The 105,854-nt window shown below is 32.1% G+C and overlaps 3 protein-coding genes across 3 annotated transcripts; 1 reads left to right on the forward strand and 2 right to left on the reverse strand.

The window, feature by feature from the left end:
• Positions 1-4,414: 4,414 nt before the first annotated feature.
• On the reverse strand, positions 4,415-18,067 carry LOC126745486 (tetraspanin-7-like). Its single transcript, XM_050453348.1, has 5 exons — positions 17,684-18,067; positions 17,211-17,399; positions 10,465-10,641; positions 10,272-10,400; positions 4,415-5,183 (listed from the first exon to the last, which is right to left on the reverse strand). Exons 1-5 carry the CDS (start codon positions 17,759-17,761, stop codon positions 5,028-5,030), a joined length of 729 nt encoding a protein of 242 aa, XP_050309305.1. The 5' UTR covers positions 17,762-18,067; the 3' UTR covers positions 4,415-5,027.
• A 6,081-nt stretch (positions 18,068-24,148) lies between these two features.
• Positions 24,149-79,104, reverse strand: LOC126745484 (sodium/hydrogen exchanger 9B1-like). Its single transcript, XM_050453346.1, has 10 exons — positions 79,086-79,104; positions 47,100-47,231; positions 35,778-35,901; positions 30,773-30,957; positions 28,262-28,457; positions 27,472-27,705; positions 27,177-27,417; positions 26,847-27,117; positions 26,656-26,786; positions 24,149-24,780 (listed from the first exon to the last, which is right to left on the reverse strand). Exons 2-10 carry the CDS (start codon positions 47,221-47,223, stop codon positions 24,451-24,453), a joined length of 1,836 nt encoding a protein of 611 aa, XP_050309303.1. The 5' UTR covers positions 47,224-47,231; positions 79,086-79,104; the 3' UTR covers positions 24,149-24,450.
• Positions 79,105-81,197: 2,093 nt separating this feature from the next.
• On the forward strand, positions 81,198-96,208 carry LOC126745485 (juvenile hormone esterase-like). The gene is made up of 10 exons (XM_050453347.1): positions 81,198-81,354; positions 88,589-88,738; positions 88,788-88,931; positions 88,985-89,315; positions 94,854-95,059; positions 95,110-95,254; positions 95,304-95,476; positions 95,534-95,660; positions 95,714-95,846; positions 95,904-96,208. Exons 1-10 carry the CDS (start codon positions 81,298-81,300, stop codon positions 96,088-96,090), a joined length of 1,653 nt encoding a protein of 550 aa, XP_050309304.1. The 5' UTR covers positions 81,198-81,297; the 3' UTR covers positions 96,091-96,208.
• Positions 96,209-105,854: the final 9,646 nt, after the last annotated feature.

Here is a 105,854-nt window from a genome sequence, read left to right on the forward strand (position 1 = left end):
TTTCTACGTATAGATTTACTTGAAAAATTTAATGCTTTTCCTCTGCAAACTCCTAGAAAATATTTTGCTATTCTGCTTTTACATAGATATAGATAACTCAATTAGATATTTTCTGATATTATAATATCTGTTATATGTCCTTTTTTCATCCGTAGGAGCAGTTATTTCTGTGTGTCCTTTCATCTATTTTTTTGCTTTGGGCTTTTTATGATATAGTTGAGAGATATCTAAAGATGGTGCATGGTGCAACTAAGATGATTTGGAAAGCTCTGCTTTCCACCGGTTGGAGTTTCTGGATCTAGTGAGAAGAAAAATCTGCCTAAGTGACAGTCTAGGCCTATAAATATGTGGTAGATCCAGATCTTTCTGATCCTTCTGGAATGTTGGGGTGGAGAAGAGAATAGAAGAGAGAACTAGTATTTGACTTTACCAGCTTGAACCTTGAATTGTCGTTCGCGGGTAAGCATTCGGTAAAAAACTATATCTAGAAATGCTGCTTGGGTGAAGCATCTAAGACTTCATTTGATAGCTTTTCATTTCAGATGGCAAGATGGGTTTTTTTTACCATCACTTTTGCTTAAATACCGCTGGTTCGACAATTCGACAGACGTGATTGATTTCCAAGGCAGTTCTTTGATTAATTTGTGAAACAAGTTCATGAAACTGGCTAACTAGTGAATAAAATAACGCGATTCGCTCTCGTCCGGTGTGCATAGCCGAAAAAGTTCAGGCTGTTGCTCAAAATGTGCGTGAATGTCCACCTACCTCAACTTGTCAAGCTCATTTTCACCTCAAAGGATGTATCAACAAGCAGGCTGAAAAAATCCACGCCTGACCAGTGAAAAGCAAATGTATCCTGAGTCACTGTTTGGTGTGATTTTTGGTCTGGTGGAATTATCGGCCCATTTTTCTTCGAAAATGCCTAAGGAACACCGTCATTACCATCAATGGCAAGCGTTATCGGGGCATATTAACAAATTTTTCTGTCCAACAATTGAAGAGGATGGCATGGACGATATTTGGACAGGATGGCACAACTTGTTAAACTTTTCGGATTTGTCTTTGAAAATCGAATAATCAGCCGCAATTCCGGAGTAATTTGGCCATCTCGGAGTTGCGATTTGAGCCCGTTGGACTATTTTTTTGTGAAGAGCCACTAAGAACAAATGTTACGGCAACCATCCAGAGACAATTGAAGACTTGAAAGTCGAAATTGAAATTGCTAGTGAAACAATAGAAAAAGGATTGAAAAATTGGGTTTACTGAATGAGCTGAGGACAGTCGTGGCAGTCACATGAACGATATCATTTTTGATCCTTACATAAAAAGCTCATAGTTTCCAATTAAATCTACATAGTCTACTAAATCTTCACTAGTTTTTTTCCACAACCGATTTAAATTCAAAATCTTAAATGACCCACCCTGTACAAGAAAATATTATACTACGTTTTTAACGTAAACTTTCCTATCCTGTTGCTTTTATCGACAAAATTATAGACAATTTTCTCTTTCCGTGGTCTGGCTATCCAAGAGTCGATTAAACCAATAACTGTGGGATGTCCACTAATGTTGATACTCCATTGGTTCAAGGTCTTTGAGCTGCTTCTATCCTACCCACTGCACCAACTATATTCGTCCGTAAGGAAGTATACTAGGAGTATACAATAGGGTGGAGCGAATTTTCGGTTTCTGGAATTTTAATCACCCTGTATGCTTAATAAGTGCCTATTGTAGTCGTTAGTAAGCCAAAAAAAAACTTAACGTCAGAAAACAACTTCTTCGGCTGCCGAAAGTGCCTTAAAATTTCGGAAATTATTATGTTTTTTATTAATTTAGCGAATTTTTTATTTCTTAAAATTTAACCACCCTGTATGTTTAAAAGATGCCTATTGTACTCTGAAGTGAGCCAAAAAAAACTAAACGTCCAAAAACAATATCTTCGGCTGCCGAAACCTCCTCAAAATTTCGATAATTAAAGATAGAATCCCATCTATCTTTATTTATCAGAGGGAGCCATTGGTAAGACCCTTATCGTGTAATCGTGTGAAAATTTATCAGTCGTACAGTTTGAGAAAATTGAAACAATTTTACCATTAGTTGATCTAGAAACCGTAAATATCGATGCAAAGTATTTATATATGAGATGTGTCAAAGAATCTCTACTGGAGTTTTAAAAGACGATTGGGCTCTAAAAGCGCCAGGGAAAATGTCACACTCTAGATGGCTTACCACAGCCAATAGAGTCCTAAGGTTATACGTTGCTACCAATGAGCCCTCTCAAAACCTTAAAATGTTAACAGAGTTTATAGTAAAAGTGTATGCCGTATGCTGGTTTCAAATTAAATGCCATTGGTCTTGTAAGGATGGTGCTAGGCACTTGTTTAGCATTATAAATAAATCTCGTTACCTCCCTGAAGAAATAAAAAAAGGTATTGATCCCGTAATTGAGAGAAATGGATTTTTTGCACACCCAGAAAATATTTTATTAGCCATGTTAGGAGATGATAGAAAACATATTCGAGAATTAGCTTTAAGAAGGATTTTAAAATGCAGATCAACCGCAAAAACCGAGGATGTTAGAATATTTCGCGTGAATAAATTGAATTTTGATTGTCAAGATTATGTCGACTTAATTGACTGGCAAAATGTTATTATAAGCGAGCCCCCATTAATAATGGAAATTTCGAACGAAGAACTAACTAACATGACTTCTTTGGTTCCTGATGAAATAGGGTTATTAAAATTCCCTTGTCATTTACAGGCAGTTGAACGAGCAGTTAAGTTAGTTACTGAAGCCTCTATGGCGGTTTATGGCCCTGAAGCACGAGACGGATTTATTAGAGCTCGTATTGAATCAAGACAAATATTGCCGCAATTAGATACTAAAAAAAAAATTCTTAGCAGTTCTAGAATAGGAAAAATAAAAGAAAATTATTCTAAGGGTGGGAGGGTAGGGTGGAACTTGAGATGCAGCCACCTCTACGTTGCACCATTCATCCACGTGGTGAGTTCTGGGTAGTTTTTCATGAAAAACTAGCTGAGAGCCGCATGTTTGGCTTTTTTTGCAGTTTTAAAGATTTTTTTAATTTTAAAATTTTTAAGGTCATTTCGGCAGCCGATGGAATCATCATAAGTCATTCGGATTTTTTTGGGTAAATAAGAACCCCGAAAGGCATCTTTTGCGCACCCAGGCATATTCGTTTTCGAAAATTAGTTATTTTGGTTCAGTTTTCGCTCCACCCTAGTATACAAGCACTTGAATAATAAATATACAATAAACAAACATTTACGAGTCAATACGTGTAAAATGCAGAACGTAATCATTATAATAGGCAGATAAAATAAAGTCAGCACGTAAAATTAGACGTACGACGTATGGCTTGTAAATTTGATCTTTACGTCGAGTTTTTAAACAGGCTTAAAGTAATTTTGTTGACGTTAACGTTAACTTGCTATCGATTCTATGCAAGAGGTTTATTTCTATGTTATGAAATGTAAATAAATAAAACTCAGAACATTCGTTATTTGATTAGTGTTTTGATGTTGCTGTTTGCTGATACATGAGGTAAATACGATACGTAAACATTCTCAATGCAGCCGCTATTGGAGATTCAGATTTTAGCAACGATGATGTAAAAGATGTTCTCCTTTGAGATTTATCTCAGAACGAACATTTTGGAAATAGATGTTACTTGTAAGGGCAATTAAGCCTAGATCAAATTACAAATACTGAAGGAAAATCTATATTTCGATTTGGCAATTAGACAGCTGATTCAAAAACGCAGCTTGCTCGGTTTTAATCGCTGCTGTTCGCAAGTAATCGTAGCTAAGTGTCGATTAACGTTAGAATCATACATAAGGAGCAGTATGCCTACGTATCACGTACTCGTAGAGCTCTAACGTAAAAGAAGTGAAACTAGGCAGGCGCATTGCGCATCTAAAGATGGTTGTTAGCTACGGCATCAATAGCCAAGTAACTACATTAAAGTAGACCAGATGTTTTTCTCGAATGAGTTAAACGACTCCCCGTCTCCTTTAATTTTTTTAAAACTTTAACTACATTTGTTACAAGATCCACTCTGCACTCAAAAACTTTCCAAACTTAAGAGATTATAAGGCAGATGTCAACGTGCTTCAGTACATTTTTCTAACAATCCAAAGTCACTAATAACGATCTCAGAACCGACAGAATAACTAGGCAGGTACAAGATATGGTAATATGCCAAGTGTGCCATTTCTTTATAGGTTCATTCTTAGTATCTCTTGGCATTTCTACAGTAAGATGTGGCACCACGGCCTGATTAAAACACTTTTTAACAACTCGATTTCGAGTAGGTATCAGACCGAACTGGTTTACTGCTCTATAATTGTTTAATTAATTAGGCATGACGTGAATTTAAAAAAAACACATATATTTTATATGTTAAATATTTTTATTATATATTTTTGTTAAAATATTAAAATGTTGATTAAACATGCTTACATTAAACTTGATTACCGTTTATATATTTGCGTAACAGTCAATAGAGTGCGCATATTAAATATAACTTGTGCAACTTTCCTGTAATTATACTTCTACTGCTCTTAATAATTCAGTTCTCGATAACATTAATATCACTCACGTTCTTAGAGCGTTCTAAAAAAATCTAATGTCATATATACATACATAAACAATTAAAAAATATTTCCATTATTTTATGGTGTCTACTTTTGGATAAAAATAGTTCAAAAATCAGTTTTTTTAGTCTGCTGTTAAATGAGCTTCATTTTTCCTTACAAAAGGTGTAAGATAATATATAATGATAAACTCTTATAATTAATATATATAATATGTAGGTTGGAGTAATAGTTTTCGTTGATATATAAGGTAATTGATTCGGAATATATAATTAATTGAACAAGTTAGAACAATATAGCTAAGTAAGAAGGAAAGGGATAGAAAGTGGAAAAACATTCTTAGTTTAGTGAAAGAATGTGTAAATTTAAAGATCCCTTTCTAATAAATTTAGGATACTTCGGGTTTTCTTTCAAGCCATCGGTTCATATTTAGCTTTATTAATGATGCTTGCCAAGCAGCAAGAGAGGGCGACTCCAAGTAGTGGAAAGAAAGCGATTCCTACCGCTGCGCCAGCTACTATTCCAATGTTGGCATCGAGAAAGTCAATTACCTTTTCATAGCATCCCTAGAAAAAAAGAGAAAATTTGAGTAAACACTTCTAAATATTATTGTATTTATAAATCCAATCGTACAAAGCTTATTTACAACGTACATTGGAAGGACAAAGAACGTAGATGATATATATAATAAGTTTCGTAAAAACTAACAGATATAAGCTCTTACCACAGCTCTATCTAATTCTTCTCTAATGCTTCTCTTACATAGGTAATAAATAGACATTAGGTAATAAATAGTACCCGGATTCAGATAAGATTTTTTATAGAAAGCATGATTTAACCTAGGACAGTCAGATTCATACAAATTAATGACGTAATGCAATACCACATGTCCTCATGCCCAAGAAATTCCTCGAGTTTAACCTATTACATTTATCACAGACATTGTATATTGAACTATATAAGAGAAACTGGAAAAGATACTATGACTTGATCCAATAATGAATACTTAGTTATCATTTTGCCAAACCACAAATATGGCTAGTACTTTATTAAATATTTTTTTAATCAGCATTCTATGCTGCAACCGCCGCTAAGCTACTGTACAGTAGTATGGTCCGATTTACATGCCTGGAAATACTAACACTTCTTTCTCCACCACTATGACCTTTTTAATATATAATGAATAATACCTTCGTTCACAATGAGGTCCTCAGATCATGGTCAATAGTCTTAGTTGTAAGCTCTGCTTGAATCCAATTATCGATTATGCTCGCGACGTTTAATATAGCTGAGCAATTAGTTCTTTCTAAAAGGTGCTAGAAACCTTAAGCGATACATACAGCCAAAACCACACATCACGGCTGACTATGTCACTTGACATATTAAAATAACAGTCAGACAGATCTAATTATTACCACTGTCTGAATCTGTCTACCGATGCTGCTTGCCACGTTTATCTATAGCTGATTAGCCACTAAGTTATTCCTAAAAGGTGCTACAAGCTTCAAGCAACAATTACAACCAAGACCGCACATCAGGCATGACCTTGTAAATAAGATAAGACACTCACAACTTGGCGCTTAAACATCTGCCTGATAGCGAGATGAACTTACTGGAATTTTTAACGCAGTGTTTCTATACACTCACTTCCTATCCCAATGGAAGTCCTAAGCTTAAACCGTCAGGGTCAATCAGTCAACTATGAGAAAAGTCGTAGAAACACTAATCCTAAGAGACCTAGAAGACACCACTGAAAGACTCCCAGAAAGTGTGGATTATGAAAGAAATACTCCATAGTGCATCAGATCACCAGACTTTACTATCACATCTTCTTCAATGCCGTATTTAATGAAGGTTGCCAATCATATTGGAAAAGTCATGTCTATCTTGTGCCGTTCTAAGGACTTGCTTGAAATTCATCTTTCGTAACTCTCTCCATCCAAGGAATCCTCAGCATTCGTTTGTAGCACCAGATTTCAGACGCCTCTAATCTATTCATCATGCCCGCTTTTAACTTCTATGACTTAAGGTCGTATAACAGGATTCACTAGACGTAACACCTCACCAGTCTCAGGTCAAAGTATGAATCAGAGAGGAGTCACTTGTATCGCATAAATCCTTGGCACGCATGCTCAATTCTATTATCATCCTTATTTAATTATCTGAGTTTGTGTCTTTCAATCCAGAAACCCAAATATTGAAAATGATTTACCATTTCTAGGACTCGGTTTACAATGGAATCGGGATATAACATTGTCTTTGTTTTCTTAATGTTGATTTTTATTCCATGGTGTCAGCATACTCTTTGAACGCTATCAATAATATTCTGAAGCCAAACGTCTGTGTCTGCCATTATTACTTTATCATCAGCATCTTATGCTGTTTTCGGTTTCCCTATTTACTTTAATTCCATCTTAAATATTCTCTAGTGCGGAATTGAACAACTCCTTCAAAAAAACATTAAGAAGGACCGGTGACAACATGCATCCATGACATTTACAAATCTCTATTTCTGCAGATGTAGTATTATTTGTTCTTATTTTTGCTATTTGATACCAATACAGTTCCTTATTAACTGGATCTCCTTTCTATAAATGCCCACGTTGACAAGGGAGCTTAGGAGGCCCGCATGTACAACTCTGTCAAATGCCATGTTAAAGTCAACAAAGTATATGTATAGACTCTTTTGCTGGTCCTTGGATTTCTGAGCCAGAAATTGCTCATGACTCTCCTAAATCCAAACTATTCTTTCGAGATTACACGTTTGTATCTCTTCTAGATTCGATTGTGGACAATTCTGAAAATGATCTTTAGGGCATTGCTCATTAAACTATTCAACCTAAAGTTATTGCATTGACGAGGATTCTGCTTCTTGGGAATGAATGTAGACTCTAGCTATTTTGTTGGAATGTTACCAAAGTTATATAGTTATTGTTCTTCAGTTAATTAACAGTATATTCAAGTTCACATTTAATTGTGGTAGGACCGTCGTTATTTCTGCTAGTAGATGGCATTTCTCAGTAGGCACAAAAGTCTGAAATGTAATTTTCCCATATGACTATTTCCTTGGTGCTTCTTGGTACTTATTATAACCACTTAGTATTACAGTCTATATGATGCTTGTTGCTTATTTGCCCGAGATATTTCCTTTATTTTTTTGTACAGGTTGAAACTACATGTTTTTGCTTGCAAGTCTTCCAGTTCCTCACACCATTCCCCTCAGTAAGTCCTCTTTCGCATTTCTGATTTTTCGCTAAATCATTTTATGGATGCATCTATATTCCATTGGGTTTCTGTTTTTGCGTATTCGTCGCTTAGTTATTGGCTCCAGAATTTTTCTGGTCCTGCCTTACTTCTTTAAATTGATCTCTGATTTAAGGTGTTCAGTTGCGACCTGCTTTAATATATTACATTTATCACATATTAAGGGAGGCAAACCATCCCTCCTTCCCTCTTGCAATAAGTAAGAGGAAATAACTTCCTCATCTCTCTCTTCCGGACTCACTACTTAAATAAGACATTTATTCTACGCTGAATACAAGTAGTGTATTTTATTTATTAATGAAACACAGCATATAACTTATAACTCATTACCACTACTTCAAGCTCAACTCTAAGCCCTTAGTGTATAACAGGATGTTCAAATGTGGCTTTTTATATGCTTAACGTGACGTCTGTTTTACCATGGATATCTGCTGGCTGTTCGTAAACGCCATTTTGATTATAGAACCTTAGCTACATGTTTTACGTGTCGAGCCTTATAATTGTCTTTGTTGCACTTATATCTAGCAGATATTTTTCCAAATGTCCAAAGTATCCACGTGCTATTCTTGACTAATACGCAACTTCCAGGTACCTGATAAGACTGGTCGACTCCGTCTTGCAGAACAGAAGTTTCTGCATTTCCACTAGTAAATACTTATCCATACTCTTCCAAATCCTAGCAGAAATGCCATAAGATTCATGTTTCACTCTTGATGTCTCACCCCCCCATAAAGAAGATGATAATTAGATATTCGAATTTGCCGATGATACATCCATTACAATATCAGCTTCAAGGAGACTCACTTAACTATCTTAACTAGTTAATGACATATATGAGCCAATGCAGGTCAATCCTCGGAAGACTTAAGAGAATATGCTTACTAGGAATCGCAAATGAATTGCAATAGATAGTCTGAATGAGTCAAGCATATCAAGCAACACCCTGGCACCAAAAGAGCAATTACATCAATCTGAAATATATTTCCAGCAAGACGGTGCTTCTCCTCACTATGTTCTTCCCATTCGGCAATGGCTAGACAACGAGTTTCCAGATAAATGGATAGAGCGAAGGAGGCCTATAGAATGGCCTGCTAGATCTCCAGATATAACGCCGTTAGACTTTTTTCTATGGGGTCATTTGAAATCTATTGTGTTTACTCCCCAACCTGAAAGTTTGGATGAACTTCGTCAACGCATCATCCACAGCGGCCATGATATCCCACAACATGTTTTTGAAAATGTCTAGCTTCTCTAAATAAAATATTCGAGGAATACAATGTTGGTTTGTTAAACATTACCTTCAGAACATATTTTTGGGTAATCATAAGAGGTTTCAGGATGGTCTTACTTGTTCCGCCCCATGCTGTTATGCAATAGTTTATAATTGATTCAACCAGAGCTTGATAAATGGTCGTAAGGATTTTTTTTTTGCATAAATTATCTTAATTGACGAAATTTATAAATAAGTTTCCGAACTCGAGTGAAAATATACTCAACATGGTGGTGCCACTTTAGATTTTCATCCAAAATAATACCTAAATATTTAACTCTGGTCTGCCTTTTTACTTGATGGGTGCAAGAAAATTCAGTTATGCCACAGTCATTTTTATGTAATGTGATCTCTTTTAATGTGCTAGATGTTCTTGAATCAATAGAAAAGCATAAAAAGCTTGACTTTTCTGAGTTTAGTGTTAAATAATTTAAACCAAGCCAAGTTTTGATTTTTTTCATGGAAGACTCCGCAACAGTCTTTACATCCTTCCAAGCCTTTTCCTTAATCATTATTGCGGTATCATCCGAAAAACACACCATGCCGACATTAGGTCACAATACCGGTCCAAGGACAGTTCTCTGAGGCACACCATATTCTACCAACCTAGGCAAACTGACACATCCATTTATTTTGGTGCTTTGTGTTCTTTGGTTATTGTTACTTTTAAACAGGTTGTAAGGGATCCCTCAAATCCCAATATGTTCCAGTTTTTCTAGCAGAATATCATGTGTCACAGTGTCGAACGCTTTGCTGAGGTCCAGAAATATTGCCATGCACCGCACGTCACAGTCGAGACACTTTCCTATCTGTTCTGTAATACAATTGACCGCATCTCCTGTACTTTTACTTTGTTTAAATCCAAATTGAAATTTTGACAAAAAATAATTTGTTTTTTAAACTCGTTAAGTCTAAGTTTCATGTACTTAAGATTACTGGTTAAAGCTATGGGTGAGTCTATAATTACTAATAATTGTTTTATCTCCCGATTTATGCAACGAGGTAATAGATTCTAGTCTTTTAATCTAAGGGTTAGATCAATCAACAGAGATTCTCTTGTAGATTATATTTTATGTGTGATGTGAGTGATTTGCTTGACTTTAATTGGAAAAATACTAACCTGAGTATAAATTTCATCCTTTTCCAATTCTGTATTGCATCCGTCCTTAATGCAACACGAGGGTGGAATTGGTAGGGCGTGTGGGAGATCTAACCAGTCACGTGCTCTATGGTTACCGCAACAATGCAACTATTATAAAAAGAAACAATATTGTCATTAATAACTTATATAATAAAGCTAACTTATCACTTACGGTTTTTTGTATCAAATCCAAATCGGAAGACACTTGACTGTTACTATCATTATGATAGTTCATCATAGCCCTAGTGAGCCCTTTGTCAAAACCATCGGTAAGTTTAGCACGGTAAGCGAAGATTGATACTCCGGCTCCCAATTCTAGTACGAAAACTATGGCCAGAAAGGCGCCATACTGAAATAAATTAAAAACCAGTTATTAATATTTAAAAAAAAATAACAATACTATAGTGTAAAAGAACAATGAACTCTCCCATCAGCCTTCAGTTCAGGTGAGAGCAGAACGATAATTAAGAAAAAGATGAGGCTACCGTTCGTCATTATAAAGAGTCGTCCATGCGAAAAGGAATCGCATGGAACGCTGCCATTTCACGATGTATTAAAATGCTAAACAGTCACCATTTAGATTGTTTATGGTGATTTTAGATCTAGAAAACTGATTTATTATGCTTGGGAAATTATTATGTCGGTCAATTTTTGTTGCATTTTATTAAGCTTTTGGCAATTAAAGATGCAAAATTAACAGCAGATTTACTATAAAAAAATATAAAGATCAGCAGTATGTAGTGATTCTTAAATTGATAAGAAATGATTGACTAGGAATAAATTAGAAGAATCATAACTTAACATTTTTTAAATGAAGCGACAAACATAGAATATTATAAACATATACTGTTTCTTCATCGATACACACCTATATATTATCCTGAACAGTTTCATTCTAATAACTAAACATCTTGGAAGGTGCCACATTGTTTTCATCTTTTTAAGTTTTTTAGAAATGCACTTTCCTTGCATCTAAAGTTAATTTAACTCAAGCTCATTAAAGGTGTATATCCTCTGACCGAGAAATAAAGGTTTTAAATATCTATGGTACAAAAGTGATTAAATATTAGGCACAAAGAAAAAGGTGGCATAATTTTATAAAAGGTAAAAACACAAAATCTACAGCAACACAAAAACATTTAATAAAATGACAAAGGTTACATGTTTCGATCGACTAGAGCATCATGTAACCTTTATCATTACAAACATGTAACCTTTTTCATTTTATTAAATGTTTTTGTGATGCTGTAGATTTTGTGCTTTTACCTTTTATAAAATTGTATGACCAGCATCTTTGGGATAATGGATGAATTTTTCGAGTTTAAGGTTGCCACCTAGCCATTTTAATTAATTCAGAAGCATATCTGACTGAATTGTTGGAATAAAATTTCCAAAAATTTAAAATTTAATTAAAAAATTAAAATCCCTAATCAAAACAACTTGTTAGATAACTATCTGTCACCTAATCCTGAATATTTATATTTCTTATTTAATTTTCAATGAATATCATTTTCTAATACCTGTCAATTACATGCGAGTGATGGAAATATTTTTGTATAAAGAAGTTGTTGAATATTCAAATATTTTACAAACGCATGGTCCAAATAATCAAATCAATAATCCTACAAGGGTGATTGAAGATCGACGAGGAATTTAATAATTTATCAGAAGTAGATGCTATATCAGACCACTATCCTAAAGTAGTAAATATTCATCTAACCGAAAAACGTCAATTACAACATATTAAATAATATTTATGCTGTTTGTCAACATCATTAAAAAACATGTTGGTTATGTTACGGACACAAAACAAATAAGAGTAAGCTAGGTAAAATAAAACCATAAATAACGCAAGATACGCAATAGAAATGATATAAACATAAATATATAACATAAATACATAATAAAAACGTAACGTAAAACGAATACGTAAAAGAAATGGTAAATGAGTTTTAATTTCTATGTTATTTAGACCGACAACTGAAAATGAAATAATAGAACAAATAAAAAATCGCAAAAATAACTCTGCTCATGGTAAATCAAAGAAGAACAACAAAAAGTGTCGATCTAGGAGCATCATCAGACCTAAAAAAATATTGTAAACAAACCAGATAAAATTACAAAAAGACCTTCAAGTAAAACAAAAATGTATACCTCAAGAAGGTTAAAAACACGCCCGACTGGGTCAAATATACACACACACTGAACGGTAAAATATAAGTTTAAAAAACTGACGTCACAAATATATAAAAAACAATAACATAGAACTGGAATACAAAAATATAATAAAAAAAGTAAAAAGGAACTATCGAGATTTGAACCTACAACCTTGCAGCAAGACTGTTACCGTTTGCTGCGTTGACCGCTAGGTCACACCGTTCATGCCATAGCTTGAAAAGAAAGGAGGGAATGTTATTAAAAATGAGTCCTAGCTCAAAATTGAACACGTCGTTAACGCAAGTTAAAACTGGACTCTTCTTCACTCTTGTAATCTCTAGCTTCTCTAGAAGATCCAGCTTTTTGCCCTTCTGGCAGTCATAAACCACTGCCACATTATTGGGTCAGGAAAAATTATGACCTGTTGACAATAAATGATTGGCAAATGCTGACTCGGTCTTGACAATATCGGTGGCTTTAAACTTGTTCACCAGACCTAGATGTTCTTGTACCCTTGTTGAAATTTTCCTCCCGGACTGTCCCACATAAATCGTAGGGCAATCGGCACAATGCAAACTATAAACTCCCGATTTCGAAAGCGGATCTGGCTTATCCAATGGTTTAACCAGATTTCGCTTCACGGAATTATAGAAGTCCTAAAAGCGATTGAGATGTTAAAAGGTTTAAAGAATTTCGCCACATCTAAAATTTTTATTATTACGTTCCCTTTCCTCCTGATGTACAATGTGGTACGAAAGTTTGTACTTTGGATAATTTGGATATTGGATAAATTGGATAATATTATCCGTAGTGGATGGTTTTCTGTTCACTTCAAAAGTTATTCCATTGTTGTACCTACTCAGAAGTAAATCCAAAAATGGTAAAGTCTTATTAACTTCTTTTTCTAAAGTAAAAATTGTGTTACTATGAAGAGAATTTACGAAATTCAAAAATCCCGCCAAATCATCGTCGTTTCCTCTCCAGACTAGAAAAATGTCATCGATATACCTTTTGTATGTAATTATAAATTTAAAAAACTTACTAACCATGATTTGATTTTTTAAATGGCTCATAAATACTTTCCTTAAGAAAGGTGAAAGGCATGAGCTTATAGCGAGTCCTGCTGATTGCTTAAAAATTTAAAAAAGTTTTGTTCCAAAACCAGCGATAAGAGACATACGAGGTTGTCTATAACTAACTTAGGGAGGTTGGTGGAGTTAAGCAATTCTTCAACTAACGTTAAACATTCTGAGGCGGGTATGCTGGGAAAGAGATTATTTACGTCCAGGGAAATCAAAATAGCATTATCGGGTATATTTATATTTTTTACAAAATTGGCAAATTCTATTGAATTTTTGATCGAAAATTCATTCAAGAAACTACTGGTCTCATAGGAATACCTTCTTTATGTATTTTTGGTAAGCCGTACAGTGAGGGGGTTCTAGGGTTCATAGGGTATAGGCTGGCTTTATTGGACTCGAAATACTCTAAAGTTATGAGGCAACGGTCTAGACAGTTCTTAAATTTGTTAAAAAAGCTAGGAGTGGGATCTTTATTTATCGAAACAAAATCATCGCCAGATAGAAATTCCGAAACTTTATCCACATAATCAGCCTTATTCATGACTACCAGATAAGTGCCTTTGTCTGCCTTAGTCTATTAAGAGATTGTGTGTTTGAATTTTATTTTTAAGGGAATTTAAATGTCTTTTGTTAAAGTTATGCGGTGTTCTATTTATCCCTTCTGAATTAAGAAAATTTATAATTCTGGCTCTATGTTTTTATTAGGTATATTGTTAGATTGAAGTATATTCTCAGCCTCCACTGCTAGGATTTCTTTAACATTTTTATTTATATTTTGGGTAAAATTAAATTTTAAGTTAAGGTTAAGGATATTTTCTTCCTCTTTGGTGAAAGATACATTAGTGAGGTTAAGAAAGCGTTTATGAAAAGAAAGCAGTTCTTACCCGGCCCCTCCTGTTCTTCCAAGTTTACCGTTGATCTAAGATTTTTTGATGTTACCAACATTTTCAGTTTCCTACTTAGTCTATTATAAGTATTTCTACCAAATATTTCTATGTTATCTCTACACTTGTAATCAAAAGAAGAAAACTCTATAAAGGATAACCTGAGAGTCAAAGTAAAATATAGGTATTTCAGCTTAGAGTTAACTACATTAAAGAAGTATTTATGAGCCATTAAGAAATCAAATTATGGTTAGTAAGTTTTTTAAATTTATAATTACATACAAAAGGTACGTCGATGACATTTTTCTAGTCTGGAGAGGAAACGACGATGATTTCGCGGGATTTTTGAATTTCGTAAATTCTCTTCATAGTAACATAATTTTTACTTTGGAAAAAGAAGTTAATAAGACTTTACCATTTTTGAATTTACTTCTGACTAGGTACAACAATGAAATAACTTTTGAAGTGTACAAAAAACCATCCTTTACGGATAATATTATCCAATTTAATTACCTTCCTCCTGGCCAACACAAGTTTGCTGCTCTTAACTCATTCTTCTATAGATTATTTAGTTTACCTCTCTCCAAAAATTTTTTTAAAAAAAGAGTACAATATAAAACATCTATTGCAATCAACAATAACTTCCCTCTATCAAGTTTCAAAAAACGATATTTTAAGTTTTTTAATAAGTACAAACTTTCGTACCACATTGTACATCAGAAGGAAAGGGATGTAATAATACAAATTTTAGATGTTTAACTTACTTTGGAGATATTTCCCAGGGGGTGGCGAAATTCTTTAAACCTTTTAACATCTCAATCGTTTTGAAGACTTCTAATTCCGTAAAGCGAAATCTGGTTAAACCATTGGATAAGCCAGATCCGCTTTCGAAATCGGGAGTTTATAGTTTGCCTTGTGCCGATTGCCCTACGATTTATGTGGGATAGTCCGGCAGAAAAATTTTAACAAGGGTACAAGAACATCTAGGTCTGCTGAACAAGTTTAAAGCCATCGATATTGTCGAGACCAAGTCAGCGTTTGCCAATCATTTATTGTCAACAGGTCATAATTTTTCCTACCCCAATAATGTGGCAGTGGTTCATGACTGCCAGAAGGGCAAAAAGCTGGATCTTCTAGAGAAGCTAGAGATTACAAGAGTGAAGAAGAGTCCAGTTTTAACTTGCGTTAACAACGTGTTTAATTTTGAGCTGGGATTCATTTTTAATAACATCTTGTAGTCCCTTCTTTTCTTTTCAAGCTATCGCATGAACGATAGCTAGCGGTCAACGCAGCAAACGGTAACAGTCTTGCTGCAAGGTTGTAGGTTCAAATCTCGATAGTTCCTCTTTACTTTTTTTATTATTTTCTTGTATTCAAGTTCTATGTTATTGTTTTTTATATATTTGTGACGTCAGATTTTTAAACTTATATTTTACCGTTCAGTGTGTGTGTATATTTGACCCAGTCGGTCGTGTTTTTAACCTTCTTGAGGTATACTTTTTTGTTTTACTTTAAGGTCTTTTTGTAATTTTATTTGGTTTGTTTACATTATTTTTTAGGTCTGATGATGCTCTTAGGAGCAAAAAACGTGTCACCACTCTAACAAATTAAAGAATTTTTTGAAACTTTGTGTTGTTCCCCTTTGATTTATTTATATCAGGGTCTCTTTGAGAATATGGACGACTTCTTTCAATCTGCCCATGGTACCGACGAAATTACTGTTCTTGCATTAAAATACAATGATTTGTATCTGCTAAAGCCTTTAAAGTAGTTAATAAATCTTATTTTTAAAACGAAGAAATTTCCATTTTGCTTACAAAATATCTCTTATTTATAAATTTGAAGACAAAAACTTTCCAGTAATTATCGGCCAATATAACTAGCCAGCGATCTTTCTAAATTAATTGGGAAGTGTATACAAACTAGATTAAAATGAGTTTCTTTAGAAGAACAACATAATCTCAAAGCAAGTATATAGATTTAAAGATAATTACAGTTGCATATTTCTTGCTTTAAGTAAATCATTTGACACCGTAACACATTTTGCTTGACAAACTGTACAAAATAGGAATCGACGCATTGGCAATAGGCTGTTTGATTCCTATCTAAGCAGCACAACTCGAAGACTAAAACTTAATAATACATTGAGGGAGTCTTGAAAACACAACGTAGAAATTGCCATAAGAATTATTAAGAACTTATTTGATTTTAATTATTTGACAATAAATCCAACTTTGTCTGCTTTCCGGTCATAAGGCGCAAATCTAGTTTTCAACCTGACTGTACATGAAGATCTATGGTTGGACCATGCTTATTGTAAATGCAAGTTAAAAATAACAAAAATAAATTAAATCAGATATCTTGGAGTTACAATTGAATCAAATTTTAATTTAAACTCACACATATAATATGTAATAACCAAAATTAGAAAACGTATTCATAAAATACTATAGCACGTATATATACCAGCTAAGACAGTTTAGAAACTATAAATTAATAAAACTCTATCTTTGATTTTCACTCAAGAGTATGCCTTGAAAATTGTTTTAAGAAAATCTATGTTTTACTCTTCTCAAGCTGTTTGCTATATTTAACTTATTAGGTAAAGTTCCCAGTATTACACATAATATATTCCAATAAATTCAAAGATACATAAAATGATTAAAATATATATTTTTTTTAAGTAAAGAAAATGTAAAAATATAAATGTTACCTTAAATATTTGTTAATAAGTTTGTCATTTTAATCTTTTTTAGCCTAAATAAATAATAATTAATCGTAAAAATATAACTTACCACGTATAGTAACACAGGTTGCCCCTTAACAGTACAGCAGCACGCGAGAGTACCAATTAATATTATCAGCGTACCAGTACCTATTAGGACGTATGGAGCAGTACCACTGAACTCGGTACTCATTTCCATATATTTATGCAGTTCAACTTCCATCCATATTCCAATAGATAAAATAGCAACTCCAGAAACCTGCGAAATGTATAAGAAAAAAAAAACATAAAAGAAAACGACGCAATTGCACCATATGGTTTGATGTAAGAAAGGTTATTTACTGAGGATCTTAATATTAAGATAGTCGAAAATAGAAAATCAATAGAAGTCTGTGCGTTTATAAAAATAGTTCGAGGAAATTGAAACAGGTGTTTAGGTTCAGGAAAGTGACCTTGAAGTAGATACTATTAAAAAATATTTTTTTTCTTAATTAATTAATGAAAGTACTAAGATACTTTTAGAATTTCAAGTCAATGACTTACCCAAAATATAACATTAAACACCATAAGGAAACTCTTCATGCAAGCCATAGCTGCGACGGTCTGCAGATGTTTTCCCATTTTTTTTTAAGGCTGTAGTTTTTTAACTTATTTAACACTAATAAAATCTTAATACACACACAACCGCAAATACCCACACGATTTAATAAAAAAAACTATCAAATAAGCTTATCAGAGCAATAATTGTCCTTGTAAGCAAGTGCTGATATGGGCTCTCCCGATATCCCGATGCCGCTCCAGGATTTATCACGTTTACATGACAGACATGCGCTCGAAAATCGATTTTTTGCTTATATATGCGTTTTAAAATAACATTTGTAGTTTTTGCAACACTCATGAATTTTATTGAGTTTGTTTAGTTTATTTAAAGAAACCATGCGATTTAAACTGCAAGTTTAGCATAATTTAAGTGTCGTTTAAACTGATTGTTGTTATATCGTTAAGCGGTCGTAATGTTAATATTCATTCGTTAGTATACAGTATACAGAGCGTTAAAGCAATGAGGAAAAAAGTATCGACTGTTGGAAATGAACCAAAGAACCTGTTGTTGTGTTGTTGCATATGTTACTTTGGTAATTAGTGTCAAATTAATATCTGATATTTGTGCGAATAGTAGAAGTCTAGGCTGCAGGGTATTAGTATATAGTATACCGTATGGTACTCTCGATGTTTTGCCCAACGTTCTCTAAATTAAACTGAACTAAACTGAATGATATGAAAAAGGCTGTAGAGCTAAAGATCAGTTACTTAAAGTCAAAGTCAAAAATGCTTTATTATTCAACATAAACAAGGCTTTACACCACTCTTAACTGGTAGTATTCAAAATATGATCATATATATGAAAAAAAGAAAAAAATTAAACAAACACTTATAAAACATGTGACAAAGAATAAAAATTCCGTGACAATCACAGTTGTCAGGGCCTAAATTCTTGAGAGGTCGTATTATGATACTTCAAGTTATTTTTATTTGATTTTAATATATGTACAGCATCTTTTCAGAATGTATCACAACAATAAACTTGTAAACAGTAAACCTTTAAACAGTAGCAAAACGATAAATATACTTACAGCAACTTGTGTATTGCTCACGTCAGGATTCGAGATCATTGATATGAGATGATATTATACTACATATCTAAAAAGTAAAAGGTACCTGTGAGCAAATATTTTACCCTACTTATTGTGATTGTTAAATAAAAGTAAAATACGTTTACACAAGGCCATTTCAGGTTTATAGCACCTGTACACAATACCATAAAACTATCAATAAGACTAACATCCTTCAAATTATAGACATCAGCAGACCTTGTTAAAGAGTTGTTCTCCAATCCAGGCAGAACAAAACCTGATGTCCAGCGTTAGGTATCGAGTTGATGGGCTAGTGCTAGCAAGCACTCTACAAAACAACACACTGATGTAATGGCCAATTACACAGTCTATAAAATAATCCCAGGTGCCACAACACTCTGGGTTGCACTAGTGCCACACACCTACTTACACTAGCTAGCGTTGTTTTACGTACCAAGGTATCAGGTCACTGCACCTAGCACGGAAGGATGCGCATTTAAATATTACTTTCTTTGTACTGATAATGATTTAAATAATGGGAAAAACATAAGGTAAAACAATGCTCAGTGAAAACTCTCACCTTTGTAATTTGATAGGTTTGATAGTTCAATAAAGGCACTAACCACAACACTAGAGACAAGTTACGGGAGAACAAGTGGGTACTGCTGCGCGACTGTTTTTGATTAAAATTTTGGTAAATCTGTCATCGCCAATGTTTTTGAGAACTTGTAAATACCAACATTCCCACACATTATAATTTTCTCCAAAGTGACCTTTTTACCCGCATAAAACTGGTAAGTGCTATTTCTGTTTATTTTGTTAACTCCGAAAAACCTCTTAAAATCATAAAATTTAAAGATTCTTACAGATCGTCCTTATTTTTACGTGTCAGCCCTTAACATTCCCATCGGTTATCGTTGCCCTTTTTATTAATTTTTGATGATCGACAAAAACCAGATAAAATATAATAATCTTGTCTTACACAGTCGCAGGTCTAAAATGAATTGTCATAGCACTCTAGCAAGTGTTAGTAATCTTGCAATGATTTACTTAACTGCAAACTGAAGAAATATTAGAAAAACTTTTAATTACAAGGAGTTACATTAGTGAAACGCTTTAACACTAAAGTAAATGGAAAAATTGGTGCATCTGCCATCCTACTTCTAACATTTAAAACTTTCTGAAAGAGTAAAAGTAGGATATCTAAATATTAAAGTTAGACTATTTATCCGAAGTCCTTTAGAGTGCTTTAAATGTAAGAAATTTGGTCATAGGTTAGACAAACATATCAACAAAATATAACAAATAAAAGCTGTAAGCATCAGTAAATAATTTTATAATTTTTAGTACGTCAATTAAATTGAAAATAGTCCAAAATAAAGCATAAAAAAAAGAATAAACACCTTGTAAAACAACTGAGCGCTTGGGCGACTCCAAAGTAGAGATGGTGATGTGTAATCCTGAAATAATAAAAGTAACCTGAGCACACTTATTCCCATAAAATTAATTAATATAAAAAATATTAAACAAAACTCTGTCAGAAATATAGAAAAATAAAACCCAACTTTTAAAAAAAAATAACTATTTTAATTACAATTTAAAATTTAAAAATAAAATGAACAAAAGCAAACAAAATATAAGAGTCACCGGAATCGACTTAAACTTTCAATAGTCAAAGTCAATCTGTCTTTTCCTTCAATGCCCGCGTGTATTTCCTTTTCCCAAATTATGATGAGATCGATATTTCCTTTCATAATATACCGTTGACCTGGACCACGATGGCGACGGTACCAAGCCAGGCTATATGCACGTGATTCGAGACGTGATCCTTATTCGGCATATTTCTTACACGGTCTTTCCTGACTATGGCGTGTCCTCACGCCTAAAATTCATTTCGATCCAAGTCGCCTTTGCTAAGGAAAAGAAGTACGTATAAGCATTAAAATAAAACAGGCATTAAAGAAAACAAAATTTTATAAAAAAACAAACTGAGAAATCAACAGCTTAGCAGTGATGGAGTCGAACATTCCGTGAAACCTAATACCTAAGAAAACATTAAATATGGGTAACATGGTGTATGCATACACAGGGTTAAGTATTTAAAAAAAAATAAATAGGGTAAAACAAGGCCAATACCAAATATTAAAACGTTAGGTACTTAAATCTAATAATAAAAGAATACTAGCGCTAGTGTGTTAAAGGCGCACCAGGGAAGACCAAAAGTAATCAGGTATCAGGAATTTTAACCACCTGCCTTTGGCCCACCTAAACCGGGGAGCCAAAAGTACCAGGAATTACACCTGAAAATGGCCCCCCCACAGAGCCCTGCAACCGCGCCAATACCTACTCTAAGATTCAATACCGAATCTTATCCAGGGTTTCATATTTTCCAACCCTGCCACGCCCTTATACGGAATGCGTGATTGTACAGCTCCAGGTATGTCGATCACTTCATACCGATCATGCTCCAGGACTTTGCTGATCCTGTAAGGTCCTCGCCACTTGGGCAAGAGTTTCCTGCTGGTCCCAGTATTTGGAGACGCTGTAAGTCGCAACAGCACTAAATCACCCTCCACATACTGATGTCCAGGAATCCTCTTGGAGTCAAATCGGCGTTTTTGCTCAGCCTGATGATTCTCGGCTGACATTTCCGCTCGGATAGCTGTTACATCCAGCGGTTCCTCTTCAACTGATAAAATCTTGGTACCTGAAACTCAAAAACCCATTAGAGCCTCGCTCGGTGATACGCCAATTGCTTTATTAAGGGTGCTATTTAAACCCAGCTGTAAATCGGTAATGTTGTCATCCCAGTCGTTATTATTTTTATTACCCCCCATTGACGCTAAAGAATCGGTTATTACACGGCTGTACCGTTCAACTTGGCCGTTTCCCCTAGGTAAAGCGACGGCATTTAAATGATTTTGAGAACCGTATTGTTCAACAAAACGCGAAAACCCTTTTGAAGTAAAAGCTTTACCGCGATCGCTAATAATTCGATTTGGTACTCCAAAAATTTTAAACATGTCTTTAAATGCTTTTATTACATGTGTAATACCTGTATCTTTAACCGCATATAATAAAATAAATTTTGTGAACGCGTCAATTATTACCAATATGTGAGTGTTGTGTTTATTTGTTTTAATAAAGGGGCCTAAGTGATCGACGTGAACTGTATGAAAGGGTCTAGGAATTTTTGAAATTGGATGTAAGAAACCGGGTGTTTTACCTGAGCTAGATTTAAAATATAAACAATTTAAACAATTTCGAACGTATTTAATAATAAAACGACGCATGCGCGGAAACCAATATTTTGCAGAAACTAACTCGAATGTTTTATCTATGCCGAAATGCCCTATGTCATCATGTATCATTCGTAAAATTTGAAATCTGGCGGCTTTAGGTACCCACACCGTAAACCACTTGAAGTTAAACAATCTCTCGCTCTACTATAGACCACATCGTAGGACTAGAAATAGACATTTAAGGCTCTTAAATTAGATTAGGAAAACACATAACAGCAATCTTCCTAGACCTTAATGAAGCCCTCGACTCTAGGGATAACATAGGCAAAACATAATTAATACTCTAGAAGAATATAAAATAAATGGACATATGATGTCATCTATAAGTAATTTTCTTACTGATTGAACATTCCAAGTAAGATTGGAAAACACATATTTAAACTACCACGCACAAGACACATGAACTCTTAAGGTGCGGTTCTTAGCCCCAGTTTATTTGTAATAGAATTTTAAATTACGTTAGAAGATTACCTTAGTGTCAAAATTAGAATCTTTGCAGATGATATAGCAATGTACCACTCATCTAACAATCCGAGCATAAGCCGTACTATTTTGCAAAACAACTAAAATAATTCAGTAGAATGGGCCTCAGGCAACAACCTACATTTCTCGTCGAATAAATCAGAAGGAATACATTTCGAAAAGGAATTACAGCAAACTGATTGATCTTCATATAAGTAATCGACCAATAACCATTAAATCTTACCAAACATTTTTGGCGTTTATTTTGACTCAATACTGAATTTTTAATATCTTATCACATACACAAAACAAGAAAGACTTGCAAGTTATGCGCATAAAGTGGGGAGCTGAACCATCTTCACTTTTCATCATCTACAAAACTTCAATAGAATCTAAAATAAACTAGGGATCTATTGCCTATTTATTTGCCTCACAAAGTTATATTCAATTACTTCGATCTATGTCGGGAATGCAGCACTCAGAATAACTCTAGGATCTTTTTATACAAGTGCAATAAATAGCTTACATTTTGAAGCAGAATGTATCACCCCAACTTATAGAAATACTTAATTTACTTTAGAACAGTCTGTCACGAGCAACATTTTCAAAATACCATATCCAAATATCCAACCCCTTCCAGCAAATACCATCCAAATGCAAAAATTAAATTTGGTTGAGTAGATTCATGCGATTAAAAAAGGTAATTATCGCAAAACTTCAATCAAAAACTTCGAGTGGGACATTTTTATGAGCGTGGTAGATGATCAAATCGATAAACTGTAATTTAATGTGACGTGATAAAAAGCCTGTGTGGAAACAAACGAGGATGCAAAATAAAGATAAAGAGAGAACTAAAATTGTAGTGATCATATCAAGAAAAAATATAAATCCAACCAGGAGATCAACTAATACAGTATTGTTCCACATAGTTAGTATTTAAGACTCTACGAACTGGTCTTTGAACACTTAATTGTATTTTCTAGACTTCATTACATATATTCTAAAGAATGTTGTTAGTGTTATAGTTTTGTCCTAACCTTCTCCTGCAGATACTAATATGGTTTCAGAGAATAAAGAGTGCAATAGGAAAAACATAAATTTTATCTGGAATCCGCAATACGGAAAGCAGAAGTAAAAATGGTCCCTGCTGATACGTGTTTGTTGTTTTTGCTTTTCAGCGAAGGCCGACTGAAAAAACCAAAGAAGTAAAAAAACAGAAACACGTGTCGGTAAGTACCACCACCTCTACTTCTACTGCTTTTTATCTTGCAGAGTATCCCAATGAACCTTGTCTGATGCTAATATGGTTAGCAAAACACCTGCGGAGATCTAAATAAAACCTTTTTAACGTTAAAAAAGTGTCAAATCTATTTTTATCCAAAGGTTCCAATCCATTAAGACAAAGAGTAAAGTTGTGTACATTTTCAAACAAAAACGAATATGCAGAGTATCAGTATATTTCAGAAGTTGTTGCTCGAATTATGATGACTTTTTTTAATGAAGTCTTTAATTCCTTAATTAAAAATTAACTTTCCTACCGCAGTCTTTTAATATAATTTAGCAAATTTACTAAAATAGGATGTAAACTTGTAACAAAAAAAAATATCATCTAATTTATTTATATCAAAGAGCATGCTTTATTAACATTATAAAAAAGTAGATTATCAAAATAAATCTTACTGAAAATACCATAATAATCTAAAATACTAACAATATTATGCAAAAAAAGGATACATACAAGAATAGATAATAAAAAATACTCGGTAATACCATTAAAGTATATAGCAATACAACTAAAAAATTAGATGAAAACTGCCTAAATAAATTTTAATATAAAATAAAGCAATACAAAAATACTATAAAATAGAACTCTAAACTAATAAAGTAATCACATAAGTATATTATAATCTTAATATCACATTTTGTTATGGTCACCCTGTATAAGATCCTTAGGTAACTCTAGACATTTCTTTTCCTCGTCGTCGGCCAGTTCCCTGTCAATATCCACGGTTAAATTCCTCAAACTCCTCACCGACAGCCTTAACGATTTTCTCAATTTTTCCGAACTAAATGGTTCCGTAGTTCTGGTAAGCAATCTTGGTCCGGCGATGGTCATGAAGGCAGCTGCAGTAGGGGCAGTTAGCATTATGGACAGGACACATACCATAAGGACCTTTTCTGAGTATATTTTATCGTCTGAGGAATTATCGGATACTAGGCCTAGGAGAACTGGACCTAAAGCAGCCTGAAACAGAAGTTGGTGATATAATATTTAACAAAAATTTAGATGATGGACTTTAACAAAAGTAATTTTAAGCAGAAAATCATCGGGGTAGTATTCATGTAATCGCGTTCAGAATCATTAAAGGGTGCTGCGTGCACACAGCAAGAGCTGTCAATCTTGATAAAACGGAGCTTATACTTTTCAAAAAGAAGGTTGCAAAGGGTGTAAAATGATGTACCAGCAACTAAAGCAAGAGGTCAAGTACTTGGGATCTATTTTGACAGCAAGTACACGTGGAACAAGCACGTTAACAAGGCAGTCAACCAAAGAACGAATAAGCCAAAAAACTGCTGTCAGCACCAATAAAAGAGTATTTTTTGATTAAATAATAAAGTTGAGTGTTTTTGTCAAGTGTTATGACAGTAAAAACTTGTACAGTTTGTGCTGCACCATGAAATAAGAGCGATTCAAGGCGATTTTTTCACAAGTAAATATCGATACCACCATATCGAGGGAGAACCGTCATTATAAACGTAGATTAATAAAAACTAATTAAGAAATCAATAATAACTTAATTTAAATAAAAATATTTTTTATTATATGGTAGGTATCTTTACTCTAATGAAGTACGGTAAAAAAATGCATAAAAAGTTCACAAACGGTAATATTGTTTTTAAATTTAAAGCATAATCGATTTTTAATAAATATTTATCATGTATAAATATTTTTGACGACGTCACTGGTAAAGATTTCTTGTGTCGATGGAATCCATAATGCTATCGCGCGGCGTTGCGATGTTGTTGCCTTTTTCTCAAATCTACGTAATCTGCATCCATTTCACTTTGAATATTGACTTCTTCTATTAAAGAAAATGCTTTATATTTTAATAAAGAGGCCCATTAGTATTATTTTGTGCTTATCAAAATGAACTGTTGCATGCAGACTTGAATTTTTGACAGAAGAATTAATTTATCTTCAGGTAGCGAATGATATTTTAAAAACATAATTCATATAGTCACCATATAAATAAGAATGGTTTAACTGGAGTGAAGTAACTTAATTACTTGTTTCAATTTGACAAAGAACGGAATGATGATGAACAATAAACAGGACTAACGTTGACTCAATTATAATATTGTGCTGTCTCGTCAATTCGTTGATTCTACTGTTACAACGTAAATCAACGTCGGTAAGTTTCAAACATTTAACTTTGACTCAAATATACATTGCTGCCTTGATAATGATATCTCTTTCTTTTGATGAAGGTAAGCTGTGTTCAGCAGTCCTGACAGATACGACAAAGGCTTTAGATTACCTAAATATTGACTGCCTACTGAGAATTAAACTAAGATGGTGTGAGAGGGATGGTTACACATATTTTTTAATGATGGATAAAGAGACCGTGAAAATTCTAGGGAATAATTGTGAAAATCTTAGAGTGGAAAGATATGAGGAGAGTTTTTTCTGGAGATTGGTCCACTCTTTATTTTCTTTGTATTAAATTTTGAGAGAAAATTGGGAACTCTAAATATAATATTTAAGCAGAAGTCCACACTGGGCCAAGAGAATACTTGATGTCAGCTATTGAGCCAGCTTTATCTAGCCAAATATTTAATAAAAAAATAAGCCTTCAAGAAGATTTGGTTTTTGATAAGCAAGGAAATTAATTATTAAAATATTAGTAAGATCAATACTTAGATACTCAGTTAAACAATATATCAGGAAAAATACAAATATTGCAGTAGAAGAATTGCTATCGGACAGGGTGATTTGTCATACCTGTGGTATTAAACAAACTAGATAGTGTACCTAAAAAATTGATAGGACAGACAGATAAATTCTTATTTAATTCCAAACCATCCAACTGAAAAAATATTCAAATTATTAAATACATACCTGTACTGTTGCCTTAGCCATAAGTGATACAGCACAAAAAACTTTTTCTTTCAAATTTAAGCTACATCCAATACCGAGAACTACAGTACCCACAATGCGAATGACTGAAGAAGCCACTAAAATACCCAAGCCTAAAATATGTTTCAAATTAATAGTTCATTTAAAAATAACTCTAATCGGTTATATCTTACCAAGAAGCACCACATTCCCATCGAGCTCATTTAACCGTATTTGAGCGCCAGTTATTGAAAATAAAATCGGTTCAAAGAACATCCATAGAATTTCGAAACTTTCTGACGCTGGATTCTCCTCCACGTCCCATCCTTGTTTTGTCCACACAACCAGGGCAGTAAACGCACCAGCTACACAAGCGAGAGGTCCAGCTCCTCCGTATCCTATATATTCGCTGCCAAATACTGCTACAGTGCAGCCAACTAGCAAAAGGGATACACGCAATATTGACTAAAAGGTAAAACTATAGTAAAATGGTTATATTTGTTAATTTATATTATAAAACTAACCACATAGGGATCTTTTCTCTCTGGGGCGTAATGACAAATCATTCCCCAAAATATGCCAAAAGCGATCCCCCCAATAATCGAAACGGGCGCTTGTATAATTATTGAAGTAAGTGATGCCTGAGAATTCATGGTACTCTCGATTATTCCAAATATAGCTACAGATACAGCATCGTCTATCCCCGCTATGGCAATAATCAGCGTTGGTATGCCTTTACCGATACCATATCCTTTAGTTCTGAGTCTAAAAAATATATCCTACATTAATCATTCCGATTTGACATATTAAAATTCTCACCTTAGTATACATACTACAGTAACAGCTGGTGAGACAGCTGCTATAACAGAGCCCAAAGCGAAACTGTAGAGCCATGGAAGGTTGAGCAAATAATAACCCATTACGCATACGATGGCAGCTTCAATGAACCATGGACCCAGACCCAACTTTATTACCGACCATTTAACACGCTTAAAGGCCACCGGGTCCAGGTCTAATCCTGCCCTTATTAATATTAGCACTAAGGCCATTCGTCTAAAATCAAAATGTTATAATATTATAAAATAAAATGGAAGGAAAGTGTCACAAGTTTAGGACTTCAAGTAAAACTGATTTCATTTTAGAAGAGTTGCGGCGTTTATTTAGACTATCTTCAGGGTTGGAAATGACACGTTACACTTTACAATTAAATAAATAAATAAATTAAAACATTAAATAAAAAACACTATAAAACAAGCAGTCTTATTTTCTTATATTTACATCAAATTTTAAAGATTATAGTTTACAACAAAAAAAAGGAGAAAGCATATATATTTTTAATTAATCCCGAATATGTATTTTTTGTATGTGATAAAATAAGCAAACTTTATTTGGCGTTTTTTGCAGGACATTTTTGCGCAGTACATCTACGTTATAATTTTTTTTTATAACGTAGATGTACAGGTAATACTTCATAATGTTTGCTTCTTTTATAGTGTCTAAATAAAGGCATAAAATTAGTTGAAGTCCTAAACCTGCGACACTTTCTTTCCATTTCACACTAGGGACGTTAAACTTTATTAATTACAAACTAAGCAACATAGAGTTATACCTTAAATGCTTAGTGATTGGAGAGAAAGTCTCATCTATGTCCACAACGTTTAGATTTTGTAGAATGAGACCAGTGAAGAGCATTCCGATAAGCCCTGGTAGAGAGGTGAGACTGACCAGCCATCCGCCAAATTTCGATATTAGAATCAAAATTAGGAGTTGGAACAATATTCCACTTGGAGGGGCTGCTATCTCACCTAGTAGATTTTAAAAAAAATTAGTTCAACAGTTTATTTTTGCAGCCACATAGAATATATACTACGTATTATTATATAAAAGAATGGTGGCGAGTTTCCAGGTGTTGCGGAACTAATGATCAAATTTTATTCAATAAGTAGAATGTATCTTGGTCAAGTATCAAGAAAAAAAACGAACACAATAAATTTAGATCAAATTTTGCTGACTTGCTAATTAATTAACATGGATAAACTCGTATGTTAACCTAGGTCATTATTCAAACCTCATAAGCTCAATGATTACAAAGAGCTTATAAATAGTTATATTGTAATACAGAATACTCTTCTTCAAAACTAAGAGAGGTTGAAAGTTAAAAAAAAAAAACAACGCCAGCTAACGTTTAAGAAAACGCACTTTTGGGGTTTGGGGATTATCAGAATACTTAACATATTTGTAAATACTTTATAACAAGTCTTCTTCTTCTTCAAGTACCATCTTCTCTTAGAAGGTAAGCATCATAGTTATCCTCACTTTTGATACTACAGTTGTAAACAACTCAACGGAACTACAGTTTTCTCAGTATCTTTTCTTGCATAATATTCTGCAACAATACATATTTCTCTCCCCTCATTACGTGGCCTGGATATTATAGCTTCCTTATCCTAACTGTGTTCATTATTTTCTTTCCAATTCCCATTCTTTGCAGTACCTCATTATTAGTTCCAGCATGTCCAGCGCAACTTATTCTTAAGGTTCTATACGATTACATCTCAAATCTTTCAGTTCATCACTTATATTCTTCTTTAACGTCCAGGATTCTATCCAGTATTCTGACTTGAAGTTGTAAGTTTTCTACTGCATAACACATGCATCTGTTAAATATAGTTCTGGCTTATCCAATTGTTGATTTAATTTCCTCAATGTACTCATTACTTTCGTTGACCGTTGTTAATAAGTATTTGTGTTTACAGATTTTCTTTACTAGTTCTCTGTGGATCCATAGCTTTGCCTGTTGCTGAACTAATTTTATAATGGTCATAAATTAAGTCTTTTTGATATTTAAGGTAAGTTCGCTCTTCTTGCTGCTAGTCACTACTTGATCAATCAAGTTCTGTAAATCTTCTATTATTGTGGAAATAAGAATGGTGTCATCTGCATACCGGATACTATTAATTTACTCCCTTGTTGTTTTCTCCAGTGCTCTCTGAATGATTTTATCTGAATAGAGATTAAATGATAGCGACGATAGTACCCATCCTTGTTTTACACCATGTACTACTGAGAATTCATTATCCATTTTGATTTTGGCTGTCTGATTGTATTTTAAATTATTTATTATTTTTATATCTTTCACATCTCATACATCATCAAAATACATCGGTTGATTTGTGCCCATGCATCTTTAAGTTCACACATAAAAACCAAACAAGGCTTTTTGTTCCCACTGAATTTCTGAAGCCAAATTGGGATTCGCTAATATCTTGTTCTAATTTCCTAAACATTTCTCTGGTGTATTCTCTTTAAGAATATTTTGAAAGTGATTCTTCCTTAGACTAATAGTTTAATAGTTGTTGCATTCTTTTGCATGATGATGTGTTAAATAGTTCGATGATATGCCTATTTGATCTTCTGGAATTAGTTTAATCATTTCTGCTGGAATTTTGTCGGGTCTTGGAGATTTGATAGATTTTGCAATTTTTACCTCTTCTTTTGTTATTGTTACTCTCTTTTTGTGTACTCTTCCTTTATTTCTTGCTCTCTATCATCGTCAAATAGAATTTTATTTTATTTTTTATTTTTTTTTTAATTTCAAATCAAATTCTTAGGGCTTACAAAGAAATAATTCACTTGTCACAGTCGAACAATTTTTATTTTATAGCTGAATCTCTAGCTAATTTTAAAATTGCTGCACGCATATTATGGAAAGACTGTATAGTACCAACACCAGTAGGAAAAAACCATGAAAACATAAAAGACATCTTAGTAAAAAATTAACCGTTTTTGTCAAGTCTCTCTAAACTAATTAATAGATATTATATATATTAATTAATAATATTTTGGCAGTCTGGAAATAACCAGATAGTAAGTGCAAATCTCCAGATAGTAAATGGAAATTTCCACAAACTGCATGAATCCACTGGGGAATCAGTTATTATAAGTAGACGAGAATGAGGAATCTTTGATTACCCTAAACCCGCTTTCAATAACCACTGACCACTAAACTATATATAGATATTACGTAAATTAAAAAATCACTTAACATCACAATAATTGGTAGATAACATATTATTAAGTTTCAATAAGAAAATATAAATAAAAAAAAAATCTTAATTACCTACAATGGTGTAAAAAATACACCATGAAACCACCCCGATAATAATCAGGGCGAATAGTCGGGCCATCGATCGATAATCTGGACAAAATGGGTGTGGGCAGAGGTAAGACCAATACTGCGGCTCCCATGAAGCCGGTGTTGACTCTTTTGAGCGACATTTTAGGCAAAATGCATACCACCACGATCTAAAAAACATATTTTTAATTTGAAAGTCATCTATTATCAATATCATGCATTTAAAACCAGTTCCAGTGTCAATTTAAAAATTTACCACTCTATACGAAAATATGCAAAAATACGTCAAACTGAAATCGTGTTACATTGCTACAAATGTTTCATTTAGAAAATATAAAGTTTAGGGTAAAAGACTAGTTTCATTCCGTAATCAGTTCAATAATAGCCATTCTCACCCTTGTGTGGAAATTATTACTTGTATCGCCATCTAAAGGACAGGTTTTAAAGCATGTATTGAGTAAGGTCACTAAATGTAAAAAGTAAACTATTCAGTGTCCAGTTTTTACGATTGCGCCATTCACACTCAGATGCAAAAAACAACGCAACGCAGAAAATTTTTGTTAGTTTTAAAGTATTATATATTTTTGTTTCTTTTTTGCCCTATTGTGATGACTTTCTTAGCAGATTTTGTATAAAATTATATACGTTTGAATTGGTCACTCAGTTTTTTATTAAAATTTAGTATTTGACTTATTATACGGGGTTAATCAAAGGGTGATTTCTTCACCATAACTTTGAAACACCTTGTGGAATAGTTTCGTTAGCGAATTTTCATAAAACCTTGCTTATCTGTTACAACCATGTTTTTTGGTTGATGTTAAATATGCCTGGGTTCATTTTTAAGAGCAAAATAAATTTTCCACCCACAATTCACTACTTTTTCAATTATCATTATCTTTTGGTGTTATTTTGTAATACGACGAAGTGATTTCGTGCGATAACAATAATGTTATCGTAATGTTATAGCAACGCTTCAGTAGCACGGTATTTGGAATTAAAAAAACGTTAAAAGGCAACGATCTGTTACTGGTTTTAATAAACAATGATAACAAAAACACAAAAAATGATATTTCATCAAAAAACATCATAGCTGAAACTTAACCTAAGTATAAAAATTAGAAAAACAAGCGCAATTCATTTATTGAAGTTGGTGCGACTTGACCTCCAATCCTCTGGCATGTCCCAAACATATTTTATATGGTAAAAATCTGGTGATCAAGCTGGCCAGTTCATTTTGTTTGATTCCAACTTCTTTTAGGTTATTTGTAACGCAATAACCTATTGCAGAATGTGGCCGCGCATTATCTTGCATTAGTGTTAATTCATTGCCGATATATAATATATGTATTGAGAAAGGGGTACTATATTATTTGCTAATATCTCCTCAATATAGAGATGCGCAGCCAACGAACCGTAATTAAACAACACCAATTCATTCTTAATTGTACCACATTCCAATGTAAATGATATCTGGAAAATAGCAGTCTAGCCATTCTGTGACGTAGTAGGAATTCGGTCCCAGTGACTGGTCTGCAACTTTGCAAACCAAACTCATGTAATCTTTGATGGACTCTTAATACACTTACATTGTTGCATGGAACCTCTTGAAGCAACTTCTTGTTTGCAACGCTGTTAAATGACTATCCTGCAAAGCGTTGACTCTGATATATCGATCGTCTAAAGCGGTCTCTTGCCACCTTACGCCTATTTCTACTAGTTTGTCTATAAAAAGTCTCACTATTCTTTTGATCGTAGAGCGATTTTGCCCATCTTTACCAAGAGCAACGACTTTCGCACAACCTTCGACACTAAGAACCATGACCAATCGTAAGTTAAAAAAGAGTGTCAATATTAGATTATGAAAACGGTCACCTCGTCGTATTACAAAATAATAGAAAAAAAATTATGATACTTTAAAAAGTAGTGAATTCTGGGTAGAAAATTCATTTCGCTCTTAAAAAGAACCAAAAAATAAAATGCTCAGGAGATATAGTTATAACCGAAAAACCAGGTTTGATGAAAACTCGCTAACGAAGTTATTCCACAGGCTGTTTCAAAGTTAGGGGAAAGAAATCACCCTCTGAATAACCCCATATATTAAGTCAAATATAACCAAATTTTTTAGAAAAGTGGGTATACCAATTAAAACTCAGATAAATATATACAGTCTGCTAAAAAGAACATTAAATTAGGGCTAAAAATAGAAAAAAAAATGCTTTAAATTTGAAGATAATTTTCTCTGTTGCGTTTTTTTTATCAGCATCTGAGTATACCAGTCAAATTTAAAAACATAAATTATGGTATCCAGATTTGCAAAGGTAAATAACCTATGGCACAAGTGACATACCGCACGCCATCTCTGGAGACGCGTGGAAGATCAGCGAATTTTTCGGAATCATGGTCAGCCGAGTATATAAGGAGCCGTGTCGCCGCTAGAAGTCGAGTTGACAGTTCAGTGCAGTGAAGTTAGGAATATTGACGCGATATTTAAATCGGATTTCTAAAAATTTTATTATAGATTTCGAATAGTTGCATTCATTGACTCAGTGCTTAAGAATACGAATGTGAGATTGTATAGCGCTTCATGATGAATTGAATGCACGTGTTTTAAACATATTTTATATGTTTGCATTCATATATTCATTTTAGACTCCCGCACAAATTTTTATTAAGATCCCTTGAGAGTTTTAGAAGTTAAAATTTTAATTTCGCAACCGTCATAGGCTGGGTTCTCTTTTTTTTGGTTGCTTAGTATTACTAGCTTTACACAGATTCTTATTAGACTTCTGTCAAAAGGAATCGAGGTTTACGTCATGGAGGCAGTTTTTAATTGTTTCACGTTATCACTAAACGGGGGAGACCTTAGTACCCTTTCATGTTTATATTTAAATTGTGTTAAAAAGCGAGAAACACATATCATTAACAACACAAACGTTAAAATAAGTTAGAGTCATCCTACTGTCAACTTCACTTCAGAATCAGCGTCAAACCTTACTGTCAAAAGGACAGTGGCGACAGATCTGTCTAACAAACGTTGGCCATTGAAAGTGGTGGAACAAACTACAGTTCAACAATAAAATTGAGTTTGGGTGTGGGTGTAGGAAGAAATATAAGAACAAAAAAAATAAAATACCTTGTATGTCAATTGCACAGCATTCACGTATGTGAATAATTGAAAAATGATGGCGTGGCAATTGCAGTTAACCAAATAGTGAACTCTAGAGAGTCTGAAATGTCTAATCAACGAAAGCACATCGAAAAAGTTGCATTACCGATTTATCAATCAAGGCCAACAAATTGAAAAATTAACAGGATCCAATCAGATATAACTACAGATACAGAATTTTAAATTTTCAGAGCAGATAAGCACAAGAAAAAGAAAAAGATGCAGAAACTGGTCAGCTTAGTAAAAGGATCACATGCAGCAATGTCTCAAAAAATAGAAATATTGCTATTTGAAAAACGCCGGTATATGTATGCAAGATCATAATAATATAGGTACAATAAAATAATGGCATTATAACATTTGGGAACTTTAACTATTCACAGTGTGTCGAAACTAGCATTAACAACACAACTTCAGTAACGTATAGTATTAAAAGCGTTGAATATAAGGATCTTAGAGTAATCATTTTTTTCATTCACCTATTATTTGACCTACATGTTGGGTCAATAGTATTTAGACTCGCTTCAGGATTTTATCGTGAGAAGTCATTTCAGGATCCAATTTTTCTTCAAATTTTGTATACCATGCTCATTAGATGCATTTATTGTTTACTTGTGTTGTTTGAAGTTAAAATACAGCGCGCAGTATTTTAAATATATTAGGATAGACAGTATTTTAAATATAGTAGGATAAAGAGAATCCATAACAATTTTATTCATTCTAACTATACTTGGGTTACTGAACAGATGGAGAGGTCACGTGATCGTTCTGCGCCGGAGGTGTGACCTAGAGCCTCGATAGGGTTCATGACTTGGGGTTTTATTTAATTTTATTAGTCGAGCGGCTTTAGATCGTTTTGGTTGAATTTTCTGCTATTCAAATATTTGAATCTTCGCAATATTGAAAAGTTGAGATTGTGTTAATTTTTTTGTTAACAAATAATGGCTGACGCGCCACGTACACCCCCATTGTCAACCCCCAAGAAAAGAGTACGAAAACATTTGACCATTGCTGAAAAGGAAGTGATTATGAACATATATAAAACATGTGATAACGAGCATCCAGCATACAACAAAGTGCAAAAAGTCCAGTTTACAGCAGTATTTGTAGTATTTGTTCCTTTTTTAAATAAGGAACAAATATATACTTATATTCAATCTATAAATTTAAATCTCATAGGCCTACCAGCGCAGCCCCTAACTTGTTATTCCTTCTTTCATTTTAAAACACATATTTAAAAAAAGATAAAAGCTACTTAAGTAATTCTCAAAACCAGATTATGATCATAAAATTATATTTTATAATGGTCGGGTTCATCAGAAAAAAGCGCTCCCTGAGCGCTCGATTGTTGCTCAGGTATGACTTGCTCACTATTATACGCAAAACTTCCAGCGCTCAGGTAGCGCTCGATTCTGATGAACCTGGCCAATTACACCCTAAATGTTTGACCTGGCACGATTACTTAAAAGTATTACCTATCCCTTTTCGGTAAACCCCAATATATTAACATAACTTTGCATAAAATAATTTAAAATAAGTAGGCATAATTCTCCTCGTCTAAATCTGCCAAGGTTGCATCGATGGGCGGGCCTATATTTCGCGCACATCATTTATTCCATCTGTTCGGTAATCCGACTATATAATCTTTACAAATTTATTCACTTTAAAGGGCTTTAAGTGACTTTACTAGGCAATTCAACTTTCTTCCTAATTTGTCTTTAAAATTATACTTGGATAATTTTTTTCTATTTCTATTAAATTAAATTAATTGAACTTTTTTAAATTAAAAATAATAGTAATAAAAAAATTAAACGTATTTCTTACCTAGGATTGTCATCTCCGTTGTCAGAAAATCTCGTTTTGGATTTTCGTGAAGTATTAGATATCTGGGACAGACTTCTTGTGAGCCTGTTAACATTGGCTTTGCTCTTTGAATCAATTTCTGGTTCTAAAAAAAATTAAATAAATAAAGTAAATAATACCCAATAATAGGAATAATTATCAACATAATGAACTAAATTTAAGAGCCCCAATTGTTTCGTGTAGAGAATTTATAAAAAAAATACCAATGTGTGTCATAACCAATGAAAATACTGAAAAAAAAACTTCTTAAGAAAGAGCAGAAGCAACCATTTTAATACCTCTACATCCATGTTTTGTTTTATGCCAAAAAATTACTATGCGTAATTGCCTAATGCGTACAACTTCCTATTACGCTTAATATCGATAATTATTATCACCATGTGATATCAGAAAATAAAATTGTGTTTTAAAAAACTTTTCCATTGGTCTACCCCTCGAAAAATAAAATTAAAATCCATTACGAGGAACTAATTTGAATCAATAATCAATGAGCAACCGGAGCGCGAGTTGTGACAATTAACATGTGAACAATACTTTAAGTGTTAAAAGGAGAGTACATATTATTAATAATCGATAAGGCATGTGCTTTTAAATTGATTACAAAATTTTAGAATAAACAAAATGTTTTTATTTGTACATTTAATGCGCCTTGGATTTCATCAGATTGAACAGATAAAAATTAACAATGAGATTTGTTTAACTTTATATTATATGAAAGTAAGGCCACTAAATCTAAGTTGTCCACACATTTTCTCTGTTTTTATTCTGGGAGATACTTAAAACCTTCAATTTTAGCAACTGACACATCCTGTATCGATGTCTCCTTTTATATCATCAGAATCAGATTATCATATAAAAGATGATGATTTTCTGGACCAGTTTAAGCCCTGAGCGCTTCAGCAGCTTCAACTCTGAAAGGTGGTGAAATTTCAGAGGTAAGTACTTAAGATTTGTAAAGCCCTAGTTACTAAAATAACAGTTTAGCAAATAGCAGAATTAACCCAACGCGATCAAATGAAGGACATATTTGTCTTTTGGCCCTCAAATCATCTGCACAAAGTAATTAATAAAAATACTAAATAGCAGTGGTCGCACACTGATCCCTTGAGGTAAATCTGAAGAGGGTTAGAATTAAAAAAAAAAATTAAAATTAAACTATATAAGCTAGTTTTTGAAAAATAGTTAAACAGTGCTCAGATATTTTACTCTCTAATACAATGATGATCCAGAGGCTTCGAAATCCTTTTAATTCTAAATTTCCATAAGGCATGTTTAATTAATAATAATAATAATAATAATAAACGTCTTTTTATTAGGCTCGGCGAAGGGCAGCCATGGCTGTTTGCTTAACCGAGCATACAAAAATCAAATATTACATAATTACAATATTGCATAAAATATCGGCAAACATCTAACTAAATACATTAAATTCTAAATAATAACAGTCAAATGTATAATTCAGCATTAATTAAAAACTACTATGTTACAATATTAATTTTAAGGGAAAAACAGGTGAAAAAATACTTATAAAGATACCTACTACTTATACGCGAGAAAAATAATAATGCTTCTTAAACAGTTTAGAAGTTTTATTCTTATTTATATTTACCCAGCAAGAAGCCCTTTAGTCGAGTTTTAAAACCCGATGAACTGAGATTTTCAAATTTGTTACATATTAAAGTGTTATAGCACTTGGAAGCCAAAAATGAAAATTGAATTTGATTTGAAAACGAACAAGTGCTAAAAGGGGTTGGAGTTGTTCATACATATGTGCATTTATTGTTATCGTAAGATGTCCCAAAGTAGCCAAAATTATAGGGTAAATAAAGAGTAGAAAGGAATTTAATAACTAATGAACTCTTAAATGGTATCATTAAAATCATAAATCAAACTAGTAACATGGATCAAAGAAAACAAAGTAATACTAAAAAACCGTCTTTCAGAATACTTTCCTTTAAAGAAGCTAACTAAAATCGGTATTTCCATCTATATGAAATTATTGGTGTATCTCAGTTAGGTAACTCTGACGAATGAAGAAACCACATGAAAAATAGGATGGCAGAAATGAATCGTATAAAGGAGGTAAATGGGAGAAGGTTGAGTAATTAGAGGTTGGATAAAATAGGAAAAATGAAAAAAGGACAACTATACATAATTACCGAAATTCCACAACAAAACTCATATTGTGATCAAATCTCATATTGTTATCTGTTGTTGTGGAATATCAAGTAGTTAGGGTCAAAGAAAGCAATCGCTTAGGAAAAACTCGAAATGACCTTAAAAATCGAGGCAGCTGGAGATTAGAGGATATATCTTAACTCTACTTAAAAAAGCCGAGGAAATAAAAAATATTCAAAATTTCAATTTAACGTATCGAGAAACTGCCATCTGGATAAGACTCAAAATGGTCCTCAAACACTTTATATCTCTATAAATATCTCAGGTTCTATGAGACTTTTTAAAATCAAAGACTAAAATATTGGATGAATTAATGGACCAAAGTTAATGTTTAGGTCAGATCGCTGATTTTACCCAAGTATACAATTTTATTCTGTCTTGTATAACATTTTTTACCCAAGATTTTTTAAAAATATTGATTGCTGCTAAATTAATATTATAGTCAGTCAAGTACGACCCAATACAAAGTAAAACAGACAAAAACAATAGACATGGTGGACAGACCAACTTAGGAAATAAAGAGCGAACCTAAGACAATTGCGATCAGCTTTATGAAGAACACATGGGGGGAACACCACATAAGAAATCAATAGATAGACGAAAGCCAATTAAGTAATTACCAAGAGACTGCAAGGACACCTAGAATATAACAGCACACTAACCAACAGACAATTGAGCCGCTCAGAGGAAAAGTGGTATATGTCAGTATTTTTTAATTTTTGAATTATACCATTCATTATGTTTCTACTGATCTAATATATTCAGTCGAAAACTGGTATAAGTCAAAATTTTAACTTAGCTAAGATAAGAGCTTCCTAACGTTATTCCTCTCAACATAATGGATTCGTTCGCTGGAATAGTGGTATAAGTCAAGGTACCACGCTGTTCCGATGTCGCGCCAGGTCCTATTAAACTCGCTTTTTCTTGTTTAGTCAGGTTTTTTTAGTGTTATGGTACGTAGTGTGTAGATCAGTTACTGTAGCTAAGAAAAAAGATATGATAGAACTTCTTCAGTGGATTCCTCCGATTCAGCATCAGTTCTTCCTGGACTTACTGTCAAAAGAAGCTGCTGTTGACAGTGGTTCATTATCTGATTCTGATGAAGACTAATTTGTTTAATAACTTGTTCTTTCTCTCCTTAGTGTAAGATAAGTAGTAGTAATGTTTTGCTCTTCAAGCTCTATATTTTTTGAACACTTTTATTAGTAATAGATATCATAATAAACATACTACAGCTATTATTTTTCTTTGGTTCATCAGTTTTGTGAAATTTGTTTAACTTTTACGAGGAAAAGTGATATAACTCTCCAAGTTATACCACTTTTCCGCTATATTTTTGAAAAAAACTTACTGGAAGAATGACATTGGGCGGCAAAAATGTAATTAATGGGCGCAATCAGTAAAAATGTTTACCATATGAAATTTTAGTCCAGGGTTATTATAAATATGTACAAAAAAGTAAAGAATATGTTACTGTGATTTTTTAATTCATCCAGATGCAAAATATCAATTTTCTAAATTTCCACTTTAAGGGAGTTAGACCACTTTTCCGCTGAACGGCTGAATTATGATTTTATGATAAAGTGAAGATCTAAAGTAAAGGGTGCTCGCAAGGTTTAAGCCTTGGGCCAACGATGTGGTATCTAGTCATGCAGAGTTGGTTCAGGGAGCTAGACTAACCGGAAAACAAATACAGAACGAACAAACTAAGAACAGAAACATACACGAAACATATACAGACACACTAGCATATGTAGCAAGCGTATGTAATTATATACTAAAAATATAAGCGTATAAAATTATTTATTGTAAAGCAAATGCGATGCAAAAAATATATGTAAACTTGACCTGTTGTGAATAAAAGACAGAAACGATATTTATCTCCTGGGAAAAAACATAAGATAACCCACAGCACCTACAGAAGACAAGCCATTATACTCGAAGATGAAGAGACAATAAAGTACTTGGGACTTATAATTAGTAGAAAACTAAATTTTTATAAATAGCATGAGACTTACAGAAGAGATTAGAATATAGATTGGTTGTATGGATCCGAAATCTGGGGCCATAAAGCCAACGACTATAACGGGGATCCCTCCGACTTTGATCGAAGCAAAAGAGAGACATGGCTCTTATAGTTTAAAGAAGCTACACAAAATACTCAAATTAGAACAATAGGGTGTAACAGGGCTACACTCACAAATACTCATCAATAGACATGATCAATTTTAGGCTTCGGTAGACGCTTATAACGGGGAGACAAACATTGATCTAGGACTGGTGATCTACCATAAAAAAAAATAGGTACTGGTGAAACTTGAAAGTGGCAAAGGGCGACGTAATATCATCAACACAGTAATATACAAGAACTAAACTTCAATATTAAACCATGAGAGAAACTTATTACACACTAAACTAGGTAAATACTGAAGCTAAGAAAAGATGGCATACATGCATAACTTAAATGGATACGAAGGACAAATTAACAAATAAAAGAAGCAACAACTTAGCGAGACGATACGCGACAATGGACACTAGAAATGATTTTCATGAACAATACAGTTACAAAACGAGAAAATTTCCAACCGGCAAATTTCCAAAGATACTCGAATAATTAAATTGGGTTTTTGCATAGTCTCCCTAGTCTCCATAGAAAACAGCGAACAATATAATGTATAATTTTCCAAGGGAAATACAAAAACAAACTAGATAGACATGAATAGACAACTAAAACAAGACGACAGAAAGATCAATATAAGATATATACAGAAGTTAGAATTTTGAGCAAAAAAAGTAATTGACAATGATCCCAATAATTAGGCTGTAAATATTGTATGGATAATATAAATACATCAAGTAAAGCATGTATTTCTAACCGTATAAGTAGTAAGAAGGACTATATATACCAATATATGGTATACCCTGTAATAGTTTATGTTTTTTAATTAAGAAACAATAAAATAAAACAGGCTTTTTCTTCGCTGATTTTTAGGGAGTTGTAGACAATATTAAAAATGCAATTTTTAACGTTTTTTTTGAGTATAAGAGATGCCTATAAGTTAAGAGAGCCACGATTCTGCGAATAGTATCTTTTGCCTTAGAAGGAAAAAACTAAGAAAAAGCCATTGGATTTTTAAAGCTAGTGTCCATAGGTGCCGAGAAATCGGCCGTCAAAAATTGAAATGCTTCATTCTTTGTATGATCCAGAAACCATCAACTTTTTTCGTTCCATTTATAACTAACTACATCAGCGTCCTGTTCTCCTCCCATTAATCAAGAAAACACAAGGTTATGAGGAGATCAAGCAAACTTCTTGAAGCAATTATTATTCTACTATGAGTTAATTATAAAATTATAAAGTGTTACTTAACGTTAATAATTATTTACTGATAAGGAAACAAAGATAAACCGATTAGATGCAAGAAATAGTTATTTAGAAATAATCGACATTATGTAAACTAATAATGTAATCAGCGAGTTACACGCTACCAATCTGCCTATTCAGCTAACCAATTACCTATTGATTTACTTATTTGATTACTAAGCAAACCAATCTACAAATATATGTATTGCCTTGTCATTAAGAACATAATTACATTACTATTAAGTTACTGTTCAAGTTAAGCTAGATTTTAACTTGTAATTTCCGCTCTTGAATAAATAATTTTCAAAAAAAGTTATTTTCGTGTTGACTACATTTAACTAGCGAAAAACACTACGCGACAATGGACACTAGAAATGATTTTCATGAACAATACAGTTACAAAACGAGAAAAGACCGGCGAATTTCCAAAGATACTCGAATAATTGTTCGAATTTAAGTTCAATTTAATTTTTACAGTTTATTTGAGATAACCTAAATAATTTTTAAAATTTATTGACGTTTTGTGTTAAAAAAAAATACAATCTAACTCTATTACTATTATCTATTAGTCGAGTGTAATTTAAATTTAGTATTTAGTAAAACTTATGTAAGCTAAATGATTCTTTTTTATGTTTTAAACATAATCCGTGTTAAGAAAATACGATAACTAAATTTCTAACTAAGTTTCATGAATATCTGTGACAAAGGAAGAACCGCGTCAATGTAAACTATCTTATCTAGGAAAGCCACCCAAATGATTACCGAGCATGCAAATTTTAATGGATACTTGGCTAGATTCAAACTAAAAGAGATAGAGGCTTTTTGCCATTGTGACAGAGCCTCCATAGAAAATAGCAAACATTATAATGTATAATTCTTAAAAAGAAATACAAAGACAAACTAGACAGACATGACTATGGATAACTAAAACAAGACGACAGAAAGATCAATATAGGAGATATACAAAAGATATAATTTTGAGCAGAAAAGGTCATTGACAATGATCCCAACAATTAGACTGTAAATATTGCATGGGTAATATAAATGCATCAATTAAAGCATGTATGTGTAACCATTTAAGTAGTAACTTAGAAGGACCATTATAAAAAATATAACAAGGAATCTTGAATCTCTGTTATAGTTTATGGTTTTTAATTAAGAAACAATGAAATTGAACAGGCTTCTTCTTCGCTGATTTTTACGGAGGTGTAGACAATGTCAAAAATGCAATTTTGAACATTTTTTTTTAGCCCAAAATTGGCCTCCAAAAATGCTAGTTTTTTATGTATAAAAGAGCTACGATATTGCGGATAGTATCTTTTGCTTTAGAAGGACGAAACTAAGAAAAATCCATTGGATTTTTGAAGCTAGCATTTATAGGTGCCGAGAAATCGGCCGTTAATGTTTGAAATTTTTCATTCTTTGTATGGTCCAAAAACCAATATTTTTTTTTTCCATTTATAATTAACTACATCAGCGCCCTGTTCTCCTTCCATTGACCAAGAAAACATAGGAAATCAAGCAAACTTTTTAAAGCCATTAATATTCTACTATGAGTTAATTTTAAAATGTTACTTAACGTGAATTAATATTTACTGATAAAGAACCACAAATAAACAGATTAGATACAAGAAATAATCGACATTATGTAAACTAATAATGTAACCAGCCAAAAACGTGTCATCTATTTAACTTGCTTATACGAAATGCCATTATTATGCTACGTGTTAAGATACCCACTCTAGGGCATTGGAGTATACTCTATCATCTGAAAATACTTGCATGCTGTTGGAATCAGGTAAAGCTGATTTTATAGGGTTTCGATGGGGTGTGACAGGGCTACACTCACAAATACTAGAAAAAAGACATTATTAATTCAGCCTTCGATAGACGTTTATAACAGGGAGACAAACATCGATCTGGAACTGGTAATCTACCATAATGATAAAAATAATAGCTACTGGTTAAACTTGGCAACGTAATAAAATTATTAACAGAGATTGCAAAACTATACAAGAACTAAACTTATATTAAATCACGAGAGAAACTTATTACACACTTAACTAGGCAAATACTGAAGCTAAGAAAAAATGGCATACATGCATAACTTAAATGGATACGAAGGACAAATTAAAAAATATCAGAAGCTAACAACTTAGCGAGACGATATGCGACAATGAACACTAGAAATGATTTTCATGAACAATACAGTTACAAAACGAGAAAAGACCGGCGAATTTCCAAAGATACTCGAATAATTGTTCGAATTTAGTATCCAACTCTATTACTGTTACCTATTATTCGAAATTAATTTAAATTTAGTATTTAGTTAAATTTACGTAACCTAAATTATTCTTATTATATGGTTATAATCCGTGTTAAGAAAATACGATAACTGAATTTCTAGCTAACTTTCATGAATACCTGTGACAAAGGAAGAACAACATAAATGCAAATTATCCTGTTAAGCAAAGCCACCCAAACGATTACCGGGCATGTAAATTTTAATGGAGACTTGGCTAGATTTAAACTAAAAGAGGAGATAGAGGGTTTTTGCATAGTCTCCCTAGTCTCCATAGAAAGCAGCGAACAATATAATGTATAAATTTCAAAAGGAAATACAAAGACAAACTAGACAGACATGAATAGACAACTATGGACAACTAACACAAGACGACAGAAAGATCAATATAAGAGATATACAAAAGATAAAATTTTGAGCAGAAAAAGTCATTGACAATGATCGCAATAATTAGGCTGTAAATATTGTATGGATAATATAAATGCATCAATTAAAGCATGTATGTGTCAACATTTAAGTAGTAAGTAAGAAGGACTATTGTAAAAAATATAACAAGGAATCTTGAATCTCTGTAATAGTTTATGGTTTTTAATTAAGAAACAATAAAATAGAACAGGCATCTTCTTCGCTGATTTTTAGGGAGGTGTGGACAATGTCAAAAATGCAATTTTGGACATTTTTTTAGCCCAAAATTGGCCTCCAAAAATGCTAGTTTTTTATGTATAAAAGAGCTACGATATTGTGAATAATATCTTTTGCTTTAGAAGGACGAAACTAAGAAAAAGCCTTTGGATTTTTGAATTGGTCATGAACCAATTTTTTCTTCCATTTATAACTACATCAGCGTCCTGTTCTCCTCCCATTGATCAAGAAAACATAGGAAATCAAGCAAACTTCTTAAAGCAATTATTATTCTACTATGAGTTAATTGTAAAATATTACTTAACGTGAATTAATATTTACTGATAAAGAACCAAAGATAAACAGATTAGATACAAGAAATAATTCTTTAGAAATAATTGACATTATGTAAACTAATGATGTAATCAGCCAAAAATGTGTCACCTACTTAACTTGCTTATACGAAATGCCATTATTATGCTACATGTTAAGATACACACTCTAGGGTATTGGAGTATACTCCATGTTGTTGGAATCAGTGTTCTTAATGCTGATTTTATAGAGTTTCTTGAAAAGAAATATATGCATTATTGCACATTTTAACTGCCAGTGCTAGGAAGAGAATTAATTGCTCATGCAATTTCTTAGATAATCTTATCTTGTTTCTTCTTAATTTTATTACGTCTCTACTAAAATACTAAAGTAATACAGCGAAATCCTGTTTAAATCATCAATGATTAATTGTTAGGAAGCAAAACCTGTTTGCGCAATTAAAAATATTTAGTTCAATCAGATAAAAATAATATAATGCAACTTTAAAAAGCACTTGAAAAGCAAATTCTATAGAAACAGATGTGATGATTTCTGTTATCAGATTAAATAATTTTAGGAATTTTTATCATAGTATAAAGTTTATGCAACTCGAGTATTTTATTATAAATGCACGACAGTTAATAGTTTGCAATAATTTGCGTTTAAAGACCCAACTATTAGCGAACAAAGTAAGTTTATGGCTTTATACTGGTCGAATCTTATTGAAGCCCGAAATGCCCAAGGAACGGCATATCAAAAAAATCTTGATGAGGCTATTACGTTGTTAAGTACTAGTAGCGAAAAAATAGTTACAGTGGAGTTACGATACAAATTTAAAATTCTCGATGAACAGATGGAGGTTTTGACTAATACATATGAAGACCTTTTGGAGCTTATCTTAAGTGAGGATCTGTGTGATAGAATACTTCAAGAACACGTTTGTTTCTATAAAGAATTTGCCGAAAAATTTGAGGAAATGAAGCAAACTTTTTTGGATGTCAAGTAGAAATATCGCAAGGAGAGCATATAGTTTTATATATTTTAAGTGTACGATAAAAGTTAAGTGAATTTATTATAATATTTTTTTCGTAACAAGTCATTTCAAGTATGAAATAAAAATTTTTTTGTGCTAGAGCAATATATTTTGTTACTTTGACTAAGGAGAAATTAGGTTTTATTGCTACTGAATTGCTTGATAAAATAAAAACTATTTTCAGGACAGTAAAAACGATTGTGACATATATTTTTTAAATCAGTAATTGGATAATTGATGATTTCATTTTTAAATTAAACAAACACGTCACCTTTTATGTAATTAACTTTAGGAGCATAACTAACGATACTGTCTTTTTTTATTTACAGCTTTGAGAACTAATTAAATATTTACCTAAAAAATTAGTATACTCAATATACAGGATATTTCAGAGTTAGGAGTTAATATTAGGTATTAGCCGGGTTGCCGTACAATTTTTCGGTCCAGTATGAGCGGTCAAATTCAAAGTTTAAAAAATAAAAATAAGTAATACTTTATTTTAGAATAGATTTCTTATTAAATTTTTTGGCCGTTTAGTTTAACGTTTGTCTTTGATCAGTAAAATGGCTATTCAGTGTTGCATAACTAAAAAGAGATTTTAAAAAATATCTATTTTTAACGCGTGACAATCGAAAATCTGATACAAGAGTAGGATTTTTGTGACTTCCACTAAAGTGCCAATATCTCGAAAACCATCGATTCTCTACTAAGGTCATTTTATGTTTTCCTGGGTGCTTATGAGTTGTTCTATCAGCCTCTTCAGTATTAACGTTGACTTTCCGGACACCCTGTATATATTAGTGAGTTAAAAATTACTAAGTAGGCAATCACTTGAAATGCATTTTTTTTAATATTTAAAATTTCTAGAATAACGTTATTGAATGCTAATGAATTTGCATAAAAAACAATTTCTGATTATAATGGAACGTTAAGATTAATGTGCTTAGTGAGTAACTTTATTCAAACAAAAAGTAATAAAAAAATAATTTTAGCCCAGCGTTAATAAAATTAAAAAAAACTATTAAACCTAGTTTTGAAAACAATCCTATATATAACGTATACTAACCTTGTGTGATGCCGCATAGTTACAAGGAATAATTTTAATATATAATATAGGTTATTATATCCAAAATTCAATTAAAAAAAGTATCAAAAGTAAGGCTTAAAAATAATAAAAAAAATACAGAAATAAATAATTTAAAGGTTAAACTTATGGAAACTCTCACTGGAGAATAACATCCAATCTTTTGATAGACAACTTTTCTTAAAATATCTCATTTTTAACTAAAATATGTTGGAAAAACGCAATGACTATATAAAATAACACTTACAAATATTTGCTATAAATAAATTACTACTCCTTTGAATCGTTAGGTTATATTTTCTTGAAGATAAGTGTGGTAAGTAAAGTATATTCTTTAATATTAACCATATTTAATAATTTGTTAATAAAAAAAAAAAACATTAACTTACCTAATCCCATATTGTCAATTCCGTTCAAACAATGTATAAGCGATTCTTGTTTTGGTTTATAACCATTTAAGTCATAACTGGTAACCTTGTTCAGGTTAGTAACATTGGTTAGCGGATCCGCCATTTTTAAAACTGAAACGATGTAAAAAAATTAAATTATTACTTAAAAAAAAATTATAATGTGACTAACCACAAAAAAGCCATTTTAATAACACTACTTATGCACCGTTCTATGCGAATTTCAAATAAGAAAAGGTGTTGTTAGTTATTGGTATGTGCTTGTGTTTTGCAGACGTTGACATTAATTCATGCCTTATCAGGAAAAATACCATGTGGGTATTTTTGTTGGTTTTATAATGGTTGATTCATCGGATTGCGTTTTATAATTGATTTTGATAAAGCTTTTCGTAAATAGATGTGAAAACCTCATTTCCTGCTAAGTATTCAGAGTTAATTATATCGGCTTATTAAAATTATATGAAATCTATGTATATTAGATATTATATTATTTTAAAGGATCTTAAGGATTCTGCGGCACATCCACATCCTAAAGGCCTCCAGTTTCCTAATTGCACTGATATTTAATGTTCCATACTATAGGGAAGCACCGACCAAACATAACACCAAAGTCTATATATTTTTATTGAAATATATAGAGTTTTATAACACTTACGAATCTTAGCCGCTAAGTCAAGATCTAATTCAAAACAGACAAGTACTTTGCCAAACTTTACTTATTTTAAATTAATATAAAGTACATAATTTAAATAAAAATATATTTTTTTTCGGATGTTGTTATCTCGGGCAAAACGCAATAAGATCTCAACAATCTTCGTTTTCTTATCCCACTAACCTGCATAACTTAAACAGATACGATTCTCGTTTCCTTAAAAAGTAATAAAAATAATTTTATTCTATATTAGCCGTGTCGCCCTATCAAAAGACGATAAGACGCTCAACTTTAAGGTAATATTCTCAAGTCAAATTTTTTATTCTAAATATGATCAGACATTTTAATAATCACGATTTAGAATTTTAATACTTATATATGTTTTAATACTTCTCTTATTGTTATAATCACTATTTTTTATTTCAACTGCAATATAATTAAGATATAATAATCCTTTGCTGGTTAGATTGAATTTCTTCCCTTAATCATCAACTGCAAGATTCGGTATCATTCGAAAAAAATTGTTAAAAAGAGTACTATATATTGATCACTGCATTTGTAATAGAATATTGTTGATCTTATATTATTGAGCCTTTAGCTGATATTGATTATACTGATATTGTAACACTGCTGACCCAATGAATTGGCATACTTTACAGTATCATTATCTTGCATATGCATATTATATCGGACAAAACGATTTTAGCTTTGCCATTCAAACGTGGTGTATTTCAGGATAGTTAGAGTAATCTAACTATCTACAGGAAAATGCAGATTATTTTTTTAATTTTATTTTTTATTCTTACCCTATATGGAGAAAATGTTATGGAAACATCTGCCATACAAAATATAATCTCAATAGCTGTCAAAAACATTTTATATTTATATTTCTTTTATTTTCTTGTGTTGATATACTTATTCCGACATCTTCACAGTTTCACGGCATATTTAGTTTGTTTTTGACTGATCCAAAAGTCAGACGTATTTTTGAGTGCACAGCCACCTTTAAAGGAAATAAATAATCAAACGTCAAAACCTAATAAAATTTATTTTAATAAATACATTAAAATATATCGACTTTGATAACACTTACAAATCTTAGCCGCAAGTCAAGATCAAATTCGGAGCAGACAAGCACTTTGCCAAAGTTTAGTAATGCTTGCTCAATGCGACATTAGACTTATCCGATATCCGATGTCCAGTCTTCGAATAACCAAGTGCTGAGATACTTAAATGTCTCCACTCTTTCTATAAGCATTGATTTAAAAGTTATGCTAGAGTTCTTAAATGCAGTCAGATTACTGGAGATTTTTCACAAACTTTGTCCCATATTTGGACTCATTCATTTACTCTGTTATTCTACCACATTAACCAGTTGTAGATCGTGCATATTGTCGGCAATCAAGACCACATCATCAGCATAACGGATGTTGTTAGTCCATACTTCATTAACCTTTATGCCTCTCTCCACTTCTTCACTATCCCTTTTCTAATGCTTTTTTAAATTTTGCTTCTAAATATAAATAAAATAGGAGTGAAGATACCACATATCTCTGCCGAACCCTCTTTCTAATGTATGGTTTGCCTTTGTACGGTTTTGGACGTGTTATTGTATTATTTTATTTATGCGTTTACAATTTCAGTCCAAATGTGGTAAATATAGTGACTGAGGTATAATTGTGTTAAGTGAGACCGAATGCAAAATCCAACCTTTTTTCTAAATTCCGCATATGTTCTTCGCATTGCTTCTCGCAGACATAACTTTAAGGTATCTCTTCTTATTGATCATACGAGCTTCGAGCCAAGAAATACTGATGCTGCCACTATAAGTCGAAACAGTGAGCAAAATCTTCATATTGGATCGCACTTAGCGTGCTTTATTTGCTCTCGTGGGCTCTTCTATTAGGACTATTGGGCTTTCGGGTCAATGTCATAACCATTTACCGATAATTCGCACAACAGCTCCTGCGTGATACTCGTGCGATGATTCTCCAGGTCAAAAATAAACAATTTCTGAAGAAACTTTGCTGATATGCACCTCATCCAGCAAAACCTCCGATAAAGTTTTATGGCATGAACTGACTAATTAATGTGCCAATATCCTTAGTCTAATTTTCTTTGCTGCTTCAATGTTCATTTATAGTTGAAGTACTAGAGTGACCACACCGTGGGTTGTTTGTTTAGCATTTTCTTGGAGGCACTTCTAAAAATAGGAACTTCCTATATGTTTTAATGGCAAAGGTGAAATTGTTTGCTCAATACATGTAAATGCAAGATAATGATCTTGGAGGTATGATATAGGTATTTGTAATGGTTTATCCTGGACCCATATTGTTCTAACTAACTGATTAATAAAGAATAATCAACTTAATTAAAGGCAGTAATAACAGATCAATTAACAAAAAGTTATATGCATTACACTCCATATACGTTTGAATAAACTCCTGTTGCTCCTGTGCACCTGAAGTTGATAGTATGTTTCAGTACCCCATTTGACGTTCTATATTTAGATGGTGGAAGTTAAAAAATGACAAAAGACTGATATAATGTTGTTTCTAGTTCTATTTTGAATAATATGTTTGACTTGAGATTAATACCTTAAAGTTGAACGTCTTATCGTATTTTGGTAGGGCGACACTACTATAATAAGGAATAAAATCAATTTTATTGGATTTTAAGGAAACAACAATCATATCCAATTAAGTTATGCCTGTTAGAGGGATGAGAAAATGAAGGTTGTTTAGATCTTGAAAAGCCGAAAAAAGAATGTTTTTATTTAAATTAAATAAGCTACCTACTAGATATACATTTTTAGTTTGTTTTGTGAATATTAGCGTCTTAAAATATTGCATATATCTCTAACCCAAACAAAATATTTTGAAATTTTTAATTTTCAAAAATCAAGCTTTATTTTTCCAAATTTTAATTTAATAATTTAATTTATAATTTAATTAATAAGACCTAGTTTAACTCATTAGTGGTAATTAATGGCAGGTAAAAGGGTGAAGTAATAACAAAAAATAATTAAAATTATTCCTGTAAGCACAATTTATTCTCAAATAAAAACTAAAGATTTAATTAATTGTAAAATCAGGATTCCCTTCTGTTTACTTATATTTTTGCTGTTAGTTTATTGCCAATTTGTAAATCCCATTCCAAAAACATTACGCTTACTATACCCAACTCATAAAAAACCGCTCTGCATTTTCAAATTTTACTTAAAACCTGCTTAATCTGCCCGTTTTATTTGAACCGTTTTAGCTCATCAGTGGCACACAAAAAGTTAACAAATATCACGAAAATTAAATTTTTTAATAATTTCAAGCCTGCGTAACCACAATTAATTAATATATAAAATCAGGCACATTTTGATATCACAAACTTACCCTTAAAATTTTCAAACTACTTCACCCTTCAATTTAAAACTTTTGATCTGATTCGAAACTGTTGAGAGCCACTACTAAACCCTAATGATGACTGATATAATATTTTATATGGTTTGCGTACGCGCTAATTAACCACATGTGCTTAAGCAGCATCTGTCACAGTAGTTCTCAATCGGTTTTACTTAGTTGGTTTAGGTTTATGGGTGAATTTCAAAAGTTCCCCCTATAGATTTTCGGAATAAAGCTAAAATGTAACAAATTAAATACCGATTACGCATTAATAATTGTGAATTAATTTGTGATATGTGACTAGTGTAATGTGCGCTGGGAATCTGTTTTTTTTTAGTGACGCTGGTTGTATTGGTATGTTATTGATATTTTGATTAATGGCTTATTTAATTAAGGGTACTTTTTCATAAGGAAACATGACGCATATTTTAATCTTATTATAAGCAAATGAGTTCTGGAAAGATTTTTTTTTTAATCGGAGGTGATTTTTTGATATCTTAAGATTTAATTAACTTAAGAATTACGAATTAATTACGAAATTTTTGGACAATTTATTTGAGTCGTAATAGCTAGAAACCCAACGTTTAGGCACACAACTAAGTAAAACTTCGAAGCAAACAAACCAACCTAACTAGTAATTACTTGGTTGTTCTTATTTGTAACACTTATTTGATTTTTATATAATAGTAATAATGTCATTTTATTATTCAGCATTATTTGTTGTAGGATCCCTGAGTAAAGGTTTTTTAAACTGTAACCGATTATGTTCAATAATCAATAAATAATTGGTATTTAGAAAAACAAATGCTCTATATGAGAAACAGCCTTCAAATTTAGGGCCTTAAAGTTATTATTATGTAGGGTACTTTTTGGTACCAAGTAATTGTCGTATACACAAATTACAGTAGTCAAGCTGAGCTAAAATGAGAGATTCAACCAATAAATATTTAATGTGTCTGTACTATGTACTTGAATGATGTATACATTGTTCTATAGATGTATACATTTTTCCATTTGTATGAAGATATGAAGAATTAAAATATTAAATTTGGCTTTACTAACCTCACTAATCAACATCGATATTTTTCTGAATTTCTCAATTCTAAATTAACTGAAAAACCGGTACAAGGGAACAAAATTTTCGAATATAACAACAGTTATTCTTTTGAATACTAAGTAAAATTAAATAAAATTTTTTGGTAAAAAAATGTAAAAATTTATAAACCACTATAGTCCTGGACCTTTGTCCCTATTTTTTTTATTGCGTTTATCACTTTATCCTGATTTCTTAAAATTTAATAAAATGAAAATGTATGTACCTATGTAATAAATATTTTATGTTTTTCTTTTTATTATAATTAGTTATATAAAACTATTTATTTTAGTTCAAAATCAACCGAAAACTGATTGTTACATTCTATTTACCCAAAAACTTTATTTCAGTTTTTTTTTTAAATACTATACAGAAAGTAGTGAGCTAGTCATCAAATATTTTATAAATAAGACATCTGTAACACACACAGAATATTAGGGAATGATTTACATTAACAATGTCATTACTTCTGGAATATTTTGTGCAAAATTTGACTGAATTGTCATGATGTTCTACCACAATTATCTATCTGTTTTATATTAACCATTTTAAAGATATTAATATGAAAATATTATTATCTCGATAATTCCTATTGCTTAAAATAATTAACAATTTAATTAGTATTTAATTTTATTTAATCGATCAAGGATATTTAGTTAGTTGAAAAATATTGATTTTATATAAAAGCACTTCACTACAATTTTGTAATTATTTTAATGTTGAGAGTTAAAAGTTCCAAAAGTCAAAAAAATGAGGATCGTTAATTTTTAGCAACAACTGACCTCGTTTGATTTATCTTTTATTACTTCAGAGATACTATTTTTTTATTTTCTATAGACTTTAATAAAACCTCTTAAAAAGAGGTTTTATCGAATCTTCCGCTTATATACTACTGACCCCCAAAATAATATTTATAATAATAATAAATGCTTAATTCGTCCTTTTCCTATTTTAATTTGATTATACTTGCTGTTTATTTGAATATAGACTACGCTAATGAAGCGGACATTAAATGAATACACTTTACTATACAGGGCGTTTCAGAACTATGGGATCAAACTTCTAGGGATTGTTCAGCGCAACAGTAGAATCCATTGGAGTATAGGAACCCATGTCCGAAAATGTGTCACTACGCCACTACGGCCCTAAGACGCGTTTAAATTTAGAAAAAATATTAATTACCTAAATAGGATCTGATGCATTTATTTTTACCTATTATTTATGATACCATCACAACAATTGTTCAAAATGTCTTCCTCCAACCTCAATACACCGATTTAAACGCTCACATGATTTCGGCGGACTACACTAAAAATTTGATCCTTATTTTGAATGATTTCAAATGCTGCTGTTATTCGTCTAATTAAGTCTAGCTCTGATTCTACTGGAGTTTCGTAGACTAAAGACTTTACATGTCCCCACAAAAAAAAATCGAGCGACGTTACATTGGGTGACCTAGGAGGCCAAGAAACTGCTCCATCTCTGGCAATCCAACGGTGCCCAAACCGCTGAGCCAAATATTCGCGTACTTGTTCAGCAAAGTGAGCCGGCGCTCCATTATGCTGAAACCACATTTGCTGTCTAACGTTTAGTGGAACATTTTCAAGGAGTTCTGGGAGAACTTCCTCCAAGAAACGCAGATACATAGGTCCTGTTAATTGTTCCTGTAGAAGGTATGGCCCAATTAAATAATCATCAAGAATGCCTGCCCATACGTTGACAGACCAACGATTCTGATGTTTTCTTGGAAAAATTGCATAAGGATTTTCTTCGTCCCAAACATGCCAACTATTTCTACTATTAAAAATACCGTCTCTTGTGAAAGAGGCTTTATCAGTCCACAAAACATATCGTAAAAAATTTGGTTGTGCAATGATGTGATCCAGAAGCCATTGACAAAATTGAACTCTAGGATGATAATCGGCTGCAGTCATACCTTGAACTTTCTGGAAGTGGTAAGGATGGAGTTGTTGCTCGTGTACTACCCGCCAGACAGAAGCGTTACTCGTATTCATATTCTTAGCGACGTCACGTGTGCTATTTGATGGTTCATCGGCAACTCGCTAAAGCACCTCTTCTTCAAATTCGACCGTTCTTACGGTTCGAGCAACACCAGTATCATGCATCTTGTCTACCTCTTCTCTATCTCCTACCTCTTCTCTGTTTATGTCTTCTACATGCCTGTCTCAGCGAGCCACCGATGAACCGCAATAAACTTTTTGTATCCAGGATGCTGTCGTTCGGGATAAGGTTCATGATACAACCGCAATGCTGCTCGTGCATTGCAGTTTGTTGCTCCGTATGCCAAATGCATATCCGCCAATTCTTGATTGGTAAAGTTTTCCATTAGCAATAAATGTTTAAAAATTGTAAGCTATACAATTTTTAAACATGACATTGAGAATTGACATTGACACATTGACACACAATTGACATGTATCATGTACAAAAGGTAAAAATAAATGCAGCTAATCCTATTTAGGTAATTAATGTTTTTTATAAATTTTAACGCGTCTTAGGGCCGTAGTAGCGTAGTGACGCATTTCCGGATATGGGTTCCTATACACAAATGGATTCTTCTGTTGCACTGAACAACCCCCAGAAGTTTGATCCCATAGTTCTGAAACATCCTGTATTATCAAGAACTATCTAATACAATATTAAACCAGAACAATAATAGAAAATAGCAATACTAAAATTTTACATAGGCGCAAGCTACAACAAGTGTTCAAAATGACCTCCCTCAGACGTTACACAAGATTCAACTCTTCGCCTCATTGATTCTCGTATTCGCATAAATATTCTTAATGTATTTCTTATTATCTCACACCCGGCTATAATTCGATGCTTTAGGTCACCAATATTTTCGACGGGAGTAGAATAAACTAATGACATAAGAAAACCCCAAATGCAAAAATCGTTAGATTTAAATCCTCTAGTTAAATCTAACGATCGAGAAGGCCAATGTTCTGTACCTCCCCTACCTATCCAACGATTTGGAAATACCTACTCTCCTGCTAATCCATATGCCTGAAAAAATAGTATCCAGATAGTTTCGAACAGGTCTTGCAAAATGAGGAGGCGCACCATCTTGCTCAAACCAGATGTTTCTATTCGGCATATCACCTTCTATTGGATCAGGGAATAGAACAGCTAGATTTGGAATTAGTTCTTCTTGTAAAAACTGTTATAGGTAATTAATGTTTTTTATAAATTTTAACGCGTCTTAGGGCCGTAGTAGCGTAGTGACGCATTTCCGGACATGGGTTTCTATACTCAAATGGATTCTTTTGTTGCACTGAACACAAACAACCCCCAGAAGTTTGATCCCATAGTTCTGAAACACCCTGTACATTTTGACCCAAACTATTAAGTAAATTAATGGGTTTTTGATTTTTTAAAATTAAAAACCTGCTATTTGTTTCTATGATTAAAGGAAATAAATATTATTTATAAAATAATAAAAAATATCATAAACAACCTTGATATGTAGATAAGTAAAGCATACCAATAATATGAAAATATGATAAATTATATAGCTTTTATCTCCCGTGCTGATGAACAATGAACTGCACTTAAACGTAAATACAATTAGTGACATTTAAAAAAAAAATCTTTTATTTAAAAAAATACTTGACATTGTCTGGTTGGTATGGCTTTATCTATATCTACACACATTTTTTGAATACATAAGGCGTTAACACTAATGCTAAAAATAATATTTATAAAGTGTAATAATATGTATGTAATATGTTTAGTCTCTGGATAGCAACTTTTATAAATAAATATGGCTTTTTAAAATACAGTTTTAACTATTCTTACAATAAGTGAGTATTTCAATTCTTGACCCAAGAATTTAAATTTTGCAAATGCCCATGAACGCGCGTATATCTACTTTATCACGTATCAGACATACGTCTATACGTAATACATTGCTTATAAAAAAAGTCAGACAAAATAAATCGTTCTTTTTAACCATATTATTTAGCAATCCATTTAAATTTAAATTGCCCAAGAAACTTAAGACACTTGCCCAAGTTTTCTCATAAAAAAGAACTTTGCGCATGGTGCATTGGTGCATAACCTATATGCCTACATTATTTTAGATAAAACTATTTTTTTTAAAGAGTATTTTATTAAAAATAAGTTTGCCTATAAATCTTATGAGACATGCGTAAAAGTTCTATTAACCTACACATTCATAATAGCATTTATAAATTTTGTTCCCCTTGAATTTTAAATCACGGTTTTAAGTTGTTTTAGAACATAATTCGCTTCTAAAAGACAATATTTATGCATAACATAAATGACTCACTTCATCTCACTTTCAATATTTTGTTCCTTCTATAGTTAATTAACGTTTAGTTTGTATTGACACCCCTGTCTATTGACTTTTTAATAGTAGTTAATGTGTATTTATGCAAAGGAAGAGAATTCTTTGCATCGCATCAGATTGAAATCTAATATTTTCATTAAACATTGTTTAATGACTTGATTTATCAACGCATGTTTATTACAAAAAATCCAATATTATTCGTAACAAACTCTACCTTGTTAATAGAATAGAAGACCATGTAGTAAAGCCTAATTTTTAATTACTAACTTTCATTATTTTTTTAAATTCAGCAAGTTCGGTTGAAAAGTATCTTTAATAGTTATCAAATGTAAGTGAACAACAACAATAATTTTACAGGCTTATATACAGGTGTGTGACAACCGATAGTAGGGTCTCCAGATATTGATAATATTAACACCGGGATGGCTGAAGATTTCCTGGTTTTAATTGAATGAGCTGGGTAGCTAGTTATACAAGTTATGTCAAGAGAAACACATGAAAATGGACACGAAGGCGTCTCTACACGTGGAAAGCCCGAGCAGAATGTCCATACTACATATTGATTAACAAACGTTTTGGAATATCAGTAACAAGAACATGTTTCTACCCTGGATCTAACGTCCGATCAGATCATATCCTTCTCATAACAGGAATAAAAATAAAGATTACCAATGAGAAAAAACCAAAATAAGAACCAAGGATAGATTATGATAGGCTTAAGAACGAAAGCATCAAAGATAAGTAAAAAATTAAATAAAGATGTTAACCATGAGAACAAGAATCTTGTTAACGCATGCGATGGCATGGAGGAAAATATATACAGCAAAAATGGAGATAGAATATAAAGAAAATGTAAAAAAGAAAAAATAGATGACAGACGAAATTTTAATAATTTTTAAAGAAAGAAGAAAATCCAAGAACCAACGCACATGAGCCATATATATAATGGTGCAAAATACTATAAGAAGAGCAATAAGTGGCTGAAGGAACGTTGCAAAGAAATGGAATATTTGCAAGAACAACACAATAAGTATAACTAGGAACCTAACCTTACTCCCGAAACTTACCCTTCCGTTCTGTTCTTCCAATGTTGCTTCTTAAGCAAAATATTCTCCAATAGTCCAATATATATTGTGGCCATTGACTAAGCGTGTTCCTGGTCTGAAAATCTCCCCTTTATTTGGTTCCACTTTCGATGTTATTTTGTCCTGATTTCTAGCAAACGCTTTGTCACTCTTATGCATGGCTCTTCCCATTTATAGGGGATTTGGTATACGCAGCTATTGGCATCCTTGATCCGCCAGTTGCTCTCGTTTTTTCTGTTTTCTCTGCTGTTTTCCTAGTAGTTGTCTTTATTAGTTTACTTGAATATCTATTTTGCTATAAGTCTTGGGTGATGTTTTCTATTTCCCGTTACATTGTTGTGAAGATATAAATAAGTTCATTTTTCTTAAATTTGTTGTACTGTTTTGCTCTTATTTTGCATGTTTAGTTTATTATTGTTACATAGTGTCTTATTCTTAGTAGTCCATCTTGTTGGAGTACTTCATTAGAGCCTCAATTAAGGTTATTGTAAATCCTGGTAGTTTAGATTTTTTGGAATTTGTTTACTCGCCTGCTTTGACTGAATTCTCTTAAAATTTTTGGTCCTCATCGGCAAAAATAATGTAGAAAATTTGAAGCATTTTCTAAGAGTCTTTAAAAGAGACGGCGTTTGGTGACGTTTTGTTGTTTAGCTTGGAAGCAAACATTAAACGACAATCAATGCAAGTTGTCAATAAAAAGAGTGTGTTTCTAACATAAAAGAGTATTCCTGGACTAATGTGTTCCAAAAGGAGTGTGTTCCTGAAATACGTTACAATTGGTGTCAGAAATAGAATATCAGGAAGTCCAATTTAATGAATGCCAAGATGAACGCTGAGAAATTGATGAGGCTGCTTTTGAAGCAGCCAAGAAAAAAAACAGGATGAACGAGTGCAGAATTGTCAAGACCTGATCAAACTATGGGAAACGTAAATAGGAAAATGAATAGCAAGGTGGAAAATAAAGGGCATTAAAGTAGACTTGCCAAACTTGAAAGTGGATCTTAAAAAGGAGCAAGAAGGACGTGATAAGAAAAACACAGAAGAACAAGAGGAACGAGATTCACAACTTCGAGAAGATCTTGTTGTTGTGAGTTTACACTGTGAGAAAGAGTTTCTTAAGGTTGTGTTTCTTTTTGTAATGTTTAAGTGATTTTGTGACATTGTTATTATTTTGAGCATGAATGGGCAAATGATTCTACTGCCAAAATCCTTTAAAAAGGAGAAAACTATTTATTACACGTATATTTTATTATTCTAAAATAACTACTTGTTACTTATCAAAACCGGGAACTCTTCTTTAATAAAAATATAAAGTTATAAACTGTTGCATCAATAATTGTTTGTCGGGTTTCCTAACAAATGCAGATCAACTACTACCCCAAAAATGAATAGACTTCTGTGTCAATTACAAGGAAAGTTTAGTGTGTAACTCCAAGAGGAATAAAATACTGAAACTGGAATCAAAGCCATTTATGTTATGCATAAATATTCCTAAAATTATTTAAATTCATTATTTCAAAATCAATGGAAACAAAACAAACAAAAATTTATCATGAATGTGTAGACTAATAAAACTGTTAGGCACGTGTCTTAAGTTTTATGACAAAAACAAAATAATCTTAAAGCTTTATCAAAAACAATTTAGACAAGTAGGTATGCACTAAAATTCCTTTTTATAACAGAACTATTAGGCAAGGAGTATCATCCTGAATTACGTTACAATATAATTAAAATATTTAGGGTAGAATATATAAACTCTAAAAAAATGTTTTAATTACATTTGTCTACACTAACATACATAACCATCCCAAATTAAATGAAATTCTATATATTTTATATAAATTTGCTTCTCAGTTTTTTGAACTGGATGTAAAAGTTATAATAAATCTAAATAATCTTGTGTTGGTTTTTAATTTTTGGAGAATGACCAGCAATTTTAATTTTGTTTGTTTAGTCTTTTCTTGCGTTATAATTTTTTTATTTCAACTTAAAGTATTTAAAAGTGTGTTTTATTTTTATTCTAGTATCTAACTAAATCTCAGCTATAAAAACGTTAATTATTTTAATATTCTATCGTAGTTATACTAATTTTTAAATTTTGTAATTTATAATCTAAAAAAATGAAATCTTCTAAAAGTAAATAAATACCAATTAATTTTATTATTTTTTTTTAAATAAAACTGGATTACAAAAATTAATTAAATAAAAAAAAGCATAATAATTTCAAGATATTTGCATCAGAGGTTTATTATTAAATTTTCTCTTATGTTATAGAATAATTTCAATATTTTTTTCGAATTTAAATTCACATATGAATATGCTTAAGTGAAGAAAGTTCTTTATAATACTTTATTAGAGCTACATGCATAATTCTTATATTATAAAGGTTATGTCAGACGTGCAATAAGTTAATTTATCTTGACTTATATGTCAAGGATACCATTAATACTCAAACCGAAATACAAAAAAAATCATTTCTTCTTGATCATTTAATTCTAATACTACAATGAGATTATTTTATTTTATTATCTTTCCATTAATTCGATATTTTTTTTAATTTAAAATTAAAATTCCAAGAGATTTTTTGTTTGCATTTTAGGTTTTTAATGAAATTTTCTTTCATATAAATCTTGTTTTTTAGGTATACCTTGACATACTTCGAACCACTTTTACATAAGCCATTCTTGAATTTTTTATAAAAATATAATGTCCATATTCAAGACATGAATGTAGTTAGAAAGAATTATATACTTTTATTAGTATATTACATGATTGATATAACAAATATGAATAATTAAACACTTCACAAATTTTTCAATATAATTTATATTTCAACGGTCTATATACCAAATAAAATCTTCAGGTTATGTCAGAACTGCAACAAGTAAACTTGTTGCATTTCGACTTGTATGTCAAGGATATCATTAATAAAATATCAACTTATACTATACATATACATATTTCTTAAACATACCTTAAAGGATCCATTTTGATCGAATATAAAGAGTCGTTAAACCACAAACTGAAAGAATACCTAAAAGCACAAGCGAGTTTTATTAAACTGTACACCGGCAACGTAATACCTAAACTGAAACACCAAAAGAACCTCGTTTCTCAGTCACCATCCGATCCGATGGGATTATTTTACCCTAAAGTATAATCGTTTTTTCTCGGCTGAAAGAAGAACTGAAAGAATAAGGTAAAGAAGAGTGAAGCCAGTGCCGACGGTCATAAATGTCGGCTATTCTTTTACTTCTCTAGCAATAAATCAAGTTCTTCCTATACGATAACCTGTGGTGCAGCCTTTGTTCGTGACCAGGCCAAAAATTACTATTGGAATTTTTTTAATTTTCATGGAGGGTTTAGTCTAATAATTTATGACGTTTTTATGGGAAATTTATGTATTACTGATATAAATGATATTGCGAGGGCGAACAGGTGTACAAATGTTGTTAGATTAGGTTGATGTAAATATTGGTATTGATTTACCGCTAAATATAGTATAAAGAAATATTTACAATTAAGGATATTATTGTCATAATAGAAATATCTGGTTCTTTTTCACGCGTTTTTGAATGATTATTATTTAGAGTATATTTGTCTTTATTGACAAAGACTTTCATAATGTATTATTAAACTTTGAAGTGAAAGTGCGATAACGCATTATATTAGAATCCGTATTAGTTAGTGTCAATGATTGGCTTGAAGACGCACTTGTAGTAGGGACTTTTAGTTGCTTAGTGAAGAGTTTTTTTTGGAACATATTTCCTGACGAATCCTTACAGTGACCTGGTTGTAGATAGTTGGATACTTTCAGACTTTCCTTTGCATTTTCTACATCTTTTTCTTATCGTTAGACGCCTTTGACGATATGCTACAGATAGTTCCTTGTATTCTTTCTCGGTATGCCTTATCCTCTCAAGACCTTGGCAATCACATAAGACCATCTCACTTTATCAACACGATTACTATGCCGAATTCCTTCATTCGCATAGTACCCTTTTCCGTCTATTTTTTCCTTAATTATAAATTATACCGTTCTGTATTTTTAGTTTCTCTGTACGTGTTCAAAGTAACTTGTTTTTATTTGTTTGACAGTATTTATTAGGTCTGTTTGTTTCTGTATACGGCTTAGTGCCTTGATGTTGGTAGTATGATTTGTCCAAGGAATTTTCAGCACTTTCAAAAGCCTCTACTCTCCTTTATGTTGTTTCTATTAGCGTCCATAAAACAATCTGCTAAAAACATATCATATCAGAACAAGCGGAAATGCAGTGAATATTGTGTCTGGATAACAGTTCTCCATTAAATATTGAAGGAAGGAGGAGGGCTTTAATACACTTAGAAGACTTTGGCAAGACAAGTATACAATACTCTATCATTCGCCTTCAACATTTGATGAAGTACAGTTATCCAATTATCAACCTATGGATCTTATATCACTATTGCCAAAATCAAGATCAACCGACGCATTTTCCAAGGGAATTCCCTAAGTCATCTAGTTTCCTTTGGAGCAGTTTACTGATATACACTAAAACACCAACAAAAAATGCACACCATATCTTATTACTCTGTATAGATAATCTTGAATTCTATGCTCCATAGAATGATAAGCTAAAACAACTCAATAAAATAAAAAACAAGTATTTGCCGATGTCATTAGTATGAAGTTCAACCTAAATAGAAAAAGGAAATTATTAAATGAAAGACATGAAATTAGCGAGTCTTATAAAAATGGCGGAAGATCAGCTGTCATTGTTTTGCTACTTTTGGACCTTTTTCAATATAGTGGAGTGAGGAATGAGTGATCCCTACACCCTTTGATTCCTTTCCTATAATGTTTTTGATCTTACTCATTATCGTACTTATGGATGATCTAGAACTCTACGCTTTATTGAATAATAAGCTTGAACAACTAATTCAACAAATAGGAGTATTCGCAAATCAGAAGTGCCGTAATATTAGAAACTCACTAAATTTGTAAAAGAAGAAATAGGGACAAGCATTCCAAATAGATTAAGCAGGATTAACGGACATATGATTTTAAACACTTCTAAAAAGTCAGAATAAGAATGTCAAACTTAATATAATAAATAAATAGATAATTTAGAAGATATTTAGGTACTCGTAATATATGGTCTTCTTAACAATAATTATCTAGGTTTAAGAATGAATGGAACAACTTTTATAGATAACTTGGACAAACCTCTTAATTTTCCAAACCGTTAACACCATTAATTTTCTTAGAGTTGTAACGTCTATAGACATAAACAAATGACTTTTAAATTTCTTAAAAAGTGTTTCATTTAATTTTCAGTTACAACTTCAAAGAGAGAATAATTTATTACCGAAAAGTTTAAGGAATAACAAATTGATTTAACCATAATAAAAATTTCTGATAATCCTTCATAATCTGACTAGTTAACTAAATTACAAAGAAAAAAAACAAGTTTTTCTTAAATTTTCTTTTAACAAAATTACTACCTGATTACTAATTGAATATTATTAGTTCTAGTAGATGATAATAGATGGTTTTATAAAAATGTATGTACATTTTTTATAAAAATAGCTTTTATTCCTGCCAGTATTTACATCAAAAATTGCTTTCATCTCCTATATTTATAATATGGGTCACATACTTTAATACTCACGATATTTTCACGTGTTCTAGATCTAAAATCTCATTAATAACTACATCATACTAAAATACACTATCCTCATAGTTCAGTTAATAAGCTCTCACAACTTATTATACAGGGTGTTCCGTTGATCATGTTACAAACTTCTAGGGCAGATAGAAAACGTCAAAAGAAAAACAAAAGTTCATATAAACATGGGTCCGGAGAAGCTTCCTCAGGGAGAGGGCTAGAGGAATTGAAAATAACCTTTAAAAACTAGTTTTTTTTTAATAGCTCCGGAACTACTTTAGCTACCGCAACCAATTTTGGGAGGTAAATTATTATTAGTACGTTTATTCTTTTGAACCTACTAAATAAAAAAAATATTTACCAGGGGCTTCAGAATCAGGGGGGTATTTGGTAAGTTTAGGCCCATTTCTTTAAGACTTTAATTTCTGCCCGTTTGGGCATAAATTAAAGAATAAAAATATTATACATAAAAAAGGTACTCTTAGTAAAAGTCGGTTAATATCACCGTTTTTGTGAAAATTGACTAAAACCAAACTAAGATACAGCACCTGATTAATTATTTTAATAACAATAATAATGTTTTTAAATAATAAGAATTCATTGCCACTGTCAGTATTTTTTACATGATATTAATTCCCTTTTTATTACGGTTAAGTAATAAAAGATTACACTTTTGCTGAATACGCCGATATGCTTTTAATTTATGGGGAAGTTTGATGTAATGGTAGAGCTGCTTCTCGACTATATGAAGAGCGGTTTCCCGAAAGGCGAATCCCAGCTCACACACTTTTTGAAGGGGTCAATCAACGGCTCAGGGAGACTGACTCCCTGAACGCCAAGATAATGCCAAGATAAAGGAAATGCAAAGGAACCGCGCCTCAGCATTCATCAAGAATTCAATCAGCATTCACAGGAAAAACATCAATAGGAAGGCATTTTTAATTCTAAGAATAATCATGTGTGGAGTGAGGTTATATATACTAAACTATGTTATATATTATGGTATTAATTTTAGGAGCTATCAACATAAGTTTTCGGTCAATATGTGGGCCGGCATTGTTGAAGAATGCTTAATTGGTCCAATTATGTTGCCTCCTCGTTTAACGGGAAATATTTATTTAAATTTTTTAAGAAATGTACTGCCAGAACTATTAGATGATCTGCCCCTAAATATACGACAGAACTTATGGCTACAACACGATGGAGCGCCAGCTCATTTTTCACTTATTGTCCGCGAGTTTATAAATGAACATTTTGGCGCTGAGCTAGTGAAAGATTAAGATTTTTTTTTTCAATCAATAGCTTTTAAAACTGCAAACACTTTGAAAAAGCACTTGATAAACACAAAGGATAAAATGGAGCAAACTTTAAAATCTGGGGTGTATTCTTTGAATTGTGGTGAGTGTTCCGCTGTGTATGTGGGTCAGTCTGGTAGAAGAATTTCCACTAGGGTGAAAGAACATATAAGTCTTTTCAACAATTGTAAGGACACCGATATTAAAGAAACAAAGTCAGCCTTTGCAAATCACCTTTTATCGACTGGTCATAACTTTTCGGTGTCGGATGATGTAACTATATTACATGAGTGTGGAAAAGGTAAAAAACTAGATCTCCTCGAAAAGCTGGAGATTACAAGAGCTAAGAGAAGCTCAATATTAAATTGTGTCAATGATATCTTCAATTTCGAACCTAATCTCATTTTCAATAATCTCCAATAAAAAAAAATTAATCTTGTCTCATATAACGTAATTACTCGCATGCTACATCATTACCCCGGTTTGGCGACAAGGTATATGCTTCGGACTTCAGATGCAATGGTCTTCTGGTTCGATCTCTATGTTTTTTGAAAAATCTTTTTTTGTATTTTTTTCCTTTCATAATTGTATTTGTTTTCATTCTTTATAAAATAATATGTAAAAAATTTACTGGATGTGATATTTGGCGTTTTAAAATTCATATTTTAGTCAATAATGATACACGATGGTATAAACTTATTTTATTTTATTTTTATTTATGTTAGTGTGTGTAAGTGTGCAGTTTTTTGTATTTAGATAGGTATGTCTTTTCTGTTAATTAGCGTTCTGTTCCGTATTATTTAATTTTGTTCATTTTACTTAGGTCTGATGATGCCCTAATGCGGCGAAACGCGTAACCTTTAAATAGACGCTTGATTTATGAGACTTGGACTTTGAGTTTACTTTCTCCTCCCCTTTGTTCATATACTTAAGTCTCTTTGAGAATAATGGATGATTATTTTGAATTTAATAAAATTTGTTTACGTTTCTAAAATTGTTAATTTGTTGGTTTTTTATTACACTTAAAATCATTTAAACATTTTATGCGTCAAGATAATTAATGTGACAGTTAATTAATCTGAGTACCGATTTAATAAAGTGGCTACCTTAACTTTTTTTAATTAAACATTTATTTTTTATTTACGCCAATTTTTTTTTTAATTATTTATTAATATTAATAGGTAATTCATTTTTGTATCTCATAACTTACTTTTCGTCAATTTTCACAAAAACGGTGATATTTACCATTTACCGACTTTTACTAAGAGCACCTTTTTTATGTAAAAAGCATAGGAACATCATAATCTAATGCCCAAACGGGCAAAAATTAAAGTCTTAAAGAAAAGGGCCTAAATTTACCAAATACCCCCCTGATTCTGAAGCCCCTGGTAAATATTTTTTTTATTTAGTAGGTTCAAAAGAATAAACGTGCTAACAATAATTTACCTCCCAAAATTGGTTGCGGTAGCTAAAGTAGTGCCGGAGCTATTAAAAAAAACTAGTTTTTAAAGGTTATTTTCAAAGAGCACTAGCTCCCTGAGGAAGCTTTTCCGGACCTATGTTTATATGAACTTTTGTTTTTCTTTTGCCGTTTTCTATCTGCCCTAGAAGTTTGTAACATGATCAACGGAACACCCTGTATATGAGGACAGATTATCGACTAATATTGATGACATTTAATATTTACAAAGTTTACAGATGTTTAATATATAAAAGCTGGATAGAAAAAGGAAAGTGTGTAATGGAAGACTTGTAAGAAGCGAGTCTCCTAAAAATGGTGGAAGAAGATCAATTTGCCTTGCTACTTTTGGATCTCTTTCAATATAGTGGAGTGAGGAATGATCGATCCCTACACCCTTTGATTCTTTTCCTAAATAATTTTCGATCTTTAACCTCTTTTAGTATAGTGGAGTCAATAGTGATTGCTCCTTACACCTTTGGGTTCCTTTTCCACATTCTTTTAATTCTTTACTTATTTTATGTATAGATTTTCTATGAACTAGTTGTTAAGACACCATGTTATGATTTTGTAAACAGTATGTAGGTAAAAATTCAGAGATTGAAGAAACACAAAGTTAATGGTCTCAAATTATGTTTTTTTTTTAATAAACATAATTTGAGACCATTGACTTTGTGTCTCTCCAACCTCTAAATTTGCATGTTCTTTTTGAGAAAAATGGACTACTTTTTTGAATCTGTAGGTAGATGATAGGACTTAGTAGGTAATATTTTTACTTTTGCGAGTAGATGAGTTTTAAATAAGGAGGTTTTCTCGTGATGTTTAAGAAAATTCTCCATGAACTCTGTTAGTTTCTTGTGAATTCTAGTCAGTTTTTGTACACCAGAAGTTATGCAAATGGTCGTAAACTGGACTTTTACAACTATGCTTGCCTCTAATACCTTAAGAGTTGAAATAATTTCTCTTTTCTTTGCGAACAATGAAAATGCTAATAGAACTGCCCAGCTTTTTAACACTCTACAACACCCAGTAGTTCAGAAGTAGCTATTTTAGGCCATATTGTGCAAGATCCTACACTGAGCACAAGAAAGTTATCAATCATGTCTGGTATTAAGAGAAGCAGCATTCAGAAGATATTAAAAAAAAACTAGTTTTATCCGTACAAAATGCATCTCGTACAAGAACTAAACGAAGACGATTTTGATAGGCGAGTACAATTTTGTGAAACTACATCTGAACAAACCGCCAATGATCCACACTTTCTATGTATGTTTTTCTGACTAATGCTCCTTTTTCCTAAACGGTACTGTGAATCGTCACAACTGTCGCTATTAGGCTGATTCAAATCCCAGAATATTTCGTGAGGTGCATACACAACATCCTGAAAAATTAAATGTTTGGGCTGGCATTTTTGGTAAACATATCGTAGGCTCCTTTTTTTTTACCTGGCAATTTAACAGGAGAGATGTACCTGGAGTTATTAGAAAATACAATTCATCCAGCATTAGTGGAGATACTAGAAAATAATAACGAGTACTTGGAAAATCGTCTAGTATTTCAGCAAGATGGGGCGCCACCCCACTATGCTGCAAGGGTTCGTCAATATTTGGACCAAACGTTTCCAGGACAATGGATTGGAAGAAGAGGAGCTATTGAATGGCCTCCTCGTTCCCCGGACTTAAGCCCGTTAGATTTTTTTTTATAGGGCCATTTAAAAACTAAAATTTATGCTAGTCAGCTAACATCGCTAGACCATTTGTGACAAAGAATAATTGATGAATGTCGTCAAATCACCCCAGAAATTTTGCAAAATGTACGGGAAAGGTTTGAACAAAACCTGTATTATTGTATGGAAGTCGAAGGCCAACATTTTGACCATTTACTTGATTGATTTTATCTTTAAGCCCTTTATTTAAAATTATACTTTTTAACATTTTTTTGTAACTTTTATTAGCCCCTGTATCGACTAGGCAAATAGTAACGATTTAAAACTTTAGGGTTATAATCCACATAAAAATACCTTCAAAAATAAGGTCATCACTCGATCCCCCGTTCCATTTAGAATTTTGAGGGCCCTTGTCACCCCCGCTAGGACTTTGCCCTCAGGGGGGCGAAACCAGCAAAAAAATGTTTCCCCCTTGAATCAAAAATTGACGGGTCCGAGGATTTTTTCGCAAATGTTCTGAGAGACCCAAAATAGGCTCTGTTTCGTTTTCAAATGGCCACTCTGTATTTTAAGAAACTTATAATATCATTTGGTTCTTTTTTTACAATAATTTCTCATTGTAACATATGCAATGCATGCAATGTGCAGTCGTAACATTGAATAAAGATATGGTTAGATTATTTCAGAAGATCGTATGTTATCTTTAAAGATGATAAATTATTATTGGTTGAATTTTTGTCGTCCAAGAACTCCAGCTTTAAAAAAATTATTTTAGAAATGAAGTAATAGAAAAAAGAAGACGAAGAAGAATATGATTTATTTGTATAATATTAGACTAAGGAATAATTTAAGTTGGTTCTTTATTTCTATTCCTAGAATTAATTAATCTACTCGATTATGTCTTGCATGACTTACATTAATTTAGATATCTACGAACTAAATTTTAGGCTGTTCAGGGATAGATAAAAAGATTATTTAATTTACAGGTCATTTAGGGTTGAATACTCAACTTTCTCTTCTTCTTAATTTGTGTCAATGATTATCACAAATTATTTGATGTGGGATAATAAATTTGTAATATTTCTTGAGATACATGTATTTTTTCTCTCCTCTCTTTTCTTGAAATTACAAAACATAACACAAAAAAATCAACTCAAAAGAAAAAGAGAGGCAACAAAGAGATAACTTACTGAAGTGAATCACTAGAGATCACCTATCTCACGCAGATAAAGGAGATTATCCAAATGATTATAAACCAAATAATATTTTTCCCCAATTTAGGCGAACTCATAATATACTAAAACAGTTTGTTTTAAAAATAAATAAATAAATGAATAAAAAAACAACGAAATTAATTTTACATAAAAATGAAATAATATTTAAAATATAGGTACCTATTTTAGTTGACTTCGACCACTGCCATGGTCACCCATCATTACTTTCACTTACACTTAGGTGAATTTAATTATTTCTGACACATAATAAATTTGCCAAAATCACGCGCTACCCATTGCTAGATATATTACGAAATTAGATGTTTCTTCATACATCAAGGCCAACATTTGCCAAATACCTTACTTTTGATATAATTTCGAATAATTGGCCAATATTGAACCAATTAGACCCCACTGGCGTTAGTTAATTCCATTTTGCTTAAATATCGTTTAAAATTAAATTAATTTGTTTGACAATGACTTAATTTTTTTAAATTTTGTTAGGTACAAGGTTGTTGTCTTTAGAGGTTCACGACCTTATATAGTCTTGTATCTAGAGGTTTGTTACATAAAGATCTTCACAAAATTACTTGTATAATATATATTTTTTCTAAGTCACAAATGATATAAAGTCATGATCCTTGAAAACTTAATTGTATTATAAACTTCATCTAGTCTTTGAGGTTCCTCACTATTTCCTTTTTCAATAATAGCTGAATCATTATGGAAAAACTTCTAGTTGAGAGTCTAAAATGTCCAGCAAATCTCCGAGACACAAAACTTCTTGTGTAGAACCTCCAAGGCATGACACAGCTATTTTGAAAAAAACTGGAAAAAATTAAGGAGACTTAAATACTGCGTAAAGTTAATAACGCATCCAAATATTATGTTGATAAAACCAATGTTTTTGCAGAAAATATATATTCAATATTTAATTTAATAACACTGTTTATTAACATTTGATATAATTTTATATATAAATATTTGGTATTAAAGTATAGATTCATGGTATATATCCTATAAGGGTAGAAGTATCTTTTCTGCTTGTAAGTTTTTATATGGGTTGGTTGTATGATTATCTATTAAAACATTAACTGATTTAATAGGTAGTCCTGTACTTCTGTCTTATACATTTTTTTGATCCGAAAGTATAATACTAGGTCTAGATATCTAAAAACCTTCTTCTTACCAAGGTTATACTCCGATATGATACTAAAATCACCTTATTTAATAAAGTTTCTGATTTGTGCGACATCAACAAGTTTCTCTAATAAATGTGATTGTTGTTGTCTATAATGAACTATAATCGATATATTTAATATCGTGACTTTGATTAGCACCTATTTTAATTTTTAACCTAAATTTTAATTTATTTATTGTTGTTGGACTTTTTTCTTCTGTTTTGGTTTAGTTTAGTTTAATTTTTTTTTTACCAGTCAACATGTAAAGAATTTCTTATTATCGGACAAGTTGTCTATTAAAAATAAACACTAAACTAAATAAATACGCATGTACGGATGTTTATAGAACATTTACAAGTCTAATTAACGTAAAAAATATGTAGTAACATTTTTTCGATTATTTACGACACACTCTGTGCATTTATTACTTTACATAATACATATTAACAGTTATACTTAATCATGTTTTTCTCTTCAACTCTTATTTTGTAAGATTGACGTATTGAGGTAAATAACCTAGTATGAATAACTGTTTAGTTAAAAGTAATATACACATGACTAAGAGGTATGCTACCTAGGCTGGTTTATTTTAATTACTTCTCAGTAAAGACTCGAAAGATTTGTTTAAAACACGCTAATGGTAATCAATGTTTATTAATTAATAAGTAAAAAACATCCTTAATTATGATGTTCTTAAAGCATATTGTCTATTTCCCTTTGTATAACAATATTAATATATCGGTTAAAACTCAAACGTCATGTTATGATGGATATCGTAAACTGATCCATTATATAACTATTTTATCTTTGAGAGGTTATTTTTAATTAATTGATATTGATTACTATTAGCGCTTTTTGTCCAAACAAAATTTCACTAGAAGTAAACATAATGATTTACTTGACAAACAACAAAATTTTTCCTCAAAATAGAAATGTGTAAGCAAATAATTTTTGTTTTCAAAATGAATAAATAAAATAGATTGAAGATCCTTGGACTCTATATAGTCCAATTTTACTGCAGTAAAACAATCAAAAAAACAAGCTGTAAGCACTGGAATGCACCAATGAAAACGAAACAAATACACAAGCCAAGAACAAAAAAAGGAAAATACAAATAGCAATAAGAAGGAACGAAGTCTCATAAATTGGAGTATAACTCGACAAACATCATTTATTTAAGCAGATATAAGCGAATTTCATTTATTAAGAAGCTTAATATCAGACCGTCCTGCTGAACTTGCAGATGAGTAAAATGAACAAATGAAGACTATGTGATAAAATAATTCAATTAGCTGCATGTTACAGACTGTACACAGTTTTGTTATTAAATAAATTCAGCATCCGACTCAAATAGTTGTTTTTTAAATTTTTTTTAATAATTTGCTCCTATAACTATTAAAATTACTTCACGTTAAATTTGTTTATACATTTACAGAGTCTACTTTCCTAATTTCTGAAAGCTTCTTTCTCTCTCATCTTTTGTTGACTAAAAGTAACACTTGCTTTATGCTTCATAATAAAAAAATAGACTAAAAAACTAGCCCCTTTAATAAGTATATAATAACAATAATACCAATTAATAAAACAATGGCATAATTAAATAAATAATGAAAATCACTTACTTTTTAATTATTTTTTTTAATCCAAAATGTTTCTTTACTAATGACTAGTACCTGTAAAATCAATACTTATATAAAAAAAAACCGGCACTTGTTTGACGTTATCCGAAATTCTCAATTTACCTGAGAAAATAGTTAAATTAACAATTAATCACAAGAACCTTGATTAACAAGAGTTAAACCATCATAAATTATAAACAATAAAATGATATAATTAAACATATAAGTTCACACACGAAAACCACAATAGCAAGTTTGACCTGTCAAGCTTGACCACAAAATGGCCAACATACTACCAAACTATTATTTATATTAACCGTGGTGGGATTTATAATATAGGTCACGTGTCCCACCAATAATAGAAAAAAAAATTAAAAAAACGTGATTTTTCTGGGAATTCACGTATAGTTTGTCCAAAGTCAAAGTACTTGCGACCCAGTTTTGACATTGGCCATGAAAGAAGTAGCTTCTTTGAAATGTAGATATACTAATGACGTCTTTAGGGGAACTGGTCAAACAGGATCGTCTAAGACCATCAACATAACAATATGCAAAAAGAATAAGGTCGAAGACCACTTCATAACAAGCCATTCGTAACATAAGGATGTAATATAAGGTATTTTTTCAGATTAACTTGTTGATAGCTTGGAATTTTATGATGTCTTAGTATTGGTTTTTATGTTTGGAGAATTAAAAGAATATAAATGTTAAACTTAATTTTTTATGTTCTAACCCTCCATCAAGTTATAAAATTTGGTGGAATGGTGCTCTTCAAGAACAGTTTTCCTATTGTTTTAATCAAATCAAATCAAATTAAAATATATTACATATAAGTTATAAATTAGAATATAATAATACCTCAAAACTTTTTAATTAAAACTTTCACTAATAAATACAATAAACAATATTTTGCCCGATCATTAAAGCTAAATAAATACCTTTATACCTACCTATTTTTTTGAGGAGAGTGATCGAGCCTAAATTGATAATCAATTTGTGTGCACCGATTCACTCTCTATTTGCGAAATGACGTGCATGGCAAGATGGACAAAGTTGGCCAGACGACAGAGGTATCAACAGTGAAACAAAAAAGTGGACATTAAATAATGTAATATTAAAAAGAACAAAAATATAAAATATGTTGAGATTCAAATACAAAAAAAAATACAAATGTTTTTTTTTGCAGAATGAATAATTTTATTGGTGTTCTAGTCTTGGAATCACCTTTCGTAACGAGCTTTTTAATAGAAAATGACAGCATATTATATAGTTTAGGCAGAAAATGTGTAATAAATCTACAGCAGAATGAATTACTAAACTTGCCTGTGCAAAGATTTTCTTTTAATTTCATTCTTGTGGAGTAACTATGTGACACGAAGGAAAACTGTTATTTATTTTAGGTAAGCACAACAAACAAGATAATATATAAAAATTTCTAATGTTAAGGACATTTAACTCATATAAGCATACATTTTCTGTTAAATATATCTTTAAGCTGAATAAATTTGTAAAATAATTTTTTAATTTTAGAGGTCAAAAAGACAGCATGTTCATTCCATTTTAAATTTTGATGTATAATTATACCCAAATATTTTATTTTATTGACTTTATTAATCTTGACACAGCTACAGTTTTTGTTTTTACTACAAGTGGAGACGCATGGAGTATTAAATATTCATCTTTCGGTTGATCTGCATTTGTGGGGGAAAAAGCAATAAAATTAGTTTTTTCAAAATTTAAACTGAGTTTACTTAAACCTAGCCAACGGTAAATTCTGCCCGATCATATACTTCATTCCAATTCTTAGCTGAAAATAACAGAGCTGTGTCATCAGCATATGATACCACATTGAAATTTTTTAATATGTTACCAATTTCTTTTATATAAGCTAGAAAAAGTATAGGACCTAATACCGTACCCTGGGGCACCCCCGTAGTAATGGTCGCATATTCGCTATAAACATTGTTAATTTTCATTTCTGTTTCCTACCAGTTAAATAATTTTTTAATAGAAGCAGTGCCCTCCCCCTTATACCAACTTTTTCTAACCTCTCAAAAAGAATATTGTGCGCTACCGTGTCAATCGCCTTTGATAAATCTAAAAAGATTGCTAAAGTTTTTCATTATTAGTATTGTGGAAATAAACATTTTTAATTAGTGTAAACATAGCGTCTTCCTTAGATCTATTCTGTTAAAATCCAAATTGCTTATTATATAATTTTTTTTTTCAAAAAATTTGACAAATCGTTGCTTAACCCTTTCGGCCCCAATGGGACAAATAAATCCCAACATACATTTCATAACATCTGCGGGACGCTCTGTCCCGTTTTTAATGGAAATTGTCATTAGCGGGTATTTTAAGGTTTTAACAATTTTTCGACAGGCAGCGACACGCTTTTTGGAGGTCATTCTGATTGTAAACGCCGAAAAGCGAGCACATTGTTAGTTTTTGACACTGTTTTTTTACAAATTTGATAGTTTTTGTGTGGTTTTTGAAACAATCTGTTTAGGTAAGTTCAGCATATTATATATAATAGCCAAGTATTTTGATGGCTTTTGCATTTTGGTGTAATATTTGGCTATGGGATATATGTGTCCCAGTGGGTTTTCTGATAGGGTGATTTATATCCCAATGGTATATTACAGTATGTCAATAAAGAAGTTGACTAGGGCAGAGCTTTAAGATCTTTCTGACAATAGAAGAGTTGTCACCTGAAGAAGAGGTGCAATCCCCATATGAAGACTCTTCCTCAGAAGAAGACCCATTCCATAATAGTGAAGAGTCCGACGAGTTGTATCAGCCCTCGGATACTTCGGACGAAGATAGTGGAGACATTGAAAGTGATGCAAACAAGAACCCAACCCAACCCAACGACGGCGTTATTTCTGCTGAAAATTCAGATCAAGAGGCTGAAACTCCTGTTACAACTGGTAATATAATTTGGTCATTACCTACAAATACCTATGTCCCAAGACTTAGCATTCCAAATGAAAGTCAATCCTTCAATTGCTGCAAATGCCTCCCTGCTGGACATATTCACTAAAATTTTTCCTCGAAGTTTATTTACTTTTATTGCTGAGTCTACAAACGAGCGAATCAAAATTTACAAAGAAAATAAAAAGAAGCAGGCGACTTTCACTGATGCATGGTAGATTATGATTACTATTGGCTGCACATTAGTTATGTGTTTGAATAAGGTGCCAAAACTTCGCCATTACTGGTCATCGCATCCATCTTTGGGAAAGAAGCCCATCAAATCGGCCATATCCAAAAACAGGTGTGTTTGTTTTTACTATCCAAGCTTTATTTCAATAATCCAGTCAAGCCAGAAGGGGCCAGTAAGATTTACTATATACAAGAGCTTCTATCTTGCTTCAAATATACGTTTCAGAAATAACGATCCGACAGTACAAGTCAAAGTATTGACGAGAGCATGGTGGGCTTCAAAGGAAGATCTTCACTGAAATAATATATGCCACAAAAACCTGTGAAAAGAGGCATAAAATTATGGTCTAGATGTGATGCCAAAACAGGATATACATACGATGCAAATGTATATTGCGGCACTTTTCAAACAATTTAGAAAAAATATTTATCACTGAAATAGGTCTGTAGTTGGTGGATGAACTTTTGTCTCCTGCCTTAAAGATTAAAGTAACTATAGATACCTTCCAAGGTTCTGGAATTACGCTTGATTCGAAGCACTTATTAAATACATACAACAAAGGTTTCATGAGAAATCTGTGATTATTTTGAATTAATGTAATCGTTATACCATCTTTTCCAGGGAAATGGTAGCTTTTAGGGATTTAATATGTAAGTACAGTTCGTTCTTGAGGTTTCACTTTCTCTCGTAGGTTTATTAAAAGTATCATCCCTTAAAAAATACTTCACCTCTCGAATTCCACCAAAAACCTTCGCATCCAGGCCACCATATTCATCCTCCTTACTTAGATACTCCCGTAATAAATCCTATACAATAAATTAAAAAAGTGATTTCTTTAAAAAAAAATAAAACAATACAAATCAGTATACTGCTCATATCTAATTAATATTAATACTAATTGTTTGGTAATTTCAAGCTCTTGAGGCTTCTGTATTTAATTTGATAGTTAAAAAAGGTATTTTGTATGTAATTTTAAATAGAGAATTCAATGGCCTTTTCAGAGGTACAATTTTTTTTTGTATAATTTTAAATTGGTAGTAATATAGCTGTTACTGCTCATTTATATATTTAATATTTATCATATTTTCCAATCAAGATATCTAAAGACACAATTTAATTTTTTAAGTCTCGCCGTTATCAAATCCTTACAAATCATATTAATATCTGGATAATCCACATTACAACAAAATGTAAACAAACCGCAATTTTTTTTAAATACAAACCTACAATGAGACAATAAAAGGGAGCACGTGATACTAGAAATTAATTTATGGTAAATTTGTCATATGACCGGAACGCGAGCCTTTAATCGTCATTGAAAGATTGTGTGATTCGGTACGGCAATTAATTTTAATTTACAATTTGCGTTAAAAGACATTAGTGGCTTTCTCAGCTGGAGCGGCCAATATTCTTTAATGGGTATTCGTGGTGTTTTGTTTATTTTCTACCTTTTTTAGAAATTTTCTAGTTATGAATAACGGTTAATGTATACCGAATGAAGCTTGATTTAGAAAAAAATATTCGTTATATACCCAATCCAACCCAACAATAAGTAAATGCGTTGGGCCTTATTTATAATTGACATTTTGTATTTAAGTATGAATTAAAAGCAAATTATGGAACATATATATTTCTTTCTAGATCCATCAGAAAATTATATACTGTATTTCAAAGAGTTAGCGAGTAATAAAATGAAAAATTCCGAGAGTTTTGTGATAATAGTTTTTAAAATTAATTATGTTATTAATTACCCTGCCTGCACGCCTTTGTTCAACTATTTTCAGTATTTATGTGATGAGAAACAATAGATTACGCTCATAAACCATGTAAACCCGATAAAAGTAATTAATTTTACAATGCAATCTATGAAAGTGGCATATATTTTTGAAGGGTCACCCTGTACCCCTTTTGCATACTTAATACGGACTACTCTCTACCTATTTGAAATAGACTATAGACATATTTCACGTACAATCTCACAGGGACCACGCCCTGATAAAATATAGTCAATTCTACTTAAAAATTGTTAATTTGCTTTGTCTAGGCAATGATACAATAACATATTAAAGACTGGTCACTTGCTTGGTTTTTGCATAATGTTATAATTTTGTTTTTTATTTTTTTTTTATTTTTGAACTAAAAATTAGGGCCTTTTCCAAAGATTAAGGCAAAAAATTAATCTAGCTTTTTAAGGCATATTTACATAAAATCCAATGCAATAGTAGGAATACTAATTTTCGTCATAGTTTCACAGAAAATTGAAAAAATAAAAAAATCAATTTTCCGGAATTTTCTCGAACCTACACGAAATTGTAAAAATATTTTGCAAATGGCTGCTCTTCTAAGACCAAACCACATTTTTACAAAAAAAGTTTTTCTAAGCCTTAAAAATTTTCCAGAAAAAATTAGGAAATTTTTTTTTGAGAATTTCCCTAGGTTTTTCTGCATATTTTGATCCAAATATCGATTTTTTTGAATTTGCATAATTATTTCATCTGGAAATCATTTTACATCAATTATACCATATTTTCCTTCCTTAAAGCATTTCCTACTTAACAATTTTTTTGACTTAAAGCCAATTCTTAAGTTATTTTTGAGAAATCAGATCTAATTTATTGCTTTACTTTATCTCAATCTCAATTTTTCAAAATTTTCGACCTCAAAAGATGCTTTTAAGAAATTTCTTATAGCTCCTTCATTATGCAATTTAGCTAAAAAAGCTATTCTTCTTTTTGTTTAGCCACCCTACTATAGAACCAATAAAAAAATCATCAATTTCCTTTACACTATTAATAGACAAATCTGCAGAATACAACAAACCTTTGCCACCGATATTCGTGTATTATGAAAAAGGCTTCGATCCCATAAATCAACAGAAAATGCTAACAGCATTGAGTGAGTGTCGAGTTACGTTAGACCATGCTAGCGCAAGACTGTCTGAACAAGAAACAAACAAATACATCGAGTAGTTCGGCAAGGAGGCTCCATCTTCAAAGTTATCTACAACTCGGTTTCAACATAAATAGAGAGAAGCTCAGTCGTTTAAGATTTGCAGACGACATCGTCTTCAGAGCCGATGGTGTGGATGATATAATGGCAATGTTGGAAAAGCTCTATCACGCTTTTATCAAGGTTGGACTCAAACTCACTACTATGACCAAATCACAAATATTGATCAATCTCGTGCTAAACTGTAATATTTCTGTTGAATATGACATGACATTAGACTAGGCAGGGATAACCAAACTTGTGAGCTCAGCGGTCGCATAGGATTAAACTGGTATGGAACACCAGATATTGTCTCTTAGAGACCTGATCACAATTGAAAAAACCTTCATAAAACAGAAGCAACCGACACTACAGAAAGAATTGCTCCATTAAAATGGAATTGAGCAAGACACGTTGCTAGATTATGTGACAACAGATGGACAAAACGTATTGTCGAGGTTGGACTGACGACCTAAAGCGTATAAGTAGCAATTGGATGCAGAAAGGACAAAATAAGGACAGATAGAAGGGACTGAGGGAGACCTGTATCCAGCAGTGGACACATGGGTTGACGATGATTAAGATGATGATGATTGTGGAAGGAATCGGCTTGCATAGATTAAAATGGGTCACTCTGTAAGATATATAGGGTGAATGAATGTCAGTAAATCAGTTTTTGAAATTTTTTACATATGTGCAACTTAAAGCCTTATTGCTCAACCTTGAGATAGGCATATACATGGAATATGTCTTGAATGTTCTGGAAAGTTACATCACATATCTTTATGTAAAATTATAATATTTTGTTATCAGGACACCAATACATATTTTAAGTGTAGTTTATTTTTTTATTATAGCTTTACTAAAAAAAATAGATTTTTCGAAAGAAAGTTTATGAAAACTTATCAAAATTGTCTATTATTTAAATTTTCTTTAGAATACCTACTTGGATTTTTGTTTTTTCAGTGTTATAGAATGTGCTGCACAATGAACTTGTAATTTATTATATTAAACTAAAACAACAACCTATTTTATTAAAAAATATGTTTAAATCTAATTTTTTTAAATATGTATTAGATACTAATCTAATTAAAATATTTAAAGTAAATCAATGAGTGAAATGAATAAAAGGTCTGATTTACATTTATTAAGATATTAATTATGTTCTTACCTTTCTTAGTATAATTTTCTTTTTCCTTTCCTTAATCCCAAATATAAATAATATCACCACTTTATCGATCTTTACACGATGAGCTTTAACTAATAAAAATAAAATTATGTGTCAGGATCTGAAGACATAAAATCTTTTAATTTCCACCATGCACCACTACATATTAATATTAACATTCTTCGATCGCTAACTATAAAAACCTGAACTACTTTGTTGCACCGTGCTCCGAATGCAATAAGTTTATGCAGCAAAATAGAAATCTTTCCTATACGGCTTTAGTTATTACTTAAAGAACTTGTTCTCTACTAGGAAAAAGAAATCTCTTAAAATATTTCTGGTTCTTTTAATCGAGTTATATAATCTATTTATTCAAGCCAGACGACAGAGTAATCCTTTTTAAAATAATTAGTGGAAATAATAATTATACAAAAAAAATCAAAATAAATAAGTCAATATAAAATAACTATTATAAAATTAAAAGGAGAAAGAAAAAAATGCCTTAAAAAATAAATTAAGCCAATCGAAATTAAACGTATTTAACAGGAATATAACCAGCTCTAAAGATATTTGCAAAATCCAGAAGTACATTAAAGCTGGTATGTAATTAGTAACTAGAACATGGGAGATCGTGAGAATGTAAAATTTATATAGATACAGGGTTATAACTCTGTGTGCCAGAAATTGCTAAAGGTTATTGTTGGCCCAGAGTCTGCACTTTATTATGGATCTCTGGTGCTCTATACCAGAAGTAGCTGTTATTTCACTTGAACTGCAAACAAAACATTATTAATGCTGAAGAAGATATTAATAAGAGAAGAACAGAATCAACTTGTGAATTAATATTAATAGATTTAGATATTTATCATGTGATTGTGTAAAGATTATTTGTACTATGCTTGTTATAAGGTTCTATTGTTGTACATAAACGTAAGGGTATATGGTGTCTTATTAGAAAGACCTGGAAATGTTTAATAAGTGTAGAGGTATTTCTAGTAACACTGTCAAAAGAACTTGATTCAACCTTCGATACATTGGCTTATTTTACAATAATCACTACAAGCAATTGCCCTTATTTGCCTTTGTATAGTAACTAAAATTTAATTCTTAATTTAATTTGAGATTTTAGAGTTTTATGGAAAGAGTTAAGATGATTTTTAATTTTTAGAGCTCCATATGTCATTCCTGTAGAACTTTTTCAAGTTAAAATTGTTCAAAGTTTGTTCAATAAGTAAATTGATCTCAAGCATGTCATTCTTGGAAAGTTGCTTATTAAAGCTAAATTTACAATATAGTCTCCTGTATATACTGATATAATTAGCTTATCAGTCGAAAATGTTCTGCTAGGACATTAGTAAATATTTTGGACATACTCCTAGTTTGATTTGACTAATGATTTAAATTCACAAACCCCTTCACTAGATAGCAAAACTATTATTAAAGCAAAATTCGTAGGAATTTCTTGTAATTTTTACTTTCTAGATAAAAGCTTTATTAGTAGAAACCGGAACTTCTCATTTACATATTGTAATATAACCTATTTTAATTGACCTTATCATTAATTTATTTTAAAGTTAGATGATGTCAATGAACGTCTTAGTATTACTAATAATGAGGTTAGTTCAGCTAAGACGTAGAAAAAATTTATACAAAATATCTTTCTTTGAAATATAATAAATAAAAACTATTAGCAAAATTAGCAGTATAGATTGTTTATACTCTCGTATAGAATTATCACCATCAATAAATTTTCTCTGTCTACTGAAAACTTCCTTGATTACGTAATATTTTTCCGTAATATTTTATGAAAAAACTAGTAAATACTATATTATTGATTTACATACAAATTAGAAAGTGATCCATAATTGAAACCATTAGCGCTTGCATTAAAGATCCAATTAACGCGAGGTTAAAATACAAAAGTGACAGGACAACATGTGACAGATTATCTCTTTAATTCACGTTCATTTTTTTCCATGAGTGTCTAATTAAATTTGCAATTTAATTAGTACATTCAGGGTGTATCAATATTTACTTTAATTGATTTGATAATTGCCAAATTAAATTATATGATGCTTATGAACTAAAATGTTCTACCTTAATTGGCTACTCGAAAAAGTATTTGTTTTTTAAACATAATCAATAATTAATCTTATCTAATATTATTTCAGCTTTTTGAAAAACAAAAAATACATTATTATTTTATTAGTTCAAAATGATGCTCCTGTTGCAAGTGATTTTGTTTTTTGCTAGCCTGTTCTGTTCTTTTATCGTAAGTTATTTTATTAAACATTTAAAAAAAATTTAAATGTTTAAAAAATACATTATTAATGTAAATATTTAGGCCTAAATTATATAAATCATTGTTCAGTAATTTAATTGTTGGTGTCGGTGCTTCTCCATACTGTTTAGGCCACAATTTTATTAAATTAATCATTTTTAAAGCTATTGCAGAATATTTTGATAATCAATTTAAATATATTTGATTTTGTATTATGTTTATCTTTACTCGTTTCTTCTTTGGGTGAGATTCATGTATATAATCTAAAGCTGGTAATTTGAATAATGTGTTAATGACTATTAGTTGGTATTCCAGGTAAAATGCATAATATAAACGTTCTTCTCTTAGAAGTTAAATAGTCCTTAATTTTCATCAAACTGTTGGATATTCGTCTGGGCTTATTAACTTGCTAAAAGTTGTAGTAATATAATATGTACGTACTTATTTTCCAGATATCTGAGAAACCCCAAGATTGAAAGTTAAAAATTGTAAACAAAATAGACGCCAACATAAATCTACATTTAAAAATTATGCGTCTGTGAACAAGATGCTCAGGCCTTAAAGCTTCCATTACATTAAATACTTCTCTAAAAAAAATGATTAAAACTGAGCATTATTCTAAAAATACATTAATCCAAAGAAATTAGCAAACAACTAACTTATTTTAGTGGGAATCCTGGTAAAGTAAAACTTGATTACTTTCTTTTTTGAGGTGCGTCGTTATTGAACCCTCAACATTTTAAATATAATTCTTTTTTTAAGCTTAACCAGAATTTTGCATCAATTAAAAAAAATTGACTTAAAATCACAAATTTATGTAGAAATGTTGAAATTCGTCATTCGAATTGAAATAACTCGTTCATTTTGCTCAGAAGAACCTCTCATTAAATTTCTGTCTCTTTTGGCTGGTTTTTATTTGGAATTCAAAAATTCCAATTCTATAGAATATACTCTTTCCGCATACTAGGTTTCTATAGTTTTTAATATAGTACCAAAATAACTTGTTCGGTTATAATTTTTCAAGAAAACATTCTCGACCACTACTAGGGTAATGTTGTATAAGAGTACGCAGGCTTATTTCTAATACATATCGCCATCTATTAAATTATCTATGCAGTCAGTCATGTTCCAAATAGCATAGGACACTGTACAAAAATAGAAATATATATAATATCTGGCAAATGGCCGCCTCGACTTTCGTGACAGACTCTTATTCGTTTTGAGAAATTTTCAATTACATTTTCACATAATTGCGGCCCAATTTCGCTAATAATACGTCTAATTTCGTTTTTCAACTGTGGAATTGTTGTTGGGTTATTAGCGTATACGAGGGATTTTAAAAAACCACAAAGAAAAAAGTCACAAGCCGTTAAATCGCATGATCTTGCGGGCCAGTTCTGGTCTCCATTCCGTGAAATGACACGACCGGGAAACTTTCTTTGCAACAATTGAATTGCTTCACGTGTAGGTGACATGTCGCACCATCCTGTTGGTACAACATGCCGCCCGTATCCATACCATCCAATTGAGGCCATAAAAACTTAGTGAGCATATTATGATAGCGTTCGCTGTTCACGGTAACTGCATTTTCAGCCTCGTCCTCTAAGAAGCACAGTCCAATTACTCCACCTGTCCAAAGTCCGCACCAAGCAGTGACTCTTAATGGATGCATTTTTTTCTCATGAATAACTCATGATTTTCTTCGCTCCAAATTCGGCAATTTGTGTGACAAAGTGTGCCTCATCGGTAAACAGATTTTTTTTCGAAAAATCGATATCCATTTGTTGTTTTTGCAATACTCAAGAAGAAAATGTACGGCGCGTCGCATGGTCCACTGGCTTTAATTCTTGGGTCAATTGAATCTTATAGGCACGTAAATGAAGATCTTTTGTTAGATTGCTCTTCGAAATGTGCAACTGCTGTGCACGATGACGGATAGATGTTCCCGGATTCTCGCCAACACTTTCACACACTGCGGCAATATTTTCAACAGAACGGCTAGTACGGCGACGCACTGGTGGTTTTACATCCACGACAGAACCATTTTGTTCAAATTTATCAATTAGCCTTTGGACGGTCGTGTGATTTGGTGCATCGTGTCGACCAAAAAGGCCCTGTAATTTACGAACTGTTTCCGCAAAAAGCAAAACAATCTCCATATTTGTAGTGTGTTTTAACAATAATAATTCGTTGTTCGACCGTATATCCTTCCATGGCTACTAATCGCAAACTGTTTACATTATTCTTTTCAGTTTTTTTTTGACATACTGCGATAAAAAAAGAATGCTGTGCAATTCAAAACGTGCCTTCCTATTGGGACACCCTATACATTATCGATACACCTGTTTTAAAAATGGCCGAGAAGTGTTTGCATGGGTTAGCGATCTAATTATTGGTGCTTGATAATTAGTATTTTGTGAGGTACCTGCAAACGTTATAGGTTAGTACACGTTATTGTATGTTTTTTTAGAATATTGTTGTTTGTGTGGCTAAAATTAAGCAAGAAGTAAGTTAATAATAAAGATATTAAGCAAAATCAAAAGTTATCAACATATGCAGAAGAGTAGGCAGTAAGCAATGCATAAGAGTACGCAGTGCGTCCTCTTAGACTTTGTAGTGGGTATACAAGTAATAAAGCTCTAGTGAATATAGCATAGAAATAAACGTTTTTTTCCAAATTAACAAATTTAAAATATGAGCCGTTAAAAAAAAAGTTAGCGGAAGCTAGTGTTCACCGAAGGCAATATGGAAGAGATTAGGCAAAAAAATGCAGATGGTTTTAGTAAAAAAAAGTATAGCCAGGGAAATGGGAATAAAAAAAGCAACACTAAGAAAACGGTTAAAAGCAGGAATGATCCCCAGCTCCTTAGGACAATTCAAAACTGATATAGGGGTGAAGGGGGCACAGGGGACCGGCGGGGCACATAGGTTCGCTAGGATTATTTGATTACAGGTAGCGCCATCTATTAGAACATATTAAAAGGGGCAAGCACGGACTCTACTTTACAACGTATATCAGTTACAGCCATGCGGTTGTAGTGTAAGAGTCAACCTAACCTAAAATCTGATTTTCAAGGTACGATATATTAAATTCTATACTTACTTTAAGTGTGATTATACCATAGTTGTTTAAATAATATCATCTTTAATATCCCATAAAGAAACTACCAATATTATGCTATAAAACAAGTTAGTTGTCATTGGCATAAATTAAGGTTAGTTTGAGTGGTGGTCATTTTAATTTTTTTGTGACGTTGGGGCACATAGGTCCTCTCATGGTCCTCTGTGCCCCACTTATAATTTTTATTTTTTATTGGCTCTGTTTTTTTTAAATCTATGTCTTCCTAAATGTTGTTTTTTTTAGATGGTTCGTACCTACGTAAAAAACCTTCATGGACGGAAGAAGATATGAAAATAGCATTTCAACTGATCAACCAAAACGAAATTTCGGTACGAAAGGGCTCTGAACGGTTTAATATACCTAAGACTTGTATTTTGCGTCGCAAAAAAAACGAATTAATTCTAAAATCACTAACGAACGACCATTTTAAACAAGTTTTTACTGAGCAGCAAGAAAAAGAATTAGTTGCGCATATTTTGGACTTAGAAAAACGCTTTTATGGTGTAACTCCTTTGGATGCTCGTAGATTGGCCTTTGAATTAGCGGAGATTATGAAGCTTAAACATCCATTTAACATGACCGCAAAATTGGCTGGAGTTGACTGGTTCTCCGGATTTAAAAAAAGGAATCCTCAGCTTTCCGTTAGAGCACCCGAACCTACTAGCATAGCGCGAGCAGCTGGCTTTAATAAGCCTCTAGTTAAAAAATTCTTTAATGTTATAAGAGCAGTTTTGGATACCCATAATCTTCAACCAGACCAGATCTATAATATAGATGAAACTGGGGTCAATTCAGTTCCAGTTCTTAGGAAAATTTTTGGCTGAAAAAGGGAAAAAACAAGTTGGCCGTATAGTAAGTACTGAACGTGGATTCAATGTCACAGCCGTTTGTGGAGTTTCAGCTGCAGGAACCTACACTCCGCCATTTTTTCTTTCCCCTCAGCGAATGAATCCATTATTTATGAAGGGATGTTCACCAGGTGCAGTGGGTTATGCAGTTTTATAAACTACGTAAAGCCTAGTCCAGGCAAAAAAATATTATTAATCCTTGATAATCGCAATAGCCACAGGACATTGGCTGCAATAAATAAGGCAAGAGAAATTAATATTATAATGGTCTCTCTTCCACCCCATACGAGTCATCATCTACAGCCACTTGACTGCACTGTGTTTGGGTCTTTAAGGCACTAGTATGCAAAGGAGGCATACTAATAATCCCGGTTCTCGTGTGTCATTATATGATATTGTGGAAATGTTTTCCAAGGCATTCCTTCATGTTGCTACTATGGAAAAGGCTGTAAAAGGTTTTCAAACCACAGGAATATTTCCATTTAATGATAAAATTGTTCCCGATGATTGTTTTCTGCCCGCCGAAGTCACAGATGTGCAAGTGGAAGAAGTGGAAAGTCCCGTGATCCATGACCTTTCACCTTGTAAAAATTCTCTGCCTGTTGGAAATCTAACAAACGACAACCAATCTGAAGCTGAAAATCCGATTAAGAATCCACAGTCAAGCTGCAGTTATAGGACTTTGTTTAAAGATGCCATTATAAAGGTGTCTCCAAGGCCAAAGTCAGATACCCGTAAAAATTCTCAGAAAAAAAATAGCTGAGCTTAGCATGCAAAAGAATTGATTAGTTCTCCATTTAAAGACCAGCTGATTGCAAAAGAAGCTGAAAGTAAGCAAAAGACCAATAAGGTGAAGAGGAAACTTAAAGAAAATGTAACTGAAAAGTCTTCAACGAGTATGGAAAAAAATAAAAAGACAAGGAAAGATAAAAAACAAGTTGCAGAGCTTTCAAGCAGCGAGAGTGATGAAGAAGACGCTAGCACACTTTGCATTTATTGTCCAAGCAAATATGGAGAGTCAAAAGCAGGAGAGGGATGGATTCAATGCCAGAACTGCCGTGGCTGGGCGCATGATGCTTGCGCAGGCGTATCGGAGGACGAACTAGAATTTATCTGTTTAAACTGTTCCTAAATATAAATTAATTTCCTAAATTCCTAAAAATTTACGTAAAAGTTTGTTATAAATAAATGATTTAAAGTAAATATTTGTTTTATAATTTTGTTGTTGTTAAAACCTAAAAAACACTATTATTGGTATCGTAAAATGTCTCTTTATTAAATTATAAACGATAAGGTTCATATTCCCATGTGCCCCGGTACCAAGGGGCACATAGGACCAGCGCAAATTATTAAATAATCCTTTTAATTATATGTTTTGTCACTGTTTATATCAGTTTATGCATTTAAATCAGTAAAGCAATAGATATAGTATAGTTAGTGAGGTTTTCTCAATCTTAGCTGCCATTGGGAAAAATGTATAGCTATATTAATTCCTTAAGCGGTCCCCTGTGCCCCCTCCTCCCCTACCTGTAGATATGGAGGTTGATTTAGCCCAACAAGTAAGGGACCTGGATTTTAGATTTTATGGGATTACCAAGAAAGATTTGAAAATAGCGGTTTATAAGTTTGCTAAAGCTAACAAACCTCGGCACAGGTTCAGCAATATTAAAAAAATGGCAGGTGAATCGTGGGTAAAAGGGTTTTGTCAAAGACACAAAATAGTACTTCGACAGCCAGAAAAATGTTCAAAAGCCAGGTAGATCGGTTTTTTAAAAATCTTAAGCCTCTTTATGAAAAAAGAAACTACCTACCAAATTTAGTATACAACATGGACGAAAAAGGGGTATCCACAGTACCTAATAAATTACCAAAGGTTTTATCCAGCAAAGGCAAAAAACTGGAAAAGTAGCTAGTGCAGATCGGAGACAGCTCGTTACAGCGGTATGTTGTTTTAGCGTTACGGGGACATATATTCCTCCGGCTATGATATATTTCCCAGAAAATGGATGAAAGATGAGCTTTTTTTAAATGCACCTACCGGTACCTGCAAAATGATATCGGACTTTGGGTTTATAAACAAAGAATTATTTTGTCAGTGGTTGCGGCATTTCAACAGCTACAGCAAACCTAGTGCCGAAAATTAAGTACTGTTGATCCTCGACAACCACTCCTCTCATCGTGATCTAGATGCAATAATTTCCTGCAGGGATACTATATTGATTTACTCTCCCCACCATCTCATGCAACCACTGGATGTTGGTTTCTTTGGCCCATTAAAGTGTGCTTACAGTAGAGAGTGTGATAAGTGGACGGTAAGTAACCCTGGAAAGGTAATAACGCAGATGCAAGTTGCCGGACTATTTAACCAAGCTTATATCAGCGTCGCCAATATTGGAAAATAAGAAAACTCATGCAGAGCTTCAATATTCTTCATATATTCCAGAATATATTCCTATAATCCGGATCAGTTTAACGATGATGTTTTTGCCCCTTTCTGTGTGACAAACGCACCTTTTATTACTCCAGACGCACCCACTAATACAACAGACGCACCCATTAATACGACAGATGCACCCAATTATATAGAGAATGGCCAGCTCAATGATAAAGTTGTAGTGGAAATAGATGATCCCGAACCTTCCACGAGTATTCCGATACATGCAACACCTTCTCCGTTGCCTTTGCCGCAAATAAAAGACAAACCAAATCGTTCTAGATCAAGATCACATAAATCCGAATTACTCTCTAGTACCATTCAAGGATGAACTTCAATGACTTTCATGAATCTTGCACCATATAATACGTAATGAGAGACTGTTTGTTTTAATTGTTCAGAGTGACGACTTTAAGCAGATACTACGTTTTTCATTTTCCTTTAAAGAATATTTTTTAATTTTGTGTTACTTTCAATAAACTTACCTTTTGTATATGAAATATAACATGACGTGCAACCATATTTTAGAGAAAGATATAGTGCGTACTCTTATACATTAGTATGCGTACTCTTATAAATGTTTGTGCATAAGAGCACGCATCTGAAGACATTTCAAAAAATTTGAATATCTCCTTTTTGTTTTACAATGTATAGCATAACATGTTTAAAACATGTTTTACTGTGATTATTTTATATTATAAAATTTTAAAAATTTCTCGCTAAAACTCAGGAATTACTTTAGAGTTAACAACATGGCTTTCTCTATAATAACACTTCGTCGGGCCTCTTTCATATTATTAAGTCCATTTTTTTTTGTTCTAGAGAGCTAGCCCTATTCCAGATAATCTTACAGTAACCATATCAGATGGAACTATTCGGGGTACAACTTATACCACTGGCAATGGCAAGACCTATTATGGATTTCAAGGGATCCCATTCGCTATTCCACCCCTTGGAGAGTTAAGACTAGAAGTAAGTTATAATTATTATTATATAACACATGATATATCCAGATTTGTAGCCTGCTCAACCAGTGAAACCGTGGGATGGTATCTTAGATACCACACAAGAGTCTAAAGGCTGTATCACCGATGGTTACTTGTCCCATCCTGATGTTGAAAGTGAAGATTGTTTGTACCTTAATGTTTTTGTACCCAATGTCGAGGTAAAATTAAAATATTTTTAATATATATATATTACTTTATTCTAATCTTTTAGTCCACTGAAACTTTACCAGTTATGGTTTGGATTTATGGTGGAGCGTTCGTCAGTGGCAGTGCCAGTAAATATTATTACGGACCCGATTTTTTGATTGAAAAAGACGTCATAGTAGTCACTCTTAATTATCGATTAAATGTGTTTGGTTTTATATCTACAGAAGACTCGAATCTGCCAGGAAATTTGGGACTTAAAGATCAAAACTTAGCTTTGAAGTGGGTACAGAAAAATATTGGCTATTTCGGTGGTGATGCTGAAAAAGTAACCTTGTTTGGTCAAAGTGCTGGTGGCACCTCTGTTGGGTTACATTTGATTAGTAAACAATCTAAAGGTAGGTATTATATCAGCATTAAATAGTGAGACACTTATGTAAGTGTCAAGATGTAGCAACCGATCAAATGTAGCAAGACTTGTTCTATTGAAAGTTCCATGCAGCAAATGCTAAGAATTCTTTTTATTTAAATTTATTGAACATAATCTACATTAATAAAGTGTAACGTATTCTTAGTGTGAAAAAAAAAGAAAGTTTCACAGGTTTAGGGCTTCAAATTAAACTGCTTTTATTTCTGAAGAATTTCTGACATTTCAGCCTTTATTTAGGCCATCTTGCTATTCATAAAATAAGCAAACATTATCAAGTGTTGCGCTGTAATAAAATTTAAAAATTTCTATCCATAATCTATATTAATATAATTCGTATAATGGAAGACTAGAACAGCATACGAATGCATCAAAACATAAGCGCGCAGTCTATGTAAATGCAGATGAAATAATATTAATTCTCATACTTAACATGGGACCGTATGTTGCAATAAGGGATGCTCTGGTACCTAATAGTAATGCGGCATATGTGTGCTTACTTTAGAGAAAATTTGTAAGGTCGAAGAGTAGCAGGATGGTATATAGGACTATATCTATATAGCGGAAATCAAATTATCAAACACTTAACGTATTACATGATAGACGAGAATAAATAGGTTCATTTTTACATAAAAATAGGAATACAGATAAAATTACTGAAGATCTGAAATTATTTATGAATGAAGAAGATCACATTTTAAAAAAGAGTAACTGGACATTCCAGAGTCAGTACCAGACGTATCACAACAAAGATGGCAATGAATAAATCATTAATTACAAGAATATCCCAGACTGTTTATTTCAAATTACCTATTTGTACTTGTTTATATATATAACTAGTTTCCTAAATTACTCATTCGTCAAGCTGCTTTTAGAATTGACTTGGTAGTGGCACTTTTTTTCACAAAAGTGAAATTTTAAGTATTCATCATTTCCAAATAGCAAATATACGTTTTGTAATCAAGTACTATGGAAATTCTCTATCACAAGTCATCGACATATAAAATTATAGTGTTTATTTATTAGATTTGGATTGTCTTATTTAAGTCATTAGATTAGATAAATAACAATGGCGTGACTCATTAAACCTCTACAGAAAAGTCAAAGAGGCGGTAGGCCTAAACAAGGTGGACATCTGATTAATACTCGAAGAGACTAAATAATAGAAGTAGAATAGAGAAAGAACATTTGGATGAAAAATGTAGAGGGATGAATGATACAATGGCACAAGTCACACAAACTGTATTACTGGACCTTTGATTACAACCGACGAGGAAGAAGCTGCTACAAGAGGAAACAAAAATGGTAAAACAATAGGACCTGCTAACTTTTATTTAGAATTTACAAAGTTAATGAATAACAACGGAATAAAATGCCTCAAAAAATATTTAATAATATCTACTATACTACTATACTAATACGATTGGTATCAAATTTATAAGCTTTATGGGCCACCTACTTAAGACCTTGCTAAAAATCATCAATCACACAAATAGGAAGAAGAAATAACACGGACACAATTTGGAATTTGTGATGCTCTTAGTACATGAGAGGCACTTTTTGGTATACAGGTCTTGTTTCAGAGGTGTAGGGGCGTCATCGGTGACATATATGTATGCTTTATTGATTACCAGAAGGCATTTAAAAGAGTTAGGCATGCCGCACTTATGTCACTGCTTTAAGAGATTGGTATAAATGATAAAAATTTAAGAATCATCAAAAATATTTACTATTACCAAAATGCTAACATGAGAGCAGATAATCAGTTGAGAGAAGCAATTTCAAAAGAGCGTGAGTGATGCAAGGATGTGTACTATCTCCCATGTTTAATATTTACTCCAAACATATCTTTACACAAGACTTGAAGGAATGTGATAAAGGCATATTTATTAACGGACAACGTTCAAATAACATCAGATACGAAAACGACGCAGTGATATTCGTGGACGGGAAAGAAGGGTTACAAGTACTGATGACACGTATAACTGAAATAAGCCAACAGTACGGATTAGACCTAAACACAAAGAAGACAAAATATATTGTCATTAGCAAACGTCCAGTCGTAATGCACAGCTGACTATCAACCAACAGTCAATTGAAAAAGTGGAAAACTACATATATTTTAGCACGAATGTAAATAGTCAATGCAATCACTCTTTGGAAATAAGACAACGTATAGCAAAAGGCTGAGCAGCATTTATAAAAATGAGCACCGTCTTCAGAAGACGTGACGTGTCTTTAAAAACTAAAATATTCGTACTACAGTGCTATACTTAATCAGTTCTGCTACACCGAGAAAAGGCTTGGATGCTCTCAGAGCTAAAGCTATGAAAAAACTGGAAGCATTCGAGATCTAACCACGACTGGACTGTTCCACACAGTCGCCAGCAAAGTAATTATTGCCATGTTAGTCGTTAATATTCGGAACGAACAGACACCGCAAGAAGAAGATTATTAGATTCATAAATCTCCTGGCACGGTCATTTATATATCAGGATCAAGAATGCCACCTATGCAGGAGTGCTTTTGATAGTCCCTGAGGGTCTGTTTCTTAAGATCTAAACAAGGATGACTAGGACATCCATCTATCGTTAAAACTCTTTTCACAAACGGAGCAATCGATTAATAGCCCTGCACGTTCCAAGCAAACATTCGAGTCTAACTGGATAAAGTTTAATTTTCTTAAGAGTCTCTGATCCTCAGATCCCTTGACACCCTAATAAATCTACCACACCTGGACCTTGCACTTGGTAAATATGTACTTGGTGAACTGTTAGATACTAAATGAACTATCGCAATATGTACAGGAAGAACTGATCCTTCTGATGGTGAATGACTATAGGCATCTACGACAGCGAAGAGCATTGTGACTTATATGGAGGAATAGCAGGGCTTCAATAAGTCTAATTTAGTAAACAGAAGAAGCGCCCATCAGGTAGACGGATATGAAGGACTGAGTTGGTGCTAGTTCTTGTGGTACTGCCCCATATAATAGCAGAGCTAAAAACATTACAATCCTCGAAGCTGAAGTATTTGCTGTGTGAAAATGCAGACATAAAATCTTAAATTGTCAATACTAAAACACGGTCGTCTCAATTTTAGATAGCTGAGCCGCCATTAAGGTTAATCCGGCCGAAAAGTTGAGCTACAAGCTTGGATTAAAGTGTACAAATGTCCTAAAGGAATTGGTGAAGGTGTTTTGCAGAGATCAGCTTGTCTGGCCACCTGGCCACTCAGGTAATACTGGGAACGAGGAATCGGGCTTTGGAGACAAGTACCTGATCTAGGGAAGGTTAAACTACACATAGCTGGGCTACACATATCTTATCAGAAATGCAAAATCTGGCTAGTGACATGTCTTTCAAGTTGTTACTAGTAGTGGCATTTAAGTGCCGTTGACCTTGGATGGAGCACGAAACTGCTGAGCACGCCATTAGAGAGTGCCTAGCACTCACGCCCTTTAGAATTAAATTTGTGGGCAAGCTTACAATTTGCCCCAAGATATAAAATCTTTGAATACAGAGCGTTTTTCAAGATGATTGGACTGCTGTTACAATAGCTTTAGTAGTTAATGCTATCGGTAACAGTATACCAGACGATAAGTTCTTGATATATCTCAATCATTTTTAAAAGCATGCTGAAACTTCAACCAAAAATAAAGTATTAATTTTACTCGATAACCACCAGTCGTACAAATTGTACAAAAGTAGACTGTAGCGTTTTTCCCGTTCGTTAAGTGTGACTTACAATAAACACGACACGACCACTTACAACTACTCGAAATATTTATTTTCACTGTAATTATTTACGACTATTTATGTCTGATTTAAATCTCACTCCAATATTTTGAACTTTACTGCACTAAGTTGACAACTGCCTCCAAGCGGCGACGCGGCTCCTTATATACTCGGCTGCTTATACACTCTCGCTCGACCTTAATTCCGGAAAATTCGCTAACGTTTGAGACGTCGTGCAGTGTGCCACTTGTCATTCTGGAATGATGGAGAATCACCTGGGCTAGAATTATAAAATCACGACTCGATCTCGATACGATCACGACTCAGTCGTGACGAGAAGGGTGATTCTTAATTTTAATCGTCGGCTAAACTCGTTTTATTCGATTTGATTAGGTTTCTTGGTATATATTTGTTATTTTTCCTAATTTTTTGACAGATGGAAACAAGGTTGTGAAAAATAGGGTCGAATTAGATCTATTAGTTGATGTGTTTAAGAAAGCTTCTTCATAGAAAGTTGAAGAAAACCTAGTATGACTTGAATTGGTAAACAATCAATAAAACAAATACGTTTAAAAAAGGACGCTGACACATTATGCACGTATTAAATAAGGAAGAAGCTATATGGTCTGGTGCATACGATATACCCAAGCGTTTCGTCGACGAATCGTTAAAAACTAGGCAATCCGTAAGACACTCACGATTGAAAATTTTATTTAGAATTAGTCATATTGAGTAATCGTGTCAAATCGTAATTTTAGAATCCCAGTACTGGTTTCTTGGCATTTTCAATATCGTTATAATACGGTGTTTGCATTTCTGAAAAACAAATGGCATTGTCTTGTCATTTATTCTGCACTGTTCGCACAAGTTGTAACCTCTGGATTCATTCTATCTATTCCCTTCAAATAGAAGTTGAGGCTCTTATATGATAAATAATCCAGGAAAACCGATGACAATCTACGACACACCCAGCATAGCTAAATTATCTCTACCGCTGACCCTCATGCAATCAAATATTATAGCTGGATTTGCTTGCACAGGCATATATCCCCTAATAGAGACATATTTATGGAACTAGATTTTGCACATTCATATGTCATGGATAGACCAGCTCCTATAATAAGACAACACCAAATGCCACTGTAGTTGTCCAAGAAGCACCGAGTGAAGATCCTCAATATAGTAAGAGAGCTGATATCTAGCCAACATCACCACAAACTCGCACACTGCAAGCAACGCTAAAGGGTTAAGACCAAGCACCTCGCAGGCTTTATTTTCACCAGAAACCGTTAGAGAATTAATTAATAGGCGCTCCCTAGATAATGGGATACGAAAAGTCTGCAGTTAATAGGAACACGCCAGAGAAAAATGCTATCCAAAAGGAATATGAGACAAAAAAGAAAAAAAACTTAAGAAAAAAGTGACAGTTAAAGGATGAATCAAATACAACTAATAGAAAATCCATGAAAACCAAACAATGCCAGAACAATCAGCGACAGAGTGATGTTGCTATTGTCTGGTTTGCTTTTTTATTGGTCGTTAACCTACATGTCGGTATTAAGCATACTTCTTTAAGCTTAGTACCTTTTTATCTCTCTTAAAACCTATACACAACTTCCAAGTTTTAAGTGCTGTAATTTAAAATATAATTGTTCAAATCTTTACGTGGTTCTATTTCTCGTTAATTATTATTTGAATTGCCACACTTAACAGAGTTTTTCTGTGTCCTTGAGACGCAAATGCACTTACTACACTGACATCTATTCTTTTAGGGTTATTTCGGGCAGCAATATTAGAAAGTGGATCAGCCCTAGTTACTTGGTCAGTAGACTGGGTGGCTAAACAGTTGGCATTTAAAATCGGCAACAATATTCCTAATGCTGATTTTGGGGACGACTCAAAAGCTCTTAAAGATTTTTTAAAGAATAGAACTGTTGAAGAAATTATGACTGCTTATACCGAAGCAGTTTCAGGAATAGTAAAAGAGGATTTTAAATATTTATTTGTTTTTTAAGAACGAGTTTTTAGGATCACATTTATCCAACCATAGAGCTGGAAAGTGAAGACGCTTTTGTATCCGAATCTCACTATGAATTAGTTGTCAGCGGTGATTTTAATCAAGTGCCCATTTTGGTTGGTGTGTGCTCGGAGGAATCCTTGATGGGACTTAAAAGTAGGAGTTTTAAAAATTAAATCTTTAATTTTATTCTTAATAATTTTAGATCTTAATAATGCCCGAAAAATCGGTCAAGGCTTCGATAATATTCCAGAAACTACAATTCCTAATGATCTCCGGCCAAATTCCAGTGATACTACTATAGTGGCTCAGGAAATCAAAAACATTTATTTTCAAGAAAATGAGTTATATGCTGAAAATCTAGTCGGCTTGGCCGAGGTAATGCTATAGATCAGTTATTTTTTTATTAACTCATGCCATAAGCAGAGTTTTTAGTATTATAGTGATAATAGATACACAAGAGGGGTTATTAAGCAAGCAGAGCTATCATCGAAATTTGTACCAGTATACTTCTATGAATTTGCTTACTACGGTAGACCCATTACTAAGGCTTTTATACCAGGTAAGGAGAAGTATTTTCAAATTAAACTAAAAACCCTAACATAACAATTATAGGCGCAGAAAGGGCTGGCCATGCTGCTGAGCTTCCATTTCTATTCAATAGAACCGGAAGTTCTAGTGATATTGATGAAGACCTATTGACTCAAAATCGCATTGTTACTTTATGGACTAATTTTGCAAAATATTTGTAAGATCATTTCAATCAACCAAATCCTTTAATGTAATATTCAATTTTTAAATTTAGAAACCCCACTCCTATTAAGGACGAATTATTTCAAAACCTGACGTGGCCAACAGCAACTCCTGAAAATCTACAATATTTAAGCATTAACAATACTTTGGAGATCAGATCACACTTCAAAAAGGAATCTTACGCAAAATGGAATCAGATATATGAAAAATACGGTGCTAAACCATATATTACTTTCTAGTACCTCCAATCATGATTTAACCACAATAAGTTTAGTTTTGCAACCATATCAATTGGCCTCTTTGAATATACTTTATAAATATGCATCAGAAATATATGTACGTCTTTCTTTAAGTAAATATTATTTTCCTTGGGATCCGGTATTGTCAGTGTTTAACATGTTCTCTCTTTATATTATTTCTGTTTATTCTTTAAAAATAATTAAGGTCATCCTCAGTATTTACTCTCAAAGGAAAATGTCTTTACATGTCAATAAGCTTTAAGTCGTCTGTTATAAGGTTTCCGTTTTTATCTATTAGTCTCGGGAGAGGATTATTGGTCTTTCTTTTAGTTGTTAACTCATCACATTCTTTGATTTCACTCCATTTTTTTTGCTTCCATTGTTTATTTTTATAATGAGAATTATATCTTGATACTACTAAAGATTACGTCACTCTTCAGTTGGGAGCAGGTGGTCAGGAAAAACTGTTTTAAGAGAAATAATATTGTTTCAACTGCCACCTATTTGAAGCACAACAAAACAATTAATTTATTTATTGTACAACTACAAAGCCTTTGGTTTTGTTATCAGAATTATTTAACATATTAAAACCAACTGCCTGTAAGTAGGCTTAGACTAAACCAAATGACCATCCAATAAATTCTTTGTTAAGAAGTTTCTAAGCCTACTGGACGCTTTTAACATAGTCATGGCACGCTAGATTAAAATCGAATATTGGAGGACAAATATGGCCAGGTGTCCAGCGTTCAGTTCTCCATATGACCTTTGACTGGAGTTCCAAAGTTCAAAAAAAATAAAAAAATCTGCAAATTTGGTTTAAAATGAAGAGAAAGCGTATATGGAGGAGTTGAACTGTAGCAAAAAATTCAATAATTTCTTCTAGATACTTGATGATATTGAGAAAATGTGAGAGCTTTAGTAAAGCAACTGTCTGTACAGGGTCTTTCCTCATATATTGACCCCCCCCTACAGGGGTAATGCGAAGTTTTTTCTTATGGAACACCCTGTGTATGACTTCATAGTTAAAGAGAGCCGAATTTTCTGATTTCAAATATATATTGTTTAACTATGTTTTATTAAACCGTTTCGGAAATATCGGGCTCCAAACTTTAAAAAAATAATATATTGAAGATTTTGATATTTTTCGATACTCCTACCATCTACCGTTTTCGCCGGAAAGTGGATGTTTCAACTTGCCACTGTCTCCCCTAAGGTTAAATAAAAATAAGTCTTATTTATTATAACGTATCAGATATTTATTTAAACAATTTAGACCTTACATCGATTAAGGATGCATTTTTCAGTTTACCAGGTTATTAAATACACCTTTTGTATTGGAAAAGTTAAAATATTAGTATGTACATTAAAAAAGTAATCAAGTACAACTTATAGTCTTAATACCAAATGACAAATGACAACATACCATAAATCGAATATAGAAGAGCTTTTAGTCAAGAAACTAGTTATTTTTAAACATTTTAAAGTTCTGTATGTTGTCATGGTCAATTTACATAATGTTTCCTAATACATTGGTTCGATTAGGTTGTATTTTCTGCTCTAGTTATACTGTATAAGGCCGTACGTATTTACAATATTTAAAATATACATACAGTGGTTTTTGATTATTAACTATCTTTGGCAGTAGAGTACAAATTCAAATTTGCAGGTATGTCAAAAATATGTTTGAAAGAATAGGCTGCTCTTGCACGCTACGCCTTATTGTTCTAAATAAAATTTAATTTATTTATCTAAACTCAAATTAACTATATTTTTATGACATATTATTTTGATATAGGTTTATCATTTTTTGATGAATAGCCCAAAGTTAGAAATTGAAGAGGCCTAGGTTAAAAAAAAGCTAAATTAATGAAGATCATAAAAATGTTTAACTTAGGCTCTAATAATATATTTTTAGAATACATTAAATTTTTTTTAAATAATAAACTATATATACAGTTTTTCTAATAAAAAAAAAGGTTTATATTAATATACAGCGTCACCAGATTTTTTTGTGCCTGATATTTAAAAAAGAAAAAAATGGCAATGCGTAAGTAATTTTTGTATTAACGTCAACAATATATTGAAGAATATATTGTTGCATACAGGATGTCAATTTAAAAAGTACCACCCTAAATATTTTAGGACCTTAAATTAAAAAAAGGCAAAATATATAAACTTTATGGGTTGCGAGGCATTGCATCCACTTAAGTCATTACATCACTTAAATCTTAAATGGAAGACAGGCTTGAGTGATGCCCTATTTTAAAGGTTATTTAATTACTTTTTCAAAAATAGTCTATACTGTTTAAAAACCAACAAAAAAAGGTTAATTAGTAATAGTATCAAAATATCAACAGGAAGTGTGAAAGTTTTAAAAAATTGCCCCAATGCTATTGTAATTTTAGATTTTAAATCCTCTTATATTTTCTAAGTTTAAAGGTTGTATGGGTTACAAAAGGGATTTATTATGTCTTGAGAGGAAAAAATCTAAAAAGTTTAGATCAGGTGATCGGGGTGGCCATTTAACTTACAATCTTTAACCAATCTGGAAAATATTCAGCGGGCCACCAGCATCTAACTGCTATAAAGTAATGCAATGGAGGCTCCATATTGCCCAACATATCTAGTTGAGTTTACAGATTTTCTATTATTATTTGACTTATTACTTTCTTAACCAGACTTAAATAGAAGTTATCAGCAGTTATGATTTTTAAAATTCTAAGGGTCTTAGTAGTCAGATTATCGGGCTATTCAACTAGCCCTCTTCAACCTATCTATCCGTCAGGATAATGTTGAGCGAATAACTCTTTAACCGCAGAAATGTGATTAAATGATCCAAATCCATTTTGCAAGCACAATTGTGTTTACAGATTTTCTATTACTAATGGATCTATCACTTCTTTGATCGGACTTAAATACAGCTCAATATTTGCGTCTTTTCAAATCGAAAGGGTTTTAGTCAGATGAAATCCATCTATCTGGAAAATGTTCGGCGAATTACTATTTAATTGTAGAAAAGTAAGTGGAGGCTCGATCTTGTTACAAATAAACAAGATCTTCTTGCAAACTCATATTATCAAGCACTATTAAATTTCTAAATTTTCTATTATTAATCGCTTAGGTTTTTTAAAATCCAAAGGGTTTAAGTCAGATGATTATGGTAGATATTAAACTGTTCCTTTTCAACCAATTCATCGGTAGAGGCTCCATCTTGTTGCAAGTCGAATATTTTTACAAAATCATATTACCAAACATATTTACTTAAATTTTCAGATATTCGTTTATTAATGGATCTGTAACTTCTTTGATCAGACCTAAATAGAGCTCACCAGTTAGGTTTTTTACAATCCAAAGTGTTTTAGTCAAATGATTTAACTGGCATTCAACCAATCTATGTGTCTGGACAATTTTTAGCACACTTCTATTTAACTGTAGAAAAGTAATAAAGTTGAACTTCATTTTGATGCAAATAAGCGATACATTCTTGAAAAATCATGTTACTAAACACATCAAGTTAATTTTTCATACTTTCTGTTGATAATGTATCTAGTACTACTTAAGCAATCTGAAATAGAGCTCACGTGTTAGCTTTTAGATCAATGGGTGTATATCGAATAATCAAGGTGGTCACTTAACTAGGCCTTTACAATTGATTCATCGATCTAGAAAATGTTCAGTGATTACCACTATCTTACTGAAAAAAGTAATTAGATAGAGGTTCCATTTTGTTGCAAGTAATAAGATCTTCTCACAAAATCATGTTGCTAAGCACAGTTGAGTTTCCAGATTTTCTATAATTAATGAATCAATCACTTTCTTAACCAGGCTTAAATAGAACTCATCAGTTACGTTTTTAAAATTCAAAGAGCTTGAATTAAATGAAGATTTAGCTGCTTCCACCACTGCATCTATCTGGAAAATTTTAACGAATGGTAATATAACTGCAAAAAAAATGAACTGGAGGCTCCTTATTACAAGTGAGCTGCAAATAAATTATACTTTCTGGTAAAATACATTCATTCATAATTGAAGATCAAAGGGCTTTTATTGGATAATTGGGATGATCATTTAACTAGTCCTCTTCAACCCATTCATCGATCTAAGAACCGTTCAGTAAACTACTATCTAAATGGAAAAAGTAATGAGATAAAGGCTCCATCTTATTGCAAGTAAATAGAACCTTGGAAAAAACCCAAAGAGTTTAAGTCAGATGATTGGGGTGGCCATTCGACTGGCCCTCTTTAACCAATATGGAAAATGTTCAATGAGCCATCTAGTTGAGATTTTAGATTTGATATTAATGGAACTATAACTTCTTTAGGCAGACTTAAATAGATCCAAAAATGTCATCCATTATTCTCTAAGAAAAAACAAAGAAAAACACAAAGTAACGGTCTTACAACATGTAATAAAAGGGCTACATGTGTTTCGCTCTAGTTAGAGCATCATCAGGCCTTTAGAAGCCATTCATAAACTTCACAGTCAAATTTGTAGCGAGGGTATTCACGTACTTGCCGTATGTCCACCCTCTAACCTTTGACGTCGCAGGGTATCCGTCAACCCCTTTCACTATTCCTTTGTACAGTTATAGGAGAAAAAGTTGTGTTGTAATTAAAGGAGCTTAGAGTTCCCTCTAGCCTCTCGGAAAAGCCTTTAGACAGTGAAGAAACCAGGTAAAGATTGAAAGTAGACTGTTCGGTTGTAATAAGATCTTATTGCTCTTATTCTTTATTATTACAAAAACTAGTAAGTAAGTAACAGGTTTGGTTACTTAAAACTAAATGAACAAAAATGTCCTTAAAATCTAACAATCCCCCATTACCAATTTCTATGATTAAGCGCAGGCAGTTATTTGGATAATGTACCGGAAAATTCTGCACTCTATTAATGACGCAAAATACTATGATTTAAGGGACGGGGTTATGATGTTTTGTACAAGCGGTTACGGATGACATTTGTGACGCAAAGCCGGAAACTCAACAACAATCAAGCGAAGCAATCTCAATCAATCGGTCAACATTTAGCCCTGCTCTGTTAATATACAGATAGTAATTATATTATCACGGACTCGGTTATTACTTGTCTTTCACCACTTTGAGAAGACAAGTAATACTTAATAAACGCGGCTACTGCCTGCCCTACAAAACACGAAGAAAGATAGTATCCAAGCAGTATTTTTTATCAATAAAATAATTAACGGAACGGTACGGTCGCGGACAGAGCAGAAAATAAAAAGTCAACAATAAAAATTATCAATAAAATAAATCCGCAGTGAGTGTTTTTCTGGTTGCAAACAAGAATGTAACTTTTCGCGAACGAAATTAATAAACCGTTGGTTTAATTACCCGTTTACTACCTGCCCTACAAAACACGAAGAAAGATAGTGTCCAGGCACCAATTAATAATCGCGGCTGTTGCTTGTCCCACAAAACACGAAGAAAGATGGGCCCAAACAACAGTTTCAAAATAAAATAAAACGGAACGGAACGATATCAATAGCAACGGATTCGATAAAGATCTTAATAAGCGAGCTTGGAAGCGGCCGGTCAACTGTCAACATGTGGCTCTTATCTAACCTAATTCACACTGTCAACCTCACGACAAAACGTAAATATTGAAAATTTAACGGTGCTGAAATATGGAAAAATTACTGGTACTTAGCTCGAAAGGTATGGTACGACCTTACTGCGACGGATCTGTAATTTTTTCGTATTTCAGTACCGTTAAATTCTCAATATTCATGTACTGTGAAGTTTGTGGATGGCTTCTAAAGGCCTGATGATGCTCTAGAGCGAAACACATGTAGCCCTTTTATTACATGTTGTGAGACCGTGACTTTGTATTTTTCTTTATTTTTTTCGTTAGGCGTAAATAGAGCGTATTAGTTAGTTTTTTTAAGATCCAAAGGGTTTTGTTTTGATGACCATGGTAGTTATTTAACTAGGCCTTTTCAAGCAATCCATCTGCCTGAAAAATATATATTGACAATATAATATATAACTTGGCTTAGTGTGCGATTAATTAAACTATAAAAAATATCATTTTAGCGCCATTGACACAATTAATAAATTTGTATCTTAAGAATAATACATCCTGAAATTCCTTTAAAAAAGTACTTGTGACTCCAATTTTTAAGAAAGGAGACAAATGTGAAATTTCAAACTACCATTGCATTTTGCTATGGCGAATTCTATTGAAGGTGATAAAAAAGTGAATGGCATACAAGCTCACTAATTTGTTTGAAATTAGGAACTTATTTACTGATTGTCAATTCGGATTTAGAAAGGAGAAGAGTACAGTTCTTTGTGTCCTTAATCTACTCTCTGTTTGCACAGTTTTGTGATCCGAGCACGGCCTTTGATTTTGTTTCGCATGATCTCCTCTTTAAAAATCTTAAGTTTACAATTTTTCAGATTGGATACAACTTTTGGAAACGTTTCTCAAATAACACCTAAATAATGAAAGTTAAAAGGTTCCATAGTCTGAAGGTTTTATAGAACTAGAGGTACATCAGGATTCTATATTGAGACCTATTCTTTTTCTCCTTTTTGTAAATGACCTGCTACTGAGGAAAGCCTTTTATATTCTTTTCGCGAAAGACACTATTATCAATATTTATGATCCAGATTTTGATAGATTAAAATGAAGATCGAGTGAAACACAATTGGAGACCATTAGTTGGCTTAACGATATCAAACTTAAACTCAGTCAGGATAAGATCCAAAAAATGTGGTTTTCAATGAGAGACACTTAGTAATCCATCTGAGGTAAAGTTTCTGGGATTATATCTGGATTCAAAACTCACTTGGGATATTAATACAAATAATCTGTCTTAGTTCATCATCCAATATCTTGGGATGTAGGGATATCTGCAGATCTGCATTTACAAAACTCAATACATCAACCTTGCTGTCAGTTTACATCATAAAATGCATTTTTTATATTTAACGGACACAAGATACATTTTTAACTCATAGTGATATTTACTACTGTCAAACTAGACAGTGTGGCAGTATTGTACCATCTTATTGCGGTCTATTACGGTCCAAAGTCGACCAACAAATATAAAAACTTTGGAATATAGCTTTTTTAAAAATGTAGTTAAGAAGGAATTATGTTTCAGAGCCTTTTTTAGTTTACAAGAGTTCCTCCAATCCTAGACATCTGTTGTTATGTAATCTATACTATTTTTTACTTTTTGTGTATGTAGATGGAAATTACTTAATGTTTGTATGTTGAAATTGTGGAAATTTTGTAAACTTGAAACGTATTGTAGAAAATGTTTTATTAATCTCTATGGAGATTAAATGTGTTTTATATATAGATATTTGATTTGCGTGAATACTATTTAATAATCGCACATATATTTGTATTTTAATTAATTATCATATTCCTTAAAAGGTATCTGACAAATAATGTTTTGGAACTTGAATGTTAAAAATGGTATTTCTTTAAATTGACAACCTGTATATACCGCTTGATCCAAAATATTGACAATTTTTTTTTAATCACAACAATAAGAACGTATTTTTTTTTCAAATATTTAAGTGTAATTTTTATTAGAATCCGGCAAAAAATAATCTCACAGAAAGAACATGATTAAATTAGGTTCTCGAGGTACACCCTGTATGGAATTAAATTACCCGACTTTGGTTTGGTTGATAATGTAATTAAATAAAAACATTTTTAAATATTGATTGTCAATGATAAGCAAAGACAATAATAAAAATGTATTACAGGCAATTCCTCATTTATTTTACCAAACTCAATTCTCCTACAATTCCATTGTTATTTATAGGTATTTTTGATTCGTACAAGACTAAATAAATATTTAGGCTATATAAATATTACTAGATAACAAGTATAATATTTACCTAAACAAAATATTAAACAATAAATCACAGAAATGTAAAATATATTAACACAGAATAAATTATTTTTTATTGACTTAGAAACGAGCTATAACATAACATTAGGTATATAAATAACAATTCAAAAATTAAATTTATTTGGCTTATTAAAGCACACTAAAAAGCTTTTGGCATATATGACTTCATTCGGATGATCTTATATTTACTGCAATTTTATATAGGTATCAGTGAATAAATGAGACATTATTTACCATAGGAAAAAAGGATAGCAATAAAGATTGTTGATTATTCAAATAAAATTAGCAGGTATTTTTGATTTATTCAAAGTTTTGTTAAATAAACTTTTAATAAATGATTTATTGGACCTCGTCGAAGTAAATAAGAATGTAGTTTCAATTTGGTTAACAGAAAGTTCATATGATAACTTTAAAGATTTTAATTAATAATTTTTCTAAACACTTTGCATTTTTTTCTGAAAATTATGAGTATGAATTGCGTAGTATATTTTAAAACCCCTATAAATACTTCTCACTAAACATTAAATAACTTACTGTCTTAAAAATTCAGGTGTAAATCAAGATATATCATTTCTTCCGAGGAAGGAATACATGGCTTCATTTTAAAATTAAATAAATAGCATTTATATATAAAAATTTAGAATTAATTTAAGGATAATAGCACTAGTAGTAAATTCCATTAAAGAACAACTATTGAAAAAGGTATTCGTCTACATGAGCAGTAACTTTTTTAATTAAATTCATGTAAAAGGTCGATTTTTATACAGAAGCGACGTACTGATGTACGTACTACTGTATAATCTTTTTAAGTTTTGCATGTTTTCTTTAAAACACTTTGTATAAATTTGAAAATAATATTAAAAAAATTAAATTCTTAGAAGAGGAACAAATAAATATATTTAATTTTACTGCAGATAGTTTTAATTTACCATTATGATTTATTATGCAAATGATTCTAGTGGAAAAGAATCAACTAAAAAATAAGAAAACCGTGAAAGAATGGTATTATTTTTTACAAGGTGATTCATGAAACTTCAAATATCTCGTAAAAAAATTATATAAAAATAATTAAATTTTTCTACCCGAATTATGCAACTAGATAAATAATTTCTTTGGCATTTTTTTAAAAATAAAATGCCGTCCAATTCACTTTTATTGGATGAAATAAATAATCATAATGCAATATCTATAGTAAGAATCTGTATTTTAAAATAAATTTAATAGTTATTAGTTACTATAGAAGTAAATAGTTACTACTTTGACACACAGATTAACTTTAAGACACGTTTTTAATTATGCCCTAAATTTTCGTATATGCCCGTTCTTCTGTATAAAGTTACTACATAGGTTTTCTATATACAGTGCGTCCCAAATTTATGTCCAAAATCATTCAAAATTAAGCAATGGTTTTTTTTGCAAAAACGCTCCGTCCCGTCAATTTTCATTTCAAGTTGTGTTTTTTTGTACGTGAAGCTTATATATGCAGGGACCCATTGAATGGCCTACTAGGTCGCCCGATCTAACACCAAAGGACTTTTTTGTAGGGATACCTTAATGTTTCAATGTAGGGATACCTCAAGTCAAAGGTATTTGTTTATAGGCCAAATAATCTAGATGACTTAAAAGAAAGTATTCGCAGAGAAATAAGAGCTATAATTCGGAAAATAATTGAAAATGTGCAACGAGAATTTATTGATCATCTTGGAAACTGTCAAGCCGTGAATGGCAACCATTTTAAACATTTAATTAAACTTTTGTTTTTTTTTTATTCGTTACATAAATCGTGGCTTTTTCGATAACTGTTGACTTTAGGTAGTGGATATGACGCATGAAACATACGTAGAAGTCCACGCGAAATTCAAAAATGAAATTAAAA

This window comes from Anthonomus grandis, chromosome 16 (assembly GCF_022605725.1).
Source record: "Anthonomus grandis grandis chromosome 16, icAntGran1.3, whole genome shotgun sequence".
NCBI lineage: Eukaryota > Metazoa > Arthropoda > Insecta > Coleoptera > Curculionidae > Anthonomus > Anthonomus grandis.

What these genes read in the sequence shown, in the direction of transcription:
- LOC126745484 (XM_050453346.1), bottom strand. Translation starts at nt 47,223, where the DNA reads ATGGCGGATCCGCTAACCAATGTTACTAACCTGAACAAGGTTACCAGT. An exon ending in TGGGAATGTGGTGCTTCTTG is followed by an intron (nt 26,787 to 26,846) that starts GTAAGATATAAC and finishes AACATATTTTAG; the next exon opens with GCTTGGGTATTTTAGTGGCT. An exon ending in TGGCTAAGGCAACAGTACAG is followed by an intron (nt 24,781 to 26,655) that starts GTATGTATTTAA and finishes CTTCTGTTTCAG; the next exon opens with GCTGCTTTAGGTCCAGTTCT.
- LOC126745486 (XM_050453348.1), bottom strand. Translation starts at nt 17,761, where the DNA reads ATGGGAAAACATCTGCAGACCGTCGCAGCTATGGCTTGCATGAAGAGT. An exon ending in AACCTGTGTTACTATACGTG is followed by an intron (nt 10,642 to 17,210) that starts GTAAGTTATATT and finishes AATTTATTTCAG; the next exon opens with TATGGCGCCTTTCTGGCCAT. An exon ending in TGGATTTGATACAAAAAACC is followed by an intron (nt 10,401 to 10,464) that starts GTAAGTGATAAG and finishes TTTTTATAATAG; the next exon opens with TTGCATTGTTGCGGTAACCA.
- LOC126745485 (XM_050453347.1), top strand. Translation starts at nt 81,298, where the DNA reads ATGATGCTCCTGTTGCAAGTGATTTTGTTTTTTGCTAGCCTGTTCTGT. An exon ending in TTGGAGAGTTAAGACTAGAA is followed by an intron (nt 88,739 to 88,787) that starts GTAAGTTATAAT and finishes CCAGATTTGTAG; the next exon opens with CCTGCTCAACCAGTGAAACC. An exon ending in TTTTTGTACCCAATGTCGAG is followed by an intron (nt 88,932 to 88,984) that starts GTAAAATTAAAA and finishes CTAATCTTTTAG; the next exon opens with TCCACTGAAACTTTACCAGT.